We start from the raw sequence: 105,198 nt of genomic DNA, 5'->3' as shown, positions 1-105,198 counted from the left end.
GATAACAACAGAGATATCAGCACTTTTTAAGCCTCTTAAAAGAAGAAAGTATTTCAGACAAATCAAATTTTGTTACACTTTCGATTTGCTTTCTCATTGGATCACAGTCAGCGAAATCGACATGGCAGTGCAAAGTGTGCTAGTTGTTAACATACCGTTACTAAGACGTAGAGCTTATAGTGTGAGATTACACAAAATTTAGTTAAATGATACTGTACGATGGAGAATTGTAGCAGTTTCTACTTAAGAGCAGTAATCGTTAAACGATTTCCATGGGAAGAATATATCCGAAAGAGTTTCAAGGCCGGTTCAGCTTGCTTTTTGTAGGTTATAATCTGGTTATGGAAGTCACAGCAAAAATTGTTCTCTAGTTATTTCAGAGATCCGAAGTTGTCATTGGCATGTAATGGGGAAAAATGCATATTGTCACGATCATGACCCGATTCCTTGCCTGGGGCATTGAGGCGGTCAGAGTACATTATCAGTCATCGTTTCAAAAGTAAACGCGAGAACGGTTGCGTACTCTAAGTTTATCAGAGTGTAAAATTGCAATCTGTTTGAGCAACAGATCGTCGACAGTATTATATCATAACTGCATGGGATGTTGGCAGTTCCATTATTCTTTTATTATATGAAAGAAATGTTATGTTTAGTTCACTGAGGATATCTAGATTCCAAAATTCGTGCCGACATGACAAGTAATGATTATGCGCGTCACTTTTATCACTGTATTCCGCAAATCAAGTGGACTCCACTTCTCTGTTGTGGACTTAGAAACATCTTCTTTTTTTTGACTTAGAACATCTTTATCTTTCAGCATCTTACAATCAGGTTGATATCTACTCGATTGAGAGGGTGTTGATAATGGCTCATCGTTCTGACGATTATGCACTGGAAGTAGCAAGAAGATGCAGAACCAATAAAAGCTAAGCTGTTGGCCATGTTTCCGAATAGTCAAGTCGTGGCCGCTGTGAGATTACTTTTTCCCGTAGCCGCCCACGGCGGGACAGGACACGGGATGGCAGGTACATTCGGCGATGACCGGAATGGAGATGACCAGCTTGCTGTTGTCGGGGCACTGGAGCTCAATCTGTTCCTCGATGACACTGGACGGTCGGCAGCACGTGCAGTCTTCGTCCATCGTCGGAACGCCGTCGATGATCTGACCATTAGGAGAATGTAAAGAGTGTAATGAATAGATTTAAAGAAGACATCGATTTTCAATTTCCAGTTGCCAGAGTCACGCACTTTATAATGAGCACCTCGTTCTGGGGGCAGTTGAAAATAGTCTCGACTTTTACCCCTTGCAGTGCCAGGGATTTCGGAGATCGTGTACGACGCTATGGGGTTTGGCACTTAAAGCTTACAAGGGTCAAGTTGGTTCCGTTAAGTTTGTGTTATTTGTCCACTCGTAGAAATGGAACAGCGCAATGGATTAACGACAATCTGATTATGATATGACAAAATCAGTGATAGCTACACTTACTTTAACAGGTGCATGAAAGAAATAATTTATTGTAAAATGTAAACTTTAACATATTTTGAGGTACAAGTGGAGGAGACGGCCATCAATATATAGATGATGACTGGCGGGGGAGGGAACATACCGAATGTTCCACCCGAAGGGTTTGAAATGCTTTTGAGGGAGGTTATAAGTCCCGAGACGAAGTCGAGGAACTTATAGCCTCCCGAAATAGCAATTCACACCCTGAGGGTGGAACGTTTGGTACATGTTCCCGACAAGAAAAGTCATCATCCGTTATATTATATGGGTTACTAATTTAGTCAAATCTGCTTTTTCACATTGTATGGAATAGGCAAATTTATCCTATCGATTGCGTGAAAAATATGATCGTTCAGTCGTTTGGTATCGTTTGTCATTTGTTACGTGAAAATGTTTTCCCATGGGAGAGCATTACAAAAATGTTCTGCCCATGGGTGAACATAACCAATGTGCCTCCATGTCACGTGACTGTGTTCAGCCAATCACTAACCGGTATTTGACTAACTCATTTAATAGTACATAATGTGATTAAAAGGGCTGGAGGCATCGGAGTGACGCAGTGTATAAGAAAAAATTAAATTCTAATCGACGGACAGAGAGAGGGATAAATGAAATAGAAGAAAGAGAGATAAGAGATATCAACAGTGATTAAGGGTTTGGAGCTTTATTAGTTGTGTACAAAAGTAATGTTACAGTTGACAGTTACGGACTGGTTATTGATATCAACAAAAAACAAAGCACACACATAAAAAAAAAGACCCGGAAAGCCCTGCTTGTCATCAATGTCTGGCCAGGCCGAACATGCAAAACGGATTCCACGTTTTTTCATGAGGTTTTTTTTTTTTCTTTTGTGTGTGTGTAGTCTCTGTTAGGACCTGGTAAACTGGCTACAAACAGTGCACTGTAACCACATGATATGAATCATATACTGCTTCGTGATATCAAAGCTTTCACTTAAAAAAAAAAAACCACACAGACATTTGTGCTATGATTTTCTTTCTCTTCAAATCGTCCATAAAATGTGTCTCTTTTCTCGGCTTATCTGCTCTTTTAGTAGTACAAAGACTTCGAACACACCGAGTCAAAAGAATAGGTCGACGGGCAATTCCCGGCGCACTCCGTCAGGTAGACCGGCTCCATGGAGGTACAGTTCCTGTACGAGATGAGGGTAGACTCCGAACTAGTGCGACTGGAGCAGACGTCCTTAGGTGGCGTGGTGGATTCTTCGGTGACAACTAGGGTGGAAGAAAGAAGTGGATGGGTTGGAGGAAAGTGTGCGGCACTGGACAATTACAATAAGCCATTTCGGAGTTAGCTCATGGGCACATTCGTACGAATGACCTCCCTTGTTTTAATCGGTACGGGGCACTTCACTCGTTTTCAGAGCTACATCGTGCATAAGCTTTAAGATTTAATAGTTTTTGGAATTTATCAATCCTGTTCAAACAAAGAATCAACTTGCGTAGACCAGATGACCACAATGATCCGTCAATTAACACTCGGGAAAGCTTCCATTTCAGTACTTTGTATTGAATGTATTACCAATCTCTTTCTATTGATATTGCCAAATACCACTTCTGCTGTCAGGTGGATGTGCTGGGGAGCAACTTTATACGAGCTACATGAACAATCATTACATCACAGATACTAATCGCAGTGAAAGAAAATTCAATATGCTTTCACTTTTCTAGCATAATGAAAGAGCACTTGACTAACCGCTTTCAGAAAGCAGGGGAATAATTACTACCCTTAACATATGTCAGCATCAAGTTGATGGAATGTGTGATTCTCATGAAAAATGAATATTTTTGTGGAACGCCCTTTATATTTTCTTTACTATTGTTGTCCACACATGACGTCATAACCTCTAGTAGTCTCCTCATCCAGCGGTTCCAACACCAAAACTTTAAAAATTCATAACTTTTGCATCGATTGTCCGATTTTCCTCAAACTTTCACTGATGCGTGTTCTACTAATATTGCTGCTTTCACTCAATCCACATTTCTCTATGGGTTTTGGTTTCCTTTAAAAACCAACATGCCTGTTGTACAAATTACCGTTTGTTCTGCTCATGCGCAGAGTGGAACTCCGAAGTGGCTTATATACGCATGGGATAGACATGTCGTGAAACAACGAATTGTATAGGTCTACACTGTATTAACAAAATCATTTCAATATTCAGAGTATACTTCTGCCGCTGGTATACCAATAACGATGATAACAATTAAAATGCTGACAGTTATGAGATAATTGTAATGAGAATCATCGCCAATGTCACTGTTATTGATATCATTGCCATTACAAACTTATACAGATAGTGTTGACTATATGAAAATATAAAATGTTTCATCCCTTTGATAACTGTCAGAGCTCGAAAGTACAGTGCATCCAGAAAAAAATAAACAAACCAAACGATCTCTTTATTACAACAAAATTTTAATTAAAGCCAAAATACTCCAAAGCAGCTGAATACTTCATGGAATGGCATCTTGTTCATTTCACGTTTGTTTATTTCGTTTTTTTTTACACGGAATGACATTTGTTTATTTCTTTGTTTGTTTATTTCGTTTTGTCCTTGACTTTGTTTTAGTTTCGATTTGTTTTTGTTTTTTGTTTTGTTTTGCTTTATTTTGGGATTATTTGTTTTGCTTTGTTTTTGTTTTTTTAGCAAATGATGCAGTGTGATGAACAATGTATATATTGGCCGTTTTTAAAAGACAGGCACCCGAGGGCGGCTGCTGGAACTGATAAAAACAGACCAGGCACAGCTGCCGCGCTGATAGCATGTCTCACCTGGTGTTGGCGTTGGAGTAGGCGTTTGCTCTTCTTCCGTGGTAGTCTCAGTAACCGGCAAAGTGGTAGGGCAGTTAGGACCAACGGTCACATTCTGGCAACACAGGAACCTAAAATGTTGAACCGATAGAAAAATTCAAGGTATACACGGATTGTTCGAATACAACTAAGAGGGGTGCAAGCTATCTCACATCTTGAATATGCCCTGGTTGGGGGGGGGGGGGTTGCGACAAGTACATTCGTATCATCCGTAGGTTACTCCGCAAATTCTTTAAAAAGAAAGAATGGTGATATATCTGTACAGCACTGCAGCTTTTCATGGGAAAGCATAATGTGACCACCCGGCTCCAAATCCAAAATTTGTCCTTTGGGTTGACCGACTCAAATTGTTGATTATCTCTATATATAATTTCAATTATTTTTTAATGGGTTAGGATTGTCAAATTTTAACAGGTTACACAGGTATATAGTGTCAGTACATACAGTTTGAATTTTACAATTGTATAGAATAGGAAAATTCATTTTGGTCTACTTTTTGAGGGGCGGTCATATATGCTGTAGCGTTCTTTTGTTGTTGTTGTTGGTTTTTTTTTTTGGGGGGGGGAGGGTGGGGGACCAAACATAGCAACTGCGGATATGCAGTCAGGGAGACATTGAAAAAGAAACTTTGAAAATAATGGAAAGTGCATTTTGATTGAGAGGAATTTGGATGAAAATATGTTATAACTAAAAGGGTTATGAAGATTTGTATCAACGGTCCCCATCTGTACAAATTAAATTTTAAGATCGCAACTGCTGATCTATATCTTAACAAACATGTCGGAAAAAGGAACTAGTGGAAATCTAACCTTTGATCTATTGCTTTAAGTGCAGTGACACTACCACCAGGCTATCACTGGTTTCAAGCAGTGTCATGTTTAACTTGGAACAATGTCCAGGCTCTTAAATTTCGACATTGTTATGCGTATTCGGACAAGGCTACTCTACTACTGTCTTGACGGTTTATGGCAAAATAAAGAAAACTGACTACGTGTATGAAAAAATCATTATGGATTTGTTTACACTAGCCGATGGTAACAAGCTTGGATGGCAACGAAATATATATAATATATATCAAATATATTCACAACAGTAGTTCAATATGAAAACTCCGTGAGAGACGTAGTTCTGACGAATTTTCACCCATAGGGCTTTATCAAGTCAATGGCAGATTTTATTTTGAAGCAGATATAAATCAAAATAAAAGATGCTTCGTCAATGGTAGCGATGCATCTTTTCTTTTGATTTATATCTGCCATTGACTTGACAAAGCCCTATGCCTCTAGAGGCACCCCAGAGGACATGGCGCCCATTTGAATTAGTTGAGATCCTACAATCCCATGTATACTACTTGCCAAGTATGATGAAAATCCGTCATTTTTTTTTTTATGCAAAGAGTTTACGCAAGACACACGCAAGACGAATAATCGCAACAGCTCACTCGAGCCTTTGGCTCATGTGAGCGGAATATAGAGAGGTTAAAGGTTGAAAGAAAAAAAAACAGACCTGATGCGGAAGTCCAGACAGCTTGGTTGCGATTCGGAATGAAGACAAACGAGACCGAAATCGACGTCGCACGTGACTTCTTGCGGTACGATGCTGGTGTCGAGATTGGGGAACTGCGACATCTGGCATTCGATGTCAGACGGCTCCTCGCAAAAATCGATCTTCGCGCGGCAGTCGTCAATGATCTCAAATTCGCCGACATCGTACGGGGTCACCTTACCGTCAGGCTCCTCATCGTCACACCAAGGTGTCCACTCGCACACCTCCTCAATGTGGCAACCTGTAGATTCATGAAGTAATATGAGTCGGATATTGATACATACTACATTTTGTCAAGCCGCCACGAAAGCCACATTTATAAGATGGACGAATATCTGCTAACAGAATATGATATTTTCAAATTTTCTAGACTCTATAGCCTTACCACTAATATATGCTAGGCACCATGTTTTATCTTATTTTGCTTGATTGCTTATTTCTTTGCTTTTGTTAGGACATCAGTTTAAAGTCGGTTGCAAGCAAATCGTTGTTGAAGTGTAAGCCTACAGAAGCTGTCTTGGGTGTGGGGAATGACACATTCTCCCATAAGTAAAGCAAATAATCATCATTGCAACGATAAAACGATTATATTTTGTGAAACTCGCACAGTTGGTAATGAAAATATCAAACTACTTCCCTTTGTCAAAAAGCCACTGGTAAATTTCATTGCAAATCGCTACCAGATTACAATGTCTAACCGTTTGCACGGCTTTAATGTCTGCGCCTTTTTGCAAGGGTACCTGTCTGACAGTCCATATTGAAAGAGTAACTCCTGCTGAAAGTAAAACATGTGATTTGTTCTAACGATTTGTTTTCAATTTTTTATTAGATTATTCTTTCCCTTCTGTTTCAACCCAAAAGAATATTTTCCAACCACGTTGCAAAATAGCTTACAGTTATGAAGGATGGGTAGAATACTTCATCACAGGTTGTTAAAAACAGATGAAAGCATTTGTACAATTTGGAAATGAAAGGGGTCAGATGAGGATACACGAGATCTGTTAGATAGAATAATGATGGAAAGACTGTCAAACCTTCAGTTGTCTGTTCAGGGGACGTTGTGACGGACGTTGTGGTTGGAGGCTCCGGCGTCACACAGGTAACTGTGTAGTGCTTTCTGCAGCATTCGAACCTGACCTCATAGTCGTTGCATGTCGGCATGCGTGGGTAGTTCTGGCACTGGAGACCCGTCTTGATGTCACAAGTGGCCCCATCGCTCGTCTCGTTGGCGAAGATGTGCGTGTCGACCGTTCGACACTCAATGTCGCGCGGGTTCTCGCACTCCTGCGGGAAGTCTGGCAGATGCCTGATGTCGGCCAGCAGCTCAACCTCCTCCTGCGGCGCGTATTGGGACTGGATGCCTCGATCGTCGTCGAACCACACGGACCAGACGCAGACAAAAACCCAGCTGGTTACGCATTCTGTGGGAAAAAATGTTGAGATGTACTTGAACAGAATGCAGGCCGATCGCATTGGAAATTCAAAGAAATTCACAACGTGTCACAAATTATATATATATATATATATATATATATATATATATATATACGACTCTTGAAAATGACAAAATGTAAGATTTTTGCTCATTCCTCAACGGAGAATGCAACATGAGCAAAAAGAAAATTCATCCGATGTCTGCCTAATAATGAAAGCACATCGGACATATTCTAGAAAATTCAGCGAAGTTTGTACTGACGTAGTAAAATTGACCAATCTACCAGTAGCAGCCGACGTGTCATAGCTAAAAAAAAAGTGCTTTCATTTTGACTGAAGAGGCGGTTATTTCATTTCGAATTAGGCTAATTGTAATATTCTTCGAAAGAAAAGTTAAAACAGACTGCTACAATACCAGTGCCCAGCTAAGAAACCATCATTGGAAAGGCATTATTTCAAGTTTTTGCAAGGGACATCGCAATTTCGAGTTTGTAAAGCCTGCCTAACAATGTTGAGTGTGAATGAACAGCAAAGCGCACGTTGCCGCGGTGAGGCTGGGTGCAAAACTCAAACAGTAGCAAAGCCAAGTGAGTGCTGACAAAGACTGGCAAAAGTGTTCGGGGCGTTCAAGTGCATGAGAGATATGGAATTTTACCTTCTATTTGAAAGATTGTCGTTACTGTTGGTGATTTTAAAGCAGATAATTCAAATGAGACGGGAGAGCGTTAGATTCAGCCTGCACTGGTACGGCATTTATCCCGGCTAAATATCAATACAATGCTCACCTACGAAAACAGTTACACCTTTGAATCTGTGCATTGCCTATAGGACATAATCTGCTTTTGCTTGCTGAAGCCATTCAGTGACGTCACAAATATCAGGCATGTTTGGCGAGTTTCGGTAGGTTTTCGAAATTGAAAGGAGAATGGTATTCTCCATGCTTTATGTTGCACAAATCTTTTTCGTGAAGTCGGAAATTGTCATAACTGAGGCTGGCTTAAAAACACCTCTATTTCCGATTTCATTAAATGTCTTTCAAGCTATGATTATATCTTTAAATGTACAGTTTAAACCTTCGAATTCAGCGGTGAAGACAAGTACATGATTTTTTTTTTTTTTTTTTGGTTGGGGCTCTTATCGATCTCCTAGAAACTAAGACCGAAATTTACTTCAAACTGTGTTTTATCTTTTTTTAACAGATAATATGACTTCAATCATTACTTTGTGCATTCTGTTCAAAAAATTAAAAAAAGAAGAAGTTCGAATTAAACGATTTGAATTTAGAGAACGATGCCCAAACTGTTTCAGCTAAATGCTGAGTGCAATACTCTTTTTCATCACATGTAGCTGTACTTGTGGCAAGAATGTCAAGACATACATGATTGTTCGACCACAATACTTTATTAGAAGAAGGACAAGTATTTTTTTTTTCAAATCGAGTAAAAACATGACATTGATAGAGATTCTCTAACTACACGAGACGGATTTGGATTCATTTCATTTCAGTGGTTTTTTTTTTCTGAGTGTGCCACGGAATCGAGACGAGTAGGCGCAAAAAGTGACTTGAGTTGATTGAACAGTGGGAGCAAAATGATGAATTATATGGCTGATTCGCTGGAGAGAACAGTTAAGCAAGCTTTTTCAAGGAAATTGTTGTTCAAATTTCCATCCTCTATGTGAATCATCTATCCTGTTATGTAGCACTCACGTACCACATTTAGCTGTTTCTTTAGCTGTACAGCCAAAGGTAAAACCCAAGTCAACAAGTTTAACAGCTAAGTGTGTATCACTTCAATGGTTAGAGAATAATTCAGATTCCCCGTTCACTGGTAAAAACCCGTAGACATGTCATCTCTCGTCAAAAAAAAAAGCTAACTATAATTATGTAGGACGAAACCACAAACAGATCGCTATTATCTTGTCATGTTTTCCGCGTAGGTAATCGTCAGCAACCAAGTAAGCAACAACCTAAGAGAAGCCCCAAGAAAATATTTACGGTCAACTAAAGATGATGAAAGTGTTAAACATTGTCTCCAACGCCACGGACTATACTGAAATAATGTGTTAAAGGATTACCATTGATCTCCAATAAAGGAATTATTGATAGGTGAAACATTAACCGGGATAGTTGAAAAAAGGTTAGTAGTTGTTGTTTTGGATTTTATTAAAGCAGGAAAACCGGCTCCTGAAGCCGGAGTCTAGGTGGGGAAACTGCACTAAAGCATTTATTCAATAACCAAAACAATGAAATATGGTTTACTCAACAAAACGACTGGTTCTGTAGCAGAATTATTCAAGTTCAAGTTCAAGTTCAAATTCTATTCGTTTTTCCACCATAATATACAAACGTAAATCTCACTGTCTTGAGTGACAGAAACATTGCATGGAAATTTGTACAGAGAAAACAACAATAATAGAAAAAACAGTATCGATACATTGCAATATTTGCTGAGGTAACGAAAGTGAATAAATTGTCAATATGCACTATGTGAGAAACAAAACAGAGGGACCCACTAAAAAGACAATGGTTGTAGAGTGTGGGCACCTCTTGTATTTAAAAGCTATTATTCCATAAAGCAATTCACCAGCCAAAAAATGCTACATGCTTACTTTGCTGTTATCATGTGAAAAGAATACACAATAAATTTAAAGGATAGGTTGCGGCACATCTTAATATTCGTTTCTTGACAAAAAAAAAAGAGAAATCACTTGTTGTAGAAGGCGGTGATGTAAATGTCGGCGGTGGTCCGGCATCAGTTGAACCGGGAGGCCAAGTTGTTGTGCCTGGTGGTCCAATTGTAGTGCCTGGTGGTGCAACAGTGGTACCAGGAGGTCCAGATGTCGTCCCTGGTGGTCCACTTGTGGTGCCCGGCGGTGTGCCAGTTGTACCAGGAGGCGCAGCTGTTGTTGGAGCAGCAGTTGTTTCAGGAGGTGATCGTGTCGAACATGTGACTTTGGGTATCAAAACACAGCAAAGCAAGCGAATTTTGTAGTTACGACATCTGGGGAGTCCCGGTAGGTTTTTACATATCAGACCGTTCAAATCGCACAACGCTCCATCGTCAGTTTCATTGGCAAATTCGTCAGTGTCGACTGTCCGGCATTCTATATCTTCTGGGGTAGCGCAGTTGTCAGGATATTCTGGATAGTGCTGAATATCTGACACCAATTCAGTCTCTCCATCAGCGTCGCTCGCTATTTGGCTTCCACTCTCACCATCAAACCAAATTGACCAGGCGCACACTTTGATCCATTGTTCAACGCACTCTGTGTACAAGAGAGACATAGAATTCGTTCAAATCAGTCTTCTCTGATAGTTTTAGTTGAGCAGGAGATTTCTCTGTTGTATCTTTCTGCAATAAGCCTGACACACAAATAGCCCTGCACAAATACTTTGGATTTCAAAGATTTTTAGCTATTTTGCACTAGTTTTGAAAATATTAGATTTCCTCACTTGAATATCAGTGAATATTGATGATATAGAAACCAATCACGAAGACGTGGCAGGCTTAACAAAAACGTTTCTTAAATATTCTTTAAAAACGAAGACGGAGCATACCTAACCAAAATCCTTTGTGGACGGTAATACATGAAGAAGACGTAGCGGAGCTAATGAAACCGTGGGTTGTTGTTTTTTGAAAGTTCTACCAATGTTTTATACTTGCTGGGCATGGCTTATTTGACAGCAGTCACCATAGCAAAAGTGTCAATTCACTACTAGATAAAGTGGCAGTTTCCAAATAGACAGTTGTATTTTGAAAAATTGTACCATCATTTGCAGATAACAAGAAAGGTCGATGTTTTAAATTGTTATCATTTCAGCAAATGATATCTAGTATAAGTAGGCAACCAACACCATGAAAAGAAAGATATCGACCGAGTACTCATAACTAAACAAAGAACATGAGAAGTATACCCCTCGACTATTCTGTTACCATACCGATTTTCTCACATTCCAAAATAAAAAAAAACATGTCTCATCTTGTCTTTACTTCTCTGTTATCAGTGCGTTAGTGTGCGTACATGACAATGTTACAGGAATGTACCATTGTTTCGACGTTTGTGTTATCCGTGTATATTGTTTGAAAATAAAGATAAAGAGGGAATGAACGAATGAATAAAAAAGACATGACATGACCGAGGTTATTTTTAGCGAAATGTTAGTATTAGTTTTGCTGAAAACAAAAGAAGAAAAATGTCACCGGTTGTTGAAGGCGGTGCTCCAGTTGTTTCTGGCGGAGCAGCTGTGGTACCCGGCGGTCCAGAAGTGGTACCTGGTGGTGCAGCAGTTGTACCAGGAGGCGCAGCTGTTGTGCCCGGTGGTGCAGCAGTGGTACCAGGAGGGCTAGCTGTTGTGCCTGGCGGACCAATTGTAGTGCCTGGTGGTGCAACAGTGGTACCAGGAGGCCCGGCAGTTGTGCCTGGCGGCGCGGCAGTTGTACCAGGAGGCGCAGCTGTTGTGCCTGGTGGCCCAGCTGTTGTTGGAGCAGCAGTTGTTTCAGGAGGTGCTCGTGTCGAACATGTGACTTTAGGTATCAAAACACAGCAAAGCAAGCGAATTTTGTAGTTACGACATCTGGGGAGTCCCGGTAGGTTCTTACATATCAGACCTTTCAAATCGCACAACGCTCCATCGTCAGTCTCATTGGCAAATTCGTCAGTGTCGACTGTTCGGCATTCTATATCTTCTGGGGTAGCACAGTTGTCAGGATATTCTGGATAGTGCTGAATATCTGACACCAATTCAGTCTCTCCATCAGCGTCGCTCGCTATTTGGCTTCCACTCTCACCATCAAACCAAATTGACCAGGCGCACACTTTGATCCATTGTTCAACGCACTCTGTGTACAAGAGAGACATAGAATTTGTTCAAATCAGTCTTCTCTTTCAGTTTTACTTGTCATGCTTGTGTAGAAGATTTCTCTTTAGTAATTTTCTGCAATAAGCCTGACAAACATAGATCCTGACTAACAAATAGCAACAATTGCGGAGTTGAAAGGGGATTTAACCATTCATTAGTGGAGCGCTTCGGACAACATTCATTTCTTGTGAAAAGATATAGTTCTATCCACCTATTTTAACGCAGTCGATGAAAATGATGCACGTCACTTTGGCAAAATCATTAACGTCACGTTTTAACTCCCGGAAATTCATGGATATTATCATTTCTTTTGTTTTTCGATAGCCATATTATCGGAATAACTTTTGTGTAGCATCACCATAAGCCATGCTCACAATCGCATCGCACATTTTCTGTGAGTTCTTGGAACATTCAAACATCATCCGAATGATATGGCCGTTTTCTCAAAACGTTTTTAGAGCGACTTTTTGAGAAAGGGTTTCCACGCATTAAAAACATTTAAAATGGACGTGAAAGAAACAATAATGAACACCCTAACATTTTGGGGGACTAAATTATATAACAAATTCCTTATTTAGGTATACTAAGGTATGAAAATGTCTCTTCATAACACACTTAGATATTGTGAATAACTAAACAATAACGTTATTACGTGTTTTCTTTTAGCAAAGTTTGAAAGATTGGACACAGCCTAAATACTTTGGATTTTAAAGAAGAAGACGTAGCTGAGCTAATGAAACCGTATTTTTGTTGTTGTTGAAAGTTGTAATAATATATTGTACTTGCTGGGCATGGCTTATTTGACAGCAGTCACCAAAGCAAAAGTGTCCATTCACTAGCAGGTACAGTGGCACTTTCCAAATAAAGAGTTATATCGTGAAAAATTGTACCATCACTTGCAGATAACAATGAAGGCCGGTGTTTCTAAATTGTTGCTATTTTAGCAAATGATATATAGTATAAGTAGGAAACCAACACTATAAAAAGAAAGAAATCGATCAAGCACTCATAACAAAACAAAGAACATGAGAAGTATACCACTCCACTATTCTGTTACTATACCGATTTCATCAAATCCAGCAAAACAACATGTCTCATGTGTTTACTTCTCTGTCATGACTGCGTACACGAAAATGTTATAGAAATGTACCATTGTTGTTTTGACATGTGTGTTATCCGTGTATATTCTTTTTAATTAATGTAAAGAAGGAATGAAACAATGAATAAATGTGACCTGCTATACCAAAGGACCCAAAAGTCGGGGGAAGACAATTTTCTGAAATTTTCATGACATTATGCCCTTACTTTTCCGCTTTAATTTCGTATAGAACACGACTCATAAAAGTACTCGGTTGCGGAGATATTGGTGATTTTATGAGACCATGTCGAGTGGTCTATGAAATCAGCGTTTCGAGAAGACCGCCTTCACAGTTTTTGTTCCGATGCAATCGTGATCAAGGGAAGGTAAGACAGTTTTCAACTCTTCCAAATAGAAGGCCTGCTCATAGCAACCTCCGCAATGTTCATTCAAGCTTAGCGCCAGCTGTCTACGCACGACCAATCAGTAACCAGGGTGCTATGCACTAACCAATAAGATCAATAGCTTGTTGCTAGGGGCGGAGTCTATCTGCGGGGGTAAATCCAAATCTTCGGACATGTTTCTGTTCAACTGGAAGTCAGAAAATCATGGCCCAGAAAAACGCTTATTTCTTGCCTTTCCTTTGATCATTTAGCTTCGCAATTTCTTCAGATGATAGACGATACATTAGCCTACAAAATTTTGCCAAAAACAGAAATCTGATCGTTTTGAAAGATTTTGATGATCTGACTTCAAACTGAATTTTCTCGGCTCAGCCATCAGCGACTTTAGGATCCTTTTGTTGTAGCGGGTCACAAATAAAACATAACATGACTGAAGCTATTTGTAGCGGAATGGTGGTATTGGTTTTACTAGAAAAAAAAAGAAGAAGAAAAAGGTCACCTGTTGTTGAAGGCGGTGGTCCAGAAGTGGTACCTGGTGGTGCAGACGTTGTACCAGGAGGTCCAGCTGTTGTGCCTGATGGTGCAGCAGTTGTTCCAGGAGGCCCTGCTGTTGTGCCTGGTGGTGCAGCAGTTGTTCCAGGAGGCCCAGCAGTTGTGCCTGGTGGTGCAGCAGTTGTTCCTGGAGGCCCAGCTGTTGTACCTGGAGGTGCAGCAGTTGTGCCTGGTGGTCCACTTGTAGTGCCTGGTGGTGCAGCAGTTGTTCCAGGAGGCCCACCAGTTGTGCCTGGTGGTCCACTTGTAGTGCCTGGTGGTGCAGCAGTTGTTCCTGGAGGTCCAGCTGTTGTGCCTGGCGGACCAATTGTAGTGCCTGGTGGTGCAGCAGTGGTACCAGGAGGCCCGGCAGTTGTGCCTGGCGGCGCGGCAGTTGTACTAGGTGGTCCAGCTGTCGTCCCTGGTGGTCCACTTGTGGTGCCCGGCGGTGCACCAGTTGTACCAGGAGGCGCAGCTGTTGTCCCTGGTGGTCCAGCTGTTGTTGGAACAGCAGTTGTTTCAGGAGGTGATCGTGTCGAACATGTGACTTTGGGTATCAAAACACAGCAAAGCAAGCGAATTTTGTAGTTACGACATCTGGGGAGTCCCGGTAGGTTCTTACATATCAGACCTTTCAAATCGCACAACGCTCCATCGTCAGTTTCATTGGCAAATTCGTCAGTGTCGACTGTCCGGCATTCTATATCCTCTGGGGTAGCGCAGTTGTCAGGATAATCTGGATAGTGCTGAATATCTGACACCAATTCAGTCTCTCCATCAGCGTCGCTCGCTATTTGGCTTCCACTCTCACCATCAAACCAAATTGACCAGGCGCACACTTTGATCCATTGTTCAACGCACTCTGTGTACAAGAGAGACATAGAATTTGTTCAAATCAGTCTTCTCTGATAGTTTTAGTTGAGCAGGAGATTTCTCTGTTGTATCTTTCTGCAATAAGCCTGACACACAAAGATCCTGACTACCAAAGAGCATCACTAAGTTTACAGCAACCATTCCGGAGTTGAAAGGGAATTTAACAGTTCATTAGTAAAACGTTTTGGACAATGTACATTTTTTGTGAAAAGATATTGTTCTGTCTACCTACTTCCAAGGAAGTGATGGAAATGATGGAAGCCACTTTAGCAAAATTCGGTAGCGTCAAGTTTTAACTCCCTGGAATTCATGGATATTATCTTTTCTTTCGATTTTCGATAGCCATATTGTCGGAATAAGTTTTGTGTAGCATCATCATAAGCCATGCTCACAATCGCACATTTTCTGAGAGTTCTTGGAACATTCCAACATCATCCGAATGATATGGCCGTTTTGTCAAAACGTTTTTGGAGTGACATTTTGCGAAAGGGTTTCCACGCATTAACAACATTTAAAATGGACATGAAAGAAAGAATAACAAACACCCTAACATTTTGGGGGACTAAATTAAATAATATGTTCCTTATTTAGGTATAGGCCTACTAGGGTATGAAATTGTCTCTTCATAACACACTTTGATATTGTAAATAACTAAACAATAACGCAGTTGCGTGTTTTCGTTTAGCAAAGTTTGAAAGAATGAGCACAGCTTGAACACTTTGGATTTTAAAGAAGAAGACGTAGCTGAGCTAATGAAACCGTGTTTTTCTTTTTTTTTTAAGTTGTAGCAATGTATTGTACTTGCTGGGCATGGCTTATTTGACAGCAGTCACCATAGCAAAAGTGTCCGTTCACTAGCAGGTACAGTGGCACTTTCCAAATAAAGAGTTATATCGTGAAAAATTGTACCATCATTTGCAGATAACAATGAAGGCCGGTGTTTCTAAATTGTTGCTATTTTAGCAAATGATATCTAGTATAAGTATGAAACCAACACTATAAAAAGAAAGAAATCGATCAAGCACTCATAACAAAACAAAGAACATGAGAAGTATACCACTCCACTATTCTGTTACTATACCGATTTCATCAAATCCAGCAAAACAACATGTCTCATGTGTTTATTTCTCTGTCACGACTGCGTACACGAAAATGTTATAGAAATGTACCATTGTTGTTTTGACATGTGTGTTATCAGTGTATTTTTTTTAAATTAATGTAAAGAAGGAGTGAAAGAATGAATAAATAAAACATAACATGACCAAAGCTATTTGTAGCGGAATTGTAGTATTGTTTTTACTGGGGAAAAAAGAAAGAAAAAGGTCACCTGTTGTTGAAGGCGGTGCTCCAGTTGTTTGTGGCGGAGCAGGTGTGGTACTCGGTGGTCCAGAAGTGGTACCTGGTGGTGCAGACGTTGTACCAGGAGGCCCAGCTGTTGTGCCTGGTGGTGCAGCAGTTGTTCCAGGAGGCCCGGTTGTTGTGCCTGGTGGTGCAGCAGTTGTTCCAGGAGGCCTGGCAGTTGTACCTGGTGGTCCACTTGTAGTGCCTGGTGGAGCAGCAGTTGTTCCTGGAGGCCCAGCTGTTGTGCCTGGTGGTGCAGCAGTTGTTCCTGGTGGTCCACTTGTAGTGCCTGGTGGAGCAGCAGTCGTTCCAGGAGGCCCAGCAGTTGTGCCTGGGGGTCCACTTGTAGTGCCTGGTGGTGCAGCAGTTGTTCCTGGAGGCCCAGCTGTTGTGCCTGGTGGTGCAGCAGTTGTTCCTGGTGGTCCACTTGTAGTGCCTGGTGGAGCAGCAGTCGTTCCAGGAGGCCCAGCAGTTGTGCCTGGTGGTCCAATTGTAGTGCCTGGTGGTGCAACAGTGGTACCAGGAGGCCCGGCAGTTGTGCCTGGCGGCGCGGCAGTTGTACTAGGTGGTCCAGCTGTCGTCCCTGGTGGTCCACTTGTGGTGCCCGGCGGTGCACCAGTTGTACCAGGAGGCGCAGCTGTTGTCCCTGGTGGTCCAGCTGTTGTTGGAACAGCAGTTGTTTCAGGAGGTGATCGTGTCGAACATGTGACTTTGGGTATCAAAACACAGCAAAGCAAGCGAATTTTGTAGTTACGACATCTGGGGAGTCCCGGTAGATTCTTACATATCAGACCTTTCAAATCGCACAACGCTCCATCGTCAGTTTCATTGGCAAATTCGTCAGTGTCGACTGTCCGGCATTCTATATCCTCTGGGGTAGCGCAGTTGTCAGGATAATCTGGATAGTGCTGAATATCTGACACCAATTCAGTCTCTCCATCAGCGTCGCTCGCTATTTGGCTTCCACTCTCACCATCAAACCAAATTGACCAGGCGCACACTTTGATCCATTGTTCAACGCACTCTGTGTACAAGAGAGACATAGAATTTGTTCAAATCAGTCTTCTCTGATAGTTTTAGTTGAGCAGGAGATTTCTCTGTTGTATCTTTCTGCAATAAGCCTGACACACAAAGATCCTGACTACCAAAGAGCATCACTAAGTTTACAGCAACCATTCCGGAGTTGAAAGGGAATTTAACAGTTCATTAGTAGAACGTTTTGGACAATGTACATTTTTTGTGAAAAGATATTGTTCTGTCTACCTACTTCCAAGGAAGTGATGGAAATGATGGAAGCCACTTTAGCAAAATTCGGTAGCGTCAAGTTTTAACTCCCTGGAATTCATGGATATTATCTTTTCTTTCGATTTTCGATAGCCATATTGTCGGAATAAGTTTTGTGTAGCATCATCATAAGCCATGCTCACAATCGCACATTTTCTGAGAGTTCTTGGAACATTCCAACATCATCCGAATGATATGGCCGTTTTGTCAAAACGTTTTTGGAGTGACATTTTGCGAAAGGGTTTCCACGCATCAACAACATTTAAAATGGACGTGAAAGAAAGAATAACAAACACCCTAACATTTTGGGGGACTAAATTAAATAATATGTTCCTTATTTAGGTATAGGCCTACTAGGGTATGAAATTGTCTCTTCATAACACACTTTGATATTGTAAATAACTAAACAATAACGCAATTGCGTGTTTTCGTTTAGCAAAGTTTGAAAGAATGAGCACAGCTTGAACACTTTGGATTTTAAAGAAGAAGACGTAGCTGAGCTAATGAAACCGTGTTTTTCTTTTTTTTTAAGTTGTAGCAATGTATTGTACTTGCTGGGCATGGCTTATTTGACAGCAGTCACCATAGCAAAAGTGTCCGTTCACTAGCAGGTACAGTGGCACTTTCCAAATAAAGAGTTATATCGTGAAAAATTGTACCATCATTTGCAGATAACAATGAAGGCCGGTGTTTCTAAATTGTTGCTATTTTAGCAAATGATATCTAGTATAAGTATGAAACCAACACTATAAAAAGAAAGAAATCGATCAAGCACTCATAACAAAACAAAGAACATGAGAAGTATACCACTCCACTATTCTGTTACTATACCGATTTCATCAAATCCAGCAAAACAACATGTCTCATGTGTTTATTTCTCTGTCACGACTGCGTACACGAAAATGTTATAGAAATGTACCATTGTTGTTTTGACATGTGTGTTATCAGTGTATTTTTTTTAAATTAATGTAAAGAAGGATTGAAAGAATGAATAAATAAAACATAACATGACCAAAGCTATTTGTAGCGGAATTGTAGTATTGTTTTTACTGGGGAAAAAAGAAAGAAAAAGGTCACCTGTTGTTGAAGGCGGTGCTCCAGTTGTTTGTGGCGGAGCAGGTGTGGTACTCGGTGGTCCAGAAGTGGTACCTGGTGGTGCAGACGTTGTACCAGGAGGCCCAGCTGTTGTGCCTGGTGGTGCAGCAGTTGTTCCAGGAGGCCCGGTTGTTGTGCCTGGTGGTGCAGCAGTTGTTCCAGGAGGCCTGGCAGTTGTACCTGGTGGTCCACTTGTAGTGCCTGGTGGAGCAGCAGTTGTTCCTGGAGGCCCAGCTGTTGTGCCTGGTGGTGCAGCAGTTGTTCCTGGTGGTCCACTTGTAGTGCCTGGTGGAGCAGCAGTCGTTCCAGGAGGCCCAGCAGTTGTGCCTGGTGGTCCAATTGTAGTGCCTGGTGGTGCAACAGTGGTACCAGGAGGCCCGGCAGTTGTGCCTGGCGGCGCGGCAGTTGTACTAGGTGGTCCAGCTGTCGTCCCTGGTGGTCCACTTGTGGTGCCCGGCGGTGCACCAGTTGTACCAGGAGGCGCAGCTGTTGTCCCTGGTGGTGCAACAGTGGTACCAGGAGGCTCGGCAGTTGTGCCTGGCGGCGCGGCAGTTGTACTAGGTGGTCCAGCTGTCGTCCCTGGCGGTCCACTTGTGGTGCCCGGCGGTGCGCCAGTTGTACCAGGAGGCGCAGCTGTTGTGCCTGGTGGCCCAGCTGTTGTTGGAGCAGCAGTTGTTTCAGGAGGTGATCGTGTCGAACATGTGACTTTGGGTATCAAAACACAGCAAAGCAAGCGAATTTTGTAGTTACGACATCTGGGGAGTCCCGGTAGGTTCTTACATATCAGACCTTTCAAATCGCACAACGCTCCATCGTCAGTTTCATTGGCAAATTCGTCAGTGTCGACTGTCCGGCATTCTATGTCCTCTGGGGTAGCACAGTTGTCAGGATAATCTGGATAGTGCTGAATATCTGACACCAATTCAGTCTCTCCATCAGCGTCGCTCGCTATTTGGCTTCCACTCTCACCATCAAACCAAATTGACCAGGCGCACACTTTGATCCATTGTTCAACGCACTCTGTGTACAAGAGAGACATAGAATGTGTTCAAATCAGTCTTCTCTGATAGTTTTAGTTGAGCAGGAGATTTCTCTGTTGTATCTTTCTGCAATAAGCCTGACACACAAAGATCCTGACTACCAAAGAGCATCACTAAGTTTACAGCAACCATTCCGGAGTTGAAAGGGAATTTAACAGTTCATTAGTAGAACATTTTGGACAATGTACATTTTTTGTGAAAAAATATTGTTCTGTCTACCTACTTCCAAGGAAGTGATGGAAATGATGGAAGCCACTTTAGCAAAATTCGGTAACGTCAAGTTTTAACTCCCTGGAATTCATGGATATTATCTTTTCTTTCGATTTTCGATAGCCATATTGTCGGAATAAGTTTTGTGTAGCATCATCATAAGCCATGCTCACAATCGCACATTTTCTGAGAGTTCTTGGAACATTCCAACATCATCCGAATGATATGGCCGTTTTGTCAAAACGTTTTTGGAGTGACATTTTGCGAAAGGGTTTCCACGCATCAACAACATTTAAAATGGACGTGAAAGAAAGAATAACAAACACCCTAACATTTTGGGGGACTAAATTGAATAACATGTTCCTTATTTAGGTATAGGCCTACTGGGGTATGAAAATGTCTCTTCATAACACACTTTGATATTGTAAATAACTAAACAATAACGCAATTGCGTGTTTTCGTTTAGCAAAGTTTGAAAGAATGAACACAGCATGAATACTTTGGATTTTAAAGAAGAAGACGTAGCTGAGCTAATGAAACCGTGTTTTTCTTTCTTTTTTAAAGTTGTAGCAATGTATTGTACTTGCTGGGCATGGCTTATTTGACAGCAGTCACCATAGCAAAAGTGTCCGTTCACTAGCAGGTACAGTGGCACTTTCCAAATAAAGAGTTATATCGTGAAAAATTGTACCATCACTTGCAGATAACAATGAAGGCCGGTGTTTCTAAATTGTTGCTATTTTAGCAAATGATATCTAGTATAAGTACGAAACCAACACTATAAAACGAAAGAAATCGATCAAGCACTCATAACTAAACAAAGAACATGAGAAGTACACCACTCCACTATTCTGTTACTATACCGATTTCATCAAATCCAGCAAAACAACATGTCTCATGTGTTTATTTCTCTGTCATGACTGCGTACACGAAAATGTTATAGAAATGTACCATTGTTGTTTTGACATGTGTGTTATCAGTGTATCTTTTTTTAATTAATGTAAAGAAGGAGTGAAAGAATGAATAAATAAAACATAACATGACCAAAGCTATTTGTAGCGGAATTGTAGTATTGGTTTTACTGGGGAAAAAAAGGAAGAAAAAGGTCACCTGTTGTTGAAGGCGGTGCTCCAGTTGTTTGTGGCGGAGCAGGTGTGGTACTCGGTGGTCCAGAAGTGGTACCTGGTGGTGCAGACGTTGTACCAGGAGGCCCAGCTGTTGTGCCTGGTGGTGCAGCAGTTGTTCCAGGAGGCCCGGTTGTTGTGCCTGGTGGTGCAGCAGTTGTTCCTGGAGGCCCAGCAGTTGTACCTGGTGGTCCACTTGTAGTGCCTGGTGGTGCAGCAGTTGTTCCTGGAGGCCCAGTTGTTGTGCCTGGTGGTGCAGCAGTTGTGCCTGGTGGTCCACTTGTAGTGCCTGGTGGAGCAGCAGTCGTTCCAGGAGGCCCAGCAGTTGTGCCTGGGGGTCCACTTGTAGTGCCTGGTGGTGCAGCAGTTGTTCCTGGAGGTCCAGCTGTTGTGCCTGGCGGACCAATTGTAGTGCCTGGTGGTGCAGCAGTGGTACCAGGAGGCCCGGCAGTTGTGCCTGGCGGCGCGGCAGTTGTACTAGGTGGTCCAGCTGTCGTCCCTGGTGGTCCACTTGTGGTGCCCGGCGGTGCGCCAGTTGTACCAGGAGGTGCAGCTGTTGTGCCTGGTGGCCCAGCTGTTGTTGGAGCAGCAGTTGTTTCAGGAGGTGATCGTGTCGAACATGTGACTTTGGGTATCAAAACACAGCAAAGCAAGCGAATTTTGTAGTTACGACATCTGGGGAGTCCCGGTAGGTTCTTACATATCAGACCTTTCAAATCGCACAACGCTCCATCGTCAGTTTCATTGGCAAATTCGTCAGTGTCGACTGTCCGGCATTCTATATCCTCTGGGGTAGCACAGTTGTCAGGATAATCTGGATAGTGCTGAATATCTGACACCAATTCAGTCTCTCCATCAGCGTCGCTCGCTATTTGGCTTCCACTCTCACCATCAAACCAAATTGACCAGGCGCACACTTTGATCCATTGTTCAACGCACTCTGTGTACAAGAGAGACATAGAATGTGTTCAAATCAGTCTTCTCTGATAGTTTTAGTTGAGCAGGAGATTTCTCTGTTGTATCTTTCTGCAATAAGCCTGACACACAAAGATCCTGACTACCAAAGAGCATCACTAAGTTTACAGCAACCATTCCGGAGTTGAAAGGGAATTTAACAGTTCATTAGTAGAACGTTTTGGACAATGTACATTTTTTGTGAAAAGATATTGTTCTGTCTACCTACTTCCAAGGAAGTGATGGAAATGATGGAAGCCACTTTAGCAAAATTCGGTAACGTCAAGTTTTAACTCCCTGGAATTCATGGATATTATCTTTTCTTTCGATTTTCGATAGCCATATTGTCGGAATAAGTTTTGTGTAGCATCATCATAAGCCATGCTCACAATCGCACATTTTCTGAGAGTTCTTGGAACATTCCAACATCATCCGAATGATATGGCCGTTTTGTCAAAACGTTTTTGGAGTGACATTTTGCGAAAGGGTTTCCACGCATTAACAACATTTAAAATGGACGTGAAAGAAAGAATAACAAACACCCTAACATTTTGGGGGACTAAATTGAATAACATGTTCCTTATTTAGGTATAGGCCTACTGGGGTATGAAAATGTCTCTTCATAACACACTTTGATATTGTAAATAACTAAACAATAACGCAATTGCGTGTTTTCGTTTAGCAAAGTTTGAAAGAATGAACACAGCATGAATACTTTCGATTTTAAAGAAGAAGACGTAGCTGAGCTAATGAAACCGTGTTTTTCTTCTTTTTTTTAAGTTGTAGCAATGTATTGTACTTGCTGGGCATGGCTTATTTGACAGCAGTCACCATAGCAAAAGTGTCCGTTCACTAGCAGGTACAGTGGCACTTTCCAAATAAAGAGTTATATCGTGAAAAATTGTACCATCACTTGCAGATAACAATGAAGGCCGGTGTTTCTAAATTGTTGCTATTTTACCAAATGATATCTAGTATAAGTACGAAACCAACACTATAAAAAGAAAGAAATCGATCAAGCACTCATAACTAAACAAAGAACATGAGAAGTACACCACTCCACTATTCTGTTACTATACCGATTTCATCAAATCCAGCAAAACAACATGTCTCATGTGTTTATTTCTCTGTCATGACTGCGTACACGAAAATGTTATAGAAATGTACCATTGTTGTTTTGACATGTGTGTTATCAGTGTATCTTTTTTTAATTAATGTAAAGAAGGAGTGAAAGAATGAATAAATAAAACATAACATGACCAAAGCTATTTGTAGCGGAATTGTAGTATTGGTTTTACTGGGGAAAAAAAGGAAGAAAAAGGTCACCTGTTGTTGAAGGCGGTGCTCCAGTTGTTTGAGGCGGAGCAGGTGTGGTACTCGGTGGTCCAGAAGTGGTACCTGGTGGTGCAGACGTTGTACCAGGAGGCCCAGCTGTTGTGCCTGGTGGTGCAGCAGTTGTTCCAGGAGGCCCGGTTGTTGTGCCTGGTGGTGCAGCAGTTGTTCCTGGAGGCCCAGCAGTTGTACCTGGTGGTCCACTTGTAGTGCCTGGTGGTGCAGCAGTTGTTCCTGGAGGCCCAGCTGTTGTGCCTGGTGGTGCAGCAGTTGTGCCTGGTGGTCCACTTGTAGTGCCTGGTGGTGCAGCAGTTGTTCCTGGAGGTCCAGCTGTTGTGCCTGGCGGACCAATTGTAGTGCCTGGTGGTGCAGCAGTGGTACCAGGAGGCCCGGCAGTTGTGCCTGGCGGCGCGGCAGTTGTACTAGGTGGTCCAGCTGTCGTCCCTGGTGGTCCACTTGTGGTGCCCGGCGGTGCACCAGTTGTACCAGGAGGTGCAGCTGTTGTGCCTGGTGGCCCAGCTGTTGTTGGAGCAGCAGTTGTTTCAGGAGGTGATCGTGTCGAACATGTGACTTTGGGTATCAAAACACAGCAAAGCAAGCGAATTTTGTAGTTACGACATCTGGGGAGTCCCGGTAGGTTCTTACATATCAGACCTTTCAAATCGCACAACGCTCCATCGTCAGTTTCATTGGCAAATTCGTCAGTGTCGACTGTCCGGCATTCTATATCCTCTGGGGTAGCACAGTTGTCAGGATAATCTGGATAGTGCTGAATATCTGACACCAATTCAGTCTCTCCATCAGCGTCGCTCGCTATTTGGCTTCCACTCTCACCATCAAACCAAATTGACCAGGCGCACACTTTGATCCATTGTTCAACGCACTCTGTGTACAAGAGAGACATAGAATGTGTTCAAATCAGTCTTCTCTGATAGTTTTAGTTGAGCAGGAGATTTCTCTGTTGTATCTTTCTGCAATAAGCCTGACACACAAAGATCCTGACTACCAAAGAGCATCACTAAGTTTACAGCAACCATTCCAGAGTTGAAAGGGAATTTAACAGTTCATTAGTAGAACGTTTTGGACAATGTACATTTTTTGTGAAAAGATATTGTTCTGTCTACCTACTTCCAAGGAAGTGATGGAAATGATGGAAGCCACTTTAGCAAAATTCGGTAACGTCAAGTTTTAACTCCCTGGAATTCATGGATATTATCTTTTCTTTCGATTTTCGATAGCCATATTGTCGGAATAAGTTTTGTGTAGCATCATCATAAGCCATGCTCACAATCGCACATTTTCTGAGAGTTCTTGGAACATTCCAACATCATCCGAATGATATGGCCGTTTTGTCAAAACGTTTTTGGAGTGACATTTTGCGAAAGGGTTTCCACGCATTAACAACATTTAAAATGGACGTGAAAGAAAGAATAACAAACACCCTAACATTTTGGGGGACTAAATTGAATAACATGTTCCTTATTTAGGTATAGGCCTACTGGGGTATGAAAATGTCTCTTCATAACACACTTTGATATTGTAAATAACTAAACAATAACGCAATTGCGTGTTTTCGTTTAGCAAAGTTTGAAAGAATGAACACAGCATGAATACTTTCGATTTTACAGAAGAAGACGTAGCTGAGCTAATGAAACCGTGTTTTTCTTTTTTTTTTAAGTTGTAGCAATGTATTGTACTTGCTGGGCATGGCTTATTTGACAGCAGTCACCATAGCAAAAGTGTCCGTTCACTAGCAGGTACAGTGGCACTTTCCAAATAAAGAGTTATATCGTGAACTAGAAATGTCGCTATGGCGACTGGTATGCCTCCGCCATAATGCATGATTCTCCTAATAGGTCTATAGTACATGTGGACAATGTGTGATTACATTTTCACAAAATTGGCAAAATATCAAAATGACATGTTTGTCACAAATGTATTGAATGTTTACCTTCCTTGACCTATGTTTAATTGGATGAATAGGAGAGCATGTATTTGGGGATTTAAGAACTTTAACTTGACTTTGACCCTTTCATAAGTTTATGCACCATGAGTAATTTTCAAGGTATGGAGAAAAAGTGCAATTTCTGTAATGAACAGTAAATTGTTATCATTTTCACCTGGCCTTTGATTTATAAGAGAATCACTGTCAGGCAGAACATACATAAATATGTACCATGGTACTAAGTTTCAAGATAACTTGAGCCACTTCCGAGATATGGAGAAAGAAGTAAGTTCAGCACTTTCACTTGATCTTTGACCTTTTGACCTTTGACCTCCTTGGCAAAAAAAAAAAAAAATCCCAGAGAATCTCTATTGGGTTATACATGCATACATCAAGTCAAAAAAAATAATCCTGCTGGCATTGCATAAATATAAGGAAAATAGTAAAATTTTGAAGTATTGCCCTTGACCTTTGACCCCTGACCTTTGACCCAATGAACCCTAAATTCCCTAGATAATCACTGCCAGTCAGTACATGCATATATACTATGTTCCATGAAGATACCTTGAACAATTTCCAAGATACAGAGAAAAAGTGAAATTTTAACATTTTACTTGACCTTTTGACCTTTGACCTCATGACCCCAAACTTTCACCAGAGAATCTTAATTAGGTAATACATGTATACACTAAGTTTCAAGAAAATATCTTCAGGCATTGCATAGATATGGGGGAAATAGTGAAATTTTAAGCATTTGACCTTGACCTTTTGACCTTTGACCTTGAGCATGTGCACCCAAAAGTTGATAGGCACAACTTCACCCCCTAATACACATACATACCAAGTTTCATTAGGATACCTCAAAAGGTTTTGGTAGTTACCCTGTCAAATTGTACCATCACTTGCAGATAACAATGAAGGCCGGTGTTTCTAAATTGTTGCTATTTTACCAAATGATATCTAGTATAAGTACGAAACAAACACTATAAAAAGAAAGAAATCGATCAAGCACTCATAACTAAACAAAGAACATGAGAAGTACACCACTCCTCTATTCTGTTACTATACCGATTTCATCAAATCCAGCAAAACAACATGTCTCATGTGTTTATTTCTCTGTCATGACTGCGTACACGAAAATGTTATAGAAATGTACCATTGTTGTTTTGACATGTGTGTTATCAGTGTATCTTTTTTTAATTAATGTAAAGAAGGAGTGAAAGAATGAATAAATAAAACATAACATGACCAAAGCTATTTGTAGCGGAATTGTAGTATTGGTTTTACTGGGGAAAAAAAGGAAGAAAAAGGTCACCTGTTGTTGAAGGCGGTGCTCCAGTTGTTTGTGGCGGAGCAGGTGTGGTACTCGGTGGTCCAGAAGTGGTACCTGGTGGTGCAGACGTTGTACCAGGAGGCCCAGCTGTTGTGCCTGGTGGTGCAGCAGTTGTTCCAGGAGGCCCGGTTGTTGTGCCTGGTGGTGCAGCAGTTGTTCCTGGAGGCCCAGCAGTTGTACCTGGTGGTCCACTTGTAGTGCCTGGTGGTGCAGCAGTTGTTCCTGGAGGCCCAGCTGTTGTGCCTGGTGGTGCAGCAGTTGTGCCTGGTGGTCCACTTGTAGTGCCTGGTGGAGCAGCAGTCGTTCCTGGAGGCCCAGCAGTTGTGCCTGGGGGTCCATTTGTAGTGCCTGGTGGTGCAGCAGTTGTTCCTGGAGGTCCAGCTGTTGTGCCTGGCGGACCAATTGTAGTGCCTGGTGGTGCAGCAGTGGTACCAGGAGGCCCGGCAGTTGTGCCTGGCGGCGCGGCAGTTGTACTAGGTGGTCCAGCTGTCGTCCCTGGTGGTCCACTTGTGGTGCCCGGCGGTGCACCAGTTGTACCAGGAGGTGCAGCTGTTGTGCCTGGTGGCCCAGCTGTTGTTGGAGCAGCAGTTGTTTCAGGAGGTGATCGTGTCGAACATGTGACTTTGGGTATCAAAACACAGCAAAGCAAGCGAATTTTGTAGTTACGACATCTGGGGAGTCCCGGTAGGTTCTTACATATCAGACCTTTCAAATCGCACAACGCTCCATCGTCAGTTTCATTGGCAAATTCGTCAGTGTCGACTGTCCGGCATTCTATATCCTCTGGGGTAGCACAGTTGTCAGGATAATCTGGATAGTGCTGAATATCTGACACCAATTCAGTCTCTCCATCAGCGTCGCTCGCTATTTGGCTTCCACTCTCACCATCAAACCAAATTGACCAGGCGCACACTTTGATCCATTGTTCAACGCACTCTGTGTACAAGAGAGACATAGAATTCGTTCAAATCAGTCTTCTCTGATAGTTTTAGTTGAGCAGGAGATTTCTCTGTTGTATCTTTCTGCAATAAGCCTGACACACAAAGATCCTGACTAAAAAAATGGCATCACTTAGTTTACAGGAACTATTCCGGAGTTGAAAGGGAATTTAACAGTTCATTAGTAGAACGTTTTGGACAATGTACATTTTTTGTGAAAAGATATTGTTCTGTCTACCTACTTCCAAGGAAGTGATGGAAATGATGCAAGTCACTTTAGCAAAATTCATTAACGTCACGTTTTAACTCCCGGGAATTCATGGATATTATATTTTCTTTTGCTTTTCGATAGCCATATTGTCGGAATAACTTTTGTGTAGCATCATCATAAGCCATGCTCACAATCGCACATTTTCTGAGAGTTCTTGGAACATTCCAACATCATCCGAATTATATGGCCGTTTTGTCAAAACGTTTTTGGAGTGATTTTTTGCGAAAGGGATTCCACACATTAAAAAACATTTAAAATGGACGTGAAAGAAACAATAATAAACACCCTGACATTTTGGGGGACTAAATTAAATAATATGTTCCTTATTTAGGTATAGGCCTACAAGGGTATGAAAATGGCTCTTCACAACACACTTTAGATATTGTAAATAACTGAACAATATAGCAATTACGTGTTTTCGTTTAGCAAAGTTAGAAAGATTGAAAACAGCATGAATACTTTGGATTTTAAAGAAGAAGACGTAGCTGAGCTAATGATTTCATGTTTTTTTTTTTAAATTTGTGACAATGTATTGTACTTGCTGGGCATGGCGTATTTGACAGCAGTCACCATAGCAAAAGTGTCCGTTCACTAGTAGGTAAAGTGGCACTTTCCAAATAAAGAGTTATATCGTGAAAAATTGTACCATCGTTTGCAGATAACAATGAAGGCCGGTGTTTCTAAATTGTTGCTATTTTAGCAAATGATATCTAGTATACCGGTAAGTAGAAAACCAACACTATAAAAAGAAAGAAATCGATCAAGTACCCATAACTAAACAAAGAACATGAGAAGTATACCACTCCACTATTTTGTTACTATGCCGATTCCATCAAATCCAGCAAAACAACATGTCTCATGTGTTTACTTCTCTGTCATAACTGCGTACACGAAAATGTTATAGAAATGTACCATTGTTGTTTTGACGTGTGTGTTATCCATGTATATTTCTTTTAAATTAGTGTAAAGAAGGAATGAAAGAATGAATAAATAAAACATAACATGACCAAAGCTATTTGTAGCGGAATTGTAGTATTGGTTTTACTGGGGAAAAAAGGAAGAAAAAGGTCACCTGTTGTTGAAGGGGGTGCTCCAGTTGTTTGTGGCGGAGCAGGTGTGGTACTCGGTGGTCCAGAAGTGGTACCTGGTGGTGCAGACGTTGTACCAGGAGGCCCAGCTGTTGTGCCTGGTGGTGCAGCAGTTGTTCCAGGAGGCCCGGTTGTTGTACCTGGTGGTGCAGCAGTTGTACCAGGAGGCCCAGCAGTTGTACCTGGTGGTCCACTTGTAGTGCCTGGTGGTGCAGCAGTTGTTCCTGGAGGCCCAGCTGTTGTGCCTGGTGGTGCAGCAGTTGTGCCTGGTGGTCCACTTGTAGTGCCTGGTGGAGCAGCAGTCGTTCCAGGAGGCCCAGCAGTTGTTCCTGGTGGTCCACTTGTAGTGCCTGGTGGTGCAGCAGTGGTACCAGGAGGCCCGGCAGTTGTGCCTGGCGGCGCGGCAGTTGTACTAGGTGGTCCAGCTGTCGTCCCTGGTGGTCCACTTGTGGTGCCCGGCGGTGCGCCAGTTGTACCAGGAGGTGCAGCTGTTGTGCCTGGTGGCCCAGCTGTTGTTGGAGCAGCAGTTGTTTCAGGAGGTGATCGTGTCGAACATGTGACTTTGGGTATCAAAACACAGCAAAGCAAGCGAATTTTGTAGTTACGACATCTGGGGAGTCCCGGTAGGTTCTTACATATCAGACCTTTCAAATCGCACAACGCTCCATCGTCAGTTTCATTGGCAAATTCGTCAGTGTCGACTGTCCGGCATTCTATATCCTCTGGGGTAGCACAGTTGTCAGGATAATCTGGATAGTGCTGAATATCTGACACCAATTCAGTCTCTCCATCAGCGTCGCTCGCTATTTGGCTCCCACTCTCACCATCAAACCAAATTGACCAGGCGCACACTTTGATCCATTGTTCAACGCACTCTGTATACAGGAGAGACATAGAATTTGTTCAAATCAGTCTTCTCTGGTAAATTTACTTGTGTAGGAGATTTCTCTGTTGTATCTTTCTGCAATAAGCCTGACACACAAAGATCCTGACTAACAAAGAGCATCACTAAGTTTACAGCAACCATTCCGGAGTTGAAAGAGAATTTAACAGTTCATTAGTAGAATGTTTCGGACAATGTACATTTCTTGTGAAAAAGATATTGTTCTTTCGCCCTATTTCTACACACTAGATTGAAATGATGCACGTGACTTTCACAAAATCATTAACGTTAAGTTTTGACTCTCGCAGGAATTCATGGAGATTGTCATTTCTTTTGTTTTTCGATAGCCATACTATCGGAATAACTTTTGTGTTGCATCATCATAAGCCACGCTCACAATCGCATCGCACATTTTCTGAGAGTTCTTGGAACATTCCAACATCATCCGAATGATATGGCCGTTTTGTCAAACGTTTTTGGAGTGACTTTTTGCGAAAGGATTTCCGCGGATTAAAAACATTTAAAATGGACGTGAAAGAAACAATAGTAAACACCCTAACATTTTGGGGGACTAAATTAATTAATACATTCCTTATTCAGGTATAGGCCTACTAAGGTATGAAAATGTCTCTTTATATCACACTTTGATATTGTAAATAACTAAATAAAAACGTATTTACGTGTTTTCTTTTAGCAAAGTTTGAAAGATTGAACACAGCATGAATAATTTGGATTTTAAAGAAGAAGACGTAGCTGAGCTAATGAAACCGTGTTTCTTTTTCTTTTAAAAGCTGTAACAATGTATTGTACTTGCTGGGCATGGCTTATTTGACAGCAGTCACCATAGCAAAAGTGTCCATTCACTAGTAGATAAAGTGGCAATTTCAAAAAAAAGAGAATTATAATTATCGTGAAAACTTGTACCATTATTTCCAGTTAACAATGAAGGCCGATATTCTTAAATTGTTGCTAATTTAGCAAATGATATCTAGTATAAGTAGGAAACCGACACTATATAAAAGAAATCGATCAAGTACTCATAACTAAACAAAGAACATGAGAAGTATACCACTCCACTATTCGGTTACTATACCGATTCCATCACTTCAAGCAAAACAACATCTCTCATGTGCTTAATTCTCTGTCATGACTGCGTACACGAAAATGTTATAGGAATGTACCATTGTTGTTTTGATATGTGTGTTATCCGTGTATATTTTTTTAAATTAATGAAAAGAAGGAATGAAAGAAAGAATAAATAAAACAAAACACGACCGAGGCTATTTTTAGCGGAATTGTAGTATTGGTTTTACTGAAAAAAAGAAGAAAAAGGTCACCTGTTGTTGAAGGCGGTGCTCCGGTTGTTTGTGGCGGAGCAGGTGTGGTACTCGGTGGTCCAGAAGTGGTACCTGGTGGTGCAGATGTTGTACCAGGAGGCCCAGCTGTTGTGCCTGGTGGTGCAGTTGTGCCTGGTGGTCCACTTGTAGTGCCTGGTGGTGCGGCAGTTGTTCCTGGAGGCCCAGCTGTTGTGCCTGGTGGTGCAGCAGTTGTTCCTGGTGGTCCACTTGTAGTGCCTGGTGGTGCAGCAGTTGTGCCTGGTGGTCCACTTGTAGTGCCTGGTGGTGCAGCAGTTGTACCAGGAGGCCCGGCTGTTGTGCCTGGTGGTGCAACAGTTGTGCCGGGTGGTCCACTTGTAGTGCCTGGTGGTGCAGAAGTTGTTCCTGGAGGTCCAGCTGTGGTGCCTGGCGGACCAATTGTAGTGCCTGGTGGTGCGGCAGTGGTGCCAGGAGGCCCGGCAGTTGTGCCTGGCGGCGCGGCAGTTGTACCAGGAGGCGCAGCTGTTGTGCCTGGTGGTCCAGTGGTTGTTTCAGGAGGTGATCGTGTCGAACATGTGACTTTGGGTATCAAAACACAGCAAAGCAAGCGAATTTTGTAGTTACGACATCTGGGGAGTCCCGGTAGGTTCTTACATATCAGACCTTTCAAATCGCACAACGCTCCATCGTCAGTTTCATTGGCAAATTCGTCAGTGTCGACTGTCCGGCATTCTATATCCTCCGGGGTAGCACAGTTGTCAGGATAATCTGGATAGTGCTGAATATCTGACACCAATTCAGTCTCTCCATCAGCGTCGCTCGCTATTTGGCTTCCACTCTCACCATCAAACCAAATTGACCAGGCGCACACTTTGATCCATTGTTCAACGCACTCTGTGTACAGGAGAGACATAGAATTCGTTCAAATCGGTCTTCTCTTTCAGTTTTACTGGAGCAGGAGATTTCTTTTTTGAGTCTTTCTGCTATAAGCCTGACACACAAAGATCCTGACTAACAAAGAGCATCACTAAGTTTACAGCAACCCTTCCGGAGTTGAAAGAGAATTTAACCATTTACTGTAAATAAATAGTGGGACGTTTCGGACAAAATACATTTTTTTTTGTGAAAAGATATTGTTCTGTCTACCTACTTCCACGCAAGTGATGGAAATGATGCAAGTCACTTTAGCAAAATTCATTAACGTCACGTTTTAACTCTCGGGAATTCATGGATATTATATTGTGACCCGCTACAACAAAATGATCCTAAAATCGATGACGGCTGAGCCGAGAAAATCGAGCTTGAAGTCGCATCATCAAAATTGGTCAAAACAATCGGATTTCTGTTTTTGGCATAATTCTATAGTCTAATGTTTTGTCTATCATCTGCCGAAATTTAGAAGCTTAATGGTCAAAGGAAAGGCAAGAAATCGCCGTTTTTCTGAGCCATGATTTTCCGACTTTCAACGTAAGAGAAACGTGTCCGAAGATTTGGATTTAGCGCTGCAGCTAGACTCCGACCCAAGCAACGAGGGAGTGATCTTATTGGTCAGTGCGTGGCATCCTGATTACTGATTGGTCGTGCGTGGACCGCTGGCGCTTAGCTTGAATGAACATCGCGGAGATCGCTAGGAGCATGCCTTCTATTGTCAAGTGGTGAAAACTGTCTCGCCTCCCCGTGATCATGATAGCGTCAGAAGGTATACTTTGAAGGCGATTTTCTCGAAACTCTGTTTTCCTCAACCACTTGACATGCGCTCACAAAATCATCGATATCCCCGCAACTGAATACTTTTATGAGTTGTGCTATATATGAAATTAAAGTAGAAGAGTAAGGGAATAATGTCATGCCATCTTCCGAAAATTGTCCTCCCCGACTTTCGGATCCTTTTGTTGTAGCGGGTCACATATTTTCTTTTGCTCTTTGATAGCCATATTTTCGGAATAACTTTTGTGTAGTATCAGCATAAGCCATGCTCACAATCGCACATTTTCTGAGAGTTCTTGGAATATTCAAACATCATCCGAATGATATGGCCGTTTTGTCAAAACGTTTTTGGAGTGACTTTTGCGAAAGGGTTTCCACGGATTAAAAACATTTAAAATGGTCGTGAAAGAAACAATAATAAACACCCTAACATTTTGGGGGACTAAATTAAATAATACATTGATTATTTAGATCTAGGCTTACAAAGGTATGAAAATGTCTCTTCATAACACACTTTGATATTGTAAATAACTAAACAATAACGTATTTACGTGTTTTCTTTTAGCAAAGTTTGAAAGATTGAACACAGCATGAATAATTTGGATTTTAAAGAAGAAGACGTAGCTGAGTTAATGAAACCGTGTTTCTTTTTCTTTTGAAAGTTGTAACAATGTATTGTACTTGCTGGGCATGGCTTATTTGACAGCAGTCACCATAGCAAAAGTGTCCATTCACTAGTAGATAAAGTGGCAATTTCTAAAAAAAAGTTATATTGTGAAAAATTGTACCATCATTTCCAGTTAACAATGAAGGCCGATATTCTTAAATTGTTGCTATTTTAGCAAATGATATTTAGTATAAGTAGGAAACCAACACTATATAAAAGAAATCGATCAAGTACTCATAACTAAACAAAGAACATGAGAAGTATACCACTCCACTATGGTTCGGTGTAAAAATGGCAGAGGTAAAAATGGCAGAGGTAAAAATGGCAGAGGTAAAAATGGCAGGGGTAAAAATGGCAGAGGTAAAAATGGCAGGGGTAAAAATGGCAGAGGTAAAAATGGCAGGGGTAAAAATGGCAGAGGTAAAAATGGCAGAGGTAAAAATGGCAGCGGTAAAAATGACGGAGGTAAAAATGGCAGAGGTAAAAATGACAGAGGTAAAAATGGCAGAGGTAAAAATGGCAGGGGTAAAAATGTCAGAGGTAAATAATTATGTCAGTGGTAAAAATGTCAGAGGTAAAGTTCTCAGTGGTCGAAATGTCAGTGGTCAAAATGCTAGAGATAAAAATGACATTCATAAAAATTTAGTCGTTGAAATGCAAGAGGACGAGGTAAAAGTGACAGATTTTTTTCTTCATGTTTCTGACACCTTTCTCGCAATACGCGCTTTTCGTGCCTTCGGAAATAAAGCACGGGGGAGACCGGGGAGAAATAGGACACGGGGAGAAATATGGGACACTCATGTAACTTGAAAAATGCTTGGCCAGTCAACAATCCAATTATATCAGTAAAAATATGAGCCTCGGTACACCTGAAAATGGACATATTAACCACTATACAGCTCTACAGGTATCTTGTCAGTAAAATATCAAACTTACTATAGATCTGGTAGGTCCTATACTATGTTAATAGGTACACTATCATTTTTAATAAGTGTGCAAACTTCTGAAAATAAAATTGCTTGATAACAGACATGCAGGTATGAAAAATTGGCAGGGATCTTTTACTGTTTCTGTTACCACTGGGAGAAATTTGATAGGGTAGTGTTACATTTCTCCCCGCGGCACATGTAAATCCTACTTTGGTCATGATGGTTATCCAATTTCTCTCCAGGTTGTCTCATTTCTCCCCGCTTGATGTCCCATTCCTCCAAAATTAAGGGTTAAACAAATCATTAATTACACGAAATGTTTTACATATAAAGGGGTATCACTAAATACTCTTAGTGGGGCAGCTTAGCAAACCTATCGTGCATTTTGTGATACAAGCACCAAATTTGGCACAAATGTACATTAACATGTTGCAAACATTTTCAGATATTGGGCCACTTGGAATTCTCTCTTTATGTCCGCCATATTGGATTTCAAAATGGTCGCCATTTGAAATCTACAGTTGCGATTATCTCTGGGTCTAATGGTATATGTGACCGTGCACCTCAAAACGAACATAAAGTCGCACACACTGATTTTGCGTGAGGACTGAAAATAAGTGAAATGGATCAACCCAGCCGAACTTGACTTTTTCATACTTTCTGAAAGAGCGGGTCTTCTTTTACGTTATGCTAAAATTTGGTATCATAAAATGGGCAGGAAAGTGTGTTTTTTAGCAATTCATATCGAACACTTTTGGCAGAATAGTGTGATTAGGTGTGTCTTTAGAATCCCTTTTTCATTTCTGAAAAACCTTGTCCACACTCTTCACTTTCAACTCTAATAACTTTTGAAGGGATAGTGCTACTGCTTTGAAAGTTGGCATTAATTATGGACAGAATGTGTTAATGAGGCATGCTTAATTTCAGTTTAATTTGATAATCCCTTCATTGTTGTTACTCTGGTGGTTTACTTCCTGTTTTTTTGTCCCATTCATCGCACAGCCAGCACGGTTTGGTAAAGATTAAGCGCTTGAATAGACACTGTACTTTAGAGCCTCTTTTCTCAGTTCACACTTTTCCTGAGTTTGTGCTTTCTTTCCAATATTTAGATAGGTTAGGAGAGTCCATTTGATTTGAGTTATACATCATTTTAAAGCTTAAAGTCTGCTCTTTCAGAATATGGTCTTAACTGAAAATTCATGTCTGGCGACTTTTTGTTTGTTTTGAGGTGCAGGGTCACATATACTGTTGACCTGATTCCGGTGTGTTCCGGGATTTACGCCCATGCTTTGGGGCAACAGCTAAGTTTGAAAGGCATCAAACATTTACATTTTTTCGCCTGCGGATTGGTTCAACAATGATTGAAAGAAATCCCATGGCAAACTATCGGTTTTTTCTCTCACTATAGAACAGTTTATTGCTAAAGTTCGTCTCCAGTTTTAATAGGCATAAGTTTGTAAAGTGACCACAAAGTGTTCATTAAACTTCGAGATATTTGTTTTTGCGCCATGTGATACTTGAACAATGTAATGAAATATTTTGCAAGAGCTTACTTATGTCTGCCGATACATCTGCTGTAGTTTTTTTTTTGCGTTTTATATTTTTACTTCTACATTATGTCGCGATCAGGCCTTGTGAGATAAATAGGCTCCTACGAAACCTGAATGTGAGAAAATAACATAGAACAGGTGAAAAATTAGCGGTTTGCTTCGACTATGTCTCCTTCACTTCTGTATACACTAAACAGTTCAAAAAATGAAAAAATGATGACAATATACTAGCCTAGACGTGAGCGGAATTCGTTTGTGTAAGAGTGTCTATGTGAGAGTATGATAATGATAGATAACAGTAATAATAATAATGATAATGAATAATAAAAATAATTTCCCATAGGCCTACCAGGCTCTTAGCTGGTTTATCACTCCTCTGAACAGACAGATTACGCCACTGCACTTGAATCAAACTCAGAATAATGAGAGTGCTCTAATCTTTTTAAAACATAATTCAGTAAACATTCCTCAAGTCTGCAGTTTGGATTTGATAATTCGATAAATACAGTTTACTCTGGCTATGTTATTATTAAAAACCTCTTCATACGTTTATCTCTGACGAAATCGCTCTCATTACTTCTAACATTTTACCTCTGCCATTTTTACCTCTGCCATTTTCACCCCTGCCATTTTTACCTCTGCCATTTTTACCTCTGCCATTTTTACCCCTGCCATTTTTACCTCTGCCATTTTTACCCCTGCCATTTTTACCTCTGCCATTTTTACCCCTGCCATTTTTACCTCTGCCATTTTTACCCCTGCCATTTTTACCTCTGCCATTTTTACCTCTGCCATTTTTACCTGGCACCTCCACTATTCGGTTACTATACCGATTTCATCACTTCAAGCAAAACAACATCTCTCATGTGCTTAATTTTCTGTCATGACTGCGTACATGAAAATGTTATAGGAATGTACCATTGTTGTTTTGATATGTGTGTTATCCGTGTATATTATTCTAAATTAATGAAAAGAAGGAATGAAAGAAAGAATAAATAAATAAAACAAAACACGACCGAGGCTATTTTTAGCCGAATTGTAGTATTGGTTTTACTGAAAAAAACAGAAGAAGAGAAAGGTCACCTGTTGTTGAAGGCGGTGCTCCGGTTGTTTGTGGCGGAGCAGGTGTGGTACTCGGTGGTCCAGAAGTGGTACCTGGTGGTGCAGAAGTTGTACCAGGAGGCCCAGCTGTTGTGCCTGGTGGTGCAGCAGTTGTTCCAGGAGGCCCGGCTGTTGTGCCTGGTGGTGCAGCAGTTGTTCCTGGAGGCCCAGCTGTTGTGCCTGGTGGTGCAGCAGTTGTTCCTGGTGGTCCACTTGTAGTGCCTGGTGGTGCAGCAGTTGTGCCTGGTGGTCCACTTGTAGTGCCTGGTGGTGCAGCAGTTGTGCCGGGTGGTCCACTTGTAGTGCCTGGTGGTGCAGAAGTTGTTCCTGGAGGTCCAGCTGTGGTGCCTGGCGGACCAATTGTAGTGCCTGGTGGTGCGGCAGTGGTACCAGGAGGCCCGGCAGTTGTGCCTGGTGGCGCGGCAGTTGTACCAGGAGGCGCAGCTGTTGTGCCTGGTGGTCCAGCGGTTGTTTCAGGAGGTGATCGTGTCGAACATGTGACTTTGGGTATTAAAACACAGCAAAGCAAGCGAATTTTGTAGTTACGACATCTGGGGAGTCCCGGTAGGTTCTTACATATCAGACCTTTCAAATCGCATATTGCTCCATCGTCAGTTTCATTGGCAAATTCGTCAGTGTCGACTGTCCGGCATTCTATATCCTCTGGGGTAGCACAGTTGTCAGGATAATCTGGATAGTGCTGAATATCTGACACCAATTCAGTCTCTCCATCAGCGTCGCTCGCTATTTGGCTTCCACTCTCACCATCAAACCAAATTGACCAGGCGCACACTTTGATCCATTGTTCAACGCACTCTGTGTACAAGAGAGACATAGAATTCGTTCAAATCGGTCTTCTCTTTCAGTTTTACTTGAGCAGGAGATTTCTCTTTTGTGTCTTTCTGCAATAAGCCTGACACACAAAGATCCTGACTAACAAAGAGCATCACTAAGTTTACAGCAACCATTCCAGAGTTGAAAGGGAATTTAACAGTTCATTAGTAGAACGTTTCGGACAATATTCATTTCTTGTGAAAAAAAAATATTGTTCTATCGCCCTATTTCTACGCATTGGACTGAAATGATGCACGTCCCTTTGGCAAAATCATTAACGTTAAATGTTGACTCTCGCAGGAATTCATGGATTTTATCATTTCTTCTGTTTTTCGATAGGCATAATATCAGATTAACTTTCGTGTAGCGCCATCACCATCTCCGCTCACAATTGGACGTTTTCTGAGCGTTCTTGGAACATTCTAACATGAATGATATGGACGTTTGTCAAATTATTTTTAGAACCACTTTATTACGGAAGTGTTTCAAAGTATCAACTCGTTTAAAATGGATGTAAATTTTAAAAGAAACTGGCATTTCTTGGGACCTCCTGAAAACCTTTTCGACGTTAAAGACTTCAGAAAACCTTTTCAGAATATTCAAATCGTTTTGTAAATGTTATGTGGACGTTCAGAAAACCTTTTAAAAGTCTAGAACGTTTCAAAAGAAGTTTTACAAAGGTCTAAAAAAAGGCATGTGACCCTTTCCGAAGGTTGAGAGAACCTTTTATATCCGTCCGCAACGTCCAGGAAAAATTTTGCGACATTCTAATGCGTGTTTTTCATTGGGCATGGTAAGTATAGTTATTAGATGTTACAGGCGGAATCTGGGATTAAAGTGTCCTAACCCTAATCTTAAACATAAACCTTTCTTTTCCTGTTCCTAATGTACTACCGCCTTTACCTGCTACATCTTATTCCCGGCTGATGCATAAGAATCACATTCTTTTACATACCGGCAAGAATGTTTCAATGCGTAAGGTAAGGGTCACTAAAATTGTTTTTAAATCGTTACCATTCTTGCAAATGATATCTAATATAACTGTGAAACCATGATGCACCAGAAGAAAAAAGAAATCAAATCTATTATTAGGTTATTTCTAGCGAAATGGTAACATTGCTTTTGGTAAAAAGAAAAGGAAGTAAAAGGTCACCGGTTGTTGAAGGCGGTGCTCCAGTTGTTTGTGGCGGAGCAGCTGTGGTACTCGGCGGTCCAGAAGTGGTACCTGGTGGTGCAGCAGTGGTACCAGGAGGCCCGGCTGTTGTCCCTGGTGGTCCAGCTGTTGTTCCAGGAGGTCCAGCAGTTGTGCCTGGTGGTCCACTCGTAGTGCCTGGTGGTGCAGCAGTTGTTCCTGGAGGCCCAGTTGTTGTGCCTGGTGGACCAATTGTAGTGCCTGGTGGTGCAGCAGTGGTACCAGGAGGCCCAACAGTTGTGCCTGGCGGCGCTGCAGTTGTACTTGGAGGTCCTACAGTCGTCCCTGGTGGTCCGCTTGTGGTGCCCGGCGGTGCAACTGTTGTGCCTGGTGGTCCAGCAGTTGTTTCAGGAGGTGATCGTGTCGAACATGTGACTTTGGGTATTAAAACACAGCAAAGCAAGCGAATTTTGTAGTTACGACATCTGGGGAGTCCCGGTAGGTTTTTACATATCAGACCTTTCAAATCGCACAACGCTCCATCGTCAGTTTCATTGGCAAATTCGTCAGTGTCGACTGTCCGGCATTCTATATCCTCCGGGTTAGCACAGTTGTCAGGATAATCTGGATAGTGCTGAATATCTGACACCAATTCAGTCTCTCCATCAGCGTCGCTCGCTATTTGGCTTCCACTCTCACCATCAAACCAAATTGACCAGGCGCACACTTTGATCCATTGTTCAACGCACTCTGTGTACAAGAGAGACATAGAATTCGTTCAAATCGGTCTTCTCTTTCAGTTTTACTTGAGCAGGAGATTTCTCTTTTGTGTCTTTCTGCAATAAGCCTGACACACAAAGATCCTGACTAACAAAGAGCATCACTAAGTTTACAGCAACCATTCCAGAGTTGAAAGGGAATTTAACAGTTCATTAGTAGAACGTTTCGGACAATATTCATTTCTTGTGAAAAAAAAATATTGTTCTATCGCCCTATTTCTACGCATTGGACTGAAATGATGCACGTCCCTTTGGCAAAATCATTAATGTTAAATGTTGACTCTCGCAGGAATTCATGGATTTTATCATTTCTTCTGTTTTTCGATAGGCATAATATCAGATTAACTTTCGTGTAGCGCCATCACCATCTCCGCTCACAATTGGACGTTTTCTGAGCGTTCTTGGAACATTCTAACATGAATGATATGGACGTTTGTCAAATTACTTTTAGAACCACTTTATTACGGAAGTGTTTCAAAGTATCAACTCGTTTAAAATGGATGTAAATTTTAAAAGAAACTGGCATTTCTTGGGACCTCCTGAAAACCTTTTCGACGTTAAAGACTTCAGAAAACCTTTTCAGAATATTCAAATCGTTTTGTAAATGTTATGTGGACGTTCAGAAAACCTTTTAAAAGTCTAGAACGTTTCAAAAGAAGTTTTACAAAGGTCTAAAAAAAGGCATGTGACCCTTTCCGAAGGTTGAGAGAACCTTTTATATCCGTCCGCAACGTCCAGGAAAAATTTTGCGACATTCTAATGCGTGTTTTTCATTGGGCATGGTAAGTATAGTTATTAGATATTACAGGCACAATCTGGGATTATATTTCTTTATACTTATCCTAAACATAAACCTTTCTTTTCCTGTTCCTAATGTAATACCGTCTTTACCTGCTACATCCCTTCCGGCTGATATGTATGCATCACATTCTTTTATATACTGACAAAAATGTTTCAATGCGTGAGGTAATGGTCACTAAAATTGTTTTTAAATCGTTACCATTCTTGCAAATGATATCTAATATAACTGTGAAACCATGATGCACCAGAAGAAAAAAGAAATCAAATCTATTATTAGGTTATTTCTAGCGAAATGGTAACATTGCTTTTGGTAAAAAGAAAAGGAAGTAAAAGGTCACCGGTTGTTGAAGGCGGTGCTCCAGTTGTTTGTGGCGGAGCAGCTGTGGTACTCGGCGGTCCAGAAGTGGTACCTGGTGGTGCAGCAGTGGTACCAGGAGGCCCGGCTGTTGTGCCTGGTGGTCCAGCTGTTGTTCCAGGAGGTCCAGCAGTTGTGCCTGGTGGTCCACTCGTAGTGCCTGGTGGTGCAGCAGTTGTTCCTGGAGGCCCAGTTGTTGTGCCTGGTGGACCAATTGTAGTGCCTGGTGGTGCAGCAGTGGTACCAGGAGGCCCAACAGTTGTGCCTGGCGGCGCTGCAGTTGTACTTGGAGGTCCTACAGTCGTCCCTGGTGGTCCGCTTGTGGTGCCCGGCGGTGCAACTGTTGTGCCTGGTGGTCCAGCAGTTGTTTCAGGAGGTGATCGTGTCGAACATGTGACTTTGGGTATTAAAACACAGCAAAGCAAGCGAATTTTGTAGTTACGACATCTGGGGAGTCCCGGTAGGTTTTTACATATCAGACCTTTCAAATCGCACAACGCTCCATCGTCAGTTTCATTGGCAAATTCGTCAGTGTCGACTGTCCGGCATTCTATATCCTCCGGGTTAGCACAGTTGTCAGGATAATCTGGATAGTGCTGAATATCTGACACCAATTCAGTCTCTCCATCAGCGTCGCTCGCTATTTGGCTTCCACTCTCACCATCAAACCAAATTGACCAGGCGCACACTTTGATCCATTGTTCAACGCACTCTGTGTACAAGAGAGACATAGAATTCGTTCAAATCGGTCTTCTCTTTCAGTTTTACTTGAGCAGGAGATTTCTCTTTTGTGTCTTTCTGCAATAAGCCTGACACACAAAGATCCTGACTAACAAAGAGCATTACTAAGTTTACAGCAACCATTCCAGAGTTGAAAGGGAATTTAACAGTTCATTAGTAGAACGTTTCGGACAATATTCATTTCTTGTGAAAAAAAAAATATTGTTCTATCGCCCTATTTCTACGCATTGGACTGAAATGATGCACGTCCCTTTGGCAAAACCATTAACGTTAAATGTTGACTCTCGCAGGAATTCATGGATTTTATCATTTCTTCTGTTTTTCGATAGGCATAATATCAGATTAACTTTCTTGTGGCGCCATCACCATCTCCGCTCACAATTGGACGTTTTCTGAGCGTTCTTGAAACATTCTAACATGAATGATATGGACGTTTGTCAAATTATTTTTAGAACCACTTTATTACGGAAGTGTTTCGAAGTATCAAAACGTTTAAAATGGATGTAAATTTTAAAAGAAACTGGCATTTCTAGGGACCTCCTGAAAACCTTTTCGACGTTAAAGACTTCAGAAAACCTTTTCAGAATATTCAAATCGTTTTGTAAATGTTATGTGGACGTTAAGAAAACCTTTTAAAAATCTAGAACGTTTCAAAAGAAGTTTTACAAAGGTCTTAAAAAAAGCCATGTGACCCTTTCCAAAGGTTGAGAGAACCTTTTATATCCGTCCGCAACGTCCAGGAAAAATTTTGCGACATTCTAATGCGTGTTTTTCATTGAGCATGATAAGTATAGTTATTAGACATTACAGGCACAATCTGGGATTATATTTCTTTATACTTATCCTAAACATAAACCTTTCTTTTCCTGTTCCTAATGTAATACCGTCTTTACCTGCTACATCCCTTCCGGCTGATATGTATGTATCACATTCTTTTGTATAATGACAAAAATGTTTCAGTGCGTGAGGTAATGGTCATTAAAATTGTTTTTAAATCGTTACTATTCTTGCAAATGATATCTAATATAACAGTGAAACCATCATGCACCACAAGAAAAAAGAAATCAAATCTATTATTAGGTTATTTCTAGCGAAATGGTAATATTGCTTTTGGTAAAAAGAAAAAGAAGTAAAAGGTCACCGGTTGTTGAAGGCGGTGCTCCAGTTGTTTGTGGCGGAGCAGCTGTGGTACTCGGCGGTCCAGAAGTGGTACCTGGTGGTGCAGCAGTGGTACCAGGAGGCCCGGCTGTTGTGCCTGGTGGTCCAGCTGTTGTTCCAGGAGGCCCAGCAGTTGTGCCTGGTGGTGCAGCAGTTGTTCCTGGAGGCCCAGTTGTTGTGCCTGGCGGACCAATTGTAGTGCCTGGTGGTGCAGCAGTGGTACCAGGAGGCCCAACAGTTGTGCCTGGCGGCGCTGCAGTTGTACTTGGAGGTCCTACAGTCGTCCCTGGTGGTCCACTTGTGGTGCCCGGCGGTGCAGCTGTTGTGCCTGGTGGTCCAGCAGTTGTTTCAGGAGGTGCTCGTGTCGAACATGTGACTTTGGGTATCAAAACACAGCAAAGCAAGCGAATTTTGTAGTTTCGACATCTGGGAAGTTCCGGTAGGTTCTTACATATCAGACCTTTCAAATCGCATATTGCTCCATCGTCAGTTTCATTGGCAAATTCGTCAGTGTCAACTGTCCGGCATTCTATATCCTCTGGGGTAGCACAGTTGTCAGGATATTCTGGAAAGTGCTGAATATCTGAAACCAATTCAGTCTCTCCATCAGCGTCGCTCGCTATTTGGCTTCCACTCTCACCATCAAACCAAATTGACCAGGCGCACACTTTGATCCATTGTTCAACGCACTCTGTGTACAGGAGAGACATAGAATTCGTTCAAATCAGTCTTCTCCTTCACTTTTACTTGAGCAGGAAATTTCTCTTTTGAGTCTTTCTGCAATAAGCCTGACACACAAAGATCATGACTAACAAAGAGCATCACTAAGTTTACAGCAACCATTCCGGAGTTGAAAGGGAATTTAACCTTTCATTAGAAGAAAGTTTCGAACAATATTCATTTCTTGTGAAAAACATATTGTTCTATTGCCCTATTCCTACGCAATGGAATAAAAATTATACACGTCACTTTGGCAAAATCATTAACGTAAAGTTTTAACCCTCGCTGGAATTCATGGATTTTATTATTTCTTTTGTTTTTCGATAGGTATAATATCAGAATAACTTTCGTGTAGCACCATCACCATCCCCACTCACAATTGGACGTTTTCTGAGCGTTCTTGGAACATTCTAAAATGAATGATATATACGTTTGTCAAACTGTTTTTAGAACCACTTTTTTACGGAAGGATTTCGAAGTATCAAAAACGTTTAAAATGGATGTGAATTAAAAAGACACTGGCATTTAATGACCTCCTGAAGACATTTTCGACGATAAAGACTTTAGAAAACCTTTTCAGAATATTCAAATCGTTTTGTAAATGTTCTGCGGACGTCCATGAAACCTTTCAAAAGTCCAAAACGTTTCAAAGAAGTTTTACAAAGGTCTCATCAAATCCATATGACCCTTTCCAAAACGTTGAGAGAATATTTCATATCCATCCGCAACGTGCAGGAAAAACTTTACGAATGTCTAATGTGTGTTTTTCAATGAGCATAATAAGTATAGTTATTAGATATTACAGGCACAATCTGGGATTAAAGTGTCCTAATCCTAATCCTAAACATAAACCTTTCTTTACTGTTCCTAATGTCCTACCGTCTTTACCTGCTACATCCTATTCCCGGCTGATGTGTATGTGTCACATTCTTTTACATACTGACAAAAATGTTTCAGTGCGTGAGGTAATGGTCACTAAAATTGCTTTTAAAGTGTTACTAATCTTTCAAATGATATCTAATATAATTGTGAAACCATCATGCAGCAGAAGAAGAAAGAAATCGATTTTATTATTAGGTTATTTTTTAATAGCGAAAGGGTAGTATTGCTTTTGGTAAAAAGAAAAGAAGAAAAAGGTCACCGGTTGTTGAAGGCGGTGCTCCTGTTGTTTGTGGCGGAGCAGCTGTGGTACTCGGTGGTCCAGAAGTGGTACCTGGTGGTGCAGCAGTGGTACCAGGAGGCCCGGTTGTTGTGCCTGGCGGCGCTACAGTTGTACTTGGAGGTCCTACCGTTGTCTCTGGTGGTCCACTTGTGGTGCCCGGTGGTGTACCAGTTGTACCAGGAGGCGCAACTGTTGTGCCTGGTGGTCCAGCAGTTGTTTCCGGAGGTGCTCGTGTCGAACATGTGACTTTCGGTATCAAAACACAGCAAAGCAAGCGAATTTTGTAGTTACGACATCTGGGAAGTCCCGGTAGGTTCTTACATATCAGGCCTTTCAAATCGCATATTGCTCCATCGTCAGTTTCATTGGCAAATTCGTCAGTGTCGACTGTGCGGCATTCTATATCCTCCGGGGTAGCACAGTTGTCAGGATATTCTGGGAAGTGCTGAATATCTGACACCAATTCAGTCTCTCCATCAGCGTCGCTCGCTATTTGGCTTCCACTCTCACCATCAAACCAAATTGACCAGGCGCACACTTTGATCCATTGTTCAACGCACTCTGTGTACAAGAGAGACATAGAATTTGTTCAAATCAGTCTTCTCTGATATTTTACTTGTGTAGGAGATTTCTCGGTTGTATCTTTCTGCAATATTCCTGACACACAAAGATCCTGACTAACAAAGAGTATCACTAAGTTTACAGCAACCATTCCGGAGTTGAAAGGAAATTTAACAGTTCATTAGTAGAACGTTTCGGACAATATTCATTTCTTGTGAAAAAGATATTGTTCTATCGCCCTTTTCCTACGCACTGGATTGAAAATTATGCACGTCACTTTGGCAAAATCATTAACGTTAGGTTCTGACCCTCGCTGGAATTCATGGATTTTATTATTTCTTTTGTTTTTCGATAGGTATAATATCAGAATAACTTTCGTGTAGCACCATCGCCATCCCCACTCACAATTGGAAGTTTTCTGAGCGTTCTTAGAACATTCTAAAATGAATGATATATACGTTTGTCAAACTGTTTTTAGAACCACTTTTTTACGGAAGGATTTTGAAGTATCAAAAACGTTTAAAATGGATGTGAATTAAAAAGACACTGGCATTTAATAACCTCCTGAAGACCTTTTCGACGATAAAGACGTCAGAAAACCTTTTCAGAATATTCAAATCGTTTTGAAAATGTTCTGCGGACGTCCATGAAACCTTTCAAAAGTCTACAACGTTTCAAAAGAAGTTTTACAAAGGTCTCATCAAATCCATATGACCCTTTCCAAAACGTTGAGAGAATCTTTCATATCCATCCGCAACGTGCAGGAAAAACTTTACGAATGTCTAATGTGTGTTTTTCAATGAGCATAATAAGTATAGTTATTAGATATTACATGCACGATCTGGGATTAAAGTGTCCTAATCCTAATCCTAAACATAAACCTTTCTTTACTGTTCCTAATGTCCTACCGTCTTTACCTCCTACATCCTATTCCCGGCTGATGTGTATGTGTCACATTCTTTTATATACTGACAAAAAAGTTTCAGTGCGTGAGGTAATGGTCACTAAAATTGCTTTTAAAGTGTTACTATTCTTTCAAATGATATCTAATATAATTGTGAAACCATCATGCAGCAGAAGAAGAAAGAAATCGATTTTATTATTAGGTTATTTTTAGCGAAAGGGTAGTATTGCTTTTGGTAAAAAGAAAAGGAAGTAAAAGGTCACCGGTTGTTGAAGGCGGTGCTCCTGTTGTTTGTGGCGGAGCAGCTGTGGTACTCGGTGGTCCAGAAGTGGTACCTGGTGGTGCAGCAGTGGTACCAGGAGGCCCGGTTGTTGTGCCTGGCGGCGCTACAGTTGTACTTGGAGGTCCTACCGTCGTCCCTGGTGGTCCACTTGTGGTGCCCGGTGGTGCACCAGTTGTACCAGGAGGCGCAACTGTTGTGCCTGGTGGTCCAGCAGTTGTTTCTGGAGGTGCTCGTGTCGAACATGTGACTTTGGGTATCAAAACACAGCAAAGCAAGCGAATTTTGTAGTTACGACATCTGGGAAGTCCCGGTAGGTTCTTACATATCAGACCTTTCAAATCGCATATTGCTCCATCGTCAGTTTCATTGGCAAATTCGTCAGTGTCGACTGTGCGGCATTCTATATCCTCCGGGGTAGCACAGTTGTCAGGATATTCTGGGAAGTGCTGAATATCTGACACCAATTCAGTCTCTCCATCAGCGTCGCTCGCTATTTGGCTTCCACTCTCACCATCAAACCAAATTGACCAGGCGCACACTTTGATCCATTGTTCAACGCACTCTGTGTACAGGAGAGACATAGAATTCGTTCAAATCAGTCTTCTCTTATACTTTTACTTGTGTAGAAAAGATTTCTATTTTGTAACTTTCTGCAATAAGCCTGACATTCAAAGATCGTGACTAACAAAGAGCATCACTAAGTTTACGACAACCATTCCGGAGTTGAAAGGGAATTTAACCATTCATTAGTAAAACGTTTCGGACAATATTCATTTCTTGTGAAAAAGATATCGTTCTATCGCTCTTTTTCTACGCACTGGATTAAAATGAAGCACGTCACTTTGGCAAAATCATTATCGTTAGGTTCTGACCTTCGCTGGAATTCATGGATTTTATTATTTCTTTTGTTATTCGATAAGTATAATATCAGAATAACTTTCGTGTAGCACCATCACCATCCCCACTCACAATTGGACGTTTTCTGAGCGTTCTTGGAACATTCTAAAATGAATGATATATACGTTTGTCAAACTGTTTTTAGAACCACTTTTTAACGGATGGATTTCGAAGTATCAAAAACGTTTAAAATGGATGTGCATTAAAAAGACACTGGCATTTAATAACCTCCTGAAGACCTTTTCGACGATAAAGACGTCAGAAAACCTTTTCAGAATATTCAAATCGTTTTGAAAATGTTCTGCGGACGTCCATGAAACCTTTCAAAAGTCTAAAACGTTTCAAAAGAAGTTTTACAAAGGTCTCATCAAATCCATATGACCCTTTCCAAAACGTTGAGAGAATCTTTCATATCCATCCGCAACGTGCAGGAAAAACTTTACGAATGTCTAATGTGTGTTTTTCAATGAGCATAATAAATATAGTTATTAGATTTTACAGGCACAATCTGGGATTAAAGTGTCCTAATCCTAATCCTAAACATAAACCTTTCTTAACTGTTCCTAATGTCCTACCGTCTTTACCTGCTACATCCTATTCCCGGCTGATGTATATGTATCACATTCTTTTATATACTGACAAAAATGTTTCAGTGCGTGAGGTAATGGTCACTAAAATTGCTTTTAAACTGTTACCTTTCAAATGATATCTAATATAATTGTGAAACCATCATGCAGCAGAAGAAGAAAGAAATCGATTTTATTATTAGGTTATTTTTAGCGAAATGGTATAGTATTGCTTTTGGTAAAAAGAAAAGAAGAAAAAGGTCACCGGTTGTTGAAGGCGGTGCTCCTGTTGTTTGTGGCGGAGCAGCTGTGGTACTCGGTGGTCCAGAAGTAGTACCTGGTGGTGCAGCAGTTGTACCAGGAGGCCCGGTTGTTGTGCCCGGTGGTGCAGCAGTGGTACCAGGAGGGCTAGCTGTTGTGCCTGGCGGACCAATTGTAGTGCCTGGTGGTGCAACAGTGGTACCAGGAGGCCCGGTTGTTGTGCCTGGCGGCGCTACAGTTGTACTTGGAGGTCCTACCGTCGTCCCTGGTGGTCCACTTGTGGTGCCCGGTGGTGCACCAGTTGTACCAGGAGGCGCAACTGTTGTGCCTGGTGGTCCAGCAGTTGTTTCCGGAGGTGCTCGTGTCGAACATGTGACTTTCGGTATCAAAACACAGCAAAGCAAGCGAATTTTGTAATTTCGACATCTGGGAAGTCCCGGTAGGTTCTTACATATCAGACCTTTCAAATCGCATATTGCTCCATCGTCAGTTTCATTGGCAAATTCGTCAGTGTCGACTGTGCGGCATTCTATATCCTCCGGGGTAGCACAGTTGTCAGGATATTCTGGGAAGTGCTGAATATCTGACACCAATTCAGTCTCTCCATCAGCGTCGCTCGCTAATTGGCTTCCACTCTCACCATCAAACCAAATTGACCAGGCGCACACTTTGATCCATTGTTCAACGCACTCTGTGTACAAGAGAGACATAGAATTTGTTCAAATCATTCTTCTCTTTCAGTTTTACTTGTGTAGAAGATTTCTCTGTTGTATCTTTCTGCAATACGCCTGACACACAAAGATCCTGACTAACAAAGAGCATCACTAAGTTTACAGCAACCATTCTGGAGTTAAAAGGGAATTTAACCATTCATTAGTGAAACGTTTCGGACAATATTCATTTCTTGTGAAAAGATATTGTTCCATTGCCCTTTTTCTACGCACTGGATTAAAATGATGCACGTCACTTTGGCAAAATCATTAACGTTACGTTTTAACTCTCGGGAATTCAAGTGTTTTCTCTTTCCTTTTGTTTTTCGATAGCCATAATATCAGAATAACTTTCGTTTACCACCATCACCCCCCCCCCCCCTCACAATCGGACGTTTTCTGAGCGTTCTTTCCCACTTTCCCACTTTCCCACTTGAATGATATGGACGTTGTGTTAAATGACGAAGACTTGTCGGGCTTGATAAAAACGTTTCTTGAGTATTCATTAAAGACGAAGACGGAGCATATCTGATCAAAATTCTTTGTGGCCGATAATAGAATAAAGAAGACGTAGCGGACCTAATAAAATCGGGTTTTTTTGAAAGTTCTGAAAAAGTTTTGTGCTTGCTGAGTATGACCTATTTGACAGCAGTCACCATAGCAAAAGTGTCCTTTTTTACATGATAACCTTTTTTACATGATAGGGTGGCAATTTCCAAATAGGAAGTTGTATCGTGAAAAATTGTATCATCATTTGCAGACAACAATGAAGGAAGATGTTTTTAAATTGTAGCAAATGATATCTAGTATAACTAGGCAACCAAGACTATGAAAAGAAAGAAATCGATGAAGTACTCATAACTGAATAACGAACATGAGAAGTATTCAACTCGACTATTCTGTTACTGTACCGATTTTATCATATCAAAAAAAAGCATGTCTGATCTTGTGTTTACTTCTCTGTCATGAGTGCCTACACGAAAATGTTAGAAGAATGTGCCATTAGTTTGACATTTTTGTTATCCGTTCATATTGTATGAAAATGAAAAGAAGAGGAAATGAATGAACGAATGAAAAAGGCATTACATGATCGAGGTTATTTTTAGCGAAATGGTAGTATATTGCTTTTACTGAAAAGAAAAATAAATAAAATGTCACCGGTTGTTGAAGGCGGTGCTTCCGTTGTTTCTGGCGGAGCAGCTGTGGTACCCGGCGGTCCAGAAGTGGTACCTGGTGGTGCAGCAGTTGTTCCAGGAGGCCTGGCTGTTGTGCCTGGTGGTCCACTTGTAGTGCCTGGTGGTGCGCCAGTTGTACCAGGAGGCGCAGCTGTTGTGCCTGGTGGTTCAACTGTTGTTGGAGCAGCAGTTGTTTCTGGAGGTGCTCGTGTCGAACACGTGACTTTTGGTATCAAAACACAGCATAAGAACCTCACTTCGTAGTTACGACATCTGGGCAGTCCCGGTAGGTTCTTACATATCAGACCTTTTAAGTCGCATATTGCTCCATCGTCAGTTTCATTTGCAAATTCGTGAGTGTCGACTGTCCGGCATTCTAAATCCTCCGGGGTAGCACAGTTGTCAGGATATTCTGGGAAGTGCTGAATATCTGACACCAATTCAGTCTCTCCATCAGCGTCGTTCGCTATTTGGCTTCCGCTCTCACCATCAAACCAAATTGACCAGGCGCACACCTTGATCCATTGTTCAACGCACTCTGAGTACAGGAGAGAAAAAAAAACACCCTGTCACACTACTGAGTAATTCCCCCCTCTTTTATTGGTGGAAAGCTTAAGACATCTCTTGTGAACATACTTCGCTCTTTTACCGCTATGATGCCAAAAAGTTTGCTCCAATATACGTGCCGTTTGTACGTTGTTGTTGTTATTGTTGTTTTATTTCGTTTCTTTTCAGTCTGTTTCTGTCTCTTTATCAGTGTTCCAGTGTGATTGGCTTCCAGTCTCATAATCAAACCAAGGTGCCCTGATGCACACTTTCGTTTTTACCAATTTTCCACACACTCTGTGTTCACAAAAGACACGTTATCACTGCAAATAATCAGTAGTTTTTGGTGTGTGTGTATGTGTGAACTGTAAACATTAGACACACATTGTTTCGTCAAAAGAATTAATCTTGTGAGTGGACTTTCTGTAATAAGTGTGATTTGTTTGTTTGTTGTTTTTTTTTGCATTTTCTCTTTATTTATAGTCAAGCAACACCCTCGATATACCGATATGCAACAATGCAAAGTCCAGAACCTGGCATGTTCTAGCACAGCATAAAGAGCGGCCAAGCATGCTCACGAGTTTTTGATTGGATCCTGCTGGAATTCGAACCATTTGGAACAAAATAGATACAGGTGAAACACTTTGTGGAATAAAACCCATTTTTCATTGTCTGCTCTCTCCATTTTCACACAATATTTTCAATTCTTCAAAGATTGAAATGTACGGGACTACTAAAAATAAATACATTTATCTCAGAGAGGCCACTTTGATGAAAAATGGGTTAAGCACTTATTGGAAAGGATTATGTGCATGAAACACATAATCATGAATATATACAGAGTATGTACTTGATAAATCCCTTAAATATACTTAGATATCACCAGAATAACCGCGTTAAGTATAATACTGAGGTTTTCAAAATGTATCTTGAAATTGATTCTACGAAGCTTGCAGACTATCTCTTAAAAAATAAAAAGGGTGTCGCAATTCTATCTTACGAGAGTAAACTGACACACACAGGAATTGCACCTTGAACTCTCGTCATGCGACTTGTTTATGTCCGAAATATGTGTATCGACGAAACCCTTTAAATCATGTCATGATGATAAGAACAATGACTCCTAAGCAGTAATCAAGATAAAACTAATGATGATGACAAGGAGTGGTAACCTTGTACTTTCTTTAGTAGAGGGATGCAACGCATGCAAAGCGCATGAGACAAAATGCAAATGAGATGCCCTGCGAAGTACTTGTAAGAGAACAAATAAGTTAAAGGGGTGGTGCAGCTTCTGTTAAGATGGGGCTTTAGGTTTCCAACGTTTTTTGATGAGTATTTATTTTAGATAATGAGAAACAACTAATGAAATATGAAAGAGCATATAATTCTAAGAGGAATTCAAAGTTTGTTTGTTTTTTTAATGGATCGCTTTATCTTACTTTGTTTATGGATATCTCATCCATTTCAAAGCCAATTTTCATCAAAATAAACTTTGAATTCCTCTAAGAATTGTATGCTTTTTAACATTTCATAAAGTGGTTTCTAAGTAACTCTCAAAAAATTTAAACCTAAATCCTCACCTCAGCTGATACTATACCATCTCTTTAACTTAAATTTGCCTGTATGACAGTTCTTTGGATAGTTTTCCCCATCAACATTGTTTTAATCCTAGTACGACTAAATGTGAAGGCTGACTGGGAACTACGATATGGGGGATGTACACTAAACTTCTTGATAAGGTCCCTTAACAGTAACTTATTCTTCATCTACAACCGATGACTTTTAAAATGCATATAAATGTGTATGACTTCAAGTTGCTTTAAAAATTAAGTAAACTATCAAACTAAAGGACAATGACACTCCCTTCCGTCGTGTTACAAATTAATTTTACTTGTTGGGCCCACATACACACACACACACACACACACACACACACACACACACACATACAAATACAAGCGTTGTGGACTAAGAGAGAGCTGCGTGAGATATTTGGGATCCCATTCACCTGGAAAACCCAACATATGTTTTGTTTCGTATGTTTTCCCAACGTCCTGACGAACGCATCGAATAAATCCCTGAAGGCAAGCAACTACCATAATGAAAATGTGCAACACCAAACGACATTGTGAAAACGCGCTGTACGGTCTATAAAAGCGGAGAATTAACATCACTAGATGCCAGAAATCAGAAAAACCAGAAATCATAATTTATTATGGTCTTCCGCAGTAACACCCTGGAAAAAAAAAAACACCAAAAACTCTCTCACCTGTTGTCCCAGGTGGATTGGCAGTTGTAGAAGGTGGCGTCGGCCGTGGAGGGCGTGTTCCAGGCGGTTCACCCTTTCCGGTACTCGATGGTGGTAATGTGACACTCGTTGTGGTATCCCCCGGTGGTCCGGACGTGGTAGGTGGCTCAGCCGTGGTAGGTGGGGGCACAAATGTCGAAAATGGTGGCTCAGTCGTACTTTGGGGCGCGGGAGTGGGTGGTGGTGGTGGTGGTGGTGCCGGTGTAGTCTCGGGAGGTTCTTGGGTTCCACAGGTGACTGTATGTATCTGGCCGCAGCACAAGAATCTGACTTCATAGTCCCGACATCGTGGCGTGTTCGGAGAATTCTTGCAGAACAGACCCCGATTGACGTCACATGTCGCAGCGTCGTCAGTTTCGTTTGCGAACAAGTGTGTATCAACAGTCCGGCATTCAACGTCTTTCGGAAAGACGCAAAAAGCCGGAAAGCCTGGGATGTGCTGAATATCTGCCAAAGATTCCGTCTCTTCATCAGCGTCACTTGCTAGTTGGCCTCCAGCTTCATCATTATACCATATTGACCAGATGCACGCGTAGTACCATTTTTCCACGCACTCTGTAAACAGGGAAGTCAATTTGTGTGTGTGTGTTGTTACGCAATGGCAGTGAGGAAAACACGTGTTTTGTTTGGAGGATATATATTTGAATCAAGTGGTGACAAAAGAAAAATTGTTTAGTACTACATAAAAAATACTAAAACAGTACTTCCAGACATACTATTTCAGAATCATTATTAACTTGAAGATTTAAAAAAAAAAACCGCCAAGTCAACCAACAAACCGTTGATTATGCTTTTGATTGTAATGATTTCAATTTCAACAGGACAAAACTATTGGTACATCCTTGGTAATGGCTCATATTAGATCTATTATTTTCAAATTTGTTTTATTACTTGTTTAGACATTCTGACAAACTGAAGAAAAACAAAACAAAACTTTTTTTCTTCGAGCAGAATCATTAATGCTGCCTTCGATAAAGGAGGTAAAATTCCGAAAAAAACAAGAAACAACGAAAACCACTCTTCGTTGGGTGAACCCAATACATATTTGGCATAACTTTAACAGGTTTGAAAGCACCAAATTGGCATCTATTTCATGAATATTTCTTATTATTGACCTTGTTACGTTCTTCTGCCATGTCTTTCCCGACATCGGCGATCGAGGACAGACGGCTACGGAAATGTAAACATGCGCATTCACTGTAACTCGAGATTATCACGATGACGATTACGACATGTTACGACGCATTATTTTGTGTTTTTTATAATACAATTCTGTGATTTCAAGACAAGTACAGAAACGAAGTGGTTGGAAATGGAGGGGACTGCTAAAAATCCGAGCTTGTAGTCTGCCGTACCCTCATAAAAAAAAGAAAAACTGTAGCTGCAAAACTAGTAAAACGAGGCAAAGAAAGTAAAGTAAGACAGAGACGAAGTACACATAATATACAGACATACTAACAAACACGTGGCAGCTCTCTTGTACAGAGTGAAAGAGGAAAGGTAAGTAAGCGTGGAATGAATGACAGGAAGAGACTACCTTCACAGTGGACAGACAAAAGGGAGAGGGAAGAGGAAGATGATGGGTCAAAACCAGGGCACGTGAGGCATGAAACATGAGCTCCCCAAAATAATGGAGTGTAAAGAGGAGTTGTAGTAAACGACAGACGATTGTGGTAAAAATGGGACTCAAATTAAGGCTTTCAAAAATATAACTCATTCCGAAATATAAAAATTTCTGAAGCATAATGTCAATTTCTCCCTCTTTAGTACATTAGAATGTCAAATGAATTCACCGTCACATATACGGTTGTGCGCCTTCTGCTTTATATTTGAATCTTGAAACATCCGGCATCTTTTGTCAACTTACTTTATGAATTATTCATCATAATGACACATACTATGTCCATTAAGATGTGCATGCTGAGCATACACTTGCGTTCGACTTAGTCACGTGTTAGGTCAAGTTCAATTTCAAGCTCATTTTTATTTTCCTCCATCTCAACATCAATCAATAACACATAAGCACAATGTACATGAAGGTTAAGAAATATCAGCATAAGTAATCAATAAAAAAGGGGTACATTATACTTTAGACATGGATTGCAGAAATAGGTACTATAGTGATGAATTGATCTGAGGATGGAGATAGGGGACCCATTGAAAAGCGAAGCTTGTATAGATTGTGGGTCCCATCGATGTTGCTTTCGGACAACCAACCCCTTAAATTTCCAACAATAAATTACGCCATTATAATGATTGTTGCGATGATGTTTACGGCCTGCGGACGCGGAATAATTGCTCTTTCTCAGTGAGTAACACCCCACGGACTATCAGACATGAAATCTGACTTACGTGGTTGGAGTGCTCGGGCAACAGTGGTTAATCAATTTCTGTAACTTTGTTTCAATTTTCGTGCATAAATCAATAACGTTGTATGCGATAGAATTATGCACACTTTTGTCGACATTTATTTCGATAGTGCTGGTATTACTTTAGCGATCAACACTAAGATTTTTTCTCTATGTTGGTCCGTTCGGGCCACTGACAATGACTGAGATCTTCAAATCTGAAATCTTGGTGGCCCGAAAAAGAAATGTAGTAGCCCGAAATGAATGGAAACATAACAAAAAGTTGGAATCTAAAGTGCACGATCGGGCCACAAGGCCACCGGGCCACCGGACGACGACCGCTAATATGTCGAACCCTGCCTAGTACTTGGTCTTCCGGCTAGGCAAAAATCCATTTTTATAGTATCATGAAAGCATTGCAATGCACAAAAGGATATGTTTATTTCATCAACATATACATATTCCGTTCAGGCAGGTATCTCTCCCTCTCCCTCTCTCTCTCTCTCTTTCTCTGTCTTCAGTTGGCATGAGTGCTGTGATGTATGTTCACAAAAACGAAGGAATGCACGTTTCTGCTGAAAATTTAACAGCGTCTTTTTTTTTTTATTCATTTTCAAATCAATGCCTGATTTGATGTATAAGAATAGAGATAAAGAACACACACAATTTGTATCGTCTGCCCTCATACAGCGTTTAGAAGAAAGTGAAATTCATTACATTCTCCTCTCCCACAATTATAAGGGAACACTTTTGTGTTCATTCATCCATTAATGATAAAGCTAAACGTATTCTGCATCGCATTTAATCATTGAGTCAAAAAGTACGTAGTGTAACTGATACTGAAACATTGCTGATCATTACACTGTACATATTTTAGTGATAATCGATTAAGCACTCGCCAAAAATAAACAGTTTCGTGGACGGAAAAAACAACAACTTTCGCTCCATGAAAGTATGCAAAGAGAAAAGAGAAACACAGAAGATTCCCCAAATAAAAGAGATAATATAATCTTGAAATTGAAAGACGTGAAATGAGATTCTCAGCCTTCACAAATATCTTCGAGATTTTAAAAGTGCTACCTGCTTTATCCTCTTCTTAACTTACTGAAATTATGGGAATGTCTTGTAAAGGACAAAGAAGTGTTGATCCAAAATGTATCATTGTCCCTTTATTTAGCATCGTTGAAAAAAAAAAGAAGTTTAACTTACTTTCAATGGATTGTAGTAAAAGATTGGTATTAATTCAATTTAATTCAATTCATTTATTTATCAATGTGATTTTCGAAAGCAAACACGATCAGAATTTTCTCACTGTGACAATACTTTGGAGGTGCAAAAGATATAACATTTAAAGGTTCTCCTGTTAAACATACTAATACATAGTAAATTATATAAGCCACTCCAAGACAGTAAGAACTTACGACTAGAATACTGTACACAAAATAATGCTAGTGTGCAATTTCAACATTTTTCAGTTATATGTGCGTTTACCTACTGACATCAATATGAAGTAACAGATTGTTCTTCGCTTGATTGCTGAAGTTCTACATGATCTTCTCTATTAAAAGCACAAATACGTATAAAAGTGACGAAATTTCGTTTTGTCAACTTTCACTATTCTGTGGTCTTTTGAAATGCACTTACGCTAATCGTACTTTTTTCTTAACCTTTTCTTCAAAGTGTCTTTCCACATGCTTTCCAGTTACATCGAAACTTTGTAAACTGATCATCAATATAAAATAAAATATAAATGATTATTTATAATTTATATTCTTCAACACTCCACTTCGTTGCATGTACAGCTTATGATCATAGGAATGGTGACGGATATCCTGGAATTGTCCGGGCAGTCGAGCTCGATCACGTCTTCGATCACCGTCTCCGGTTGACAGCAGGAGCAATACTCATCCATCTCAACTCGACCATCGATAATCTGTAAGCGGAAAAAAGAAAGCATCGCTCGTTTGAGTTACCGGCGAATAGATATACAGAGGAAGAAAGCGTTTTCTTTTGTACCAGTCCATTGGGATGTTGATCTCTTCTTTAGTTACGCTGCATTTTGAATAATTTTTTTTTCGTGATAAATTGAATGTCACGGACGTTGGCAGCTTGCAATGAAAAGGCATCAAGAGATATATATAAAGTGCATGGAAACAGACTTTTTAGGAATCTACGACCCTTTATACCTTAATTACATAAAGTTGCAAACTCCGGACCAGGCACAAAAATTATGTAAAATGAGGTAATGTTGGCAACAGAACAAAAAGGAAAACATTGCCAAATTCGAAAGTTCAATATTTAAACTCCCTACGTCCTTTATAGATTAAAAAGTAGAGGGATGATTTGCAAACCGCCTTTGTTGTAGCTTTCTAAAATACATGTATAACACCACGTACAACCGTCATCCTCGAAAACGACGAAGCTTGCCAACTTTCTCGGGGTTTTCAATAGAAGGGTCAAATATCAGTTTTGTATTAGAATGTGTCGGCTGTAAATGTTATGACATCATGCAAAAACAGAAGGCAGCCTCGAGCACGTGTGGGTGATGACGTTGCGGCAGGTGAATACACTGTACCTACTTTTTTAAATGTGTAGGAAGAGGAGCAGCGGCCCTGGCACTCGGAGAAATAGACTGGCTCTGACGTGGTGCAGTTGTCGAAGGAAATCTGAGTGGGATTGTTGCTGGGTATCGGCGAGCAGCTGGTCACGGGGTAAGACGGTTCGGTGAAGGTGATCGGCTTCACACCTATGTCACGGCAAAGTAAGAATGAGAATGTTGACTAAGTTTGTCCAGTGGTTCACAGTGTAACATAATCATATACAAAAATAATTTAGTACCGCGCGCCTGCTGGGCTCATTCACTTGCACCAGCACTCACCTCACACACCTCATTCTCTGTACATAATGGTGTCTATACAATTTTTGTGTCGCAATGTGATGCCAGAATGACTCTGTTTTTTGTTTTCTTTTGTTTTCGATAAGTATACATGATGTATGTTTTCCCGCTTTCCTTTTTACTCTCTTTTAAGGCTGTCGTATCTGCAAGCTATATGTTCATTTGATGACAGTCTTCTGCATTCACACTCCTAGTACATGCGCCATAATTCAGTCAGATCATTTGATTCACTATATCCCGAGTGGTTCCCAATTGACGTGTTCTCTTATTCTTTTCTTCAATCTGTACCCGTATGTCTCATTTATGTTCGGATGTACACACTGACTGTATGTTTTATTGTCTTGAAAATAAAAAGAAATGACTCCATTTCATTTGTAATATATATTCAATGCAGAAAATTCCCAATAGATATATTTGAATTGAATTGAACTGAATTGAATTGAATTGAATTGAATTGAATTGAATTGAATTGAATTGAAGTGAATTGAATTGAATTGAATTGAAATGAATTGAATTGAATATCCTGCAGCAAAATTATGCGATTATGAATACAGTCTGTAGTACCTTGCCCCACAAGCAATATCCCGGTTGGCCTAAATTATCGTGCTTTGTTTCGAAAAAGTTGCGTTTAAATCAGGAGGAAGTATTATCTTTCGTGAACTGTTTTGAAGGAAGTAAAAAAATCAAATGTGAAAGCTCTACAGGGTGTCTCAAATAAAACTATACACTTTTGAAATGGCTGCCGAATAAGAAATATATAATTCTGGGGGGAAAAGTTGATATGTATGGATAGCTTATGGAATCAACTTTCATATGACACCAAAAAGTCTACAAATAATTCATGCTTGAATGAGCGCTGCTCACTTTTGTAAAGGGTACGAAAATAAGGCTGCGCAGGAATTAGCCTTTCAAATTTGCGCCAGGTGAGTCCGTTCGAGCTTACAAAACTGAAGTTGATATGATAAATTTGTGATCAACTGCGATCACTTTGGGTTTGCTGAGTGATTTTTATGGTTTATTAAACCAAACTTTTGTGCATGAGTAAACCGCAGTTGCATTTATTTTATTGTAGCATTGCAAATTTCCCTGGTAGACTCAGTGGTGTGTTCATGTGAGTAAGGATGAGGTGATGGTACATGTTGCAGTTTCCATGTTACACACTCTTATTTTTTTTTTTACATCTGTGACTTAACTGAAAACCTTCGCCCCACATTTCAGTTACTTTCAGATTAGTAGAATAGCTCATTGATTTACTTAATAACCAGATGGGGATTATGTAAATTCATTATTCAAATACGTTTTGTTGAAAATTTTGCTGACTTACATGAATACACCACTGAGTCTACCAGAGAAATTTGCAATGCTACAATAAAATAAATGCAACTGCGGTTTACTCATGCATAAAAGTTTGGTTTCATAAACCATAAAATTCACTCAGCAAACCCAGAGTGGTCGCAATTGATCATAAGTTTGTCATATCAACTTCAGTTTTGTAAGCTCGAACGGACTCACCTGTCGCAAATTTAAAAGGCTAATTCTTGCGCAGCCTAATTTTCATACCCTTTACAAAAGTGAGCAGTGCTCATTCAAGCATGAATTATTTGTAGACTTTTTGGTGTCATATGAAAGTTGAGTCCATAAGCTATTCATACATATAAACCTTTCCCCCAAGAATCATATATTTTTTATTCGGCAGTCATTACAAAAGTGTATAGTTTTATTTGAGACACCCTGTAGAGGTAGCTAGCTTGTGTTCACCCACATGGCTCATTTATTATGTATAGACAGTCCTCATTTTAGTGAAACAGACCCATGTAATCTTGTCAGTTCTACATGAAGCAGTTCCTAAAGCAAAACCAACATGAAGACTATCTTCAAAAGCGCCTTGCGAATCAAATCACATACAAAGCTTGAACAACAATTGTGGCTCGTATATACCTGATCTGGTGGTTGACGGAGGAGTAGTTTGAACGTTGGTTGTTTGCTTCGCGGTGGTTTGAGGGCGTGTTGTAGTTTCGGCAGGAGTTGTTGTAGTCACGGGTGCACTTGGAGTTATTGCTGTCGTTGATGGCTCACTCGTTGTTGTGGTTGCTGCAGACGTGCTTGGCTTGCAGTTGGGATTGCTTTCCCTACGGCAGCACAGGAATCTGCGACAGAAGATGTTATGAATGGAACTAATGTTCTTCCACAAATATCCTATATATTTCAGAGGTTTATCCGTAAAAAGATGGTAATTCTCCAAAAATATGCGAAAAGAAAAAGATAGTTACGATCTCGTACAGTTTTTAGCTGCATGCGGTGTACACAGTACAGCTCCTCGATCATATCATGAACGATGTATGCCCGTGAGTAAACTATCTACTTTTTTTAATTAACATTAATACTAGACGCCCTTTTCTCGAAGACAATAACTGAATTTCATGTTTGTAAAAAAAAAAATCTTCATTGCATTATGCGTAATAGATGAAGAGTATTATCAAGAAATATACAATTCTCGTCTGCGTTCGTATGCTTGCAATAATTATTTTCCACATCAACGGAGGAAGTACAGGATGTGTGATAGATTTCATTAGAGCACAAATTCATGAATCGAGTATTACTATGGGTTGAAGATTTCAATGATCTTTAGAGTCCTTGTGTGTTCTCAGTTTGTATGTATATCCCCCCCCCCAAAAAAAAAAAAAAAAAAAAAAACTAAATCTACAGCTGTCCGAATGTCATCTCACTACGATCAAAGAGTGCTGACTATTTCAGACCTCCTTTCTGCCGTCAACGTACCTGATCCTGTAATCCAGGCAAACAGGTTGTTGCTGGTTTTGCGGGCACACCAATCCGATGTTCCTGTCGCACGTCAGATCCTGGCCCAAGGCCTCCGCACCGTAATGTGGCTCGTGGGCCAGTTCACACTGGACATCGACCGGCTCCTCGCACACGTCCCCGTTCACCGCCCGACAATCTTCGATGAGTTCGAATTCGCCTGCCATGTCGGGCGTGATCTTCCCGCCTCCCATTTCGTCGTCGCACCACGAGGTCCATTCACACACCTCTACGCTCCCGCATTCATCAGCTAAATGCCAATAAAACACGAAAATTCGCACACGTGAGAAGGTAGGAGATAATCTATATAGTATTGCAGAATCATTAAAACATTCATTGTCCTTGTATTGCATAAATTGAATATCACTGTAGAAGGTTTGCTCTATATTTTCAATACTTCACGATTATGATAGTAACAAAATAATGTCAATAATGACAATTATGACACAATGACATGTGTAATAAGAAATACGTATAACGATGACAATGATAACTGATACTATTACTAATTCTAATAAGAATGCTGAAAAATATCAGAGTTACGATAACGGTGATACGATAATTAGCAAGTACGCCAATAGCTCATACAAAGAATAGATCAGTATTGTTTCTGTTCTTTCTACTCATGATACTAACTCATGACTAACAGTGGGTAAGATAAATCGCAACATTATTTTCTCCACTATATCTTAAGTTGACTTCGTAACTGCGTCAAACTAAAATATGGCATCATTTACGCACACAATGTGGGAACTAATAAATCAAACCAAATCAAATCAAATCAAAATTACATGTTTGCTATCGTTCGAATATCAATTATCCCTCTAGACACACATATGCAAACAAGACGCAAACCATCAAAAATGTTAGTTGTTACACGTGTAAAGGTGAAACATCATACGAGAATTACACTCTGCAATCAATGGATAACGAACAGCACAAGACAATGTTGGCGACTCTGAGTTCACGGCAACAAACGAAAACGCAGGTAAAACAGTGTAGGGTTCACAAAAGTGATCACACAATTACCTAGGTGAAAGATGATCCCGAGTCATATGACCTGCGATGTAAACTTGTGACATGTGAACGAAACGATGATGACGAGTATACCGTGGTCGATGATCAATGAGGATGGATAACGACGTCGCCGATGAATTTGACGACGAGCGCGCAAATCGCAGGGTTTGTGTGTTTTTTCGTCTTTGCGCGAAAATCTGTATTCACATTCACGGTCATATTTACGGACAGTATTTCTAGGTATGACCCACATAATAGTTGCTTTAAAGTTAAGTGTTTTAAAGCTTAGCTATAACTCATTATGATAATATGGGTTAGCTCGTCATGTTATTCCGTGTTCGTGTTTCGCAAACTCGAAATTGTATCAATCATTATCACATTGCTTCCGTTCATATCGCTGTCCGACCAAAGATTCTTATTTTTAGTCATTCGACTTTACAATAAAGATTTCTACTGTCAGTGTAAATTTCGGCATCGATCGGTAATTGGAAACAATACGACAAACCGCGTGCGAAGGAGCTAGTTGAATAAAGCTGCTTTATCTCTTTCTTCAAATAAGTTTTGGGGAAAAGAAGTCAATTGGGGGTTTTCAAGAACTTCAATTTGTAAGTTGTTTTTCTTCTTCTTGTTCTTGCTATCTCCCGCTCCCACTCTGTTGAAGACATTCATATGCTATTATCTATGATGTTCAGAGGTAAATAAATCATGCATATTGCTGTTATCATGTGGATATACATATTATGCACCTGTAATGAAAAAACAGTGAAATTCTATCAAAGCTCGACTGCCAAGTATAAAATGCAGTGACAACCAGATAATGTATGTTTTTGTAAACAACTAAACATATAGATATACAACACAAACACAATCATGGCGAAACCGCATGATATGTATGCACATGGTCGTGATGACTGCCTCCTTGTGCTGTGGGTGAAAATGGCACGAAAAACGACACTATCCGAAACAAAGCAAATGCAGTGTTTATTATGTTTGGTTCTTTTTAAAGATTTTTTTTTAAATGTCTAAATTATAAAGAATTTCCTTGACTTACCCGTTGTAGTTGTTGCTGGGGTAGCTGGTACGGTCGGTGTTGCTATAAATGAAGCAGAAACAAAAAGCATGGCTTATGAGCGAAGGACGAAGAAAGACAAACGTACAGAGGAAATGACTAACTGAGAGGTCGATATTGTACATATATATATATATGTATATATATATTTATTTTCCAATCATTATAAAATTGGCTTTAGAATCTCCACAATCTGATTGGTCAGTTATCATGCATTAATAATAATAAGTCATGCGTGCGTCCGGTAAAATAAGATTACATGACTCAAGCCTTGTATAGTATTGTATAGGTGTACCGTACGCATAGTGGGGGAAAGGGTTGAATTATGAAATAACAGGCCCATTAACACGAATAATGCACAGTCCTATTTCTTGGATCAGTGAGAATTGGATGCTCTCGTTTAACTTTGGAACAGTCTAAAACACACTCGTTGCGCTCGTGGGTTTAAACAGTTCCAAAGTTAAACTCGCGCATCAAATTCTCACCGATCCACTCTGTCCTGTGTATCATTTGTATATGAAAAGACGGCATAAGTAGCTTGTAACGTTCAAATCAATGCCGATTTCACAGGATTAACGCATGACAAAGTGGCTCTGATTTTGTGCTTCATTTCAGTGTTAAAAACGACAAGTATATGAGTGTCTACTTTGACTGAATGTTGGTAACTCGAGAACAAATACAAACAAACAAACACACCAACAATTAGTAAACACTTAATGCATTCACAGGGTATGTAAGGGAAATCCTGGTGGAAATTCTGATGCCAAATGATTAAGTTTATAGTGTGATTAAATTATCGGTGTGAATTATATTGGATTGACTGTAACGATTCTAATCACTCAGATCAATGAAAATACATATGTCTCATATAAAACAATGTGCATGTTATAACACCATGTGGTAGTGAAACTGCAAAGTTACAGCTTGCTGTGAAGTGAACATGTAAGGATGTAAAGATATGGCGTCGATCTTTATGCGATGGACAGGAAACTTCAATGAAAAAATTCCACAGTGTCAGCGCTCACATTAGACAAGCTGGGAATGACAAAATGGTAAGCATTCGTCGTCACGTGGGATGTAACTGTACGTATGAGGTGGAAAGAAGAGCTATTCATGGGGTGATCAAAATATTTCGAAGATCGCGTGAAATGTCAGTTCTGGATGTGAATAAACTCGTCTGTAATTCGGCTCGTGCGTGGTATAGCAGTAGGTGAGGATGGATGGGTGTTATGGGGGCGCTATTTCTGTTCACCTTCTTGCGTGCATTCTTCGGGGCAGCAGGTCGGACTGCCTTCCGTTGTTTCAACGCTAGTCGTTCTCTCGGTCGTTTGGTCGGAAGGAGTGACTTCGTCGGCACCGGTCGGCCAGTGCGCTGACGTCGTCTCGGCCACTGGCTCGGATGCCCGACTAGGCGTCGTTACTCCTTCAAAATTGGTGGGCAGTGTATTGTGCCAAGTTTAATAACATGTTATGACTTGAGTTCTGGTCCAGGTGTGATAAAGCCAATTTATGCCATGAGGGATTATCGTTATTATGTGATCTAACACTTTCATTTTTAGCTTCCATCGGAGAGCAGCGAATTTTATTCATCTAACTTTTTTTGTTTTACGTGATTGCATGACTAAAGGTTTTCGTTTTTACGTCATACTTTCTCGTTGAACTTTGCATTCTGTTGTAAAGGTAAAATATGCACGACATTTTCGTATAGTTTAAGCTGCAGCCCTCAATATGATGCAATGCCAGATGAACGTTCTTCATGGTAACAAATGTATTTTCATGAGATTGGACGATGAATCACAGAATATGGTTTCTGAATGGCCTTAACCCGAATGAGAGTGATTTGAATGGAGGGGTGGGCGACATCGGGAGCCGAGTGGGTTACCTGTCGAGGTGAGAATACTCTCGGTGGTGGTCGGTTCCGTGACCGCCAGGGTAGTCTCTTCCTGAGTCGTTTCCTCCGTTGTGTAAGGCTCGGTCGTATGGGGTCCGGTCGTTTCCGGTCCGGTCGTTTCCGAAGCGGTCGTTTCTTCTCCTTCGGTGGTCACGGACGTGGTGGCAACTGTGGTAGGACTCGATGTGGTGGTGGGATTTCGCGTCGAGGCCTCAGTCGTCGCTGCATTTTGGGTAGTTTCTTCGGCCTCCGTAGTTGTGACTTCGTGTGTAGTTTGTTCTTTGGAAGTGGTTTCAGCTGACGTCGTCGGCAATTCCGTCGTTACTTCCGATGCTGTTGTTTCTTCCACGAGATAAGTCGTCGGGTTTGAAGGAGTCGTCGTTCCAACCTCGGTTGACACGGATGTCGTGGAAACAGTGGTCGAAGGGACTGTACTTTGGGTAGTGGTCTGGGGATTTGTTGTCGACACAACGGTTGTAGGGGTGGTTGTTGTCAAAGGGGTTGTCGTTGGGCTTGTTGTTGAAACAGTGGTTGTTTCCTTCAAAGTTGTTGTTGGAGACGTTGTCGGCGTGGTAGTCGTTGCTTCAGTCGTCGTAGGGGATGTTGTCTGAGTTGTAGTCGTTTCAAGAAGAGGAGTTGTAACAGGGCGTGTAGTCTCCTCCACAGTCGTCGAAGGGGCAGCGGTTGTCTCAACCTGGGTGGTCTGAACCGTGGTCTGCTCAGCGGTCGTCTCAACTGATTCAGTAGTTGGAAGAACCGTCGTTGGGTGCGACGTTTCTGATTGGGTAGTTTCGTATTTTGTCGTAGGATGACTAGTGACCTCCTGGGTTGTGGGTTCCAGCGTGCTCGTCTGAGACGTGGTTGTTGGCAATGGTGTTGTTTCAACACCACTTTGTGTGGTGGCCACGTTAGGAGTAGTCACGCTTTCTTCTGTGGTGGTGACTGTAGTAGTCGCACCTGCTGTCGTTGTTTCAACAGGTGTTGTGGTGGGAACGGTGGTTGTTGTTTGTGGAGATGTTGTATATGTAACTGTGGTGGTACTTGTGGTAGTGGGAATAGTCGTTGTTGTCACTTCCATTTCTGTGGTTTCCTGCAAAGTTGTGGTCTCTTTACTAGTTGTGGCAGGTGTTGTTGTTTGTTTTATTGTTGTTTTCTCTGGTGTAGTTAATTCGGGAGTGGTTGTTTCATGTGTAGTTGTTGTTTGTGTGGTTACTTCAACGGTAGTAGGCTCATGAGTGGTTTTGGGCGGAGTGACTACTGTCGTTGATTCTGCTGGTGTTGTGAAAAACTCTGGTGTCGTGTAAATTGGGGTTGTTGTTGCTGTTTATGGTATCGTAAAGTCAGGCCGATTTCAAACATATGTTCAAGGAAAGAAAAGAGCAAAAGGAAGATTCTTTATGATACAATCAGACGATTTTGTCAGTTTCTAAGTAATACTTGTCATCCAAATTTTGTATAAAAAGAAACATTTTTAGAAACATCTTAACAGCAAGACAAGGACGTTGGTAGTGAGGGTATCCAGAATGTACTCGTGATTATTAACCAAGAAATGACATCTTGGACCAATGACAATTAAGACAGGACTCTAGCGATGCCTGTAGTGTAGCGTTATTTATCGGATTAAGATGGTTAACATACACACTGCTGTACATATTATTGAAATAACCTGAACCGAAAAACGGCATTTCAACAACTCACAGCACATGCTTATGAAGCTGGTACTATTGTACATACACCATGATTGCAGCAAAACGTTTTGTGGTCCGTGATTACGAGAAGGACATCGAACATGCGCTCCCATCAGAACGTTCAGTTATTAATTCTTTGCATGGAAGAGTCCACTCTGTCAAAGAAAGTACTATCCCTACAGTTGGCCCCTGAAACTAACTTTGCCTCCGTCAATGTCCCTCATGAGTTACAGCAGTCTGTGATAGTGTGAGTGTTAAAAGCTTTTGCTTTATAGGCTGGGATTTTCAGGCGCAAAAATACTCTTGAAAAGATATCATCAGAAAAATCTACTCCAGTCTGCCAAAGGGTAATTTACCCCGGGTCAGTGCGCCTAAGAGGGTACAATGCATTTCGATCTGTGCTGTTTTGTTCATTGAAGGAAAGGGTGATATAATAATATCTGGTTTGGGTACTTACGACAGGGTACGCAGGTAGTGTCGCCGACCGGCATGGTTCCCTCGGGGCAGAAGCACCCGCTGACTGGCTCTGTACCGCACATGGGGTCTGCGGGGTCGTAGGTCGTGCAGCTCGGGAACTCTTCGGTTGGACATGCGCACTCTCTGTACTCCATGGGCTCGTGACAGTCCATCGCTAACAGGGAATGATTGGAATATGGAATAAGAGTTTTATAAAAGCAAATATTGTGACATCGCGCCGGCAACGACTTCACAAAACTGTGGCATGATAACCCTACTGGAAAGAACACACGTGTCCTACAGTATGTTCACAGTGTGTTCACATAGTCGATTATGTCAAAACGCTCGAATTCAACAGTGTGAAAATGATTTCACACTGTGGTGTGGTTTTCACAGAGTATTCACATAGTAATGCTTTGTTTCACATTGTAAATTGATGACTCACATTGTACATTGATGACTCACATTGTGTTCACACTGTTAAAACGCTCAAATATAAAAGTGTGAAGAGATTTGACACTGTGTAGCACTGAATTCTTTCCACCAGGGAATAGAGGATAGCAGACAATTATTATACAGATCAAAATATACTATCATAATTATTATTTGCAGTTTAGGCTCAGAGCGCTAACAAAATTACAGAAATAAAAATGTATGAAATAATTCAACATGACAAATAGTAACAATATTGAGCGAGACCCGATCTATCCCTAGGACATTACATGGACCAGATGACGTCAATTTTTGATATACCTCAATTTTCCTTCGTTTTGTCGTCCTCCAAAAAGAAACATTTGTCGTCGTCCAAAAGAAACAAGAACAAAAAAGACCTGTTTGACAATGCAGTGATAAGATTTCTTTGACAATTCTCGATGAAAAGAGTGAAAAGTTCGTCGAAATCAGGCATTTAGTGCTTTTGGGGTTTTTTACGATTTAGTCGATTCACCCCGAATCACGTGAACACGAGGTTGACACAGTGTCATATATGTATGTTAATGTATCGACGTGCTGTATACTTAACTTGCAAAGATAATTCTAGAAAGTACCACTACTTATACAAAAAGTCTTGAGAGAGCTTTAAGGTGTCGAGGGAATCTATTGAGCTCTAAACTGGTCGTGTGAATTTCATTGATTTATATACTCACGGCAGAAGTCATCGGCTCGCCAGTCTAGACATATTCCATGGCGGGAGCAGGCAATGGCGTAAGCCTCGAACGACCAGCACGTGGTGTCGTTGGCGTAGCAGTGGTCGTAGAGGCAATCCTTGAAGAACGACTCCGGATCGACGTAGTTGTGGCACGGGACGAACTCCGGGTCGTAGATGTGTGAGCACCACTCGATGCTGCCGTCGGTAGGCGGGCACGGGGTCGTTATTTCCTCGCAACCGCAATTTTCCCGGTCTTCGGGCGGGAACACCAGATCGCAGCAGTTCGTGTCCTGTTCGCATGTGGTGTCATTAACCCCGCAATTACCTGGTTGTCATTTTGAGATGGAGAAAAAATGAAGCAAGTGAACTATTAGAACCTGCGTAACGGAGTGGGGCATGACCTCGGAAGTACAAAATTTCGGACCGGAAGACTACACTCATATCCTGGCACGGCAGTGTCATGATTAGTACAAGATATGACAATGGCAATAATGGTAATAATAATAATAACAATAATAATAATAATAATAATAATAATAATAATAATAATGATAATAATAATAATAATAATAATAACAATAATGCTAATAATAATGATAATAATAATATTTATAATAATAATAATAATAATAATAATAATAATAATTCCAATAACAATAATAATAACAATAATGATAAAACAGTTAGAATAATAATTATTATCATTGTTATTATTCATTGTTACAAGTATAAGACCATACATAACCATCGATCTTATTTTTACCCTTTTGAAGTCTGCGCAAGTCGGGTCTTGTCCCTATACCCTCCGTCATTTTGCTTGGGATTTTTTCTTCTTTGCTCTTCTTTTTCAAGCGGAAAGCTTTTGACAATTCAAATCGCACCCAAAATCATTTCATTGTCTTGGACAGATCAAATGAAGGAAATTACAATTTGATCTCGTCTCACTTACATTATGACCAATAATTCTGACTTCCTAATGATGAAAAGCAAATGATAAAAATAATCATGCAGATTTTTAAATTTTGATATCTAGTGGTTCTATTTCTTCTTCGTACAATATCAATGAAATTCTGACTTTTTAGTCTGTTTGATATGGATTATTGTGTATTTGATTTCGTTTGATTTCTGCCTTCCTAACACGAATCCAATTGAAGAAAGCTATTGAACTATATTGGAATCTAATAGAGAAAATAATTGGAATCAGGTTAATGTTTGACTTTAAAATGTACATCATTGTTTTTCTTGATATGAATAATAAGAGTTATGTACCCTTTTCTTGGCATAATACACTGTAGAATTCCCTCAAACTTACCACACAGTCCATCTGTGCTATTGAAGAACTGAGCCTCGGGGACTTCGACGCTGAAGTATCCATTGGAATAGGGGATGAAACGGACTTCGAGACCGATTTCGAACCCTTGAAATATAAAGTCGATACCGGCCTGGAAAACTATGAACTCCGAATGGTTGAATGGGGGTACATACAAGATGTTGTCCACGACCAGTAGATATTCCTGTTAGAGGTATACAAAAATATGGTTTGAAAAAAAAAGAGAATAAAAAGATTCAATTGTAATTTGATAAAGATTTCGCGTATTAGTTTGTTATCAATTAGCACTTATTCTCTTTCTTTTCTCTCTGCTTTTCTTTTTCTTTCTTTTTTTAACTTCTTCTGCCCTTTGTATCTTGCAATTTCAGTTTTCATACAGTTTCGTCATTAGTACTTTGTGTCCTATCTCTATTGCAAAACGAATTTACATTCCTACTTTTTTCTTGGAACCCGTGGTCACAAGCTTTGCTTCTTCGGTTCCTTCATATTTCACATGTCATTGAGAATTGTCTTTTATGTACATAATATACCAACACACGTTCTTGTCATTACCAACTTTAACCCTAACTAGGCCGGGCTATTTAGGTAGATGATAGAGCTCGGCCGTCGACCGCGCGATCGCGATGAAAATTGGCACACACATTGCCTATGATGTAATCTAAAGTACCATGAAGTTCATTTTTTCAAAAATTATCATTTACACTAAATTATGCTAATTTATGCATAATGATGCATGAAATCAGACAATTTGGTATAAATCACTAAATAAAGTTCAAAACAGGCACATCTTTTGTGTAAATATTCTTTTTAGGGTCCTTAGCAAATGTAAGAGAAAAAAATTGCATTTTATTGTTTTTTGAATTTCTTTGTTTTTTCGACTTTATGTTTTTCATTGTTTTTTCGATGGAATTTGTCCGCGACATTGTTCCAAAAAAAAAAAAATATGTTATTAATTGATTTTAATCAATAAAACCCCAAAATAATAATGCTTTTATGAAATTTGCCTGTAAACACAGTTTGCATTGAAATTGTACACGAATTCACGTTTTGGTCTGACATGCATGTGCATATTTATGCGCAACTTTGGAACCGCGCGCCCGGGCATCGCAAATTTGGTGTTAAAAGATGCGGGAGACTCGAAAGAAAAAAGTCATGAAACGTCGCGACGATAGCTTCTCGCGATAGCGATACATCGCGCGAGTTAGGGTTAAATTATATTTTGTATCTTGCTGATTGCTTGTGTGTACTTTGTTTTTTGTTTAGTACATGCACACAATGTGAAGTGAAATTTAAAAATAAACGTGCTGGAACTGTTCACTGTGCCTCGAGTGTAAGACCAGCACAGTTTCAGTAATTCAGTACTTACGCCCTTCGGACTGAAATCGGAGAGGAGAATGATATTGAAGCCCTTGTAATCGATCTCTATGTCCTTTGGACACGTGGTGCCAGGGAATCGTTCACACTCCATTGTGTGAATGAGAACGATGTACCTCGACGGCGTGTGCCGGATGTCTCGGCTGAGGATGTAGGTGCAGTTGCCCTGGTGGTCGAAGTCGTTACCGTTGAAATCTTTGTAGTGCGGATCGCCATAACCGCTGCAATAACCTTCGTGCGTGATAATACGTGATTAAAAAAAAAGAAATAGGCCTAGATAAAACCCGGATAACATATCATAGTGATTCCTTTTTTTAGAGGTCGATAATTGGTTCGTAATTTGTGGCGCATAAGCACTACTCTACATACATTGTCGGAGCACTTGTTTACCTAAGAGCTGCTCTTGAAAGAATGGTACATCTTGCCTGAGGGACGTAAGCGAGATTCGAATGGTATCCCCTTATATCAGTGTACCAATTCTTGTATAGCAGATCACACTATATACAGCTACAGGTTCAAATGATTCAAAAGTAAACAACCACCTTCTCTTTCAGTCACCTTTCCTTGCTAGCTCATCTTATCACTTTTCATTCATAGCTTATGTAGCTTGTAAAAGAGAACTTTTGAATGAATGGATCACTTCACCTGCAAAAATTCTACTTTTGGAGAGAAAAAAAAAGAAGTGCAAAAGAAGTCAAAAACAAGTTCGTCTTGCGTATCGACGTTCCAGCCAGCCGAATATCTAAGACTATATCATTATGCACTACTTCGGAAGGCTTTAATGGTCACACCGTAATACGCATGATACGTACGTCTATGAATTATTTGGGGAAAAGAGCGTGACCCTACAGTTACAGTATTGGGCGCTTCCACTGCCATTTCTACAAGATGATTAAGAATGCGGTCATGAAATGATCACCCCGGTAGGTTTAACGGAATGAACTGTCCCCAGAAAAAAAAAATGGCGTGGTACTCAAGATTAGTAATTAACCCTTTACATACGGAATTTCGTGGGTCCTGTGCAAAGGATCGGATTGCTTGTTCTGAATGTCGCAGTGAACAGGTTAAGTCATGACTAAGTCATGGTTAAGTCATGGTCATGGTTAAGTCATGGTTAAGTCATGGTTAAGTCATGACAGGTTAAGTCATGACAGGTTAAGTCATGTTACGAGGGTGGACTCACAGGCGTTAAACGGTGGCGTGTAGGGCGGCGGTGTGAGGAAGCCGGGAGTGGTTGCGGCAACGGACGATGGAGATTCGGACGTCGTGGGACCTGCGGTTGTTGACCTCTCTGTCGTGGTCGGCAGGTGCGTAATGGGTCTTGTGGTAGATTCTTCGGTAGGAGTTGTAAAGTCTGCATGAGGTGTCGTGGTGGTTTCCCAAGGCGGTGGGGTTGTGATATAGGGCGTGGTCGCCGGCGGGGTGGTTACTGCGCACTCCTCCACGCACTCCCCATCCTGGTAGAACTGATCGGGCGGGCAGTTGCAACCTTCCACGCAGGTGTCCGGGCATTCTCCGTTTTCGTCCCAGCGGCCCTCGTGTCCGCACACGTTGCACACAGGGATGCAAGGGTCGTACTCTCGGCATCCGTCGCACTGGATGGCTGTAGAATAATAATCACATCACGTGATAACAGAGTTTGAAAACTTAAGTGCGGCGCTAGTAAAAGTATGAATTCTTTGACATTACCTTGATGTTATAAAAGGTAAAGTTCGCAGAATAAATGGGCTGTTTATTGGCTATTGTATCATAATTCTTAACTAATGAGATGGGACTTGAATACGAAAACAATCAATGGCCACCAGCCTATGCAATTCAATAATCAACTAGTCAAAAAGATATAAAAGCAAAACGGCGCAGAGCTGTAACTTACGGCAAAGATCGTTAGAGCGCCATCGGATGGGAACGCCGTTAGCGTTACACTCTTGGGCGTACGCGGAGATGGCCGTGCACAAACACTCGCAGTCACCGCCGTAGTCGCAGCCACACGTGTCGAAGACGCATCGCGTGTAGTACGGACGGTAGTTGACTTCGCTGTGGCAGTCCTCGAAAAGTTCCGACTTGATGACGCTGCACTGTCGCATGGCCCAGGCACGACGGAACGGGTTTTGGATGCACGGATGGAGGATGTGCGACGGGCGAGGGCAGTATTCATGGACCTGCAGGAGAAAAAAAAATAGGTATATCTCGCTTCTTTAGCACTGTGAATCCGTTGAGTAAACGCGCGTAAATATGTTTATTTGTTTGGTTTTTTTTTTCATTTTTCCCATCTGATAAAATGGTTTGACAGCCCATATGCAGCTGTACTAGCTGGCCCTCCATGGGGTTCCAGTTTGATGTGAAGCGGGACTACTCTACCAAGTTACGGTCAGTGCTCTTTCCGATGAATAAATGAAGAGGAATCTTTAAGGTACATGGAGTTATGACTTTCTCACATACGGGATCTCCGTTTTATGTCTTATCCGATCAAGGGGCAGTGTTTGTTTGTTTATTTGCTTGCTTGTTTGTTTGTCTCTTACTATACAAGACGGGGCGGTAATGATTACATACAACGCTGTAATCACAGTACGCAGGAATTACAATCTGACAATAGACGATAATACAAATCGTGTCATACATTTCAACTGGAATAGATGCATCAGCTGACGGCATCAGATTATTATGTTCACAAATAACCAAAGAAAACTAAATATGAATGTATATGCACAGAAATGAACATAGTATATGTGAGCCAAATCAAACGCATGTATTTGCAAGCGAATGAATGACGCAGATACGGGGCATCATATTCTGGTGTATTTTCACCAAAGTAATGTAATCTTTTCTGAAACAGTCAGACAAGGATTACTAGTATTTGCCTCATTTTGTCAGCGTTTACTAACCTTCCAGCCGTCACCAAAGTCGATGGACGAAGTCTCGGGCAGACCCCCGGCAGGCGACAGGAAGTCATCACTGACCAGGTCGTTGAAGTTTCCGCAGAGACCGCCAACCTGGGAAACGCATTTGAATGAATGAAAATTAAAAAAAAAAAAAAACCCGCACATACGTACCATTTTGTCTTTAAACACGACATGTATCTTTCCTTCAAGTCGTGGTTGAGGTGGTGCAAGAATGTGGGTTAGTTATAATGCAAGATATCCCTTTATTCCTTATGACGTGTCGCATAGATAACCTGGCCATAGGTTTTGTGTGTAAAATTTGTACACATGTGACTCATTGGCGCAGGATGAGTTAAAGTCTTTCAACTGTTAATACCGAAGGAGTTTGCAGAGCATGCGCATTACTCAGTTTAATGTTACAATTTTAAAAAATGCAAACTAACCAAAAAGGTTGCGCTTTAAGATTACTTTCGATGATACAAGCCAATGCTGGTTCAAACTTATTTACTACGTCTGAATTTGTGTCACTCAAATTGGAAGGCGAAGTATTATTTTACTAGTATCTATTGAATGAGGCAATCTATATTGTACGTGCGCAGTCTGCGTAAAAGCATACAAAATAACGAACATTTTTTTTTTACTCCTACAATTCATTCAACTTCATTAATGTTCATTCATGATTTGCTGTTATTGTTTGAATCATTTGTTTATTAATTTATGTATTTTTCTGTCTCTTTGTGTATTTATAATTTATGTATTCATATTGATATATATTTATTTGGAATACAGCTTGTAGGTATATTCTCATTCACACGAAAGACTCACACACACACACACACACACACACAACACACACACACAAACACGTTCTATATGTTGTTTTTTTCCTTTGAAAAAAAAATCGTCAGTTTGATTAAAAATTACATTACTTCCGGTGACCTTTCACCCACCTTCCCTTTGTACATGGGATCGAGTTTGACCTGGATCCAAGTGCCCTGATCCCAAATCAGCGTGATGCCGATTTTGGTGTGAACGTAGACGTACGAGCCAACCAGACTGATCTGGAACGAACCGGCCGACTGCGGAACGGGCTTGCCTCGGACCAGCTGCATCTTCTCCTGATTAGCGCCAGTTCCTGAAGAGGATGGAGAACAGATGCATTCAGAGTCGATTATTTCCACCAAAAAAAAAATGGTCAACTAAGTCACAATAATTATGCTTTCGTATCCAAATGATGGTTCTCAACAGTAACCAAGCTTGCTGTTCAAGCGATAATCATTCACAGTTAAGATTTCGGCTACACAAGCGATGACCTTTGAAATAAATCAGAACACGAAACAATCACTGTTACGGAAGTCAGAATTCAGTCTACAGGTACAGAATTTGCTGTTGTTTTAATGTTTGAGTTTTCAAAGGCGACGATAATTGTAAAAGGACGGTGCTAATGTCTAATTCGTTTCCGCGTAAAGAATCAAGGAAATTTGGTACGAGGAAGAGTTTGTTAAAAAGATAATCTTATCACTATTACAGCAAATATTTCAATGCAGTCCTTCCCTTTGAAAATGATAAAAGAAAGAGACAAACTACAAGAGATAGAATATATTAGGGCCCTCTTCCAGTACTTATATAGCTCAATCACAGATTCAGCCGTTCATTTGTACAGTGTACTTATCTTGGAAGCTTACGATTAAGAAATCTTGACGCGCAACTGACAGCGCCAATAGACCTCAACTTTTATTGTTCGCGAATGTGCGTCAAAGGGTACATGTATTAAAATGATCTCACTAAATGAAAGGCTGTATCAATCGGATACGCAGGGTTTAGCCCCCCCCCCCCCCACACACACACACACACAAATGAAACCGTAAGACACAATTAGGACCAATCTAGAAACAAAGCTGTCTTTCCAATTTTTTTTCTCTCTTTTTTTTCTTTCTACATCAAGTGATTGTCCAACAGATTTTGAAACCGCCCTCACCGATCGTAAATGTGATAGACTTTGTGCAAGTGACGCCGCTGGTTCCACACGGGATGTTGCCGATAACGACGTGGAAGAAAGCGATTCCAGAAGCCTGGCTGACGCTGTCGGTCACCAGCACGTAGTCGCAGTCGCCCTGGAAGTCGAAGAGCTTACCATCGAAGGTCTTGTAGTGAGGGTCGCCCCAGGCAGTGCACACGCCTAAATGATTCAAATTGGTTTCGATATATCTGATCTCAATTAAGAGTGCTTCACAGACCATAATAAGTCAATGTCGCTTTGTTACCTTTATACACTATTCACACATGCATGCACATACGCGCGCACACACACACACATACATAGATTGCAGTCATTGATAATGCTCACACAGAAACGAATTGTTTGAGCCGGAGAAGTTACTATAGTAAACCATGGAAATTATATATTTCCCCACATGCATTCTACATAGTACATGTAACACTCAGCAAAGGCAGAATGGAGACTGAACATGCAATTACGGAATGTCTTACCGTGACAATTGCGTTCGTGGCAACTCCATTTGCTGTTTTCGCACGTACTGTTGGTTGGGAAGAATACAAAAGTAAGAAGAAGGTTTGGTGTTTTGTTTTAGTTATATAGATAGAGCAATGTTGTATTCGCAGGGAATTTCGTTTATAGGCAACATTTTTCACCAATACCATGACGAAAATCATAGGTATTTCAGTACAACAAATCACCTCCAACTGAGACACAACTGCGTCGTTCGTTTTGCATACCATAATAATCGTCTCCTTGCAATGATGGCTACCAAATGAACTTTATGCATAATCTGTATTGAGGAGAATTACACGTTGCAGCTATGCCATAGCTTACAAAACACAATAAAGTAGGCAAATCATCACACAGAAAGAAATGAGATAGGGCCATACAGCAACCTACACGTACTGGTGTAGCTAAAGCGCTGTGACGATATTTTTGACCCCAAAAAAGGTAATGGCTCCGAGTGCCCCTAAGGATCTAAGTGCTGTCTGATTGATTGGGAACGTTTATGGATGCCATGGATTGTGAATATCACTTTTTACAGAGTGCATTAGGATGAATAGAGCAATATCTGAGATGGCAATAATGTTTCCCTGAGCAACTTACAGCCAACACAAAGAATGACATGGAAACATACAAAAGATCGGCGCCTGATTGTATGTGCAATAAGCCAGTTCTTAGTTCCACTTTTCGTAAGAGCAAAAAAAAAGTCAATCAGTGGCAATTTATACGTCTGTGGATTTTAAATATTGAGATAAGTATCTGTAATACAACAAAAAGTGTATGCCAGCACTTCCACTTGACAGACAAGAAGCTTGGATATTTGCAGAGACCCCAACTCTCCCGGTTTCGACGGGAGATCTCCCGCCGAAAGCCCATTTTTGCAAAATCTCCCGTTCTCCCGCTTGAGATTTAATTTCTCCCGCCTTGGCTCTGTGTCTCCCGCTTGAAATGATTTCTCACTTAGTTTCACCGTAATGTTGAAAAATAAGCCTGAGAAAACACAAGAGAGCATCTAGAACCCTAGAGCTTCCAGGGCCCTTAAGCAGTTAAGCGGGCCCTGGACCCCAGCCGCAAGGAACTTCCCGCTTCGCACTCGTGATGTGCACTTTGCGCACATCAAGTTGGAGTCTCCCGTTTGCGGGAGAATCTCCAGATCAGAAGGTGCTTGGGGTTGGAGTCTCTGTATTTGCAATATTGGTGGGGCATTCTTTTTTAATGCCTTCAACCCAAATTCTATAGTCGCCTGGTCTATTCTTTGTTTGAACATGAATTTCACTAGTTGTTAAGTCCGGGAAAGTTATGCATAGTGTCGCGAGCGAAGCGTCTAACCAACGGAGAATGTAGAGAGATCATTTGCCCAGGTGTGCACATCATGTGCAGGACGTTCGATAATGAAATACTCCTTTTCGGTCCGCATCACATGTAGGTCTACATTGTATAAGACACTTCCTGTGAATTCTGACCTTTGGCATCACAGTCTCAATTTCATGCAAATTACTTACCACGAGTGACATTCGTCAGTTTGAATAACTGCTCCTTCGTCATAACTGTGTCCGCCGTGGTGGCACGGGCAGCTAGTGGGCAGCACGCAGCTGGTTCCGTTCCACACCGTGGACTCGGAACAGACGCAGCCACCGTAGCAGGTGGCGGGCGAGCACCCCTCGAACTCGTGCATGTTGGCGCAGGTTTTCCGGCACTGGTCTCCACTGGCACAGGTACTATACTCTTCGTTCACTTTGCATTCGTTTGCTGGGCAATCTAGTCCGTCACACGTCCATGTCCCCGATTCACAAACACTGCAATCGTCAAATGAGAAAGCGAGAGTTAAAAACAGAGAAACCAACGCTCACGTGACCTGATATTTCGCTTTGTCATCGTCGCCAGTATCCCACGGATTTGGCAAGATAAGCTCTTCTTACTAGAAGATGGTCCCCTGCATTGCAATGTCATACTCCCAATTTGATCTGTTCCTTACCTTAAAATTTATATTCAGTTTGACATCGTTGTATATTTTCTCTCCCTGTACGTTTTCTTCATACAATCATGTCCCATAATGTGAGTTGATGCATTGGAACGATTCCCATTTTTATGGCATTTATCTACAAATTTACATGGTATTATAAAACGGAATGCAGAAATGAACTGAACTGAACTGAAAACGAAATAATATGTTGTTTTAGAGGATTACTAAAAGAACATTCAATACCATTCGAAGGGTCCTATGGGAGAAAAAAAAGTCTGTGTTTGTTGCTAATGTCATACCCTTTCCTAAAAGTATATAATTGAAAATCACTCCCAAACTTATGTCACAGAGCAAAACGAAGCAAGACCAGCAAAACCAAAGCATTTCGGTCTCTCCATTTGTCTTTCTATCTCGCTTCGTCAGCCTCTTTTTTTTTTCTCTCTCTCTCCCTCTATCTGTCTTGTCTTTCTTTAAAATAAGAATAAATCAGGGTGTACCAAGTTCCGCATCCTTTGGCGACTGAATCTCCAGGGGCGTAACTCACGCCGGTATCGCGATCCACGCAGCCGCAGTTTTCTGGTGGCACGCACGCGCCGCTGGCAGACATGACGGAACCGTCTGGGCATGCGCAGCCTTCCACGCAGGTTTCGTCACAGGTGGCTGTGGAGGAGAGCGCGTTGCACGTCGTCTCGCACATCGTGTGGCAAGCGCTGTAGACCAAGCCACCTTCGCAGTCGATTCCTGTGGGGCGATACAGAGCAGGTATCGATCAAAGGTTGGTAATAGTATGAAGCTTCCATCCGTATGATTGCTACAACTCAGAAAATTTACCATAGTTGGAAATCATACAACGACACTTCATTCGAACGAATCAAACTCAACCCCCCCCCCAAAAAAAAAAAAACAACAACAACAACACAGGTGTTATTGACGTTACTTTTAGATGTTACGTCAAGCGTAAAAACATAACCTCCATAAAGACAAACGACATAGTTGATTTTACATGTTATCTTCCCAACATATGTCTTTGTTTTTCATTAATGTTGTTGGTATTACTTGTACTAACGCCAGGTCCATAAACACGATAAATATGTGCCTCAAAGTCTCGTATCTTACGACGTAACTCCAGCAAAGGGGTTAGGGCCTACCGTTCTCAGTGTTCAGTGTTGCGTAGGCATTATACGTAGCCGTGCACAAGCATAATCTTACGTAGAGGCATTACAGAAATAATGAAGCATTCCATAGTGCGCACATACCACATCCGGATATCTTTGAGCGCCAGTCGATGACGACTCCTTTCTGTGCGCATTGTGAGGCATACATGGCGAAGATTTCACACTTGCACGAGGTGCCCGTTTCGCAGTTGCACACGTCACTTCGGCAAGATTCGTAGTAGGCTTCGGGGTCGACGTACTGACGGCAAGCTGGAGAGAGAAAGAGACAGGTGGACAGTGTAAATTTTCTTTGGAGTCTGCACTGTTATGATAATTGTATGTGTGTGTGTGTGTGTGTGTGTGTGTGTGATATGTCCGATAACGTGTAGTGGTCGAGCGTTACCTGCAAATGCGGGGTCGTCGTAGAGTTTGAAGCAATCCTCTTCGGCTGTCAGCGACTTTTGAGAGTAGAGGTCGCAAGGGTCGGTTGTCTGGTCGTCCGTGCTGTCTTGGCACGACGTGCCGAGCTTCCACTTGTTAGCAAACGACGACGGGTTGGATTCGATGTCACCTGGAAGAATACCATAAACAGCCCATTTTAGTTGGTGTTTCAAGAGAATCATTCAAGATAATGATAATAGATAATAATGTCTTATTCATCCAGGGTAGTCTCTTCAGTCTTGACACTGCTCTACCAGAGGGCCCTGCTATTATTATTACCCTAGCGTTGCCAGGTACCCATTTATACACCTGGGTCGAGAGGGACATTGTGGGTAAAAACATCTTGACCAAGGACGTAAACGCTGAGCGGGACTCGAACTCGGGTCCTCCGATCAGGAGTCGGGATTCGGGAGTAGTATCCACTATGCCACAGCGCCCCAAGATCGAGTTGAGGAAAAACTCCACCAGTTCAGGATAATGGGGAAAATTTGCTTCTAAGGTTGTTGATATATTTTATGATAAACATGATTAAGGGGCAAAAACTCGATCAGAAGTCGTGGTTCTCACATTCAGGCTATTAATGTCGTATACACAGCGTGATATAAAAGGACTAAGTTCACTTTATCATACATAGGAAAAGCTAGCCAAATTGATGTCTTTGAGCCTATCATACATGAAGTTAAGCGTTATCAATCCAGCCGTTTTGTCTTGTATAGTCAGAGGCAAAACTTCCTTATGCCATCTCATACCCCACCACTTGCTAAATACTCAGTATGTACTGGTAAATACAACCGTGCGTGAGCTAACAAGGGTAGGGTAGTATAGAGTGGTACAACAAAATAAGAGGGACGTAAGGAAGTCTTCCCAAGATTATTATTACTGCCTACAGGCCAATGCTATTTACATTGCTTCGTGATCACTCAATGTACAGTCAACGCAATGCAAGATCACAGTACCGATTAATGCAATATTTGGTTGAACTGAACTCTAATGGACTCGACAAACACGTTGACAACAACTGTGACAACAGAAGAAAAAATAGCAATGCTGCCGTGATCAACAGTGGCATTATCACCAACACAAATATATAAAAAGAAAGGGTTGTGTTTGGGTAGATACTTACCGGCCTCCGTGTAAAAGTCGTCTCGCTGGTTGTTGTTGTAGGTACCGCACAGACCACAGGTCGAGTTGATGTGTCTCTCATCCGCCATAACGATAACGTGGTTGTTGCCGTCGAACAGTATGGTTAGTCCATTGGACATGACGGCCTTTCGTATAAGAATTAAACAGATCGACCCATGATATCATCGAGTCCGTTTTGCATGCTTGGGATAAAAACCTTTCGTTGTTGAAAGGGAAATCATGTACACACTACCTTTTCTTTCCGCATTACGTTATCTTCTGCGATCTCATTACATACATTACATTACTTCGGAATTAAACTCATTAGATGGCGACGTGTACCAATATATGCGTGTTCACTCCTGTCCTCAAAGTTGAGTAATAATACGTCATCACATCACAAATTACTACATTAAAGGAGTCTTAGACGCATGTTTAACACATCCTGTGGTAAGATGACAATTTAACTTCATAGGTAATTCGAGTGCGATAGGTGATCAGAATTGTACTTTCTTTTAAGGCTGGGAAATTATGCCTCCCTCAAAACGTATTGCCAGTGATCGACGTGTGCTTATACACACACAAGTGTAGGGTCTGTTTTGGCCTATGTCATTGACGCTGTTGTTTGCATTATATTTGTTGCAGTTGTTACTGTTGTTGCTGCTGCTGCTGTTGTTGTTGTTATTGTCTGAAATAAGATTTACTCTGTCGTGTGATCTTACAGGTTAGACAGAGACGCCTTTCACACGCACACCTAATGAGGCGCGTTTATACTTACGGCTGTCTGATGTTGCGTCGGCTGGTTGACGAAGATGTTGCCGACGGTCACGGGGAATTCCGTCACCTCCTGTCCGTTGGCCAGCACCTGGTGTCCTCGCCTGAGGCGAACTACGTTAGCGCCCTCATGGAGCACGACAGCTTTGACGCACGAAGCTCCCTCCATGCCACACTCGGCGTTTTCGATGTACACCACGGACGAGTCGAGGGGGTTCCAGCAGTCCTTCACGAGGGTGTAACTGCAGGTGCCAGCGAAGTCGTAGTCGTAGCTATCGAAGGTGTGATAATGGCCCAGACCGCCCACCTGACACATGCCTGCATTTTTTGACCAAATTAATGCACGAAGTTAAACCACTGCCTCTGGACTTACTGATATAATTCCGAGAGCCGGTTTACGTCTGATCCTGGATGCTTCACCAGCTCGTATGATTTATTGGTAGAAAAAAAAAAACGACGTCGTTGCCAATCGCCGCAGATGCACTTCATTGTTCGGAGTCAATCGTCAAGAAATGGAATTCTTCAGATTATAGAGCGCTACACCTGGAAGAGGTTGTGTCGCAGTCCCCCACCCATAAGGGTGGGATTCTCCTATTTGACATAGACGCTTATACAAAGACCCCTGTCAAGTTCAAGTTCAAGTTCATTCGGGTTTTTTCCACAATATATGAACATAAATCTCACTTTCTTGAGTGACAGAAACAATGCTTGTAATTTGTACAGAGAAAACAACAATACTAGCAAAAAAAAAAAAAAAACCCAGTAGCGATACATTGCAATAGTTGCCGAGGTAACGAAACCATCGATACTCTTTGCCTAAAACCCCACCCTTAATGTGAGGGACTGCGACACAACATCTACCGGGTGCGAAGCTCTGTATTCAGGAGAATTCCTCGACGGAGATCACCTCGAAGACTGACTCTAAACAACAACGTCGACAGTACGTCTGTGCATATTTCGTTTTGGTTGTTGTTTTTTTTTAGTCATCAAAATCATAACAGCTGATGAAGAGTCAAGGATCGGACGTGAAACCGTTCTCGAAATTGAAACAGTAAGTCTATTTGAATTGATTTAATTTTGCGCCTTAATTGAACGTTACCAGGATGAATCAAAACTTACATCAATGGATTTTGGAACGAAATAAAAATATGTATGCGTGGTTATATCTCATTCATTGCATTCTCAAGTAATGGCTCGACAAAACAAACAAAATTCGTCGGTTGAGAATGATAAGGGCGTTAAGTGACCACAAAACCCATAGTGTTCGAGAAGACTTGAAGCCCTTCTCATTCTCAGCAGACGAATTATAGTTGACAACAATGATTTAGGATATTCAGTAACCAAAAGGCAATCGTTATTTCCGCTGGGCATTTAACGGCATTCAACGAATTCGACTAGCTGAAGAATGAATAATTTATTATGTTTCTTTTAATAAAAGTCTTACGTCCGACTGTCCTTTTCCTTTGAGGGTAAACTGCGATTTGATACGAGCATGATTTGTGCATGTTAACAATGCTGATTTGGCATAATACTTTAGTCGTAATATTATGATAAAAGATCTCTTATGCAGATAAGACCTCCTTACTCATGCATTCACTGATGTGCTCAGGTTATACATATAATCCTGCAATATGATTACAATATCAATGACATGGAAATTTAACCCACATTTATCAGTAATGTGGGTACTGCTAACACAATTATCACACACCCCACCATTGTAATCTCATCGTTTCAAGTAAATAATTTCTTGCTGTGATTATGACCAATGAAATATCGTAACAGAAAATATTTTCTCACCTCCGCAGTCATTATTCGAACACTGCCATTTCCCATCTATGCAGTTACTGTGAGAAAAGAAGGAGATCACATAATTGAAAATGTTAAAACATAAAATATCTGAATCATTGAGTTGAAAAGTCTCGTTTATGCTAAGATGAAAAGATAATCCGTAAAAAAAAAGCTTCAGCCGCATTTTCTAACTGTTCACTGTACCGACATTTACATGTATGTTTTTCTCTTGTGCAACAACACATCACGTTTATGCATTTATTTTTGTCTGATATTAACACCATTAACATCGATAACAATCATCAGGTTGGTCCATTTGCACCGGTATTAACATCGTCATTATCGTTACCAAGTTACGTTTTCTTCTGCTGCCATCTACGGTAAGGATGACAAGGTACATAATCATACGCAATCCTGAACGCACAAATAAAAGGAGTACGTTAGAAGTGTAAGGGACCGGAAATCTAATGACCGAACATCACACAAATTTAAAGGGTCTGAACACCTCCACCACTCCCACTCCCACGCCCCACCCCATCCATCCCCCCCCCACACACACACACACACACACACACACACACATCTACTTTGACACGAACACTATATGGGCGGTACCCTGGGAGAATCATAGCTTTTGTTGTCGATTTTTTAAATTAAATTAATCGTTTTGTATGTCAACTGTCCCATTTCATTTAAGGGCCAAATGCAGGGATAGAGGGAGATGCATTCCAGGCTCGCCTGCCCCACTAACAAAGCATTCAGACCAGTTCAAACCTGTCAGTAGCGACCACCCAGGGAGAAGAAAAGTGGCCGTTGTATGCAAGTGGTTGCTATTAGACAGGCTTTTTAACATACTTTTTCTCTCGGAGGGAATTATTTTTTAGTGACCGTACACGGTAGGAGACCGCTATAGACAGATGACCGCTAAGACAGGTTTGACTGTATACTTCTTTTGTCACCTGGTCCACTGATATGTATAGCAATGCTCTTTATTAGCAAGACTCACCATTCGTTACATCCGTCAGAGATTGTCTGTCCCGGTTCGTACTCGTTCCCTTGCCACGCACAGAAGCACTGGTTGGCACTGACACATTCCCCGGAGGTGGACCGGTAGGTACCGGCCGGACAGTGACAGCCCTCGATACAACCCACCGTGTCGTCTGTTTCGCAGTCAGCTATGGCGGTACTGCAGCCCTTCTGGGTGCACGCCGAGCCACACTGATCGTAAACCTTATCGGCAGGACAGGTGAACGCTGCGAACAGAATGCAAACAAAATCACATCGTTATGGAGTTGTTCGAGCAACGCAGTTGACCAAATGATTCAAACCACACGTCAAGATCCACGTACAATATCATACAGTATACCAGCTGTTCCCCTATATAGATCCTTTAGGTATCATGTCTCCTTTATCATAACTCCTCTGTTACTTTATGCACATCACAATCATTCAAGTAGGCTTTATAATAGTACCCATTATTAATACGATATGCAATGGTAAAGACAGAGGAGACCTCTATTTCGCGGTTCAGATAAAGCATAAACACCAAAGAATAGACATTGAAAATGATATGTAATGTTTGTAACATTTGAGTTACTTGATTATCGTTTCTTGCTCTGTTATTATTTTTGTTGCATGAAAAAGGAAATGTAAAAAGTGAGCCCACGGTTATATAGCATATCGGCCCTGATTAATTTTGACGAAACTGCGCCCGGCCCTGATGACCTGATTGCGTCCTTTTAATTACAGAATTTCATCGTAAAGTATTAGTCACACGACTAGAAATGAGTTTATGTCGATATAACTTTAATGCGACGTCCTCGTGTGAACAAGCCAACTGCATGTAGATGTAATGTTATGTTCTTAATTAAGACAATATAATACGAATATTGCTGAACTTACGGCAAAAGTCGATAGACCTCCACGACACCTGGTACCCCCTGCGGGCACACTCCTGTGTGTACGCGGTGAAAGCAGCGCACTTGCAGTCGTTGCCCATCGAGCCGTCTGACTGTTCTACCATCTCGCACGCGCACACGTCCTGCTCGCACGCCGTAATGTACGGCTGTGGATCCACAACCTGTAAAACAGCGTATGAGCAATTTCTTGAAAATCTCTAATCTCTAATCTCTCATTTCTACTTATAGACTCTTTTGTTACTGAACATAGCAAAGTGACCGTTGTTTTATCGATATTAATGCTACAGTATGCCCAAATTTCTTGCCAATAGAAGCGAAGAGAAAAGATTGCATTCTCAGTCGGGTCAAATTATAATTTTATGCTAGTAATGATGACTGTCCAGAGACATCAGTTCAGTTGCTATTAAAACTGTCGAATATATGATTTTTGTGATATCTTTGCGCAGAAAATTGCGCAGAAAATTATGCAGAATTGATGACATCATCACCTCAGCTGATTTTGGTTGTTACCATTCTATTGTTTTTTTAACGAAATATCGAGCCTTTAAAGCTTCCTTGCTTACAATAATTCATATCTACTTTCGATTTTGTCGAAACATCTGGCATTTTATTCTTCTGATCCCTCACTTTACAACATAGTCTACTTGAAAAAAAAAAGAAAATGGTTTGGAATTGTACTTCCGGGTTACCTGGTGACAGGCCATGAAGGTCCCATGCAACAGATGGGCGCACTCGGAGATGGCGAACTCAGCCTTCTCCTGTTGCTCGTCACTCTCGAAGCTTGTATACTGGGAGCAGCGGAGCGGCTCGGTTGGCACGTCGGGACAGTACGCGGGATCTTCGCAGTCGAGACCGAAGGGGAGAGGCAGGGGTAGATATGAACATACATGTATAGTCGGATTGGTAGATAATATAGATAAAGAGATAAACATATTGGTAGGTAGGTAGATAGATACATGGACAGATCGATAGAAAGATAGACGATAGAGTATTAAGAGACGGGTAGATAGATAAATAGATAGATAGATAGTTAGAGATATAGATACAGTGTGGATAGATAGATAGATAGATAGATAGATGATAGATAGACAGATAGATATATAGATAGATAGATTGATACATAGATAGATAGATAGATAGATAGATAGATAGATAGATAGAGATAAATAGATAGACAGATAGATAGATAGATAGATAAATAGAAAGATAGATAGATAGATAGATAGATAGGAAGATAGACATTCAGATAGCTGGATAGGTGTGATGTGTGAGTACTGGTGTGTTTTATAAAGTGAACCTGTCATCATAACCTGAAAATGTAGGTAAGCGTAATGTGTACTCTGTTTATATGTGAATGGATCGAAAATACCATCCGACATGCAATTCCCCTTCCCCAATCACGGCAATTACATTGGCAAAATTTGAAAAAAGAATCGCTAAATTACTTTGTCTGAGTCTAAAAAAAAACAACAACGACTACCCACTTCCTCCGTTAAGAATCCTTCTTTCTTCAGCTAAAAGGGGAATTGAAGTAGATTAATTTCCTGGATGCGAGGTGGCAAATGGCGGTTTGAATAAGGAAAGCCAGTTCGGGGTTCCACTATGCACATGAGCAGAAAAAAAAAATATCATTTGTATCAACTGGGCATGTTAGTTTTTAAACTTCACTAAAGCAAGCATGTGGGACTGAATGTGTGAAATCCACAATATAAATTCGTATTATAGCACCCTCCGAAAGCCTATATGTAATGAAGTCCCTCTGCTAAAGGAGACCTCCGGATGATTTTCATACTTTTACATTTGAACAACTGTATTTTTTGTGCGACTGAGTACAGAGTTTCAAAATCTTTAGTAGGACTAATTGGGGTGAGGCATAAGAATGTTTTCAAAATTTATGACAAATTGCAATGAACAAGGATGATGACATGGCAGCCTCACCATAAGAATGCATGAGGACTCAAGGAAGCAGTACAAAAAAAGAAGGCATGCATAGCTTTCACACAGGTAAACTTGTTAAGCAAGCGGTATTGTAATGGAATTACACTGCTACAGTTCTGAAATATGTGAGGCTCCTATGTCATCAACTACGTTGTTCAGTGTAATTTGTTTAAGATCTTTCAGAGTATTGGTTTTTCTGCTCAATGACTACAATAAATTCCACAATCTTATACATGGAGCTGCCGATTTATTTACTATATGATGTGAAATATAAAAAAAGATCGTCTGGAATGCCCCGTTTACCTCTTTCATCCATTCCTTTCCACGAGAGCCCGAAGGTGTACGCGTCGGAAGCAATGGCGCCGCTTGGCATGCGGAAATCGTTGGAGGCGTCCATATCGTACACGCCACAAAGACCGCACGTGTGGCCTTCCAGCGAATCTGAGGTGATGTAAATCGTAATGTCTTCCTCCCCATCGTAGAGAATGGTAAAGCCCAGCCCACTCGTAGCCAGCACAACGTGGGCGATGCGCTCCAGGACCAGTCCACCTGCCTTCGTAGGGAGGGTCAACTCCTCATTCTTGTAGTAGGCACGACCACCAGGTCGCAAGTAGATCATGGACGCAGGGTTGCCGTTATCAATGAGAATTGACCTGATGAAGAGAGACCGGTAAACCACAATCACCAGTTTAAAAGAGACTTTATAAATCGGGCTTTAGAATCCATACAATCTGATTGGTCAGACGTCATGCATTGACTTTCACTGATCCACACTGAGCCATGCGTCGGGCATGTCGGGTAAAATCCGAACGCATGGCTCAAGCCTTGTATAGTGTTGTAGGCGCACCGGACACATGATGGGGTAAAATGAATTTCATAAATCTATGGGCCTATCTTATAAAACGAATGATGCACAGACCTCAGTCTTTCGTTGATCAGTGAGAATTGGATGCTCTCGTTTAACCTTGGAAACAGTTTGAACAGTTCCAACATTAAACCCGTGAACCCTGTGCATCATTTGTATACTGTATTGACTCCTGACAAAAACAAATGAATGCTTGTGTTGACAGCGTCTCATAAATTAATGTTGAATACATAATTGAAAGTAATAATCATGCAATATACATAATAAAAAGTACATAGAGACTTAACAGAGAGAATAAGTTCTGAAGTCAAACTAGTATAGGTCTCTCTTGCCGGATGTTTACTGGTGTCATCAGTTTGATATACCGCTGACTAACTTATATTTATATCACATGCACAAATATGTATTTTTTATTTTGATAGTGTTATTATAAACTCATCGGTTCGTGATGACATACTCGAAATTCTTCGAAATTCTTCTGACCTGTAGCACGTATTGTTGTGTCTGCCATCTTGGCAGTCGAGGTCGTTCTCGACGTAGACGTGGAAGGAGTAATCGACGCAGTCGGTGACCAGGGTGTAGGTGCAGGCCCCGTGGAAGTTGTATGTTTTCCCGTCGAACGTGCGGTAGTGCTGCTGCGACCAGGTGTGGCAGTATCCACTTTCGTCGATAGCTGTCCGTGGGGGAAATGAGCACAATGGTCCAGGAATAAGCATTATTTTCGATCTGTGACCAAAGTTCACAAAATGATCTAGGACGGGATGTACAGAATCTCACTCACATAGTATTCTATATAATTAAAAAAAATTAATGTTCAAAATAACGGCAAATTTGGCAAAACATATTGTTCTTGTTGTTGTTTTATTTAGCTAGATTCAAAGGCGTTTTGGTTTAAGAATTGTCATCTGTATTATTATTCACTGTGCAATATACCCTTATTCGGTATTATTCCAATGTATTAACTGAATCTTTATTCAATAAGGCTATGACCATTATGAACACAAATGAGGTCTGAACGAAAGATTTCAATGAAGACGTTCTTATAAGCATGATAAGATAAAATGCTAAGTGAGCATATAAGACTCATATAATCTTGGACTTAAAGCACTAAAACATGAGAATAATTATGCTATACGAAACGCCGGGCAGACAAGCACAAACAGAAATATGCAAGGACTGACTAAAAAACAAACCAAATAATGGGAGTAAGGTACGAGGTACAAAAGCTTTTAAGTATGACAAAGGTCTTCTAATCCTGCTTTGCATGTAATTTGAATCAAATATCAACTGAGCTGAAAGAAATGCTTTCACAAAATGCGTTCAAATAATCATAGTTATATACTTTATATATATATATATATATATATATATATATATAATACGTATGTATATATATATATATATATATATATATATATATATATATAATACGTATATATATATATATATACGTCGTGAAAGACGTTTTAACGAATTCTCGCGCATAGGGCTTTGCTGTTTGAAGCAATGTCTTCTTAGACTCCGAGCAGAAACCTTTTGCTGTTATAGGCATATATATGTGTATATACATATGTATATATATATATATATATATATATATATATGTATATATATATATATACATATGTGTGTGTGTTATTTATAATATAGATGCATGATTACAATATAATTCATATATCATATATTAGATAGGCCTAATTATAATAAGATATTATATGATACACACACACACATACATATAGATTTATATGGATAGATAGATAGATAGATAGATAGATAGATAGATGGATAGAAATACAGGTATATATATCATATTCATTTCTGACCAATGATATAGCTCACAGGTCATGACTGACTTACGCGGAACTTGAGTGGCAGGAGCTACGGTGGTCGTCGGATTCGCCGTCGGTCGCCGTGGGATCGGCATGGCAGCACGAACAGCGCGACGATGTCCGGCTGGATGACAAAATCACAGAAAACCGAGAGCGGGATTATTCGAAAAGAGATCAGGATGAACGCAAGCGGGTAGTCGCAAACCCAACGTGCTAATTGATAAAACATTGATTGAGACGGGGAGGTGAGTCTCACCTCCCAGATTGAGATGACTGCTCTCCATTGTAATGGTAATTATTATCATAATACGAATGAAAAATATCAATGATACTTATGTATGATAAGGTCATAAATATCTACAAAATGCCCATTATGTTTAACCAAATCATTCGTGAAAGTATTAAATGCTGATTACAATAAATGTAATGATTATTGTAATGATGATGCTAATAGTGATAATAGTGATAATAATGATAATAATTGAATAAATAAATAGTAGTAATAGTAATGATTATCATCAAAATGAAAATGATAATGAAAACGATGACAATAAAATCAATAATAATAACCAAGATAACAATCTTATCTGTTTATCGTTTTTACATAGCGCCTCTCGACTTAAAGTGATCAATTAGCTGGTTGGAGAACTTATATTAAATTCATATTCTTTTGCGTTGTGTAAATAAGATTACCATACTGCAGGGCCGAAGGGGCACTATAAACCTCTATCACACATGCATGCCGTAAACGAGAAGACTTTGATCTTATGTTCTACGGGCATAATACATACCTTTTTTTATTCTCGTAAGAACTGTAATATACGCTGAATAATTTTTGATCATGCACTTTCAAACAGTACAGACTTGCCAATTAATATTGTGGATCAGTGTGTATAACGCATAATGTTAAAAAGGTTCCTCTTTTTTGTCTTTTCCTCTTTCAATTAAGATATAAAGCAGCAAGTTTATGAGATATAATGATTGTATAAACATACTTCCTGCTTACATGTTATATGTGTTAATTCCTACTAATCCAGTTGGCCCAATCAAACACTCCGTTATCGAATCGGCCAGTATTTTATACGCTATAATTGCATACCGTTTTCTTATCTCAACTTCACAACCTCATAATGCACAAGGCAATTGCGTTTCCGTGTGCGCAAATTGTCACAACGTCATTGATGACGTGAAGAATGGTCGGTCTCTGGTTGCGTAGTACCGGACAACCATCGGTAAACCGTCGGCCGAGACAGTGTTGTCGCTACAAATGATACGACAAACACTGCTGCCGTTTGTTTTGCACGTTAATAGCTAGATAAGACGGCCCGAAACGCGACTCCGTTATCTGAAACCAAGGATCACGGGCGCAAGGCCTGTAATATGTGCGTGGGCCAAAAGAGACTGGATCAAATAATCATACCTCAAGAATATCTCCATCAGCAAGGTTTCGTAGAACGAATGGCAAAGAATGTTAATAGGTTCATTCAATTGTCGGCTACTGTTGTCAAACATGAAGCGAATGTCTTTCACGGAGAGTGCAAGAATTAAAATCTTTTAACGTTTTAATGTTCTTTTTTATCATTACAAATCATTAACAAGTGACTACAAATACAATCTCAAAAGGATAATAGTTAGAATACTCAGTTCTAAAAATGTACATCAAATCACAACTGTGCAATTGTGTGATTCAGTGTATCTTGTAATCTTAAAGCTATGGAATGATAACACCGTGCTCTTTCACGTCAAAAATGAAATACTTTATGCAAAATGATGTTGATCTACTTACCTTGATTTATAATCGGAACTCTATCGCCAGTGTTGGTGTAGAAGGAATAGTGTGGCCTGCAAATTAGGCAAGAAAGAAACACACGAAACCGAATCAATGATGGAAAAGAAAACGGGAACAGACTTTGATATTCAATACCCGGATTTAGCAATCGGCTAATGATCGTCCTTGTTTGCCTTTTACTTTTGTGTACAACGTTTCCGTGACAGTGGCCGAAAGCTTTTCGATGAAATACGAAGTTTGTCTCTCAGGGAAAGGGAAACTAATGGATGGCTAAAAGAGAATGTTCAACTTATAGTTATCAGAAATATAAATACTAAAATAGGCCTATCAGGTACAGTTTACTCATGTGGTAACGATCGAAGTCCTCGGGACCTGCAGTTTTCTTTCGTTACATCGAAATTACGTTATAACAAGACAAATAAACAGTAAAAGATATAGAGATAAAAGATTCTGAATACTGATACTAAATTTTACTTCGTTGTAACCGAAGTGTCATTATAACCGTGTTCGTTATTAAGGGTGTGCACTCGATATGATTGTTTTAGGTCAATAAATTCCTCTGAGCTGTTGGTACGTTTGCAAGTAATAAGAGTTTTTGTATGTTTGTTTGTTTGTTTGTTTTTTGGCGGGGAGAGGAGGGTATAATTATCTTCTCGAAATTTTCAAACTTTCCTTCAGATTAGAATGAATTGTGTTCTTGGTAGTGGACTGTTGTCAGAAAAAACAACATGTGCCTTGTCCAGCTGCATATCAATGTAATGTAACCATGGTAACAGTGGTGGATCCAGGAGGGGCTGCCCCAGGCGCGCGCCCCTCTTTCCTTTTGTTTTGTTTTCTTTATTTTTTTGATTTAAAAAAAAGGGGCGCACCGGTTGTGAGCCCCCCCCCCCCTTTTAATTTTTCCTCTTCTTTTTAAAAGAAAAGTTTGCATGAAATTGCACGATGAGCAATATAAATATTTTTAAAAAAACCTCCCTACCTGCCGATTGTAGTAGCACCGGATAATTGCAAAAATTTGCACTTAAGTTTTTTGCTTGTCAGCTGTTTAAACCCTGTTTAAACTTTAAAAAGTGGCACCAGAAATAAAAACTGCTTTGCCCCCCCCCCCCCTCCTATGGAATTCCTGGATCCGCCCCTGTGTAATGCAATGGGTAGTTTAACAATTAATGTCTCGTAAAGAGGTCGAGTCACAACATTCTATAGAGTGTGGTTTTATTTAACCCATTCCTTACGCTGACCTGGTGGCCTGTGTATTATGTCAATGGGGAGTTCAGAATTCAGTAGGGAACGGTTTAATAAAACAACTGTAACGGTATCAAAGACACTAAAACACACGTTTGATGTTGATAGGAGTGAAAACCTACACAGACTTTGATTACGATGCGTTGTGCAAAAAAAAAAGGAAAACATCTATCAAGACGTTTAAATTTCTTCCCCATGTTAAAAAAAAATGCGTCTAGTGAAAGAAAAAAATGAAGCATGATTTTTTTTTCACAAAAGAAATACAGGCTCAAAAGAATTATTATCTGCCATGTCCACTGATGTCCGCTGGCCAACACAATAAACCATGTGTTCATAAAACAACGAGTGGCTACCAAGCAACGAACAACAAACAAACAAGACAATGTGTCATCAGCAAAAAGTTTGGCAAAATGCTGCACAAATACAACCCCCCCCCCCCCAATATTTGGTCATGGTTTTCCACCATGTTTAAGCCAGTATAGGAGAGAGGGGGCTAGGTTCTTAATTCTCAGCTTATATATTTACTTGTTGAGCATGCAGTGATACAATTCATTCGTTTTAAACAGGACAGCTCTTATAGATTTTTAGACACTTCAACAGAGTACGTGTGGGTTGGAAATGTGTACATAGACTGTAGTAATATTTGTGATTTTTCAATCATTTGTGACACTTCAGCGACGACTTGCAGGCAAATACCCTTGACATTAAAACACTGACGGAAAAGAATGCGTGGAATGGCTACATGAGAGTGTGCGTTGGGCTAGGGTGAAACATGGTTACTAACGACAGTCGACAATACCTCCGCGTAGCCACGGACCACATCAGTTTCTTTTCTTCTTCTTTTTTCTTTGTTTCTCTTAGTTTCCTTCCTAATTTCATCTCATGTAAGTTGACATTGATTCCTTTGATTTTGTTTTATATATGTTTGTAGTTTCATTAATTCTGAGGGTCCCATATCGTACAAGCTTTGCTCTTTAGTGTAACCCTCCATTTCCATTCCCATACTTATTTAATTTGCACTATGCATATTATGTATATGTTTAAAAAAATACAATTGTTTTTTTCACTTTGTTACTCATGATCACATGTATTTTGTTAACTTACGTTTTTTGCAATTATTAAAAAAACAACAACGTTCTGCGTATATGTTGTATATAAATTTCTCTGTTTATTTGATGGAAATGAAGATAAAATTTGAGCTTTGAACTTTAAACCCCAAGACTTTGGCCATCAGTTGGGTCACGGGAGAGAATGTAGACGAATGAAACCTTCAGAACATTAAATTTCATTTATTTCATGTGGCATTATGTGGCCAGTTATCACCTTTTGAGAACAAAAATTTACCAATTGCGCTGAACCTCAATGGATGTTATTAGTTAAATAATTTGAAGGGTGCATATTTATTGATGGCCCAACTACTTAATACACTCTGACTTTTAATTTGTTGCCTCTCTCGAGGGAGAGAATAGAATTGCGTGGGTTGTCACTCAAAGGCAAGTGGAGTTTTTCATAATCATGTCCTACTAGACAAACAGACAATCAGAGATAAAGAGAGAGAGAGAGAGAGAGAGAGAGAGAGAGTGTGTGTGTGTGTGTGTGTGTGTGCGTGTGTGTGTGAAAGGGGTGAGGACAGAGTAAGAGAGAAAATATCTACTGAGTATACTCTAGAGGTGGAGATAATATATTATACAGTAGGACCTCGATTATCCGGCCACGTCGGGACCGGCGGGCGTCCGGATAATTGATTTGGCTCGATAAAAGAGATATGCTCAAATACAGGCTTATTTAGCATATCATGCTAGGGGTATATATACACATTTTATCCCTTCGTATGTTGTTTGTTTGATTAATATTGACCGACAATGAGATCAATCTTGTACAGATCTTGGTCAAATCCGAGGAAAAAGTTTTGGTTGTCGAGATATACTTTTGGCCACAAGATATTTGTGATATTGCGTGTTATGCTATTCATCTTGGAAGCGGTTCATACCTATCCACATCTTCACAACTAAAAGAGACATAAACCAATTTCACAGATTCGCTCTTCCCTATTGCCTGATTTTATCAATTCACTCATGTTATATGCTCATCAGGTTATACTACCCTAGTAAATGACAAGTAGGAAACAAATGTAAGTCTGTCTCATAAAGCAAACTCAGACACTTAGTCTTTAAAGGACAGGTCCACCTTCATATACATAAGGATTGAGAGAATGCAGCAATATCAGTAGAACACATCAGTGAAAGATTGAGGAAAATCGGACAATCCGTTCAAAAGTTATGAATTCTTTAAGTATCTGCGCAGTCACTGCTGGATGAAAAGACTACTACAGTGTATGATGACTGTCACATGCGTACAACGATATAAGGAAAATAAAAAGAGAATTTCACAAAACTTTACATTTTGAATGAAGGGCACATTTTTACGACTCGTTACTGACGTATTTTAAGGGTAATATTATTCCCCCGCCTCCTGAAAGAGCGAAGTGGAGTGTCCTTTTTTTATGGGAGAAAACTAGAAATATGTTGATTTTCTATTCTTTCTTTATATTGATGTACACATGTGACATCACAAGCTATAGTAGTTTTTTCATTGGTTACAGATCGTTATTCCGAAGGTTCGTAATTCCGAAGGTTCTAATAGTCCGAAGGTTCATCATTCCGAAGGTTCATTTTTCCGAAGATTCTTTATTCCGAAGGTTCGTTAATCCGAAAATGAAATAAGGTTTCTTTTTCCGATGGTTCATTAATCCGAAAATGAAATAAGGTTCGTTATTCCGAAGGTTCGTTAATCCGAAATGAAACAAAGTTCGTTATTCCGAAGGTTCGTTAAGCATTCCATATCACTTCGGATCAACGAACCTTCGGAATAACGAACCCTATTTCATTTTCAGATTAACCAGCCTTCGGAATAATGTACCTTCGGAAATACGCCACAAATGTTCGGATTAACAAACCCTTTTTCATTTTCGGATTAACGAACCTCTAGGTATAGAGAATTTGTGTGTTTCGGATTAACGAACCTTCGGAATAACGAACCTTCGGAATAACGAACAGCACACCTTTTCATTCAGCCTTGACTGAGCAGAAACTTCAAAAGTTCATAACTTTTGAACGGATTGTCCGATTTTCCTCAAACTCTCACTGATGTGATCTATTAATATTGCTGCATTTACTCAACTCACATGTCTACGAAGGTGAACTTGTCCTTTAATCATCTACAATATCAAACTATCTACACATACATAGACATCAAAACGTTACTGACCCATCCAGTGGCGTATCTAGGGAAAACGGCGCACGGGGCAAGCGCGAAAATTACGCCCCTATATCAATTTCTGAAAAAGTGTTCAACCTCAACCCCATCCCTGTAGGGTCTTTAAAAAAAAACTCCACATGATATGCTTTTTTCAAGCACTTAAAAGGAGTTTTTTGAGGGTGATTTAAATATAATAAATCTTGATAAATTTTGGCAAGCAAGCGCAGCGAGCGAGCCGAAAATTTTTGTATGTCAGCGTACAAAAAAATGGAATTCTTGTCATTTTTTGGTTATCAAGTCTTACAATTCTAATCAAGATATAGTGACGGCCTTATAGATAACGATTTATACCAACAAAGTGAGGACTTGAAAAAATACCCTTAATTAGTACGAGCAAGTGAGCTGAAATTTGTATATTTCCGCGTCATCATTACGGTTTGTTCTTATCTTGTTTGATTTGTTTCCCCCCCCCCCCCCTCCCCAACCCCGTACGTTCGAAACCGTCGGCGTCTTCTTTTGATCCATTCGGCGATCGCTTCAGAACGAAAGAAATTGCAGCCGCTGCTCTGTGTAACATTTTGCCTGCTAAATATAAAATGACATGTGTGAACACAATAGACATTGTCATTTTGTCCGCGTCATCATCACGTTTTGTTCTTACCTTCTTTTTCTTTTACATAAATTTTGGCGAGCGAGCGCAGCGAGCGAGCCGAAAATTTTTGTATTTCAGCCTACAAAACATGGAATTCTTGTCAATTTTTGGTTATTCAATCTTACAATTCTAATCAAGATATAGTGAAGGCCTTATAGATAACGGTTTATACCAGAGGACTTAAAAGATACTCTAAGTTAGTACGCGCGAGTGAGCCGAAATTTGTATATTTCTGCGTCGTCATCACGTTTTGTTCTTAACTTTTTTTGATAAATTATGGCGAGCGAGCGCAGCGAGCGAGCCGAAAAAAATTTGTATTTCACCTTAAAAAACATGGAATTCTTGTCATTTCTTCAAATCAAGATATAGTGACGGCCTTATAGATAACGATTTATACCAACAAACTGCGGACTTGAAAAAAGTACTCTAAATTAGTTCGACGGAGTGAGCCGAAATTTGTATATTTCCGCGTCATCATTACATTTTGTTCTTATCTTGTTTGATTTGGGGTTTTTTTGCGCCCCCCCCCCCCCCCCCCCCCCCCCGCTTCAGAATGAAAGAAATTGTAGTCGCTGCTCCGTTTAATATTTTTCCTGCTAAATATAAAATGACATGTGTGAACACAATATACATTGTCATTTTGTCCGTGTCATCATCACGTTTTGTTCTGATCATTTTTTAAATATATATATATTTATATATAGATTTTGGCGAGCGAGCTCAGCGAGCGAGCCGAAAATTTTTGTATATCAGCTTACAAAACTTGGAATTCTTGTGTGAACACAATAAACATTGTCATTTTGTCCACTCCCCCCCCCCCCCCCCCCCCCCGTCCGGGCGAGGTTTCTTCTTCTTCTTCTTCTTCTTCTTCTTCTTCTTCTTCTTCTTTCTTCTTCTTCTTCTTTTTCTTTTCTTCTTTTTTTCCCCCGTTTTTTCGTTTTTGGCGCCCCCGGGGAGTGGCGCCCGGGGCACGTGCCCCCCTTGCCCCCCCCCTAGATACGCCACTGGACCCATCTGCCCATCGTCGCGTTACCCTCACAACGTCGCAATGAACAAAACCAAAGACAATTTGTTTTCTCCTGAAATGCTCTAGGGACATCTTTAAAATATCCTAGTTTTCATGTATTTGAAGTGCAACTTCACTCCACTTTTAAATTTGACTGTAACAAAGCAAAATCGGACGAACAGTTTGACAGAACTTCGTCAAAATCGGATGTAATTAGAAATTGTTTTACATCTTTCGCTTTACTTAGCACACAAAACTGTTAGCAGAAAGTGCAGTCCCTTTCCCTCCAGAAAGGTAATGTTGTTAAGTTATGACAAGATGTCAATAGTTAGATGACGAAAGATAAGTTGAGTTTTGAGTTGGGTTTATTTGTTTAACCACGGTAAACAGCTTGCAATCAGGTATAAGCTGGTTTTCAGCAAGGCCGTGAAATGATAACAAAATAAAACACAGAAATCATACAATGAAGAGAATTCAGCTTAAAAACACAAAAATAATCAAGTTAAACCAAATCCAAACACAAGAAGAGAGAAAAAAAGTTACTTAGTATAAGTATACAGATAGATAACAATGCTAAACAACATTACACCGAACAGTATAGTTACTAACATTGTGGAAAAAATTAACATGATCATGTCGATTATACTTTTTATACTAATCTATTTTATGTCAAAAAGGAAGATGTGCGATAAGGACATCACTATCTTTTCTAATTTTGATATGTAGTTCTAACAAATGTGTCAGTCATTTGTGAAAACGCTTTGTTAAATAAAATAAAATTAAAATCCTACACGTTATGTAACCGTCTTGTAGTTTGTGTTCAATTTGGACGACACCTGTAACATTGTCTTCATTTGATATTTATTTTATTCATTAAAGCCAATTTGAAGATGTTGTGGCATTGCAGGTTAGGCACATTTGTTAAAATTTCACAGCCCCATAATTAATTCGAAACTTTTGATGATAAAGTGTTGTAAGTTGTACCCTGTTTAGAGGCCTGGGGTCAGGAATATCTGATACCACGTGCTTTGTCAAGCATTTATGCCCACGAGTCATAAACACATTACCTGTCAATGAAACAAGATAGTAAAAAAAAAAAATCATTTAAGTTACAGTTACATATTTTGGGTAAAAAGATAAAAAAGATTCTGTTGATGTTAAAGACAGAATTCATAAAAATTCGTTATGTATTTCCATTCACATTGATGAGTGCCCCTTTCACTGAAAAGAAAACCAGAGGGAGAGGGAAAAAACCCAGTGATTTCCAAAGGAATCCACCAATAACATACAAAGGTATAAAAGGTTATATAACAAATACAGATTATATAAAAATGAATAGGTCCTACATGTACACGAAAAAGAAAAATATGTAAGGTGTTTACAAAAGGACATTTACTCCATGCAAATGTCATTGTTTCGCGTGCAGCAGTAGTCTTTGAAAGAGTGGTGGCTTTGTATTCTGTTTTACCATTCCGTAGAGATGGGCAAATAATCGAATGCTGTAAACTTTACCTTTCCATCAACCAAACACAGGACTGAAATTTACAGAACGGTCTGAGATTGTTGACATAATGTTGTTGAGTGATTTTTCTAAGATTTACAGTTTGTTCAAACGCCAAACCCTTGAAAAAAAGCAGTTGCAGGTGGGCAGTATAGAGTTATGTCTCAGTCTGTTAACTCGTTTGATGTAACGATAAAGCTTTGCATGTCCAAGACTTTCCAATCAAATGTTCGAGTAGTGGACACGTCAATTTTCCCCCGAAAATAACTTTGCTATAAAGATGACTAGAAATCGATCGCAGCATTGACCGATAGAGATACTGAAATATACCAATTGTCCTTACACATCTCGTAGGTATCTCTTTCTTTCTTTAGTTTTTGTATTCTTTAAGGAGGTATATATGTGACTAAACACTAGTGACAAAACAGAATTGATTTCTAATCAGGAAAACTCATTAATCTTTCTTTACTTTCTTCATTTTTTTTTCAAATATGTGAGTGCAATAAATTTATATTTGTAAAGATTTTATCAAACTAAAGGGCAAAACATTTACTCCATCCAAAACATACTACTCGTAACTTTTCCAGAATAAAAAAAGCCTTGAAATCTTCAAGTCTAACGTAAACACACGCACACACACACAGACACACACACACAGACACACACACACATGTATGTATGTATATATATATGTATATATATATATACATATATATACATATATATATATTATATATATATATACATATAATATATATATTATTGATATATAAAGATATATGCAGATACGTATATACATACGAATTTAAGAGATTAATAGCAAAACGCTTTCTCCATCTGATAGAGCAAAATAAAACCTTTCCAATGGTGTTTCACTTTTGGCATAACAAAAACTATACTTTGAATTATGATTATATTTTTCTGATATTTTCAAAAGGTTTAATCGCAAATATCTCAAATTTCAAGAATGGAGTTAACTCATATTGCCATGAAACTCTTTTATTTTAGGCGCATCATGCATACGTCATGCGTCAAAGTCATCCCTTTACAATCTTTTCCTCCACATTTTTTTGTTGAGAATTCTGCATATAATGATAATTCTCGACGATACCTCTTGGCTTTGGTATGACACATCATAGAAGTAAAATGTTGATGCATAAGTTAATAATAGATAGCAGGTTATTGACGACATCAAATTTAAGATAGTCAATTAAGGTAAGAGATCTCTGTAAATAAATCAAAGTCTTCCTAAATCTACCGACATATTAACATTGACATGCAGTGTGTTACAGAGAGATAAACATCTGGTGACTCAAAAGTTTCGGCCTGCTTAGGACCACTACCTCAAAACTAGATCAACTTTATTACCATAAAGTTTGTAATTTTCAAAAGCTGGATTGAGAAAAAGAACATGTTAATAATATAGCAGAATTACGTGAAAATCAAATCAAATCAAATAAAAATCAATTATTATCAAGGACTCATCGGGACTTTAACTTACCGGCTTCGATACTCAACGTGAGCGTCGCCGGCCGCGATTAACGCCAGGAGTAGCAGAGAGAAAATTGCACGACCCATGTTTTGGTTTTTTGATTTCCTGACTTTGCCAACGTCCTCCGTTTCCCGGACGCCTCGGAGAAAGGCCCAGGGGTGGTGAGGAGACAAGTCTCTTTGGGATGCCGTCCCAAAGTCAAAGACTTCCAACAGACACCTGTCGCTCAGAACTTCGGGATCCCCACCACAGGAGCAAGAAGGGAAACACTGGGAGACTTGGCGCGCTCTCTCTGAAATCAGAGTCAGAGAGCGGCATAAACGATTTCCGAAGCCACCCTGCTCTTTTTATAAGCATGCACCTACCCCCTCGCTATATGCCACTTGAAGCGCGAAGTGACTTTACGGGAGAGAGAGGGAGGGAGAGATGGAGGGGGGCACTAAATAAAGTTTACTTTAGATGAGTACTCAGAGACTTTGGTTTTGTGGAGGGGTGAGGAAAAAATAGTGTTCAAATACCGGTAGTAGAGTTTGTCGACGAGTTAGACCCTTATCGGTAACTAGGTAATTATGTTGATTTGGCTTGTTAACCTAACGGGAGCTTACAAGGTCTTACAAATGTCTTGATTACTGGTATTTCGTCAATGGGTATCGAGGGAGATTGGGGAAAACCTTAAACAAACTCGTGGATATTTCTTCTTCCTTTGCATTTTATGATTGTTCCGACTGCTCAACCCACGATGTGGAGAATTACCCCAGCTCGCAAAAATCTCCACGGTCTAAACACATCAACAATGATATCTCTACATTGCTACAAGATTTTTCATATAAATTAATTGTCAATCTGTTATTTTTTTTTCATTTTCCAAGATAAGAAAACACCTATATACAACAATTTGATAGATGTACGATTACGACAATATGTTATACAGAAAAGAAATACATATACACGAACACCCAAAGCTAGTTCAAGTAAAACAAAAGAAATTATAAAACAGCCATGAGATGAAAAGAAAATTATGTGTCTGTAGAAGCGACGCCAAAAAAAAATGTTCTCTTTTCCTGAAATTGGAAAGTTTTTCCCCCATTGTTTATACTTCTGTTCTGTATAGAGAACAACAAATTAACACCTTTTTATAAAGAGATAATTCAAATTATATAATTAAGTTATATGATTATCATCCAAGTTATACATTCAAGGTATACATAAATAAGTTATTATTTAAGTTATGTTATTTAAAATGAATAAAAATATGTAACATACTTATTTTGTTGGTAGGCCTACATTGTTAAATCAACTGCCGAGATCATGCATTGTGTTCGAAGAGGAAAAAGAATTTTAGAAAATGCATCTGACTGCATATCAAACTTTCTAAAAGGTCTTCTTGTGATTGGGTAAAAGTTCAACTGACTTGCATGTCTCTCCCTCCAAGCTCCTCTCCCTTGTTCCTCATTGACCCGTGCATGATTAATCACACTTGTCACGTAGGAGAACTGGAACGAGAGGGAAAGAGAAAGAGAGAGTATAGAGGCAGCTTTAGCACGTGTCTAGTGAGATATTCACCAATCAGAGACGAGAAAAGACATCATATCTCATTCTCATCTCTGATTGGTCAATGTGATCTCATCGTATATCGATAATAAAAAGCAGCAAAAGTAAAAAGCCAACAAAAAAAAATATACCAATTGACCCACGATGCGATCACTTATTTATTTACTTGTGCAATCAATATTTATCCTTTTGTTTTTGATCATTAAGCGTGTGTCCTTGAAAAAACAAGTGGAGAAACGCTTCATATTTACATTCAGCACTTCAAGTTGGTTGGGTGGGGCTTTTCTTTGCCCAGTCAAAACCTAAATGAGTATTGCACCACCATATAGCAATACTATTCTAATATGAATAAACACGTACAAAATCTCTGCAGAAAGTTCAGGAAAACTTTAAAGGCTTTTATGATTAATATGATCATTGCATTTTTAACCCCCCTCATCTTTACCACTACGCAAGGGCTATCAACATTGTACTAACAATATTGTAGACATGGTTGAATGGGTAAATTATCAGCTCCAAACAGTTAAAGCAGAAGGTTAACAAAGAATTTTTTTCATTTACTCATATCAATTTGTACATCCTCACAAATTTGTTTATTTTCTGCTCTCATCAAAATGTTCTTTATGCCATTCTCACTCATTTTTGTCGATATCAAATTACGTTCTAATTATTGATTTTGCTCATTTGTATGTCTTTTATGTTGTGTTCAATCAGCCTTAGGCCTATTTGTTGTTGTTTTTTTATTCTTGAACCTGTTATTGTTTGGTCTTGATTCGGTTTTGTAAATTCTTGTGCCCGGCCTCGCTGAAAAGCAGCTTTAAAGCTGAGAGCTGTGTTGAAATAAATATAAATCAAATAACAAAAATATCTTCTTACTACCAGGTATCACTTTTATACTACTTGCGTCACAATGTCGTTATTTATCATTCCCATGAAACACAGGTGAGCTGTTAAATGTCTGATACATTCAGTTTTGTTGCCGTCAGTATTGTAAAGCTGAGCAAAAACAAAAAGATGATAAAAATATGTTTTTCAAAGGGGAAAAGGAAGGAAAATCTGTTTCACTCATTGTGTTTAAGACGCCACGAGAAGACTCTCTAATCATCCTATAGTATCAATGATAAAGTTCTCCGACATGACTGGGCAAAAGGATATAGTATAGTCAGTAGTTATTCCGGACTATGTCAGTGACCAAAGACAAATTCATACTGACCATTAAGTAAACAGGGTGCTATACCTTCCACCCTCACCTCCTCCTCCCCCCCCCCCCCACACACACAGAACAAAACAAAAATCTTCTCCTCTTCATCATTTGGAATAAAAGTTGACAGGAGGCTCTGGGTAAAATTAACTTGGCTCTTCAAACTTTGCGTGCTATAACAGGTGTCTGACGAGGGAAATATTGATTATATCCCCATTATTTGCAGCCAGCGACCCGTTTAACAAGCATCTGACATTTTGTGCATGACTGTTCGTGATGACACTCCAGTCGTCAAGTATTAAAACGATATGACAGAATAAATTCTCTCTAGGAATCAAAACAACAAATGAAGCCACAGTTGCGTCATCAAAAGATCAACAGAACTCACAAAACACCAACTTGGCTTGAATTTTTACAGTTTTGCATATCAAGGTGTACGCTGACCAATAATGATCATGGAGAATGTCCATGACAAAGGCCTGACGCAGCTGCATTCATTTGGGTTATCAATTTAGGGTTTTATTCTTTTCTCTCTTTTTTATTAGGGGGGAGGTGGGATGGGTGGATATGTTATCATGTTCGTTTTGAGATGATAAATATTGTTGTTTGTCTATTTTCTTTTTCTCTTTGTTTTAAGTCCACTAACTTTAATGGGTTAACGGTACAATAAGATTCCTCTTGAGTCTGAATAAACTGTTTGTGGGAATGTTTTTGTTGTCGATGAACAGTAACAAACTGTGCATAAGAATATACATTAAATTTTATATAACATACATTTTTTTGAATGCTTTAATAACTAAGTGGATTCGGCGCATTTTTAAATATATATCTTTGTTTATCGTTCACTTATTCTCCAACACACGTCTCTACATTCCAGAGATTTATTGTTTGATTATTTGTTTGTTTGTGTGTTTAGATGACAAAGTCGATGATAATGATAATGATAATGACGGTAATAGCATTTTAACTACAACAAAAATAGCACTATTTGAAGGATAAAAAACAAAAAATGCTCCAAACCAATTTAACGTTGGAAATATGACCAATATCGAAACGGAACATGCATTACAGGTACCCATCAATATATTTTGACATAGATTCATGAAGGGGAAGGTATTTTTACCATGCTACAACGTGTTACATGTTTGCAACATGAATTGCTTTCCATTGATCACTGACATGTATTCACGAGCGCCAGTGACTGTAAACTGTAATACTCATATATCCCG

At 40.3% G+C, this 105,198-nt stretch overlaps 2 protein-coding genes across 7 annotated transcripts; both read right to left on the bottom strand.

Annotated features, from left to right (window-relative positions):
• Positions 1 to 2,539: 2,539 nt before the first annotated feature.
• Positions 2,540 to 101,554, bottom strand: LOC139726520 (uncharacterized). 6 transcript variants are annotated; one of them, XM_071637476.1, is made up of 51 exons: positions 101,227 to 101,548; positions 92,064 to 92,119; positions 90,306 to 90,401; positions 88,929 to 89,118; positions 87,884 to 88,233; positions 86,332 to 86,480; positions 85,626 to 85,803; positions 84,730 to 84,976; positions 83,733 to 83,779; positions 81,937 to 82,250; positions 81,160 to 81,304; positions 79,999 to 80,166; positions 79,698 to 79,865; positions 78,939 to 79,182; positions 77,981 to 78,274; positions 76,466 to 76,512; positions 75,954 to 76,154; positions 74,926 to 75,110; positions 73,979 to 74,086; positions 72,970 to 73,255; positions 72,280 to 72,699; positions 71,089 to 71,327; positions 69,705 to 69,906; positions 68,391 to 68,717; positions 67,247 to 67,420; positions 63,193 to 63,234; positions 53,025 to 53,618; positions 50,193 to 50,747; positions 48,329 to 49,015; positions 46,581 to 47,162; positions 44,832 to 45,413; positions 43,414 to 43,661; positions 41,055 to 41,535; positions 39,158 to 39,886; positions 37,153 to 37,986; positions 31,580 to 32,110; positions 31,238 to 31,495; positions 29,002 to 29,892; positions 26,703 to 27,656; positions 23,437 to 24,327; positions 21,143 to 22,096; positions 19,407 to 19,802; positions 18,765 to 19,196; positions 16,390 to 17,427; positions 14,158 to 15,051; positions 11,518 to 12,156; positions 10,025 to 10,582; positions 6,916 to 7,302; positions 5,843 to 6,122; positions 4,298 to 4,407; positions 2,540 to 2,739 (listed from the first exon to the last, which is right to left on the bottom strand). In XM_071637476.1, the coding sequence occupies exons 1-51, from the start codon at positions 101,301 to 101,303 to the stop codon at positions 2,555 to 2,557; spliced, it is 19,644 nt and encodes a 6,547-aa protein (XP_071493577.1). In that variant the 5' UTR covers positions 101,304 to 101,548; the 3' UTR covers positions 2,540 to 2,554. The 6 variants fall into 6 exon arrangements, with proteins under 6 accessions (XP_071493577.1, XP_071493578.1, XP_071493579.1 ...); XM_071637477.1 differs by having other exon boundaries at positions 31,238 to 32,110; positions 48,329 to 48,427; positions 48,533 to 49,015; XM_071637478.1 differs by having other exon boundaries at positions 31,238 to 32,110; positions 101,227 to 101,554.
• Positions 57,064 to 61,602, bottom strand: LOC139726522 (uncharacterized). The gene is made up of 4 exons (XM_071637482.1): positions 61,086 to 61,602; positions 60,246 to 60,454; positions 57,991 to 58,157; positions 57,064 to 57,344 (listed from the first exon to the last, which is right to left on the bottom strand). Exons 1-4 carry the CDS (start codon positions 61,475 to 61,477, stop codon positions 57,186 to 57,188), a joined length of 927 nt encoding a protein of 308 aa, XP_071493583.1. The 5' UTR covers positions 61,478 to 61,602; the 3' UTR covers positions 57,064 to 57,185.
• Positions 101,555 to 105,198: the final 3,644 nt, after the last annotated feature.

This window comes from Diadema antillarum, unplaced genomic scaffold, assembly GCF_040938485.1.
Source record: "Diadema antillarum isolate AM-2024a unplaced genomic scaffold, OU_Dant_1.0 seq00000086_RagTag, whole genome shotgun sequence".
NCBI classification, from domain to species: Eukaryota; Metazoa; Echinodermata; class Echinoidea; order Diadematoida; family Diadematidae; genus Diadema; species Diadema antillarum.
The sequence above is the reverse complement of the archived record's forward strand: the minus strand, read 5'-3'. Positions and strand labels throughout refer to the sequence as shown.

Coding starts and splice junctions, on each gene's coding strand:
- LOC139726522 (XM_071637482.1), bottom strand. CDS start 61,477: ATGCAATACAAGGACAATGAATGTTTTAATGATTCTGCAATACTATAT. Junction 60,455..61,085: donor TGCCTGGATTACAGGATCAG/GTACGTTGACGG, acceptor CTTCTGTCGCAG/ATTCCTGTGCTGCCGTAGGG. Junction 57,345..57,990: donor CTTCCTACACATTTAAAAAA/GTAGGTACAGTG, acceptor TTCCGCTTACAG/ATTATCGATGGTCGAGTTGA.
- LOC139726520 (XM_071637478.1), bottom strand. CDS start 101,303: ATGGGTCGTGCAATTTTCTCTCTGCTACTCCTGGCGTTAATCGCGGCC. Junction 85,804..86,331: donor CCTTCATGGCCTGTCACCAG/GTAACCCGGAAG, acceptor GCTGTTTTACAG/GTTGTGGATCCACAGCCGTA. Junction 76,155..76,465: donor CCACGAACGCAATTGTCACG/GTAAGACATTCC, acceptor TGAATCATTTAG/GCGTGTGCACTGCCTGGGGC.